We start from the raw sequence: 144,179 nt of genomic DNA, 5'->3' as shown, positions 1-144,179 counted from the left end.
ACCTCTACGTGCTTTGTAAGTGGGAAAACCTGCAAAATCGGCAGTGTATCAAATACTTGTTCTCTCCACTGTATGTATATATATATATATATATATATATATATATATATATATATATATATATATATGTATATATATATATATATATATATATATATATATATATATATATATATATACATAAATACTATGTATATGTATTTATTTATATATAAATATGTATTTATATATAAATACGTATTTCAAGAAGAAGGAGGAACACAGGGTGACATACAAGAGTGGAGGAAAGTGCACACAGGTGGATTACATCTTAAGTAGGAGATGCAACCTGAAAGAGATTAGTGACTGTAAGGTGGTGGCAGGGGAGAGTGTAGCTCGACAGCATCGATTGGTGGTCTGTAGGATGACTTTCGAGGTGAGGTTGAGGAAGAGAGTGAGGGCTGAACCAAGGACCAGATGGTGGAAGCTGAAGGAGGAAGACTGTTGCGTGAAATTTAGGGAGGAGGTGAGACAGGTGTTGGATGGTGGTAAAGATGGGTGGGATGATTGGGCAACGACAGCAGAAGTTGTGAGGGAGATAGCTAGGAAGGTACTTGGTGTGACATCTGGACAGAGGAAGGAAGATAAGGAGACTTGGTGGTGGAATGAGAAATTACAGGAAAGTATAAGGAAGAAGGGGTTGGCGAAAAAGAAGTGGGATAGTCAGAGAGATGAAGAAAGTAGGCAGGAGTACAAGGAGTGGTGGCGAAAGGCAAAAAGAGAGGTGGCAAAGGCCAAGGAAAAGGCATATGACGAGCTGTATGAGAAGTTGGATACAAAAGAAGGGGAAAAGGATTTATACCGATTGGCAAGACAGAGAGACCGAGCTGGGAAGGATGTGCTGCAGGTTAGGGTGATAAAGGACGCAAATGGGAATATGCTGATGAGCGAGGAGAGTGTGTTGAGAAGGTGGATGGAGTACTTTGAGGAGCTGATGAATGAAGAAAATGAGAGAGAGAAGGTTGGAAGAGGTGAAGATAGTGAATCAGGAAGTGGGGTGGATCAGTAAGGATGAAGTGAGGACTGCTATGAAGAAGATGAAAAGTGGAAAGGCGGTTGGCCCAGATGGTATATCAGTGGAGGCATGGAAGTGCTTAGGAGAGATGGCAGTGGGGTTGTTAACCAGATTGTTTAATAAAGTCTTGGAAAGTGAGAGGATGCCGGAGGAGTGGAGATTAAGTGTACTGGTTCCGATTTTCAAGAATAAGGATGATGTGCAGAGCTGTGGAAATTACAGAGGGATAAAGTTGTTAAGCCACACCATGAAGTTGTGGGAAAGAGTAGTGGAAGCTAGGTTGAGAGGAGAGGTGATGATCTATGAGCAGCAATATGGGTTTATGCCAGGAAAGAGTACCACTGATGCGATGTTTGCTTTGAGAATGTTGATGGAGAAGTATAGGGAAGGCCAGAAGGAGTTACATTGTGTGTTTGTGGATTTAGAGAAAGCTTATGATGGGGTGCCAAGAGAGGAGTTGTGGCATTGTATGAGGAAGTCGGGAGTGGTGGAGAAGTATGTGAGGATCGTGCAGGATATGTACGAGGACAGTGTGACAGCGGTGAGGTGTGCGGTAGGAATGATGGACCGGTTTAAGGTAAAAGTGGGATTGCACCAAGGATCGACTCTGAGCCCTTTCCTGTTTGCAATGGTGATGGACAGGTTGACGGACGAGATCAGACTGGAGTCCCCATGGACTATGATGTTCGCGGATGACATCATGATCTGTAGGGAGAGTAGGGAGCAGGCTGAGGCGAGTCTCGAGAGGTGGAGGTACGCACTGGAGAGAAGGGGAATGATAGTCAGTCAGAGTAAGACGGAGTACATGTGCGTAAATGAGAGGGAGGGTGGTGGTATGGTGCGGTTGCAAGGAGTTGAGGTGGGGAAGGTGGATGGGTTTAAATACTTGCGATCAACTGTCCAAAGTAATGGAGAGTGTGGGAGAGAAGTGAAAAAGAGAGTGCAGGCAGGATGGAGTGGGTGGAAAAGTGTTGCAGGAGTGATTTGTGACAGTAGGGAAGGTGCAATAGTGAAGGGGAAAGTATATAAGATGGTAGTGAGACCAGCTATGTTGTATGGTTTGGAGGCGGTGGCACTAACAAAAAGACAGGAAGTGGAGCTGGAGGTGGCAGAGTTAAAGATGCTACGATTCTTGTTGGGAGTGACGAGGATAGACAGGATAAGAAATTAGTATATTAGAGGGACAGCGCAGGTGGGACGGTTTGGAGACAAAGTGAGAGAGGCAAGATTGAGATGGTTTGGACATGTGCTCAGGAGGGAAGCGGAGTATATCGGGAGAAGGATGTTGAAGATGGAGCCGCCAGGCAGGAGGAGAAGAGGAAGGCCAAAGAAGAGGTTCATGGATACGGTGAGGGCAGACATGCGGGTGGTTGGAGTGTCAATGGAAGATGTGGAGGATAGAGCGAAATAGAGACGGTTGATCCGCTGTGGCGACCCCTAACGGGAGCAAGCCGAAAGAAGAAGAAGATATGTTGTTGCGGGCCAGAGGTCCGGTGGCGAGAAAGACCACTAAGTGGGGAAAGTTATGTCGATCCCCACCGGACTCTCTGGAATTGTAGGCCATTGCTCGGATAACTCCGTGAGCCAGCGGGTCGTTTAACCGACCGTCGTCGCCAATATTTCAACCGTGTAGCGTAGGGTCTATTTGTCTATCACCAATTTACCTAATTAACTACACGGTTTCGACTACCGGGGAAACCATGCCCTTGGCATGTCTTGCTTGAAACCGGGTCACTCTACTGACTGCGGTGGAGTTTCAACTACCGACTACCAACTCCGGTTCGGGTGCAGCCGAGCGGAAACTGCCAAAGCCGTGCCGGCTTGAATTAATGGATTATCGGGGATAAAACCCCGCCTAAACTCAGATCCGAACCATGCTGAACCAATTCAACAAGGGAAGGAAATGAACTGGGAACATTTCTAACAAGTTTTATTTGCAGAAAAAGACAAAGGCAAGACTTCACGCGAATATTCAAGCAAGGAATATTTACAATGATCCAAAAACACTTATTCAGTTCTACTTAAAGACGGGCCCACACGCAGACACACACACAAATGAAAAGAAACCAAGAGTTCTTTATTGGACCCTTGCAGCCGAGGAGAGAGACAAGCTGGTGGTCAGAGTTCGGATGGGTATCTGGCCGTCGGAGAAAGGGGGTACTCCATGCTGCGGGACCTGACAATGGTCGCTTGTTTGGTCCCCAGTCGCACGTGTGGGACTCGAGATTCATGGCGGAGCTCAGGTGGTGAATGGCCGGGGTCCACGGAGGAGGGTCAGGGTCGGTCTTTCCTTGTGGAGGGTCAGCAGATACACGTTCGCTGCCTCAACGACCTTCTGCTCAACCCTGTGACAGCCCTCGTAACAACCACTGTTACCACCCGTTCATGACAGCCTTTGTAACCCCTTCGTAACAGCAAAAACCCCTTTTGTGACAGCAAAAACCCACCAAAACTCTCCTCCCAGAGAGTGCTCGGGAATCTTTTTTACCTCCCTCAGCAGGGAGGGGCCTTGGTGAACACACCTCGCTGTCCGTCTTTGCTTGGACAGGGTCCTATGGCCCACCCTTCTGGGGCAGGGGGCCAAGGCCCCTGCCGGGAAACCCCAGTCACTCTTTCATGCGGGTTCATACTTGACGAGTAACAGTATCAATGCTGCAAAGGCCCCTGCTGGGAAACCCCAGCCACTCTTCCACGCTGGTTCATACTTGACGAGTAACAGTCAATGTTGCAAAGGTTGTCGTGAAAGAGTTACAACGTTCGTGGGAGCCGAGAAACCGGAACCGCGAGATCTTGCCTTGGTACGTCAGGGTGCGAGAAGGCAGCTGGTTGGTGGTGGATCGTGATGGGCTGAGGGGTCATGCAGATGGAATGGTTGTTCGATGGCTTGTTCGATGTAATAACCTAACTAAAAGAAGTTGCAACGCATGCCTTTGATTCTCCCACTAGACAAAAGGAAGGGACCCGTCTCACATGCACTTAACGGGATAACTGACTTTTGTGACCTGTATGTTGAATGCACATGGTTTCCAGATCCGTAACACTACCCCCCCCCCCCCACTTTTTTATAGACTCGACCCGAGTCGTTAATTTTTGTGTGACATGCAGGTGTAGGTTTTCCCCTAGTACATTTTACCAACGGATCCCTGAGTGCGACATTTTGAATACATGTCCCAAAAATAAATCACCAAGTGCATTGCGTAACTAAGCTAACAGACTCACTCGGACAACTTAACTACATTGCCGGCACTAAACAAACAACAGGTGGGTTAAAATTATATACATTCCTTATATTTACACTACCCTTGGCTCAGGACCTGTGACTTGAGAGAAAACACAGCAAGTTAACATTTGTGGGTGAGTGCACAGCAGGTACTGATGGTCAGACGTCTTTAGGGCTTTCAAAGGTTCCGAGCGCCTTCTTAAAAATAAAAAAATAAAAACATATATATATATATATATATATATATATATATATATATATATATATATATATATATATATATATATATATATATATATATATATATATATATATATATATATATATTGTTACGGTTGTGGAAATTCACAGAACACCAGTCAGGTTCCCCAGAGGTCAGTTATTTCGGTAAGTGTGTGTTCCAGGTTAGAATTTCCCAACGATGTATAACGGGCATTGTTCGTGTGCCGGGCTGTGCATCTTAAAAAATCTTTTATTTCAAACAAACAGCATCTCTTCAACGACACTACTACAACCACGCCACCTCCACCACCACAACAGCATCTCAACAACCTCGTCAATTTCTACAACACAGCGACCCTCCTCTACAAACAAAAACACCACTCCCAGAAAGCCACCCGAAGAAGGAAACAGAAACTACGGTTATGACAACAAAAACAGAGCCAAGCCGATCACTCCTGGGATTTTCCCCCACGCGCCAGGAAGGGAGGGCGAACGCTCCAGGGGCGATAAAAAGCCGCGTTCGCTGGCCGAAAAGGCAGTTGGTGTGGGGAGCTCGGAGTCAGTGGGAGTTGGGAGTGGAGAGACGCCCCATTGAGAGCTGGAGAGTTCGGAGGTGGGAGCTGAGTTCGGAGTTCGGAGTGTTGGAGTGTGGGCAGTTGGTTCACTGGAAGGTTCACTGACGCAACCAGGAAGCCAGAGTCGAGACCCGTTCACTCCTCCAGCGCGTCGTTGCCTAAGCCAGGCCACAGTGGAGGCCGGACGACCAAGGGAGCCAGTCGGAGCTCGGAGGTCCGGGAAAGAACACCGAGGGTCGCCAAACAAGAGCCCATCGAGTCACCACGAGGGTGGCCAGGTAGCCAGCCCGGTTTCTCGGGGCCTATGCAGGTCATCCCGGCTCTGAGAAATTATAAAGGCTCACGAGCCCGGTTCTTTCTTTCTTGGGTTTTGCATGAAAGTCTGTGGTGCCTTGTCCTGAAGTAGTGAATTGTGTAGGTGCATGTACATAATAAATAGACATCCTGGTGTTGGCGCAGTGGTTAGGGCAGCGGCTTGGGATCCAAAAGGTCCCGAGTTCAAGCCCCGTTGGGCCACTGAATTAATACACCAGGGGGTTGACTCAGCCTGTCATCCTTCCGAGGTCGGCAAAATGAGTACCCGTGAACTGGGCCGGTGTATTCCCCGGTTAAAATAGGTGTACCATATCCCTGTGTTGTAAGAGGCGACCAGGGTTGCGTCAGGAAGGGCATCCGGCGTAAAACATGTGCCAAATCACTATGCGGATCATACGGATGATCCGCTGTGGCGACCCCTAACGGGAGCAGCCGAAAGAAGAAGAAGAAGATGTACATAATAAATAGACATCGGCTGAAGGCTTTTTGCTCGTGTCCTGTCCCCATCATCCCCCCCCCCCCCATTGACTTCTTACGTGCCGAGTGGAAATAAATGTCCCCATTGTTAAATGTCACCGGTTCGTTGCGTCCCTTCCTCACATTGACTGCCATGGAACGTTCGGGATATTAGCTGGCTTTTAAAGCCGATAAAATAATCTGATCCGACGGGACTTGGCAATATATAACCGCTCAGCATTCACATACGGAATGAGCCGCTTAAAGCGGCTCGTTTTCGTGCAGGTCCCGTCGAGGTATAAATTCCCGGTATTTCTGTCTGCGCGAATAATTAGGTACATCGACAATTTGGCGATCAACCCTGTAGCGCGTGGACAGCGGGATTGGCTGGTTTATGGTGTGTTAAAACACACGTAGCTGGGTTTCGGCGTTGATCCAGAAGCTACGACTAGATTACGTGTTCGGTGGGCGCGCAGGGCCGCAATTGGGCTAAGGTAGTCGTCTGCACGCCGAATGGGCAGAAATCTACAACTATATAGATATATATATATATATATATATATATATATATATATGTATATAGATATATATATATATTTTTTTATCCCTGTGTTGTAAGAGGCGACCAGGGTTGCGTCAGGAAGGGCATCCGGCGTAAAACATGTGCCAAATCACTATGCGGATCATACGGATGATCCGCTGTGGCGACCCCGAACGGGAGCAGCCGAAAGAAGAAGAAGAAGATATATACATATATATATATATATATATATATATATATATATATATATATATATATATATATATATATATATATATATATATATATATATATATACATACACACACATACACATGAGTCGAAATTCGCTAATGTGTTTCAAAAGCGTGACAGCCTGTCAGAAAAATCATATTCAAATAATTCCGCTCAATTCGTCACTTCTGGAATCATTTGTTAAGACATTTTTGGGTTTCACTCATTATAAGCGCTTCCAGTCACTGGAAAACGAAGAAAATATCGAATGTTTCCCAAAAAAGTGGGGTTAACGTGCGTCAGGTTTGACTGAAATATGAGGGGATAAAATGCCGTTTTTCACATAATAGCAGAGATATCACGGCCATTACGGGCTTCTTCATCGGAAAACAATGACGTGTTGTTTGTGCAGTGCCACTAGGCACACGTCTATAGCATCATCACTTCTGTTGTACCTCGTTCACGTGACCTGCAGACCACTTTCACATGTGTAAGAAATTGACAGACCTGCATCATCAGTTTCGTCGGGCGTTGTTTTGCACGGCCGGCCATCAATAGAGGCGATTCATGCAGATCGGTATACTACAATTACGATGTAATACATATAATTGATATCTTTATTGCAATGCAGCTAAATAGTAAAGCTTATCATCATTTATGCTCCCCCGTGAAACTTTGACGGACACATATTACGCACGTGAACCGAGGAAACATCGCTCGGTATGAGCAATTCGTCAATCTTTCCGGTGAATCGTGTTGCAGAACAAAGGAGTCTGAACATATTCTCTGGGGGAAAGGCGATTAATATTCCAATAGACGTATGCGAGTATGGCTACTAGGGGTACGCAAATGTGTTCTACGTGGACGTCACAAAACTAGTGCATCGGAATCAACGTTTTTCGGAAAAAGATGTAAAATCGGACAAACGATGAATTTCGATGCCGCGCACTTTATTACGGACGTGTCCTATGATATGTAACTACGTAGTGGGAATAGAATATTCAACACTGGGCAAAGGTATCCAAAAAAGAGGCAAAATTATAATGTACTGAATTCCATGAAGGCAATGTAACGCATTAGCAAATTTTGACATGTATATATATTGTTGCGAATTCGCGCCCACCGGCGTGCAAACGGCCACGTAACTCGAATCGCGGCACCTCGCCCACCGGACGGACAATTCTGTCGTGACCCTCTCGGACTAACGCTGGGAGCTAGTCATGGGTGGGCCTTTCGGCCTCACCACGATCGTGCCAATTGGCCCCCCGCGTGGGATAGGGTTGTTCGCCAAACTCGACCTACCAAAGTACCCACGCGGAGGGTAGACCGGGCGATCGCACCTCGCCGCAGGTCGACTCTGGATACGGGCCACTTAAGCGACCCGTTCCATACTATCGGGATAACCGAGCGGTGTTATCGTCGGCCTCGACGGTTCCGATTAATTATCGGGCGTATTAAGCCCACTACCAACCCTTTACATGAAGCAGGATGGAGGGTCAATGAAGAAAAGATGAAGCGAAACGGGAAAACAGTTCACACAATGCACATTTATTCCGCGGCACACGGAGAGCACACATATACAATTACAACAATTATGCACCTACAGCAATTGCAACAAAAGAAACACAACAATGCAGATCTACAACTGACTATGCGTGCACACGGCAACACTTACACAGTTTTACTTTACAGACGGCGCCAACAACACATTTACTCAAAAGCAGAAGAAAAGGGCCACCCTCAAAGACAAGGGGGCAGACGGGGCCTGTGGGCCAATATTTGCGCGGGACCTGAAAGAGCGGCCAGGTCCGTGAGACCGGGTGGATCCTACCCATGTCTTTGTGATGAGCCGCCAATGTGGTGCCGCGGCGGCGCCCCGACTCCACGCTCCTTCGCGGGTTTCGTTGGCACTGCTTGGAGTGGGGTGGGAACGGGGCCCCCTTTTCGCACTATCTCAGCACGGGGGGGGGGGGAGGGGGGAGGGAATTGTTGATGCTCTGGGGAAAGAGGATAGCTGGCTTGCTTGGGTCCTGCGACGAGCGATTCCACTGCGAGCTCGTCGCCGACCGCCGTCTTCCTTGCCTCGGACCCGAGCTATTCGGTCTCTTCCTCAATTCTCCTCAGCCGACTGCAGCAAACCACCTGTACGCCCTCGCCTCCTGACTCACTCCCCACTCCTCCAAGGCCGACTCTGCGCTCAAACCGACTCGACCGCGCTCCAGGCTTCCTCTCTCTGCAGCTCCCCGACAGACTCCGAACCCCGACAGACTGCGAGCTCCACTCGGGTCTCCGACCTCTCCAGACTGACTCTTCCCAAACTGACCCCAAATTCGCCCCGACTCCACGCTTTATAGGCCGGCAGGAGAACCCATATGCAAATTTCTGGATCAGAACGAGCTCAGGGGTAGAGCCACGCTCGCCCATTGGACGGAGAAAAAGGGGCGTGAGTCTCCCCTGATCCTAGAATTTGCATATCGCGATTTGACACTGACGCGCCTGGAGCCGGGGCCAAACCGCCCCGCGCTTGCTGATTGGATGGATCAAAAGTGGGCGTGTATCATTCCTGATCCGAATTCTCCTCGGAAAGGCCGCATTTTGCACTCGCGGCTCAGCGCGCGTCCCGGACGAGGCCAGGACAGCCTTACACTCGGTGCTCACAAGTGGTGCGGGAATGGCGGTAGAAGGAGGAGAGGTGAAGGTGGTGGAGGGTTTATTGTGGTGGTTTATGGCCATGGCGACGTTTGGAATGGCTGTGATGCGATGTTTGCGGGAGCGAGTTGTAAAGGTAAAGGTCGTGGCTGTTGGCGTTGTTGTTGTTGTTGTGAAGCGGCGTTGCGGTTGGTGGTTGTGTGATGGCGGTTGAGACTTGGTTGGTTCAAAATAAAGATAGAACAGAAAAACGGCTATATCAAAGGGTCGCAACCCGAATGAATCACATTTATTCCCTCTAAACAACCGGTTTGGGGCTAACTACACATGTACTTACAGAGATACCTCACCTACGGGACCTGAATGGTGGTTTGCGAATTTCCTCAACCGCAACACTATATATATATATATATATATATATATATATATATATATATATATATATATATATATATATATATATATATATATATATATATATATATATATATATATATATATATATATATATATATATATATGCATGTATTTATAGTTACGGTTCTAGAAAACTGTATGCCTCCAAGCCGAAGGCAATGGCAACCAACATGCAGTGACCAACGTGCAGTTTTTTTTTTTGTTTTAGTGTTCGTGCAGTCAGACCTTCCCCTCACTTCTAGTGGGTTAACGGGACGAAGTGCATTGCATGGGTCTAATAGCTTGGTCTATTAACTATATCTCTATCTTCTATTCTGATTTCTATTCCAACCCTTTCCTTTTAGCCATGGTACAAGTCAAGCAAGCAAGCACACACACCAGCAAAATGCGATGCGTAATAAGCACACCATGATGCCTCCCATGACTTGGAACCAACAAACTTCCTCCACTTTAAACACTACACACTGTACAGCACACGCATGGTGCACCATTATTTCATTCAAATCTTTGCGCCAATTTCCAACGGCATCTCAGCTTGTTCACCCCTCGCTCACCAAAAACTAACCACTTCGACCACCAACACCTCCCACACATTGGGAAAATATTCCCGCACCTCCTCATACCTCTGTGTCAATACAATTTTCCACTAAACAGAGGCATGCTGCATAACTCAGGCTGTACTCGAACCGAGTGATGCGGAGATGAGCAACAGATGTTAACAGCACCAACCGCATCTCACCAGGAATGTCCCGGGTGAGCATGTGTGATTGATACGACCCTCGTCCAGTCACCAGAACACGGCAAGACGGGCAGTGAGGAGGGGTCGTGGGAGAAGGGATCCGGGAGCTTGGTACAGAGCTCCGGACCGTGCCACGCCAGATGTGCGAATGAGACCGCTTCCAGCCCCAAGAGCCTGGCAGGGCGTGGCTTGGACCGCTGTTGCCCAATGGAGAATCGGGATTCGGGTCACAGCGCATTGCTTCGGGTCGTCACCCACCCTTCGCCCGTGGCTTATAAAGGGCGGATCGCGGAGCCGCTAACTCTCTTCTTCGCCTCTTGTCTTCGCCACCTTCTTTGCTCATCTCAGCTCTGCGTTGGTCGCTCCTCGTGCCTCTGCCCTTCGTGGCTCTTCACTCGAGGTTGGTGTGTGTCTGAGATTTGCTTCTTCCAAAGGACCAGTGTGGAGCGCACGTTGCCACGAGCCCTGGCAAAGTAACTAAGCTGGTGATACCACACCAACTCTCAAGGTGGGAACGCTCAAGCGAAGCGTCCCACGGAGGTGCACGCTTCACTAGCAGCCCCATGCACGACTCGGTTCGGGATCTTTTGTCTCACACATCTTCTTTGCTCTCTCTCTCTCTTTCTTTCCACCCCTCTATCTCGTCCCGTTTGGATGCACAAAAGAGCATCCTTACTCGCAATCACATTTTCCTCTGGCACCACACCGCACCCCCCATATTGCACCACACCACACCTCCCACTCCCACATCTTAGACACCAGTATTTCTCCCTCATACCTCCCCCAAAGCGTACTGGGTTGCATTGGTCGGCCGACCGTGACAGTTATTGTAAGGCCTTTTATCCTCATCTGCTCTTTCTTTCTGGCTATCTAATCTTCCTCGGGTGTGTGTGTGTGTGTGTGTGTGTGTGTGTGTGTGTGTGTGTGTGTGTGTGTGTGTGTGTGCGTGCGTGCGTGCGTGCGTGTGTGCGTGCGTGCGTGCATGAGGTAACGCCTGTTGTAGCATAAGTTAAGATTGTAGAAGTGATAAAGGTATAAGTCTGCAAGCTGTGTCTGCTTTTGCAACATTGCTTGCCCTTTTGCCGCACCCCACAAATTCCAAGCTTTTCCTGCTGTACATACCAATGGACCCAATTTAATGTACCACATAGCTTTCCTCACTTAATTGCATATAAGTGCTTTGTATGGAAATGTTCCCAGCTCGTTTTCTTATTTTACTTCATTGGTCGAACATGGTACGTATTTTAGCCTCGCTGGGACGTTATCCCCCAACGTTCCGTTTTTCTAGGTGGTACGTCCTTGGGCAGTTATGTTCGGCTGCATCTGACCTGGTTTGAACATGGCATAACGAGGGCGTGCACCCAGTAATTAGATCACGTGACCATTAGGTATACTGTATTTATTAGACGGAGGATCCTCAGTCATGTGGTCGAGTTATTAGCGTTTATGGTCAATTAGCAACCCGCCGCATCACAAAGTTATTCGTGTGCGACGGCCTGCGATTCCGGAGAGTCTGGTGGGAACCTGAGGTAGCTTCTCCCCTCATCTTTTCGCCCCCAACCCCTGGGTCCGCAACAACATATATATATATATATATATATATATATATATACATATATATATATATATATATACATATATATACATACTATATAGTCATGCGCCGCTTAACGACATTCCAGGCAACGACGGATCACATATACGACGGATCTGCCAGCTCTGAAAAAAAAAGAAAAAAAATGTAACTGAAAAATTCCTCTCACCGAGTGATGTGGCCTCGTATAAAAATATCACATACAATTATGTACACTGTACAGTACATAATATCTCATAATGATAATAAACGACAGTGTGGCCCTGTTATAATTCGATCGTTGAGGTCCATAAAATGTCATCGCGAAAAAAACAGGATCGTGCGAAATCGGGATTCAAGGAAATCGGCTTTCAAACTGAACCAATGTTTGCACGTTTACCTTCGAGCAAGTACATTGTGGTGAATTGAAGGTCGTGACGTGTGATCACATGTTGCACGGCTCGAGCACGGAATAGATAAAGCTAAGGTTCGGCTCGGTCGGGGGGATTGTCCCAGGGGCATTGTCGTTTACGGCGGCGGTTCACTTGGTGCTCGTTGAATGGTGAGAATTGAGAGTATATCGGACTCCGTGCTTATACTGATTTATTTTGCGGTGATTAGTTGCACGTGTATACCTTACTGCTTATGTACTCCTTGCTGCACCTGTATCCCCTGATGTGCCCGTAGAAGCGGCTTCAATCAAATGGAATAAAGCCTACACTCTGAAGGTTCTTCTCTCGTTTTCATTTCAATTTATTCCATTTGGTTTTCTCGGCTCTCTCAACCAACGATGGACAAGATCTACAAACCAGAGAGGTTCGACGCAGACCCAAACGCGACTGACTCAGAAATGAAATGGTCGCATTGGTTCCGTTCCTTCTCACACTATCTGACCATCATCGAAGAGGGAGCCGACAAATTGGCCGCCCTTTTGAATCATGTCTCGCCCAGCGTATACAGGCTCTTCTCGGAGTGTGACACCTACGAAGCAGCGATCGACGTGCTGCAGGCGCTTTACGTGAAGCGCAAGAACGAGGTATACATACGACATCTTCTCAACACACGCAAGCAAGCAGCCGGGGAGACAATCGATCAGTTCTTGCAAGCTCTGAAACAGCTGGGAAAAGACGGCAGCTTCCGGGCCGTAAACGCCGAGGAACACCGAAATGAAGCGACACGGGAGGCATTTATCCAAGGACTCAGGTCAGCCCACATATGGCAACGCTTACTAGAGAAAGCGCAACCCACTCTTGAAAAGGTAGTCGACCAGGCTCGAGCGATGGATACGGCTCAGCAGCAATCTGAGTCATTTGGGACACCGATGCTGCTAATGAACGCCGCTACGGTGGAAACTCAAGGAACCCCACTGACACAGACACAGCCTGACACAGGGGATGGAGAAAAACCCGAGGAGTCGGATACCCAGACCTCGTCAAACTCCTCAGCAACGACTCCGGTTGGTAAATGCTTCTTTTGTGGGTTCAAAAGACACCCCGCCACAAATGCCCCGCCAGAGATGCCACATGCATGAATTGTGACAAGAAAGGGCATTATGCCAGGGTATGTAAATCTACTCTAAGGAGAAATAAACCCACTTCCGCGGCTCTCTACTCACAAAAGAAACTAACTGCAGCCTCCCCGGGGAATCTATCCAAGGCTATCATCAACGTACGAATTAACGGGCATATGGCTGAGGCTCTGATTGATACCGGTAGCTCTGAAAGTTTCGTCAACAGCTCGCTAGTGAAGGGCAGGAAATGGAAGATCCACCCGACAGACAATACGGTATGCATGGCCGCCACATCACTACAGTCCCGCGTACGAGGGTACTGCAATGTTGAATTGGACGTAAAAGGGTACACGCATCGGGATGTAAGGGTGCTGGTGCTTCGTGATTTATGCACCAACGTAATTCTGGGTCATAATGTCCTCAAGCAGCACACGAGCGTCGAAATACCCTTTGGAGGAAGCAAACCTCGTCTAATTTTAAATGCTTTGACCACCGCAGAGGTAATGTCCCCCCAGCTGTTTGCTAACTTGTCGCCGGTCTGTAAACCGATAGCGATCAAATCGCGGCGATATACCACTGCTGATATGAACTTCATCACTTCAGAGACCAAGCGATTACTGGAAGAAGGAATTATAGAACCGAGCGATTCGCCATGGCGCGCACAGGTGTTGGTCACTGCCAATCAGAATCATAAGAAACGAATGGTTGTCGATTATTCCCAAACGGTCAATCGTTTCACCCAACTCGATGCCTACCCTTTGCCGCGCATAGACGAGATGGTCGAACGCGTGGCCAATTATAAGATATTCAGCACCATCGATTTGCGAAGCGCCTATCTTCAAATTTCCATCCGAGAGGAAGACAAACCTTACACCGCATTCCAGGCAGGTAGACGCCTCTACCAATTCAGGAGGATTCCGTTCGGTATCACGAATGGAGTAGCTTGCTTCCAACGAGTTATGGACGACATCATCTGAGATGAAAACCTCAAAGACACTTTTGTTTACGTGGACAATGTCACGGTGTGTGGTAAGGATCGGGGGGAACATGATATGAATCTGGACAGATTATTGGGCATTGCTAGAAAATATAATCTGACCCTCAACTACGAGAAATGCGTATTCTCGGCAAGGTCAATTGACCTTCTCGGCTACACAATAGCCGACGGCACGATTAAGCCTGATCCTGAACGATTGCGCCCACTTCGTGAGCTACCCCCACCTCAGGACCTGCAGACAATGCGCCGGGTGATCGGCATGTTCACTTACTATGCAAGATGGATTTCCCAATACTCCGAGAAAATACATCCCCTAGTGCATTGCAAAAACTTCCCACCAGATGCCGCTGTTGTAAAAGCTTTCCACAGCCTCAAAGATGATATCAGTAATTCCGTGGTATTATCGATCGATAGCTCGGTTCCCTTTGTGGTGGAAACAGATGCTTCTGATCACGCGATAGCTGCTACGCTTAATCAGTCTGGGCGACCCGTCGCGTTCTTCTCGAGAACTCTCTCTGGAAGCGAGCAGAGACACTCGGCAATAGAGAAGGAAGCGTACGCCATCGTCGAAGCCCTACGTAAATGGAGACACTATTTACTGGGAAACCATTTCATGCTCGTCACGGACCAACGATCCGTGGCATTCATGTTTGATGGGAAAAATAACGGGAAAATTAAGAATGAAAAAATTATGAGATGGCGAATAGACCTAGCCTGCTATAGTTATGACATAGTCTACCGGCCCGGGAGGGAAAACCCTGCTGCAGACACCTTCTCTCGGGTCTACTGTTCGGCGACAGTCAGTCGGGCTTTGCAAGACCTCCATGTGTCTCTGTGCCACCCGGGGGTAACCAGAATGGCACATTTCGTGCGCAGACAAAACCTTCCCTATTCTATCGAAGATATTAAACAAATGAATGCTTCATGCCCTGTTTGTGCTGAACTAAAACCCAGATTCTATGGCGCGGCTTTTGGCAGATTGATCAAGGCCACTTCTCCCTTCGAGAGACTAAACATTGACTTCAAAGGGCCCCTGCCGACCGAGACAGACAACAGATACATATTCACTGTTGTTGATGAATACTCAAGGTTCCCTTTCGCATTTCCGTGCTCGGATATGACCTCGGGCACTGTCGTGAAATGTCTGTCTGACCTCTTCGCTATGTTTGGGAAACCTTCGTACATACATTCAGACAGAGGGCCGTGTTTCATGTCAGCCGGGCTAAAACAATTCCTATTAGAGCACGGCATAGCAACTAGTCGAACGACGGGTTACAACCCACAGGGTAATGGGCAGGTGGAACGATATAATGGAGTTATTTGGAAAGCCGTAACTCTGGCGTTGAAATCGAGAGGACTGGGCCCCGAGCGGTGGGAGGTTACCCTTCTCGATGCTCTGAATTCCATATGCTCTTTGCTCTGCACGTCCACCAATGCAACTCCTCACGAACGAATGTTTACTCACCAGCGACGTTATGTTGACGGCCAATCGGTGCCCAACTGGCTAACCCATCCCGGAACAGTGTTCATGAAACGCCCGGTACGACAAAGCAAGTATGAACCCATGGTGGAGGGGGTCGAACTCATCGATACTAATCCAGAGTATGCTCATGTCAGGCTCCCGGATGGCAGGTAGACCACTGTGTCGGTTCGCCATTTGGCTCCCTCAGGTACTCCTCCCGCAGGTACACCACCATCTGGCACTCCTCCCTCTGACATCCCCTCCCCAGGTGTTCCCCCCCCAGGAACTCCACCCGAGAATGGTGGCGACGGAGCTGCCGCGTTCCACCCGAGATCGATCGGGGAGTCATCCATGGTATGAGTCGAGGCTCACCAAGAGGATCGGAAGCCTCCCTCAAGTGAAACCGCCATTTACTCCCGGAGAGGTCGACGGATAATACCCCCTCGCCGACTCAATCTGTAAAGGGGATTATCGGCATCCTCGATGCTCATGCTCCTATATGCTCATTATATCATATATCGATGCTCATTACCATGCTCCTACAACTCAAAATAATCCTCACTGCTTGGCATGTATGCTTCTGTAGTTTAAATAGTTCGCGTTGCTTGAAATGTATACTCCTATAGCGCTGAAGTAATCATGGTGCGTTAGTTGGGCCTCTAGTTACATTTTAAAGACGGGGAAAATGTGGTGAATTGAAGGTCGTGACGTGTGATCACATGTTGCACGGCTCGAGCACGGAATAGATAAAGCTGAGGTTCGGCTCGGTCGGGGGGATTGTCCCAGGGGCATTGTCGTTTACGGCGGCGGTTCACTTGGTGCTCGTTGAATGGTGAGAATTGAGAGTATATCGGACTCCGTGCTTATACTGATTTATTTTGCGGTGATTAGTTGCACGTGTATACCTTACTGCTTATGTACTCCTTGCTGCACCTATATTCCCTGATGTGCCCGTAGAAGCGGCTTCAATCAAATTGAATAAAGCCTACACTCTGAAGGTTCTTCTCTCGTTTTCATTTCATACATTACCTTTGAATTGAAGAATTCCGTGAATAAATCGTTGTTCTTCGTCGACATGAAAACACATTTATTTCGAGTGAAGCTTTTTATGTTGTTAAAACAATCGCACTGTTCCGAAAATATATATCACAATTGACAGGAGCTCGTTTCTTCATTTATAAATTATAACATCGTTGCGATGATTACGTATTTATAAAATCCAAACGCTAATTATTCACCTTTTGATAATCGATGCGAGAGGAGATTGTAAGCTGCTGCTAACAACACCGATGGCCGTTATGAACAGCACAAAGGTAAATCTAACGTGTCTTCCGTCTCTCTTGGATGTGTGTTACAATTGCCGACAGTACTCAGTACAGTAACATGCTGTACAGGTTTGTATCCGAGGAGCAATAGGCTACACTATATATAGCCGAGGTGTCTAGGTTTGTGTAAGTACGATGTACGAAAACGAAAAAGAAAAAAAAATGATGTTCGCACAACGACGACGTCGCTTAACGACGCGTTTCTCAGAATGTCACCCCGTCGTTAAGTGGCGCATGACTGTGTATATGTATATATATATATATATATATATATATATATATATATATATATATATATATATATATATATATGTATATGTATATGTATATATATATATATATATATATATATATATATATATATATATATATATATATATATATATATATGTATATGTATATGTATATATATATAAGTATATATATATATATATGTATACGTATATATATATATATATATATATATATGTATCCCTATATATGTTCATATATATATGTATATATATATATATATGTATATATGTATGTATATGTGTATATATATATATATATATATATATATATATATATATATATATGTATATGTATATATATATATATATATATATATATATATATATATATATATATATATGTATATGTATATATATATATATATGTATATGTGTATATATATATATATATATATATATATATATATATATATATATATATATATATATATATATACATATATATATATGTATATGTATATATATATATATATATATATATATATATATATATATATATATATATATATATATATATATATATATATTGTTACGGCTGTGGAAATTCGCATTACACCATGAAGGGCGCGTAGGTGAGATATCTCTAATTACATGTGTAGTTCGCCCAAACCCATTGTATAGAGGGAATTTATGTGATCCATTCGGGCTGCGACACTTTGAGTTAGCCATTTTTTCTGTTCTATCTTTATTTTGAACCAACAACGTCTCAACCGCCATCACACAACAACCACCACGCCAGCCATCGTCACCAACTGCAACCACGCTCCAACCCTCGGACAACCACAACAACGCCAACAGCCACGACCTTTACCTTCACAACTCGCTCCCACATCATCGCATCACTGCCATTCCCAAACGGCACATAACCATCAAACCACCACCGAAAACCCTCCACCACCTTCACATCTCTCCTTCTACGGCCATTCCTGCACCACCTGTGAACACTGAGCGTCGGGCTGTCTCGGGCCCGTTCAGCGATAGGTGCCAAACGCACCGAGCCGCGAGCGCAAATTGCGGCCTTTCCGAGGGAGAATTCGGATCAAGAACGCTACACGCCCACTTTTGCTCCGTCCAATTAGCAAGCGCGGGGCGGCTTGGCCCCGCCTCCAGGCGCATCTGTGTGAAATCCATATATGCAAATTCTAGGATCAGGGGAGGTTCACGCCCACTTTTCCTCCGTCCAATTGGCGAGCGTGGCTCCGCCCCCAAGGTCATCCTGATCCGGATATTTGCATATTGTTTTCTCCTGCCGGCCTATAAAACGGCGAGCGCAAGACGAATCAGGGGAGAGTGAGTCGAGTCATTGGTGTGGCAGAGAGTCGAGTCGGGTGAAGAGTGAGTCGAGTCATTGGTGGGGCAGAGTCGAGTCGGGTGGCGAAGTCATCGGTGTGTCATCGAGTTGGGTTCTGGAGTCGGCTGAGAAGAGTTGCGGGAAGAGGAAAAGGAGCTCGGGTCCGAGGCGAGAAGGACAGCGGTCAGCGACGAGGTCGCGGTGTGGGATCGCTCGTCGCGGGACCCAAGCCAGCCAGCCATTCTCCTCCCCCAGGGCATCAACAATTCCCCCGTTCCCCCGGGCTGAGATAGTGCAAAAAGGGGGCCCCAGTCCCACCTCACTCCAAGCGTCATGCCAACGAAACCCGCCAAGGAGCACGGAGTCGGGGCACAGCCACGCGGCCACATCTGCGGCTCGCCCGCCAACGCGTCACGAGGATGCGGGTAGGACCCCCCCCCCCCGGTCTCGCGGACCTGGCCGCTCCGCCAGGTTACGCGCCCAATTGGCCTACAGGCCTGTCTGCCCCCTTGTCTATGAGGGTAGCTTCCTTCCTTTGCTTTTGAGTAAATGTGTGTTGGCGCCGTCTGTAAAGTAGAACTGTATAAGTGTTGCCATGTGTGCGCGTAGTCGGAAGTAACTCTGCGTCGTTGTTGCTTTTGTTTTGGTTGCTATATGTGCATTTTGACTTTGGCTGTATATGTGTGCTTTCCGTGTGTCGCGTAATAAATGTGCATTGTGTCAACTGTTTTCCCGTTTCCCTTCATCTTTTCTTCATTGACCCTCCATCCTGCTTCACGTAAAGGGTTCGTAGTGGGTGCAAAACGCCCGGTAAATAATCTGAACCGTCGAGGTTGACGATAACACCGCTCGGTTATCCCGATAGCACGGAACGGGCCGCCCAAGCGGCTCATGTCCGGAGTCGACCTGCGGCGAGGTACGGTCACCCGGTTTACCATCCGCGTGGGTACTTCGGTAGGTCGAGTTTGGCGAACAACCCTGTCCTACGCAGGTGGCCGATTGGCACGATTGTGGTGAGGTCGAAAGGCCCACCCGTGACTGGCTCCAGGCGATAGTTCCCAGAGGGTCACGACTGAATTGTCCGTCCGGTGGGCGACGCGGTCGCGATTCGAGTGACGTGGCTGTCCGCATGCCGGCGGGCGCGAATTCGTATATACATATATATATATATATATATATATATATATATATATATACATATATATATATATATATATATATATATATATATATATTGTTACGGCTGTGAAAATTCGCAGAGCACCATTTAAGTCCTGAGATCAGTTATGCCGTTAAGTCTGTGTTCAGATAGATTTCCCCACGGTTGTCTAACGGGATTTATTCGTGTCGCCCGGGCTGTCATCTTTGAGGCAGCCGTTTTTCTTTTACTATCGTTATTTTGGACCAACCACAACGCCAACCACCAGCCACCTTCTCCACCACGCCAACCACCAACCACCTTCTCCACCACGCCAACCACCAACCACCTTCTCCACTACACCAACCATCAACCACCTTCTCCACCACGCCAACCACCAACCACCCTCTCCACAACCGCCTTCACAACAACGACATCTCCTCACCATCTCCTACTCGACATCTCCCCCAATAGACAAACACGAACAACATCGCCTCACCTTCATCTCCGAAACGACGCCATCTTGGCGCCAGCCACGGTGAGTCCGCATCAAACAGAATTGCTGCAGGCAGACGCGCGGGTTTCCTTGCCGCGCAAGTCGGTGATCTCGCGCACATCCGCTCGCCGCGCAAGTCGGTGATCTCGTGCACGTCCACTCTGTGCAAGCTTCATCCGAGATTCGGATCAAGAGAGCCAGTGGAGGTCAGAGGTGAGAGTGCGAAGGCCAAACCTCATCTCTCGGGCCCTATAAAAGGCCAAGCGGAACGCCAAGCGCAGTCAGTCGGTGGAGTGTCTGTCAGGGTTTGGAAAGCCTGGAGCCTGGAATCTGCAGTCGATGGAGAAGCTGAGGAGAGCAGAGGAGACGCGAGCTGGGAGCACGGCCCAGCCTGCTGTGCCACGCGGAGCTGCGTGTTCGTGTGCGAGCCGGAGAGAGCTCACCAACCAGCACCGAACGGTCTGAGGTGATCGGGCTTTGGAACAGTCCGAGCATCACTGAGGGAGGGACGGGTTCTTAAAGAGAGCATCAACTCAGAAAGAGCAAAGGCCTGTTCGTTCCTCTCAGGCGTTGACGGCTGAGGCCTGAATCACCAGGCTGCGGCCGAGCCGCGGTTACTATGGCTACCGTGGGGACGGAACGTCGCGGTTCGCCCCAGTGTGGAAGGTAACCTGCGCAGCCTCTTGGAGCTCCTTCGGTCCTCAAAGCTCCAGGTTTATAAAGACCCCGAGAGGTCCAGTCTACCCCCTCGTCTTTGAGGGGGTTTTTCCTTGTTTCTTTGTATGAACATTGTGGCGCTGAGTCCGTTAAGTAGAACTGTTGTTAAGTGACTGTAAATAATAAATATACGGTCATAGCGCTTGGTCTTGCTCACGTCTTGTCCCTACCCCCATCCATTGAATAACTGCATGCGTGATTTGCATTCATCGCTTTTGTTGGCTGTATACGTGCATGCATGAATACCTGACTGCATACGTGTGTCATAAATGTGCTTGTTTAAATGTACCCCGTTCGTTGTGTCCTCTTTCCCCAATTGAACTGCCATCTTGCCCTTGGAATATAGTGTTTTAAAGAGCCGGTAAAGTGATCGGGACCAACGGGACTGTGCGATAATACACCGCTCGGTTATTCCAAAAGGAAGCGAGCTGCTTAAGCGGCTCGTTTCCTAGTAGTCCCGTTGAGGTACAATCTCTCGGTAATATACCCGTGCGATTAATTATGTAAATCGAAGATTTGGCGATTGGACCCTGTAGCGCGGTTGGAGTGCGGACAAGGTTGTGATGTGCTTGGAGCACACCCGTGACTGGTTTTCGGTGTTGTTCCGGAAAGTCGCAACTGAATTGCACGCTCAGTGGGTGAAGTGGCCGCGATTCGGTTAAACATTGTCGTTCGCATGCCAGCGGGTGAGAATTCGTAACACTGGTGTCAGTGAGCGGGAAACAAACTCTCCTGTCTCCAAACAAAATTAACGGGAATTGGATCAAGGGTGTGTAGAGCGACCCTCCGTTCCCCCAAATTTTGAGTGGTAAAATTGTTCCTAGAAGCAAACTGGCATTTCAAGGTGAACAGGTGCAGGAGGGATTAGGTATGAATTTAGAAATGTTAGACTCCATGACCTAGGATGTAATGACCATGCATAACATGCCTATTATGCAGGTTGAACTTGCCCCCAACTGAACCGAGAGCCCGAAATGGGCGCGGCGGCGGCCGCGGTGTTGGACACCACCCTTCCCCTCCTCCACCAAAATCCTTCCCCAGCTCCCGGCGGATCCACGCCCGATAATGGCGAAGCGACTGCCACCAGGCCACCTGACATGAGCCAGCTGTTAATGGTTTTGCTGGCGGAAATAAATGCAAATGCGTGCAAAATGGGTGAGAATATGCAGACACTGCGGGTTGAAATGCAGCGCATGGGGCGATGCCTACAGATGGGCATAATAGTGGTTGCGCGCAGTGAAACGCGGACAATGGAGCTCAAAATGGCGGTGCCGCGTGTTGGAGCGAACGAGCTGGGAGGGAGTGCAACGGCTGCGTGGCCCGAGATGGAAACGGGGAAGGTCATGACGAGAGACGCCGCCACAATAATTTGTGAGACGTGTAGGACGAGACACGTGGAGGTGACTACGATGGAAAATTAATTGGGACAGAGACACGGATAACAAGGGAAGAGACGGAGGTAAGGAATGAGGTAACGGAGTTGGCAGAGACACGAAGGGATACGCAGGAATTATTAGAATTAACAGAGACGTGGGAGATAGAAAAAGTAGAGGAGAGACTACACGATAAAAACGAGCACACACACATGGAGTTAGTGAGGGACGATGAGGGGGAGCTCGGGGAATGTGTCGTGAACCGGTGCAAGCAGCCGGATAGCCTCCTTATGGAACAAGGGGAGGGAATATTCCCCCTTGAAGCGGATCTCGACCAGGTGGGTCCGGTCGAGCTTTGCGAGTTAGAGGGGGCGAGTGCTGTTGACAGGTGCACACGAAGCTTGGGGGGTATGAAGGCCCCAGGAACCCTTGTGGTGACGCGATTCCCCATTGTGAATGTCCCGGTGTGTGTGTTCACGAGTGTGGCAAAATGTGTGCTGAAAAGCACGCATAGCGTGGGTGAAAGGCGTTGTGTGAAAGGGACCGCGTGTGTGAGTAAAACAGTGTGTGTGTGTGTGTGTGTGTGTGTGTGTGTGTGTGTGTGTGTGTGTGTGTGTTACGAGTGAGCCGAAATGCATACTTCCAAGCACGCCGTGTGTGTATGAAACACCGTGTGTGTATGAAACACCGTGTGTATGAAACACCGTGTGTGTGAGAGAACGGTATGAGAGAGAAATGACGGTCGGCATGCGGGAACACGCAACCGCATGTCCGAGTGCGAGTGTCATGATAAGGTGTGTGAGCGTCATGGCACGCGGAGTGCGTGCATTGAATGGCGATGGAGACGGCGACAGACTAAGGACAAAGGCCGAGTAGCTGCCGTAGCTATTTTGGGGAGCGCGCCGGGATTGCACGGCAGCGCGCGCGGGGTCCGTGCTGTGCTACGCACGAGAGCGCCACGTGCGCGCTTGCGCGAGTGAAACCCTGTCTGTAAACGCACGCGGTGGATGAGCCGATCCCGTGGACAGACAGAAGCTCTGCTGGGATATTTATTTGGACCGGATGGGTTCTCCAGGCGAGCGTGCGTGCGAAGCCCCAACAAGCAGAGCACGTGTTCGTGTGGGGAACCCCTCGAAACGCGAGGTTTGCTTTGGATGCGCAGGGTGACGTCGTGGCTGCATGGTTGGAATCCGGCAGGAGGGGAAATCTCTGCCAGATGGTACCGTCCGAGGAGGGATGAGGTGCATGAAGCGCGAGCAGCTGCCATGACATCACGGAGAAAGGAGCGCAGGTTGCGAGTTGCCGCACTGGTGTGCGCATAAGGGAAAAAAAAGCAAGATTTGCTTCGGGTGAACAGAATTCCCTGGGCAGGGGTGGAAGACCCCCCTGTCCCGGGGCACAGGATACAACTAGCTAGGGGGAAGGGTTAGTGATAGCGAGACCGGCTCCATGGGGCAGGGATAAGTCCTTATGGAGCCCGTGGAATGGATTAGTTAGAGGGATTGCAGTTTAGATTTAGGATGGGAAATAGAGTTTTGGATTTGGAGACACGGACAGAATTTGAGCTACGTGTAATGTCGTGGTAGAGGTGTGAGCAGGCAGACACGAGCCGGAGGGTAACACAACTCCGCTTTATTGCCTCGAGCGAGAGGGTGAGCGTCGGATGCCCATAGATCCCGCTTTATTACGTACTCGATGCACTCTACAGGTACTCGACCTACAGGACACTGCTAATGACAGCACATGCTGCTCCTGACGCCGACTGGTGCTACAAGTCCCCAGTGGGCGAGACGTGACATATGAAGCCACAACCACGCGACCACCCCCAACCGTGACTCGGGCTCCGCCCATACAGTACACTCCTCCCCACTAAAAGCATGATTATAAAATGATAATAATCAAAAAGCATTGGCACTACAACACAGAAAGCAACCAGAGCCAAAAACGGCATCAATCATGTGGCCGTGAATCAAACCCCGATGAGATGGCACAAAAGATAACGTGCTTCATCTGCACAACCTGCAACCCTAATGCCGTTGTTTTAACCTGGCACATCATTCACCCTTCTATCCCCAGCACAACATATATCGTGTCGATGCGAGTGAGTTGAATCCCAAAGCAGTAGACCGTAGAAGTGCCCCCAGGCGGCACATGCTTACATGCCTTCCGGCGAGGTCGCGGTGACACGCTGAGATGAACCTCCCGTGCCCCTTGGTCGACATGCTTTGTTTGTCAAAGCTTGCCAAACTCGCCCGTCCTCGCCCGTAAGACAAGCTTGCTCGTCCCCCCACGGACAGAAACAGGTAAACACGCTGAGTCTGCTAGACATGAGGGCGCGCCGCTGGTGCGGAGTAGCGGGTGGGGCGGCCTTGGGAAGATAACGGCCCGACCCCCGCGCGAGAGTAACAGGAGGGGTGATGCTGAACAGTGCCGGAGTCCCACATGCGAGTCGAACCGGCAACTAGCCGGCTGCAGTACCAGCAATCCCATACGAAACCACGCATCAAATCCAGTCGAGAAAACCATGCACACCCACACGGACGATCAGCGTACACTGCACCCACAGCCATATTATAAAATAGCAAGAACATCGTCTGCGCAGATGCAAACTTCCCTTCACGTAGAGCGCGTTCCCCCAGTATAATCCCCACACATGAGATGGCAGCGAGCCGCAGACTGTCCTCGAAGCCAGAGATCAGAAAGACTTCTTTATTCGCAACGATCGTCCGCAAGTTCTTCACATCATATTGACCATATTGGTCATCATATTGATCATATTAGTCATCATATTGATCGATCTCAACCAAACACATTATGCTCACACGCTGACTGTCGGCATTTGCTTTAACAACGCCAAGCTGAATCACTCGTGCTGCGAGAATCAAATACACAACAATTAGCAATTTATGAACCACATTGCGCGTACGCCTCTTGGTTGCAATGACGTTGAGATGCCTTGCTTGCCGGTCACCATCTAAACGTCGCAGAGGCCACCGTTGATGTTCGCGTACCGCAAACTTCTTGAATGCCACCGGCTCGCTCCAATCCCCCGTTGAAATTGCCTGAACGACACGGGTGTGCACTGTATCACGAGCGCAGCGGGAGCGCGAGAGCCCGTCGCAGCTGGCATGGCTTCCGTTGCTCCAGAACCGTATATTGTAGTTGCAGGATGCAATGAACGGAAACCCATGTTGCATCGTCGCGGCTCCTGCCGCTGGAACCTCGCCCTCGGGTCTCGAGGGAGGCCCGGGCCAAAACGGAGGTACGTGACCCGAAGGAGGCACAGGTGCACCTGGAGGTACGAACTCTGAAACAGGAACCTCCTCCTCCTCCCGCCAAAACTCTAATTGGCCCGGCACGGGCCGTCCAAGGCCACCGGCTGGCGCCATCCAGTCGAGTTGAATGGGGCCAACCCGCTCCGACCCAAAAGTGCGAGCCCCTCCCCTCGCACCACAAACCGCGGGAGCGCGACCTGCTGACCTTGATGGGTGACCAAGACGTGTGCCCTGCCAACCGCTGGTAGTGCTTCACCGGTGTCCGTGTGCAATGCGAGGGTAGACCTGAAAAGACGTAGACCGGGGAGTGCACAAGCAGTGCGCTCGCTTATGATCGACACCGCCGCTCTGGTCTCAACTCGAAACATGATCGGTGCCCCGATCACTTCGACCTCCACTGTCATTGGTCTTGTCACCTTCGGACCAATTGAAAACAGGCGCAACATCGGCTGCATCCCCGCTCCGGGCCGCCGGGATCGCTATGCCCAGGCTGCAGGACTCGACCCGGGGCATAAAAGTGCACGCCATGCACAAAACACCGTACCGGCAGTAGGTCTCGACACGGGACGTAGGGGTCGCTTCGCACACCACCATTCATGACCGTTATGATGGCCAATGACACTTGGCACACACACACCGTAGACGTCCCTGAGTGTTCAGACCGCCGTCCGACTGACTGCGTTGCAACGCCCGGTCACGACCCGCACCGAAGACTGTGCGTACTGCCGTGGGTGCTTGGTACACCGCGCTGACCTCTGGATCACCTGCCGCGCACCGGCCATCGAGGCTCCGGACAACTCTCAGAGTCTGTGCGACAGCCATCGCCGCTTCTGAGTTGAACTTAATGTCCTCGTCCTTTAGCCGCGGCATTGCAGAAACCATTCCCAAGGCTTGCAAATCAGAAATAAAACGATGTCCGAGCGCGGCTGTTCACTCGACGTGAATTTGAACCACGCGGACGTGCAGGCGCCGGCGAGATGCCTCACCCGTGCGGCGAAACTCGTGATGTGCTTCCCTGGGCTCCTCGCCATGTGATCGAACTCAAACCGCGCTAGCTGCGCTGATTTCCCCGGCGCTCCGTGCGCCTCACAATCCAATTGCTCCGGCAACGACTCCAAGTCATTACCGAGGAAAAACCAGGCACTCTGCACACGTCGATCCGAAACAGACTCGTCACCAAACTGTAATGTCGTGGTAGAGGTGCGAGCAGGCAGACACCAGCCGGAGGGTAACACAACTCCGCTTTATTGCCTCGAGCGAGAGGGTGGGCGTTGGATGCCCCTAGCTCCCGCTTTATTACATACTCGATGCACTCTACAGGCACACGACCTACAGGATACTGCTAATGACAGCACATGCTGCTCCTGACGCCGACTGGTGTTACAAGTCCCCAGTGGGCGTGACGTGACATATGAAGCTACAACCACACGACCACCCCCAACCGTGACTCGGGCTCCGCCCATACAGTACACTACGTAGTGTTAAATGGAATGTGCTACTCGTTTAAGGGATGACGAGGGAGCATGACGTAGTTAGGGGATTTAGTCAGAAGAATGGCAGTGATCAGCGATGTGAGTTGAGAAATGGAAGGAAACATGTTGAGTGACTGAAGGCCAGCGGGCCTGTGTGTATGGAGCGAATGTGGTATGCATGGTGTGATGAGTTATTGGGGGGAGGAGTAACTCCCACCCAAGGGACCCCGGGGTCAGTGTAAAGTGAGTTAGTGGGTTCGTCAAATTGACAAAATGGAGGTCGTTTTGCTGTTGGTGGGAAAGTAGGCTCGAAACCCATTTGGAGGGGTACAGGAGCCCTGTTGACGGGCTGGGAGTGTGGCTGCGAATGGTGAGTATCGCTGAGTGAGTACCCCAGGCACCGGGCTAGTCGGCTGCGGTAGGCCAAGGGCCCATGGGGGGCCGGGATAGTGTAGTGGGCATGGGTGGGCCCGCATGATGCGGGGCCCGGGCACCTTTGGCCATGTGGGCAGTGCATTGGGCATGGGAACCCAGGAAAGGGGCCCCGGGCGCTAGCCTGCCAAGTGAGCATTTCAGGGGAGTTGTCATGGAAGGCACTCCCCAGTGTTGAGGGAGCTGGTCGGCTCGGAGGCAGTTGCAGGCCCCGGTGGTGCCATAGTTGGAGAATCGGCAGAGGGTAGTACCTACCAAGGGAGCCACGCGTCCCATCCATGAAACCGTGCGAGGGCACGTGGGAAAATTTGAGGGCGAGGCCCAAAATTGTGAGGACACCAACAGAGGTGACGGAAATATTGGTTTGTAGAACCAGCAGTTTAAGCGAGAGGCACTTTGCGAAAGCCCCGTGGTAGTTTAAAGTCAATAATGTTATGTTAGATAGGAAGTGTACCCCTCCGCACTATCCATCCCTTCACTCATTGTGGGCCGCTGGACCCACCTTGGGTTGAGATCGCTGAAATCTGAGGAGGCCATTCTGAGGCTTCATTGGGCCTCAACACAGGACACGAGCTCTCCTTTATTCCCCTCCAGGAAGGGAACGTAGGGGTTGGAGAAGGCTAGGACAGGATAGGTTAGCCGTTAGCCAGACAGAGACAATAAAGGGGGTTATGGAGACGAATTATAATGGGGGAAATAAAAACAAAATAAAACAAAAAAAAAGTTGGGGCTAAATTTGTTTTGCAAACTCAGGGAGTGGGTATGGACAGACAGGCAAAGGTGATAGCTTGGGAGGGAGACAGTAGGGTAGGTCCAAGCCTCCCTTCCGAGTGGCCAGCACCACCGCACTCCCTCCACACACCTGCAGGATAAGACAAGAGGCTGGCCAGCTTCACTTGCCGACCTGTTTTTGCTACAAGGCCTGTGCCGGCCAGCTTCACCTGCCGGCCTGTTTTTGCTATGACGGCCTGTGCCAGCCTTGCAATGCCTTGTCTGCCTGCCTCTGCCTTGCCCCATGCGTGCTAGTCCTTTTGTTGCATTTGCCCCCATCTATCCATCACCATGTATGCCAGGATCATCGCGCAAGCTGCAGGGACTGCCCTGTAGGCAGCCACATCACGGGACTGCATTGAGCAGACCATGCACCATGTCTATCCATCCATTCATCCATCCGCTCATTTGCTTGTGTTTGCTTGCCCCAGTGCCATTCAGTGTTCTGCAGCGACGGCGTTGCAGGCAGCCGCACACGGGGACTGCATTGGTGCAGCCGGCGGCATTCCCCGTTCAAACCTGCAAATGTTTCATGAGCCAGAGACTGCGTGTGAGCAGCCTGGCTCCCTGCTTGGAGAATGGCCTGTGTGATGGCGCATAGCCACTGGGTTAGGGTGAGTTGCCTTCAGCAGCTGAAGACTTGAAAAGGTTTTTGTGACAGACAATGGGGCAATTTGAACAGGCCCCGGAGACATCCGACCTTCAGCTGCGGGGGCGCTCACCCTCAAAAAATACCGCTGACTTTGCGATGTGCCCTTTTTCCTACAGAGTCCATCAGTCCTGGGCCATGGTTTAGTGTAAAATGTTTAAGGTTAAGGTAAATTGTAAATGAGTTGCTTCCCCCTGCATGTGTTTCATAGCGCCGGCAATTCAGTTAAGTTGTCTGTATGAGTGGGTTTGTTAAGTTAGTTACTCAGCCCGTAGGTTATTTACTTTTGGGACATGAATACACTAAATGTCACACTCAGGGATCCGAAGATAAAACGTACTAGGGGAAACTTACACGTGATGGCACACGAAAATTTGACGACTCGAGACGAGTCTGTAAAAAGGGGAGGGGGTAGTGTTACAGCTGTGGAAATTCATAGAGTACCAGATAGGTCCTTAGATCAGTTATATCTTTAAGTCTGTGTTCAGATAGATTTCCCCACCGCTGTCTGAAGGGATTTATTCATATCACCCGGGCTATGATCTTTGAGGTAGCCGTTTTTCTTTTATTATCATTATTTTGGACCAACCACAATGCCAACCACCAACCACCTTCTCCACCATGCCAACGACCAAGCACCTTCTCCACCACACCAACGACCAACCACCTTCTCCACCACGCCAACCACCAACCACCTTCTCCACAACCGCCTTCACAACAACGACATCTCCTCACCATGTACCTAATCGACATCTCCCCCAATAGACCAACACGAACAACATCGCCTCACCTTCATCTCCGAAACGACGCCATCTTGGCGCCAGCCATGGCGAGTCCGTATCGAACGGCATCTCTACAGCAGACACGGGGGTTTCCTCGCCGCGCAAGTCGGTGATCTCGCGCACGTCCACTCTCCGCGCAAGTCGGTGATCTCGCGCACATCCGCTCTGTGCAAGCTTCGTCCGAGATTCGGTTCAAGAGAGCAAGAGTGGCGGAGCCAGTCAGTGGAGTGTCTGTCGGGGTTTGGAGAGCCTGGAGTCTGGAGCCTGCAGTCGGTGGAGAAGCTGCGGAGAGTGGCGGAGACGCGAGCTGGGAGCACGGCCAAGCCTGCTGTGCTGCGCGGAGCTGCATGTTCGTGTGTGAGCCAGAGAGAGCTCGCCAACCAGAACCGAACGGTCTGATGTGATCGGGCTTCGGAACAGTCCGAGCATCGCTGAGGGATGGACGGGTTCTTAAAGAGAGCATCAACTCAGAAAGAGCAAAGACCCGTTCGTTCCTCTCAGGCATTGCCGGCTGGGGCCCAAATCACCAGGCCGCTGCCGAGCCGCGGTTTCGCTACCTGCCGTGGGGACGGAATGTCGCGGGTCACCCCAGCGAGGAAGGTAACCTGCTTGGCCTCTTGGAGCTCCTTCGGTCCTCATTGCTCCAGGTTTATAAAGACCCCAAGAGGTCCAGTCTACCCCCTCATCTTTGAGCGGGGTTTTCCTTGTTTCTTTGTATGAACATTGTGGCACCGAGTTCGTTAAGTAGAACTGCTGATAAGTGACTGTAAATAATAAATAGACGGTCATAGCGCTTGGTCTTGCTCGCGTCTTGTCCCTACCCCCATCCATTGAATAACTGCATGCGTGATTTGCATTCATCGCTTTTGTTGCCTGTATACATGCATGCATGAATACCTGACTGCATACATGTGTAATAAATGTGCTTATTTAAATGTACCCTGTTCGTTGTGTCCTCTTTCCCCAATTAAACTGCCATCTTGCCCTCGGAATATAGTGTTTTAAATACACGGTAAAGTGATCGGGTCCAACGGGACTGCGCGATAATACAACGCTCGGTTATCCCAAAAGGAAGTGAGCTGCTTAAGCGGCTCGTTTCCAAGCGGTCCCGTTGACGTACAATCTCTCGGTAATCTACCTGCGTGATTAATTAGGTAAATCGAAGATTTGGCGATCGGACCCTGTGGCGCACGGGTAGAGTGCGGACAAGATTGTGGTGTGCTTGGAGCACACCCATGACTGGTTTTCGGCATTCCGAAAAGTCGCGATTAAATTGCACTTTCGCTGGGCGAAGTGGCCGCAATTCACTTAAACGCGATCATTCGCATGCCGGCGGGCTAGAATTCGTAACAATATTGTTGTGGTTTCTCACCACTCTTGCGTGCGAGCGACCACTTTTAACTAATCGCAGCCGCGCGCCCAATGGACGTGGTAAACCTAGTCGCAGCTTTCGGATCAACGCCGAAATCCAGCTCCAGGTGTGTTTTTAATCACACCGTAAATCAGCCAACTATTCTGTCCAAGCGTGATAGGGTCCGATCGCGAATTGTCGATTTACCTCAGTATGCGCGCAGAAAGAAATGCTGGGGATTTTCACCTCAACAGGACCTGCTTGGAAACGAGCTGCTTAAGCAGCTGTTCTCCGGCTCCTCTCCGGCTCCACCAGCACCTCCGTCGACCAAAGAGAGAGAGAGAGAGAGACCAAGCAGAGGGACTCTTTCCACTCGCTGACAGACTCCGCTGCACTCCCAGACTGCAACTTCCAGACTGCAACTGCAGACGATTGCAGCTCGACTCCGCTCCCAGACTTCATGGCGAACCCAGACCGACCTCTTGGGGATTTAGCCCGGCCTTTTATCGCCCCGGTGCTTCGCCCCTCCCTTCGCGGCACAGGGGGGGGGGGGACATTCCAGGGGGGTTCGGCTTGGCTCCTCTTGGCCCGCTCTTTTGGCCCGATCATGGACATTCTTTCCTTTCACCCTTCTGAGGGAAAATTCCAACAGAGCTTGGCTGGGCTCAGTTGTTGTTTTCCAACTGTCATTTCTGTTTACCCGCTCTGAAGGATATCGGTTCTGATATGAAAACGCGTGATTTTATTGAAATAGTGATTATTTTAGCTTCAAATTCGCAAAACGCTGCATTTCACAGAAAGGATGTGTAAACGCAAAAATGTGTCATATTGGCCTAAAACAAGCTTTTTTCACCAAACAAAAGCATTGTCCAACTTAACTTTTTCTTCTGCATCACTATTCTGAAGCGAAAACGCGTGATTTTATTGAAATAGTGAGTATTTTAGCTTCAAATTCGCAAAATGCTGCAATTCACAGAATAAACTTGTAAATGCAATAATGTCTCAAATTGGCCTAAAACTACCGTTTTCACAAAACAAAAGCATTGTCTGACTTAACTTTTCGTTCTGCATCACTATTCTGAAGCGAAAACGCGTATTTTTATTGAAAGAGTGAGTATTTTAGCTTCAAATTCGCAAAACGCTGCATTTCACAGAAAGGTCTTGTAAACGCAAAAATGTCTCAAATTGGCCTAAAACAATCATTTTCACCAAACAAAAGCATTTCCCGACTCAACTTTTTGTTCTGGATCACTATTCTGAAGCGAAAACGTGTGATTTTATTGAAATGGTGAGTATTTTAGCTTCAAAGTCGCAAAACATGCTCAAATTACCCGAAAACAAGGTTTTTAAACCAAACAAAAGCATTGTCTGATTCAACTTTTTGTTCTGCATCACTATTCTGAAGCAAAAACGTGTAATTTCATTGAAATAGAGAGTATTCCAGCTTCAAATTCGCGAAAAAATGCTCAAATTTAGATAAAACAAGATTTTTAAACCAAACAAAAGCATTGTCTTACTCAACTTTTTGTTCTGCTTCACTAATCTGAAGCGAAAACGTGTGATTTCATTGAAATAGCGAGTATTTTAGCTTCAAATTCGCGCAAAAAAGTGCACAAATTAGCCTAAAACGAGCTTTTTAAACCAAACAAAAGCATTGTCGGACTCAACTTTTTGTTCTGCATCACTATTCTGAAGCGAAAACGCGTGATTTTATTGAAATATTGAATATTTTAGCTTCGAATTCGCAAAACGCTGCATTTCACAAAAAGGACTTGCAAACACAAAAATGTCTCAAATTGGCCTAAAGCTAGCTTTTTTCACCAAACAAAAGCATTGTCGGACTCAAATTTTTGCTCTGCATCACTATACTGAAGTGAACACGCATGATTTTATTGAAAAAGTGAGTATTTTAGCCACAACTTCGCAAAACGCTGCCTTTCATGGAAAGGACTTGGAAATGCAAACATGTCTCAAATTGGCGTAAAACAAGCTTTTTTCACCAAACAAAAGCATTGTCCGACTCAACTTTTTGTTCTGCATCACTATTCTGAAGCGAAACGCGTGATTTTATTGAAATAGTGAGTATTTTAGCTTCAAATTCGCAAAACGCTGCATTTCACAGAAAGGACTTGTAAAGGCAAAAATGTCTCAATTTGGCCTAAAACAAGCTTTTCACCAAACAAAAGCATTGTCTGACTCAACTTTTTGTTCTGCATCACTAATCTGAAGCGAAAACGTGTGATTTCATTGAAATAGTGAGTATTTTAGCTTCAAATTCGCACAAAAAATGCTCAAATTACCAGAAAACAAGCTTTTTAAACCAAAGAAAAGCATTGTCTGACTCAACTTTTTGTTCTGCATCACTTCTGAAGCGAAAACATGTGATTTCATTGAAATAGTGAGTATTTTAGCTTCAAATTCGCCCAAAAAATGCTCACATTACCTAAAACAATCTTTTTAAACCAAACAAAAACATTGTCAGACTCAACTTTTTTTCTGCATCACTATACTGAAGTGAAAACGTGTGATTTCATTGAAATAGTGAGTATTCCACCTTCAAATTCGTGCAGAAAAATGCTCAAATTACCCTAAAACAAGCTCGTTAAACCAAACAAAAGCATTGTCGGACTCAACTTTTTGTTCTGCATCACTATTCTGAAGCGAAAACGCGTGATTTCATTGAAACAGTGAGTATTTTAGTTTCAAATTCACGCAAAAAATGCTCAAATTACCCTAAAACAAGTTTTTTTTAACCAAACAAAAGCATTGTCTGACTCAAATTTTTGTTCTGCATCACTATTCTGTAGCGAAAACATGTGATTTCATTGAAATAGTGAGTATTCTCGCTTCAAATTTGTGCAAAAAAATGCTCAAATTACCCTAAAGCAAGCTTTTTAAAGCAAGCAAAAGCATTGTCTCACTCAACTTTTTGTTCTGCATCACTATTCTGAAGTACAAACGTGTGATTTCATTGGCATAGTGAGTATTTTAGCTTCAAATTCGCAAAACGCTGCATTTCACAGAAAGGTCTTGTAAACGCAAAAATGTCTCAAATTGGCCTAAAACAATCATTTTCACCAAACAAAAGCATTTCCCGACTCAACTTTTTGTTCTGGATCACTATTCTGAAGCGAAAACGTGTGATTTTATTGAAATGGTGAGTATTTTAGCTTCAAATTCGCAAAACATGCTCAAATTACCCGAAAACAAGGTTTTTAAACCAAACAAAAGCATTGTCTGATTCAACTTTTTGTTCTGCATCACTATTCTGAAGCAAAAACGTGTAATTTCATTGAAATAGAGAGTATTCCAGCTTCAAATTCGCGAAAAAATGCTCAAATTTAGATAAAACAAGATTTTTAAACCAAACAAAAGCATTGTCTTACTCAACTTTTTGTTCTGCTTCACTAATCTGAAGCGAAAACGTGTGATTTCATTGAAATAGCGAGTATTTTAGCTTCAAATTCGCGCAAAAAAGTGCACAAATTAGCCTAAAACGAGCTTTTTAAACCAGACAAAAGCATTGTCGGACTCAACTTTTTGTTCTGCATCACTATTCTGAAGCGAAAACGCGTGATTTTATTGAAATATTGAATATTTTAGCTTCGAATTCGCAAAACGCTGCATTTCACAAAAAGGACTTGCAAACACAAAAATGTCTCAAATTGGCCTAAAGCTAGCTTTTTTCACCAAACAAAAGCATTGTCGGACTCAAATTTTTGCTCTGCATCACTATACTGAAGTGAACACGCATGATTTTATTGAAAAAGTGAGTATTTTAGCCACAACTTCGCAAAACGCTGCCTTTCATGGAAAGGACTTGGAAATGCAAACATGTCTCAAATTGGCGTAAAACAAGCTTTTTTCACCAAACAAAAGCATTGTCCGACTCAACTTTTTGTTCTGCATCACTATTCTGAAGCGAAACGCGTGATTTTATTGAAATAGTGAGTATTTTAGCTTCAAATTCGCAAAATGCTGCATTTCACAGAAAGGACTTGTAAAGGCAAAAATGTCTCAATTTGGCCTAAAACAAGCTTTTCACCAAACAAAAGCATTGTCTGACTCAACTTTTTGTTCTGCATCACTAATCTGAAGCGAAAACGTGTGATTTCATTGAAATAGTGAGTATTTTAGCTTCAAATTCGCACAAAAAATGCTCAAATTACCAGAAAACAAGCTTTTTAAACCAAAGAAAAGCATTGTCTGACTCAACTTTTTGTTCTGCATCACTTCTGAAGCGAAAACATGTGATTTCATTGAAATAGTGAGTATTTTAGCTTCAAATTCGCCCAAAAAATGCTCACATTACCTAAAACAATCTTTTTAAACCAAACAAAAGCATTGTCAGACTCAACTTTTTTTCTGCATCACTATACTGAAGTGAAAACGTGTGATTTCATTGAAATAGTGAGTATTCCACCTTCAAATTCGTGCAGAAAAATGCTCAAATTACCCTAAAACAAGCTCGTTAAACCAAACAAAAGCATTGTCGGACTCAACTTTTTGTTCTGCATCACTATTCTGAAGCGAAAACGCGTGATTTCATTGAAACAGTGAGTATTTTAGTTTCAAATTCACGCAAAAAATGCTCAAATTACCCTAAAACAAGTTTTTTTTAACCAAACAAAAGCATTGTCTGACTCAAATTTTTGTTCTGCATCACTATTCTGTAGCGAAAACATGTGATTTCATTGAAATAGTGAGTATTCTCGCTTCAAATTTGTGCAAAAAAATGCTCAAATTACCCTAAAGCAAGCTTTTTAAAGCAAGCAAAAGCATTGTCTCACTCAACTTTTTGTTCTGCATCACTATTCTGAAGTACAAACGTGTGATTTCATTGGCATAGTGAGTATTTTAGCTTCAAATTCGCAAAACGCTGCATTTCACAGAAAGGACTTGTAAATGCAAAAATGTCTCAAATTGCCCTATAACAAGCTTTTTTCACCAAACAAAAGCATTGCCCAACTCAACTTTTTATTCTGCATCACTATTCTGAAGCGAAACGTGTGATTTCATTGAAATAGTGAGTATTTTAGCTTCAAATTACCTGAAAACAAGCTTTTTAAACCAAAGAAAACCATTGTCTGACTGAAGTTTTTGTTCTGCATCACTATTCTGAAGTACAAACCCGTGATTTTATTGACATAGTGAGTATTTTAGCTTCAAATTCGCAAAACGCTGAATTTCACAGAAAGGACTTGTAATTGCAAAAATGTCTCAAATTGGCCTATAACAAGCTTTTTTTTTTACCAAACAAAAGCATTGCCCGACTCAACTTTTTGTTCTGCATCACTATTCTGAAGCGAAAACGCGTGATTTTATTGAAATAGTGAGTATTTTATGATTCATGTGATTTCTCCTGTCGAGTTTCTTTGGAGAGTTTGTTCTATGTTTAAACATTATGCTGTCGTTTTCATTTTCAAACCAGACTTTAAACTCACCTCGTTCAGTTGGTTTCTCAGTGTGCTTTTTATGAAATTCATACTTGAAAATGCTTGCTCACACAGGTAAGTCAATTCGAAGATGGACAAAATGCCAAATGTATTTCTCTTCATGTTACTGTAGGTTTCATAAAGAATTCCAAAGTTCAAACACAATTTGGTCTTGTTTTTAAAGATCATGCCTTTCAGTCCATCTGTGTTGCAGTGCCAGGGTAGATCTTTGCCTTTCTAGATTTTCGAGTTTGGTCACTCAGCCTCTGAATTTAGAACTCCACACGTCCTTATCCTGCAAATTGGCCAGTTCAAGTTCTAGTTCTGCTCGGTCTACTCCTGCAAATGCTGAAAAGTTGAGGCAGAAGTGTCTGTACTGCTTCAAGGGGTTTCAACACAAATTATAAAGTTGCATTTTCCTTTGTGAGTTCCTGAAATCACCATATGAAGGCTTCTTGCATTTCCCGTATCACATATTTTAGGTTATCGGTGCCAAGTTCATAGTTTGTCTCCTGTTTGAATTGTTTCAGTGATGAGAAATGAGCCGTCAAACTTATCTCCATGTCTCACAAACAATGCTAGTTTTCGTTCAAATGGTTGCACCTCTTCTAAAAGCAAGTGAGCTGCGTTTCCCTTTCCTTGCAGCTTTCTGTTAAGGCCATTTAAAAGTGAGGTGGTGTTCACCATGAAGTGACATCTCCACACACACGCACGCATGCACGCACACAAACAGTTTCTTGGACGTGACAATCTCATTCTGAATCCCTCTTGAACATTCCTCATCACTCCCAAGTCAAGCCTCTAACTTTGGCAAAAAAAATTTGCCAAAACAAAATAATGAGCAAAAAATTCACCATTTTAACTCCTATTTTAACAAATGTAAATACAATGATGCACGTGTTGTTTCGTTTTTTTTTGTTGGTATTCCAAGATGGCCGACAGCAAACATGGTGACGTGACAACACACACCTGCACTCTAGATTGAAGGGGGAGTTATCAAAACAACATCTCGTTTGTTATTTACATACATGGGATTTTGTTCATGATGGGATTATCGCTTACCTGCCTGCCCAGAGAAGATCAGGGTGTCCCTAACTTTTTAGAAGGGGGGGGGGGGTTCGAATGGTAAACTGTGGCTGCGAAACAGGTTGAAGCAATAATATTGCAGACAAGATGGCGAAAATAACCGCGTAATGGAGAGCAGGCTGTGCGTGGAGCACAACGTGTAAGTCTTGCTCACAGAATTCGCCGGTAATCGGATGTATTTTCCTGTTTATCACTCCGCCAACGTTCTCAAGTATTATGTTATCCTTTCATGACACTCACAAAGATTTTTCAGAAAATTAATTTATGATGAGAAAAAGGGGGCATTTTATCGATCAGGCTTGGGAGCCACACTCAAGTCCTTCTTGAGTTAAGAGAAATCTTAACGCTACAGCAAACAATGACATTCTAGAGGATTCTGTGCTTCCAACTTTGTGGCAACAGTTGGGGTAAGGACTTTTCCTGTTTCAGCATGACAATGCCCCCTTGCACAAAGTGAGGTCCATACAGAAATAGTTTGTTGAGATCAGTGTGGAAGAACTTGACTGGACTGCACAGAGCCCTGACAGAGCCAAAACTTTGAAATGCTTGCCCTGCAGGACAAACTGCCCCCCCCCCAAAAAGTTTGGGTGGAGCACTGCTAATAGGTTTCTGTTAATGAAGGCATATACTCCAAGCAAAAGTTAACAGAGGTATGACTTGTTACTGCAATTGACTGAACTAATAAGGAATGTTGGATCCCAAGATTTAATTGTGATTTTGTGAGGGATTTATTTGCATTTGGAATCCTGCGCAGGATCACAATAGTGCTGAACCTCACCTTGAGTCTTAGCAGAGGCTGCTCAGAGATTTTGCTGGATTATGCATGGAGGGTTCAGCACCCTAAAGAGTGTGGTGTTTCATTGTGTAGATGTGTATGGAACAGTCACGTTCGATAGGTTTTACGTGAATTGGCAGATCATGGAGGTTTGAGAGCAAAGATTGTTGCCTCGGTGTTCTCAGATCACAGTTTAGTTCTCCAAAGTTTTTGACTGACATCCCAACAGAGAGAGGATGGGGGAAATCTTCCTATTGGAAATGAAATACAGATATTTTGAGTAATGTTTACTTTCAACAAGCCTTTACTGTGGTATGACAATGACTCGTTTGCAGGAGAGATAGTTTTGTAAATCTGCAAAATTGTTGGGGCAATGCAAAGACCCAACATGTGGTGTTCTGCCAGGAATTTCACATGTTTAGTTCAAAGCAAAGAAGAGGAGGAGGAGGAGATTGGGACCATCCTCTGTGCAGAGCGTTGGTACTGCTTAAGCAGTCTCCTTGGCTATTGGGCACAATCCTGGACGGGTCGCCACTCCGACACTATACCAGCAAGCTGGCACTCATTTTGCCAACCTCGGAAGGATGACAGGCCGAGTTAACCCCACCTGGTATTAATTCAACAGCTGAGCGGGATTTGAATTCAGGATGCGAGGATCCAAAGCCCGTCACCCGCACCATTAAGCCAACACCAGGCATAAAGCAAAGAAGAATTGAGAAACAAGTTTTGGAAAGAGAGATTACAAATCTTCAGGAAACTTTGCAGGATGTCTGGAGGTGCAGAAACTTTAACCTATTGTGGTGAAGAGACAGTTACATCTGAAAGACATTGGAAATTACAAGGCCTTGGGTGCTCTGCTTAGACTTCGGATAGATCGCATCTACAAGTTAGATGCACCCACATAAGTATTATTACCCTCGCCGAAGGAGAGGATATTGGACTTGGGTCTGTTTGTTACTTACAGAATCTAAGATTTTTCACGTATATTGTTTCGTCGATTTTGTAATTCTGTCTGTCTGTCTGTCTGTCTGTCTGTCTATTTATCACCTGCCAGTCACAATTTTAAACCAATCTTCACGAAACTTCACCACATGCTCGAGTTTGTCAAAAGGAAGAAGCCTATTGTTTTTGAGGTCAAAAGGTCAACATCCGGCAAAGGTCAACAACTAAGGTGGTATTTCTAAAATACTCAATTCTCATCCGATTGACTTGAAATTTGAAGAGGACATATATTTCAGGTTCCTGAATTCAACGAGCTAATTATTTTTGAGGTCAACATCGGCCAAAAGGTCAATATAGGCCAAGTTTCTAAAATTGTCAATTTTCATCTGATTCACTTGAAATTGGAAGAGGAGTTGCATTTTTGGTCATTGAATTCAAACACCAATTATATTTGAGGTCAAATTTGTTTTATGGATTTTGAAAGTATCGTGCTCTGCACGACGTCATCTTCTTAAAGTTTGTTTGTTTGTCTGTTTGTTTGTTTTTGTGCATGATATCTCAAAAGTTTTGGACGTATCCAGATGAAATTTTGTGGACAGGTTGGGTGTGTGATAAGGACGAACTTATTAAGTTTTGGTGAAGATCCGGATCCGGATCCGGATACTAAAATTTTTTTTAAGTGATTCTTCACTATTGACAGATCGGGCCAAAAATGATATATCGCACTATATCTCAACAAGTTGTGGACGAATTCGGATGAAACTTGGTGTACAGGTTGGGTGTGTAGCACGAAAAAATAGATTCGATTTTGGTGAAGATCTGAATTTGGATCTGGATACGAGAATTATTTAATTCCTAAAGTGATTCCTCACCATTGAGAGATAGGACCAAAAACGATATATAGCATGATATTTCAAAAATGTATTGGGCCCGATATGTTCTCGTGGATCAAGCATTGTGTGGTGGAGGTATGCGCTCTATCAAATGCCCTTTTAGTTTCTGCTGTTGGATTTTTTTTCCCCATTATCATTTTGCTTGTCGTGATGTTTTTTTTCTAACATTCTTGCTGTGATGCTGGCAAGCAAGCATGTTACTCCGCAAAAGACACACAAGCAACAACTGATTTTTTTTTTTTATTGTCACACAATTGGCAAATCTCAAAATACAAGCTCCATCACAACTCATACGAACAAGTGTTTTGCCAATTAATACGGCAAAAGCTCGAAAAATCTTTCTTGAACAGGGTTCAAAATCATCATATCCTAAAGTATCCTTCAAAAACACTCAGAATTGCATGCTCATCATCTATGACTACTACTACTACTACTACTACTACTACTACTACTACTACTACTACTACTACTACTACTACTACTACTACTATTCCCACCTTTTTGTGGGTTCAGCCTGGAAGCGTTTTCTTTTTTTGCCATTCTTCCAAGACCAAGGGATGATGTTCATCTGAATCTGGCAGGAATTTGGGATTTTTGCGATATTCTGGAATCGACGATAATTTGCCTTGTCTTCATGAATGCCACTGTTGGGTATTTAACTTATACCAACAAATGCTGGAAGACAGCATACCATTGGGTTACATTTAAACCACGAGAGGGCATAGATTAGAACTCGATTAGAAAGCTTGTCTGCCATCATCGTTCCGAGCAAAATTGCGTCTGAAGTCCTTGAAAAGATGCCGGAAAGCTGCGCTTGTAACTGTTGTACCAACCAAAGGAGGAGAAACCGTGGAATTTCCTATCATAAGTGAGTAGTATAGTACTATACAGTTAGTATATAGTACTAACAGTACACAATATCATAGAGTACATAACGTCAAATTATAACGAGTTTGTTCGACTTTACTCATCGACCATGACCATGTTAAAGTTAACCGGAGTCGTAGACCAACTAGCATCAACATTGTTTAATTGAAACAATCGACGAGTTGGTTAAATCGTGCATCAGTTCAACAAAAAAGTGAACAATCGTAGAAATAAAAACGAGTTTTAGTTACCCAGTGAAAACCTAGTGAAATGTCAGACTTGTCTTAGGAAGCCTTTTTTTTAAACATAACATGAATGTAAGTCAGTGGGTTAAACATAACATGAATGTATGAATGTTCAACACAGTGTTTTTTGAACCTTTCAGTGTCAGCAAGTTTTGGGTCCTAAATGTATTCATAACTAGGAGGGTTACTCGGCATTTCTCGGGGGTGGTTGGGGTTGGGGGATTGAGAAGGGTGGGCAGGAGAACCAGCGGAGTGGAGGTCAGGTCAGGTATGAGAGCATGCGCCAGAGCAGCGAGTCGCTGCTTCCACTTTCCGCCGGTACTCCAGGAGCCTCCGTCTGGCCATCCCCCAGGCAGATGCCTGGCCCATCCCCATCTCCTTGAGATGCCGATCAACCTGCTGCAACCATGAGGCACGTGGTCGGCCCATTGGCCTCCTCCACTCAAGAGACTCCCTGGCTGAGAGAATCTGGTGCGCAGGATCAGCATCAGGAAAAAGAGCCACATGTCCATACAGCCACAGCTGACGCTCACGGACAATGCAGGTAACAAATCTCATTTTGAGTCTGTCTCAGCAACCGCTCGTTGGACTCAAAGTCCGACAAGCAAAAGCCAGGGATTCTCCGAAGAGACAGGGTACCAAAGGAATTAACTCTCCATCTGAGACCTTGGTCAGAGTCCAAGTCTCACATCCATAGAGCAAGACTGGAAGCAACAAGGACCTGAAGACTCAGACTTTTGTCCTCCAGCACAGGTACCAGCAGCGCCACACGCCATTATCCAGTGAATTAATGACTCCCTAGGCCTGACCCTGATGTCTATTGACCTCTGACTCACAGCCAGCAGAGACATGAATATCACTGTAAAGGTAAGGGAATCTCTCCATGACCTCAACGTCCTCACCAAAAGCAGGCACAGGCACAGACAGGACAGCAGCATCCAAGATGTCATTAAAAACCTGGATCTTAGTCTTGACACAGGAAACCCGTAATCCCAGTGGCTCCGATTCCTCATTCAGCACATCGAGGGCCCCCAAAAGGATATCGAAAGTCTCTGCAAAGATGACTGCATCATCTGCGAAATCAAGGTCAGAGATCTTGACATTCCCAAACGATGCACCGCAGCTTGATCTCTCCAACATCCTCCCGAGAATCCAGTCCATACAAGTGCTGAAAAGTGTGGAAGCCAGTCCACACCCCTGATAATCCCCAGTATCAACTGGAAATAAATCAGAGATGGTACCACCACATCTCACAGCACTCTCAGCACCAGAGTAGAGTTCAGACATCAGATTGATCAACTTTGTTGGCACTCCACGAAGACCCAGAATCCTCCAGAGGGCATCCCGATTCACTGAATCAAACACCTTACAGAGATCAACATAATCTCCAAGCAGCCCCTGCTGAAACTCTCATCTGCGCTTGGTGAGGACCCAAAGTGTAAGGATACGGTCAATCGTTGACCTTTTTGTTGTAAAGCCTGACTGCTCTGGATGCTGGTGCTAAAGTAGATGGTGGCGAACCCTATCAAGAATAATTATCCAAGCAAAGACCTTGCCCGGCACTGAGAACTGCATCACCCCTCAGGAGTTGTTGCAGTCTTGGCAATCACCCTTCCCTTTCCCGAGAGGGACAACAAGGCCCCTCTTCCAGTCAGTTGGGATTACGCCTGTGTTCCAGGCAGAGCACAGAACTGCATGCAACGACATGAGTGCAGCATTTCCACCAGCCTTGAGAAGTTCAGCATGGAAGCCACCAATCCCTGGAGCTTTACCTCATTTCAACTGGTTCACCGCAGCCTGTGTTTCCACAAGCGAAGGTGGACCACAGTTGATTGGAGGGTCAGCAACAGTTATTGTAACACCCCTGACATCCAACTCAACAGCTGGTGCATCAGCCTGGTACAACTGCTCAAAGTAACCGGCCCAGCGGGCCTTCGTTTTGGACTCCTCTGTCAAGAACCCACCACTCTCTGCTCTAACTGCAGTGCACCGAGGGATGGGCTTGGATGAACGCAATGTGCGAATTCCCCTGCAAGCAGGACGAGAATCACTTGACCACAGGTAATGCTCTACCCCCTCATAGATTCCTCGCACATAGGCCTCCTTGTCCACCCTGAGCACACGTACAGTTTTTTACACTTCAGCTCCGGGAACAGCTTCGCTCTCCCATTCAGCCTGGCCCTGCGACTCTGGCCAATGGTATCTCGTGTCCCTTGAGAGACAAAATTCTTCTTTGCCCTGCGGTGAGTTCCAAGAGATCCACCGACAACATCAAGGACAGTGGTCTTGAAGGCACTCCACAACTCTTCAGGACCTCCCAAAGCACCCAGACCCCCAAATCTCCACGCAGCTTGTTCGCAAACTCCTCAGCTACCCTCTCAACATTGAGCTTGCCACATCCAGCCAAGGCTGGGATGATACCATTCTCCTGGATTTAAGGTGCAACTTAAGAGTTGCTACAACAAGCCAGTGGTCAGTATTGAGGAACTGAGCACTCCATTAGACCCTGCAGTTCCATATCATCCTCCAGTGACCATCAACGAGGACATGGTCATTCTCCTTTCCAACACCACCAGCGTTAGAATACCAAGTCCAGCGACGAGCTTGTGGGTGCTGAAACCATGAACTGGCCACCCTAAGTCCATGACTTCTTGCAAAGTCAAGGAACTTAGTGCTATTCAGGTTCACAGTTCCTGACCCATGGGGACCAACACACACCTCATAACCATCCCTATCAGTTCCAGTCGATGCATTGAAATTCCCCAAGACCAGAAGTGTATCTCGTCTGGGGCACTGATCAACCACAGACTCGAGTGTGGCATGGAATGCATCCTTCACGGTGAGATCACTCGCCTCAGTCGGAGCATAAACAGAGACCAGGGAAATGACATCTAAGGAGTGACAAATCCTTCGTCTCATAATACGCTCGTTGACCAGTGTTACTTCAATTATCATTGGAGTCAGCTTATTGGACACAGCTGCAGCAACTCCTTGGGCCTGGTAACCATCAGAGCGACCAGTCCAATTGGAGGTGTAACCACCCACCATGATCTCGCCACGTCCGACCCTCAGAGAGTGCTGCAATACTAATGTACAAATGCTTGAGCTCAGATGATAACAGAGACAGGTGATCATCCTTTCTTAGGGATAGGACATTCCAGGTACCCACCCGAAGGGACTGCCTCAGGCTAACACAAGGAGACGCTGTCTGGTGGACAACACTTCAGCACCACTCCGACACACTCTCCCGTAATCTATCTCAGCAATGTTATCCTGTGGTTTCCCTCCTATCATCAAAGATTGGGGGTCCCGAAGGCTTTGCCCCAATCCTGTCATCCGGTGAGCTCCCCTGCGAAGGGAAGCTGCACAGGAGGTACTCCCACGGAGTGGGTTTTCAGATTTCTTTGTGTTTTTGTGTTTTGCGGAATGAAGCGTTTTACGGTGGCCGGAGTGCAAATCCTGCCACCAACCTCCTAATAAGAAGAAACCCAACTGCAGGAGGACGTCCGCAGACACAGTTGGGCACTAGATATGGATGGCCGTTGGCTCACAAGGAGCTCCTCCGCCCTTTGACAGGTTTTGTTTTTAATCCTGCTCGGTGTCCATATCCAAACACCCTCCTCACCAAAAAACTTGGTAGGGGAGATGGTTTAGTCGCCGACAACCCGACCATGGAACAGGTTAGTCCAGGTTTACATGATACCTGTGGCAAGTCATAGATATAATCTGGCCTGACCTGACATAAAGTGAAGGGGGTAGGGGAAAAAAACTCAGAAGGGGCAGGAGAACTGCTGGGGTTGGGGGGCAATTATAGAAAGCCAGCAAGGCGGGGGGCAGGAATGTTTATTTGAAATATTTAGTTCAGGCAATGCCGGTGGGTAAAGGGAATCACTGGATTATTAGATTCGTTGAAACCCATCATTTAATTAATAATTTACAAACTTTCCTTCAACATTTTCCTTTGTTCCCACTACTGTGTACTAAACTGTACCTTTAACAGAGAATGTAAATACATGTAATAGTGAAAAAGGCAGGGAGACCGAGTTAATAACATAGCACTCGTGGATTAGAGCAAAGCCTTTCCACAGAGTTATCACGTGAAAACGCATTGGCATGTCCGGGTTCCTCGAGCTTGGTTTCCCAGGATAGTGATGGCAGACAAGCTTTGTTATGTAGCCATCTGATTTGTACATGCTGAATAGTGAGCTCCGACCACTCCTCTACTTCTAGTTGTCGAGCTACTTCTATTACTACTCCAGTTGGTGGATGCATACCTCTGCAGCATACCCAGCTTTATAGCCATTTGAGGGATCATAGCATACTTTGTGATACAGTCAATGCTCTGTGACTGTGAAGCACCAATCTAACAGTTTATAGTCAGACTAAGAACCAAACACAAACAGGTTAGCCCAAAAATCAGTGCATTATCTCTGCATTTTGTTGGACCAACTTGCAAACTGAAAATTATCTGACTATATTTGTGATGTCACATGTTCGACTTATTTATTCCCCAATTCCAAATGAAATGATGCTCATATGAATACAACACTCGTTTTACCCTCCAGTCTCATGATAATGAACACGTGTTCCATAGATTGATTTTTGTGTCGAAAATATGTTGGAACAAAACATTTCCACCCGCTCACCCCTCCTTTCCGTCTCCAAAAAAGTGTAACCACAATCATTCAGGGCTTGCAAGCGTGATACATTATGGTGGCAATGCCCACAAAAAAAAACTTTCTTCATTTCACCGAAAAACAGTTTGATCTGTTCTTCCTGTTTAGCGATCATCAAAATTCCACTTGAACTTGTGGACGGATTAGTATGAAATTTGGTGGGTATGTTGGGTGTGTGACAAGGATGAATTGACTCGATTTTGGTGAAGATCCGAATCCAGATCCATAAACGAGAAATTATTAATTTTACAAAGTGATTCTCCACCATTGAGAGATGGGGGCAAAAACGATATACAACATGATATTTCAAAAATTTATTCGGCTAGTTATGTTCTTATAGATTCGGCATTGCGTGGTGGAGGGATCTACCGAGTTCCCTTCTCGTTCATTAAAATAGGATTGTTGACCAAAGGTGCCACTCATTATAAAGAAATTCAATATGAGTGCTCTTTATAACAGGTCTCAAATGTACAACTAATCTTCAAAAACAAAAAAAAGGACTTTGCAAGTGTGTTCGAAAGAGATTTTGGATCATGCTGCTTATGATTTAGGGTTCATTTGCATTCCACCTGTGTTGCACAACATAATTCTGAAGCATTGTTTGTGATTTTAGATGGACGTTGCGCTGTCCTTCCTGATCTGCCAGCTCCTCACAAAACCATTCATGTCGCAGACATTGTGAGGCACTCATGCGACCACTGCACACCCCATTGCCCAAGGATCAGGAAGAGTGCAAAAATTAGGACAACCAGACTTGCTCCAATATTTATCATCAAGTTTGACATGCTATTTGATGAAATGCAATTTTTTTAATGCCATTTAAATAATGACTCTGCAAAGAAAAAGATGAAGTTAAAAAAAATGAATAGTTACCTCTATTTTTGTGAGATTTGGTTTGAATTGTCACATGGAAAATTACGTTTTTAATTATTTAATCACAAGGATATTTTGTGAAAATGCAGCAACATAACCTCCCAGGGACTGAACCAAGTCCAGTGCTATTATTGGCAACAGCTGTCTCGCGTTTATCCACTGTCTTTTTCACAAGCTGGCACGAGGGATAACAGGACGAGGCCTTTGTCCTTGGGTTTACGGCGCACCGTTGGCAAGCAAAAATTTTCTCAGCCCTAGAGAAAGCATACTAGACAATAGACTCATTCCAGTAATGTGTGCTCCACCCTTCTGAACCCAGCTTTGGCCTTGCTTGTCTCCCAAATCAGTCATTACCCTTTATCAATGTTACATGGCACTTCGAGGCTATTATTTTATGGTCACAACACGGAATGTTCTCCAATTTTTCTCTTCCTTTCTGAAACAAGCATTAGTACACAATGCAGTGTTATGAGGGGAATTTAAATGTTGGGACATGGCAGTCAAGGATTAGAATGTCGATTTAGAAATGTATATGTATAAAGGGGCCAAAAAAACAAGCACTACCATTAGAAAACAAACTCAACCTTGAGGAGCAGCATTACCAGATTTAATCCCACATTCAAATCACATTAAATCATTGAACCAGAAAGGCCAAATAATTGATCAAAGTAAGAAAAAAGTTTTCACTTCATTTTTTTTTGTATTTTTCCCACATTTGCTCTCAAGTTGGCATTTATCTTTAAAATATAGACTATGATATGGATCTATCTCATAGCTAAAACAGAGAATATTTGACTTTCTCATAACAAACCTGCATGCTCAGTTAGGTTCAGCCAAATTGAGAATGGTATTGACTGAGAACAGGAAAAATAATTGCGAGATCGGAATGGAATTAAACTAATGGTTTCATCAGAATGGCTCATAATGGACTCAACACACATTGAAATCAAATTTTCCAAAAGTCTGTTTAAAATCCTTTTAAAGAAGGCAATATTAAGATAAAAGTTCAAAGGTAGAGGACGTTGGCACACGCACCTTTTTTGTTCTACAAGAAGTCTTGAAATGAAGTTTTTTGCCTCATTGGAGACAATGTTCTCAAATGCTTCATGCTCAAAGTGCCAGCGTACTTTGACAATGTTGTTTAAAGTTTCGTTTTCATTCTCCCCCATGAAAGGTGACAGGCCACTGAGACTGGGAGAAGATCCAAAAGTAAAAGAGGAAAAAATAGTAAGCAATTTCAAAAGTTTATTTTTGAATCAGACTGAATGGTTCACATGAACAAATAATAATTCAATTCATATGGAATACAATAATGGAAGGCTGATGTGTGGGAGTTTGTGTGATCATGACATTAATGAACAGGTGGATGATATAAATACTGCTCTGCAGTAAATACCGTGTTTATGCTTACAGCATGTAGGTGATCACTCCGACACTCCACATGTCAGTTGAAAATGTAACATTATCGTAGTTCACCACCTCAGGAGCAAGAAACTCGGGCATCCCACAGTGAACTTTCAGTTTCTCATGTGGTTTATATCTGGAAGACATTTCATATTGCTATGGTTTGTTACTTATTGTCTATAAACTAGACTTTTTTATTTGTTTAAATTTTCAAGATTCATGGATTGCAAATGAGTTTTGAACCAGACTATATTAAGTTCTTTTTTTCTCTACAGTGCTTTATTTCTGATCAAGGAAAGGTTTTCAGGAGCGTGTTTTTCATATAATATTGTCAGGCATGTGTAGGAGCTCATACATTCATTACGTATCAGACTAGGACTATCACAAAACAGTTTGCAGTTGAAAAGAATCCATACTCACCAAAATTGTAAGAAGTACTGATTGCGTAATCAAGGAAGAATTCATGACAAATGTTTGGGAAACTAGGTTTCAAAGTGTTTTCTCGACCACTGAGACCTGCTGATCAAAATGAGCTGGGGTGATCCTTTTAAAAATGTGGCTGTAGCCAACAGAGTGCCTTCTTCAAAATGGCTGCCAGCGTCACACAATATATTGCTTATTGCTAATCATCCAAAGCGATATACAAGTTTTTGTTGCTTCAAAGTTGGTATTGTTAGGAAACGACATTTGGTACCATGCAGAGTAATAATATGTCTCCAATTTAATTTTTGTAATTGATCACATAACCCAATATCTACAGTACACTAACAAAAGGCAATGTGTGTGTCAGTACGTGTGTCAGTGTGTTTCCTCCATACCTCTAGTATCATAAAACCTAGTAGCCTGAAACTTTGCATACTTCTAAGAAAATTCCAAGGAAGTGCCAGAGTGAAAATTGGGTGTTTGGGTTCATGAAAACATCCCTTTTGAAGAGAATTAACAGTCATATTTAATTGTATCCTTCATCAAGCGATCCTCGGCCACCTCACTCTCTGGGTCTTAAGGCGTTTCCTGGGTTACCTTACTGAGGTCTGAAGGTGCCATGTTTTCTGGCCTGCTCAACCATGCCTTGACTTGGAACAGGCTGCAACGATTTCTTAACGATAAAGTTTTTTTTTTTTTTCACTTTCCGCCCTCATATTTTCGAATGCCTGTTCATCATAGCTATGAATTGTTGGGTGCATTGCAATGCTTATAAACACCCGGAGACGTCAGCTCCGGGAGGTGTATGTTTAATGTGTTTGCTCATCGCGTGTCAAACGAGCCGTTTCTTATCGACCGTTTTGTTGGAGTGCTTGCTTGAGTGCTTAAGCCACTTGGCGAGCGCTCTCCAAGCTGCTTGGTTGTTCGTTTCGGTAAAAGTACCTGTGCTCTGATTGGAACTTCGATTCCGCCTGTGTTGGGCCCCGCAGTGCTGTGCGGTTGGTGCCTTGGGAGGTGTCTCATCCGCTGAAAATGTGCAATTTTATTTTTACAGAACATCGTTTTGTTTTACCTTTAGTGCGATTTCCTCATATACGAATCTGGAAGCCATTTGCACACAGACAGTCAGCGGTCCCCGGGGGTCACTTATCTCGATAAGTACGTGTTTGTAGATAGGGTCCCGTCCTTCTGTCTAATGGGTTAATTCCATGTGTGCTGCAGGTTTCTTTTATAGTCAGGTTTTTACATCTTCAATCATTCCCTTCACTACTTCGCACCATCGATGCCATTGCCCACGTGCCTTCGACCACGTACGTGAGCGGTTTCCTCACCTCAGAGCTCCGACTCCGCCCAGGAAAGGAGGGGGTTCCCCCCTGTCCAATCACAGATGGCCAGCACATCACCCCACGAAACCCTGTCCAATCAGGGCAAAGATCATCTCAGGACTGACTCCGCCCCAGCCAGATGGAGTGTTTGTCCCGACCAATAAGGGGAGGCCACTGATCGCCAGACAACCCCGCGTCCAATCAGGAGGCGAGTTTCCTCAGAGCGGTTCCCTTAACCCGCGGGGTGGGGATGATAAAAAAAAAGGTGGCGAGCTGTCCTAAAAAAAGGGAGAGCAGAGTCGTCGTCGTCGTCGTCGTCGTCGTCGTCGTCGTCGTCGTCGTCGTCGTCGTCGTCGTCGTCGTCGTCGTCGTCGTCGTCGTCGTCGTCGTCGTCGTCGTCGTCGTCGTCGTCGTCGTCGTCGTCGTCGTCGTCGTCGTCGTCGTCGTCGTCGTCGTCGTCGTCGTCGTCGTCCTTGGCCCTTTGATCTGGTCTTGTTGGTCCTTTGGGTGTGTGAGCCTCTTGGAATCGGTCTGGAGTCTGACTTTTCCGGGGTTCCTTGATCGTGGTGGTCGGTCGTCGTTGGGCTGGCCGGGTCATTCGTGGATCCTGGCTGCGCTCATTTGGATTCTGTATTGTGCACTTGAGTCCCACCGTGGTGAGTTGTGTTGGAGCGCTCGAGTTGGGGATCCCCGTTGGCCGTTCCTTCCACGGACCCCGAGCCCCACAAGTGCGGGCCGAAGAAACCGCACGAGTCAGACAGGTTCCGGGCCAGACTCTGACTCCCCAGCTGACCTATCCTCCTCAGCTGGAGGGTCCAATAAAGATCCGCCGGGGTCTATTTGTGTGTTTGTGTGTTTGTGTGTTTGTGTGTGTGTGTGTGTGTGTGTGTGTGTGTGTGTGTGTGTGTGTGTGTGTGTGTGTGTGTGTGTGTGTGTGTGTGTGTGTGTGTGTGTGTGTGTGTGTGTGTGTGTGCGCGTGTGTGGCGCCAGTCTGTTAAGTAGAATTGTTAAGTGCTTTTCACTCATTGTACATTCCATATTATATTCGTGGTTAAGTCTGCTCTGTGTCTCCCTCCCTTAAAAATAAACCCTCCTGTTAAATGTTCCAGTTCGTTGCCTGTCATTTCTATCATTGACCCAGCATGGTGTGGGCTTGAGAAATAGTGAGGTCGTCTGTGCCGTAAGTTGTCATTGGGACCGGCGCGGCTCTGGTAACTCCCGCTCGGTTACGCCAGACCCGAGTCGGTACATGCGACTCGGTTCGGACAGAGTCGGCCAAGGGTGTGGCTTCCCCGGGAGCTAGACAGCGTGAGTACTTAGGTAAATTGGAATTAGACAAGTGGACCCTACCTCACGCCGTCAAAATATTGGCGACCACAGTCCTTTAAGTGACTCGTCGACTCCGGAGTTATCCGGGGTGACGACCTTTCAATTCCGGTGTTTGGTAGGAGACGGCCCAACTGCTCCGTCTGGCGGTCGTCCTCACTCCCGACCCCCGGCCCACAACAATATAATCCACGCCTCACTTCAACATCGATACATGTATAAAAGCAATAAGGTCCATCCGACCACGTGTTTGTCGTGATCTGGTTGTGAAGGCCTAGAGCAGAGATCGACATTTTGTGTTCTGGGCCTTGATATATTTTTCAATTGAATTTTGTTAATTTCCCATTGAATTCCTCTTTCAGAGAACTCTGTTTAAAGGTAAATCTTTGTGTTTCTCACTTTTATGTATTTTAGACGTGTGTACGTACATAAACTGCATTACTATAATGGAACTTGTGTGTGTGTGTGTGTGTGTGTGTGTGTGTGTGTGTGTGTGTGTGTGTGTGTGTGTGTGTGTGTGTGTGTGTCATTGATTGGCATCTATATATGTGGAATGGAGTCCTCCCAAGGTGGGCTCAAGTATCCACCTTCATTTTGTAAGGGGTCACGATTCACGGACCAAGCTGTGAAGTTTTCTGTTTTCGAAATTTTGTGCCGAGGGCTCTCTTCAGGATCGTTACTGAGCCCAGGACGGATTCCAACTGTAGTTTTTGTAGTGATATTCTTGGGGATGGTTTTTAGTATCTCTGTGAGGTTCTTTGTCATCATTCCCATAAGGTTCTTCGTCATCACTGGAACAACATTGGCATTCTTCAGCTTCCAGGATCTTTTCACCTCATGCTTGAGGTCTTGGTATTTGGTTATTTTCTGGATTTCTGCATCGTTAGTCCAAAATCACTGATATTAACACCTCAATTGGCAATGCCTTCTTTTTTTTTGTACCCAAGTATGATATGTGGTCGCAATACTTTGGTTTCGATGTTCGATGTTTTGTACACCTAATGACCAATGGGATCATTAGGTCATACATGAGTGGTACTTCAATGTTTTCAGTGATTGCTTTTGGTTCATTTTCCCACAAATGTTCTGGAACTGGAATATCGATGTTTTTGCAGATGTGCCAGTGGATTACTTTACAAAATCTGTTGTCGTGTGTACAGCTGTTCTGTCATGTTTTTTTTTCTTTTTTTTGTGTTCGGTCATTAAGTGTCGTGTATAATTCTCTTTGGTAACCCCACCTCCGCCCCCCACCTGTCTTTTTATTTTTCCTCCCCCTCCCTCCCCCCAGAACCTCCTCTCTCACTCTATCCCCTCCTCCTAATTAAATGCAGCACTATCCCCCCACACCTCTGTCGCTGTCTCTGCCTGTGTGTGTCCTCTCTCCCTCTCCCTCTCCCTCCCACAATGAATAGCAATGTTTGGTGAAGTGTCACTCTCCCCTCTAGCTCCCCCTTCCTCATCCTCTCTGCCTCCCCTCCCCTCTCTCATCCTACACCTACCTCATATCTCTCTCTCCCTCCCTCTCCCCCCCCTCCTTTTTATTATCCCCGTCAGCGAAGCACTGGGTTATATTTGCTTGTAATAAATATATCAAGGCTAAAATCGATTTATGGGGATGGTTTGGAAATCAGATATATTTATCAATTTTGGATCCGGATCCAGATATGATAATTTTTAAGTGATTCTTCACCATTGAGAGATCAGGCCAAAAACGATTACATAGCATGATATTTCAAAAATGTATTAGACCCGATATGTTCTCGTGCATCAGGCATTACGTGGTGGAGGTATGCGCTCTACCAAGTGCCCTTCTAGTTAATACTTTATGTATTTACTTTTTGACACATACTGAGCTAAAAAGGCAGCTGCTGTGATATTGCTTTGTTTATGAGCTTGTTACTCTTCTAATTTAGGATCTTCATTGAAGAAAGTTATTAGCTCGCCTGTTCGAAGAACAGAGAACTATAGCGATACCCCCGGCGTGAGCGTCAGCGTGAGCATGAAAATGTTAAAGTTTTTGGTGCAAGTTATTTTTTCCTTTCTAATGTTTTTATCCACCACACTTTTTTATTCGCCCGATGTATGTGTATATATGTGTATATATGTGTATATATATATATATCGGGGCGTATTATTTGATTCCGTCCGTCCGTTCCTGTCCGCACTCTAACTCCCAAAGTTTTCAACTTTCACATTTCATATTTGGTATATAGGGACAGACTGTGGAGAGGGTGTGTCGCGACATATGTTCGTCATCTAAAGTGGTTGCCATGGCAACCAGGATGCTGTTTTCCATCCGTTCCTGTCCGCACTCTAACTCCCAAAGTTTTCAACTTTCACGTTTCATATTTGGTACATAGGTACAGACTGTGAGACAGTATGTCGTGACATACGTTCGTCATCTAAAGTGGTTGCCATGGCAACCAGGATGCTGTTTTCCATCCGTTCCTGTCCGCACTCTAACTCCCAAAGTTTTCAACTTTCACATTTCATATTTGGTACATAGGTAAAGACTGTGGAGACGGTGTGTCGCAACTTACGTTCCTCATCTAAAGTGGTTGCCATGGCAACCAGGATGCTGTTTTCCATCTATTCCTGTCCACACTCTAACTCCCAAAGTTTTCAACTTTCACATTTCATATTTGGTACTTGGTTGTTTACCCGTAACTCGCCTCCTGATTTGATGTGGGGTTGTCTGGCGATCAGTGTGGAGACTGTGGAGACAGTGTGTCGCAACTTACGTTCCTCATCTAAAGTGGTTGCCATGGCAACCAGGATGCTGTTTTCCATCCGTTCCTGTCTGTACTCTAACTCCCAAAGTTTTCAACTTTCACGTTTCATATTTGGTACATAGGTACAGACTGTGGAGTTGGTGTGTCGCGACATACGTTCGTCATCTAAAGTGTTTGCCATGGCAACCAGGATGCTGTTTTCCATGTTGTAGCACAATTCTGTATATACCTTCTTGTTCGGGCGTATATTGTGCTCACATGCGCTCTTGTTACTGATTACAATATACAAATACATATATTGCTTTGAAATTATTTGGATCAGACTTCACTGCAATGCTTGATTTAAGAAAATTATAATTATTAGACGAGTCTTTTAAAAACGATAAATGTATAAACAGGCGAGCATTGGGTGTCTTTGACACCAACTCTGGTTTTTAATAGTTACAAAAGAGAGAGAAATGGTTCTAATCAGAGGCGATGGTTGCCTAGCAACACGTCGGACAGCAGTTATCTACGTCTGGTGGCCTCAGGACCAGAGGTCAGGTAAAAGTCTGAGGAACTCCCTCGTGATAAACCCAGATCCCAGATCCATAACAATAGTAGGATTAAAAGAGCTATTACAAAATGTGTGGCGATGTCTCTCGGTCTGTAAACATTTCAGCCATTTTGCCTCTCTCCTCCCTTATTACTGGGCTAATTATTTTGAAACTGACCATCACAGCCCCTCGGATGTATTATTTAATTCGCAGTTTGATAGCTTTCCCGTTGAAATGTACATCGAGAATGTAATGAGTGTTTTGGAGCACTGTTGATATCCGTTGGGACATGAGTGGAGTTTTCACGTGGAAGTATTTCACAAATGATAGCGAGTGAAATGCGGCACAAATACTCCACGAGTTACCCATCTGATATCAAGGGTGGGACACAACACTAGTTACAGTTTATATTTATGCCATGATCCCTCAAATTAGATGGTTTTAGAGGGAAAACAGCTCAGATCTTCAGCATAAAACTTGCTCAATTGATGACATCACAGTAATCACATCACATCACAGTAATCTTGGATTACCCATTCCAAGATGGCTGCCGCAAGTTACACGTGCTGCTAGAAGAAACCTCAGGCATGTCCATTCTACTCTACTTGTATTTCTATTAGTCACCCCAGCTCATTTTGATCAGCAGGTCTCAGTGATGTAGAAAACCCTTTGAAACTTAGTTCCCTGAACATTCATCACAAATCCTTCATAATTGACTCTACTCAGAGCAAAAAATGCAAGAACACAACTCTGTGGTTCTCTGTGTTCCACTCTGTGGCTCCAGCAATTTTGGTCATCATTTAGGATTTGCATATTAGGAAATATTAACGTACTTCACACAAATCACAAGGATAATCATATAAAATGTATATCCCTGTGTCGTAAGAGGCTACCAGGGTTGCGTCAGGAAGGGCATCTGGCGTAAAACATGTGCCAAATCATTATGCGGATCATAACGGATGATCCGCTGTGGCGACCCCTAACGGGAGCAGCCGAAAGAAGAAGAAGAAGAAGAAGAAGAAGAAGAATCATATAAAATGTACAAATCAATGCAGTAGATGCATGGGTTATGAACCTGAAATTTCTGCATTGTGCATTGTGTACTTAGATTGAAACTCAAAACATGTCAACCTAAAAATATTTGTGGTTGGATACATCTTTTGCATTTGTGTATTTTCACAAGCTGAATGTTCTATATTTATGTCATAGACTCAAGTTACATTCTCCTTCAGAATGATGCACACTCTTGCCTGACTTGGCAACTTTATTATAAGCATTCCTATTTTACTCCCTCATTTTTGAGAAGTGTGGCTATGTGTCTGAAATATTATTCCAAGCACAAAATTTTTCTATCATTCTGAAACTTCCTCGCTCAGGACAGTTTATGTGTAGCCAATTTGTAATGTTATTTGTTTACTTTTGGTTTGCACTCCCCAAACCCTCCCATTATACTTGTAAGCTTGCCATGTTTCCCTACCTCTCCTCTTGTCTTTGTTTCTTCATTCCTTTATTTGTTGCTCTGCTCCATTGTCAGTGTTTCCTTTTACTTTGTTACCGATCTCACTCTTTGTTGAGCTAATATTTTAAATGCAAAAAATTGTATAGTTTGCATCAAACATTATTTAAAGTTCCACGGTAAATTATGTATGAGTCATGAATGAAATTAGGTACATACCGTCGTGCAAGTCCAAAATCTATTATCTTGATACGATTCCCTTTCTTATCGAGACAAAGTATGTTTTCCGGCTGAAATGCACACAATCGATCGTGTAATGACAGTATCACATTAATTTGATTCTGAAATGATGTTGATGTCATTCTGCTATAACCCTTTTCAATTACTCTGGTAAAGAACTTTCCTCCAGCTCTGATATGATATCTTTTAAAATAGCGTATCACATATCAAAAACTGCTGTTATAAATCTAACAACCAAATAAAATCAGGAAGCAAGATAATCAAACAAATAGTTGCGTGCCATCATAGATCAATATTTATCCATCAGACATTTTCCATTTCATGCTGTTGTCTTTGCATTGCCTAAACAACATTTATAAACCTTCCACGCAGAGCATGTTGAAAGAGCATTTAAATCCTTAATGGCATTGTTAATGTGATTTGAAATCAACGCTCCAAGTTCCTGGATGACATTATGTCACATTTACAACACATTCAAACTGACTGTCCGAAAAATAATTTGCAATTATTTGCTGAGTGCGTTATAAAAATGATGAAAAATGATACGCAAGCACACCCACACGCACACGTTAAACTGAAATTGCACTTGGAACTATGAGCATAATGCAGTCCCTTACCTTGAGGTTGAGGTGTAGAATATATTGCTGGTGCATATATTGTAAGCCTTGACAGATTTGCCACACAAATATGCTGACATCAAGTTCAGTAAGGCCTCTGTCCTCATTAACAATGCAATCAAAAAGCTCTCCTCCTTGGACACTGCATTGGCAATGCATTATTTTAGTGATAGACAATCAAACTGTTCTCTTAAAAATATATTTTTGGTAAACTCAGTGAATAGAACAGTAAATTAAAAATCAGTTTTAGATCTATTGCAATGATTGGGTCACATACAAGTATTGTAAAAACCAAAAATAGAAGGACCTACTTACTATTCCATGATTAGTACAAACTCGTTCTTTGATTCAAAAGCGTCGTACAACTGCACAAGATTGCTGTGCTTCAGGTGATTCATGATGGAAATCTCATTCCGTACTTCATCCTGTATTCAGTCATGAGATGAAAAAGAAAAAGTTTATTAATGCTGCATGAATACACTCATTTTGTTTGCAACACATTGTTTGTTGTCTGCAAGACAAAGTATTTGCATATTTAAATATTGATTTGTTATCTGTGGTGTCACTGTTCACTTGATTTAAATAATTGTGGATTTTTTGCATGAATAGCAACCTCCTGACAGGATGCAACCACACCCGAGCGGTTACCATCACACATTGAAGCCAGGACCTCAGAAATGGCCAAGCTAAAACAGTTTATCATGAGCCAGCGCTGAGTGGTTGTCATAAGCTTGTGATCCAGCAGGGACTAATTCCACACTGGATATAAAACAAGATTACGATTAACTTAACCATCTAAGGATCTCACATGACTGATCATTTGTGCAAGAAAATGGTGGCAATATGAGGCAAGCCGTTCCTTCAGAAATAAACAATTTATTACGCAGGACATGATAAGCCACAAATGTCAAAACAAAACCACAAGGCAACACTTATCTTCCCCATCAGGGCCACAAACTCAAAGACTCAAACAAGACCTGGCCAGTGCAGCCGAGGAAGGCACGGAGCTAGAGCACTTGGCTGGAATACACGGCAGTGGCATGAAGCTGGAGGAGAATTCTGATGCCACAAGGCTTGTGCAAAAATCTGTGGACATGAAGCCAGAGCAAGAGAACACACAGAGTGCTGTTTCTCAACCAAGGCAAGAGTAAAGATCCAGAGAGAAGAGAGAGGTCATTTCCTCTTGCAACTGGGTTTAATTACCAAAAACCTCCTCTGAAGCCATCCTCTCATGAGTGACGAGGGATTTCACCAATCATGGGCAACATGGGTTCCACCAACTCTAGCCTGAGATGCTCAAGAGTCTCTGCTCTGTTAGCTCACCAATCCCTGCCCTAGAGAGGAATACACAATTATGAGTGTATTCCTCTCTGGGGCTTCTGGAGATGTGACATCATTCTTTGGCTGTCCTGGGCCCTGCCTGAGTTTTACAAAAGGAAAAGACATGAGAGACCTTAACCTATCTATGTGTATCTAAAGCAGGCAATGCCCATCCCCTGTTGGCAACAATTAAGGACTCCTTACCCTAAACATACACGTAATACACTTAAGAAGTCCTAAAGCTAAATGGACATACTTGGTGTCTACAGCTTTACGCCAACTATTCCCCATAAACATAACACAGTTCCCTCCCCTGGACCTTATGCCCCTGCCAAGGTCACCTAAGGCCATTCATGTATAAGCACAACAATATGTACAAGAAAACTTATACTTTTGATTGGCAATGACAATTTAGCCGAAAATGTATCAAATTCAATGTATACTTAATGTTCTCATCCCCATTTCTTTATCTTTTGGTATTTGTCCCATTTACCGAATACTTTGGTAAGTGGCAAATGCATTCACAGTGCTGGTCATAAAGTGAATGTATGCAAAGGTTATCTGCATGTGATGGCAGAATAGGACACTTGTCCAAAATGTTCCTTTTTTTCTTCACAAGATCAAGGCACATGGCAGAGTGAAGTGACTGAGCGTATGGACTGACAAAGGGGCAGTGGGGCAACACTTTGATACAATGAGCAAGGGAATGAACAAAATGGAAACGAGGAGAGAGAAAAGGAGTAAACAGCAACCTGCAAGTAATGGTTGGGCTCGGGAGTTGAAATGGGAGTAAAAACGATTGTGGGGGTGGGGGGGGAAAGAGAGCCTTTTGTAAAGTAAAGGTAAAGGAATTTGCCTTTCAAATCCTTTCAAGTAATAGGTTTTGAACAGTCTGGAAAACCAAAACATGAAAACCCCCAAAAAATAAAAAAACAAAAACAAAAAAAACTAACATGTTTTGAAACGCTTAAAATAACACTTCAGATCGGTTTTGTAAAGTTTTCAAGAATCGCTTTTGCCTGTAACTAATCATAAGTGTAATTAAACACTGACACACATTTAAAAAGTTAATTTATTTCTCTAAATAATGACCATGATCCAGCTACAATGGCACTGGGTAAATCAAGCGCATACTTCCGCCAGGATGAACAGTTAACGTTTTAGATCCCACTGATAGGCTGGATCCCAATCCAGATCTTCACCAAAATCGAATCAATTCATGCTTGTCACACACAAAACATGCAGAGGCAGATGAAGATTTTTAGGGATCTGGGCACAAAAATTATTTAGGTCCAAATCGTCCCCCAAAAAGAGGACTCTGTGCTATTTTTGCCCCAAGAAAGAGGATTCTGTGCTATTTTTGCCCCAAAAAAGAGGACTCAGTGTTATTTTCACACTCGCCTAGCCGATGTTGCTTTAGACTCGACTGCAAATAATCCGCAGGAATTCCCACGTTTTATTGCCCTTTCCCCCCTTGGAAAAACAAAAGTGCCATATTAGGGTGTTCCATTACCAATCAGTTTGCTATCGCGTGCCAAGCCGGCCGTTCCTTATCAACCGTTTTGTTGGAGCGCTTGCTTGAGTGCTTAAGCCGCTTATTCTACATTGCCAGCAGTCGTGTCTGCCAAATCCAAAGCTGTGTTGCTCGCCATCTTCTTCGTCTGTCATTCCTCTTTCTCCTTAAAGCATTGTTTTTTTTAAAAAAACAAAACAAATTAATTCCTTTAATCTCCTTTGTTTGCTCCACCTTTCCCTTTGAGCTCCCACTTAAACATTCTGATCCATATTTGTGACTTCTAATGGCAACTGCCATCTGACCGATGATGTTGCAAGTCATTTGCTTATTGGAGCATGAGTTTATAAAATGATTTTTTTTTTTGCCTACAGACTTGTGATTGTTTCTTCTATTAATTTACGTAATTTGCTAAACAAAAGGCGTTATGTAGTTTTTGAACAGCCCCATGTCGGGATAAACAATCCGTGACCGTGTGATGAATCAGCTTGTTCTGATATAACCGTGGCAGAGGCTGACACGGATGAGAGGTGTGGAGTTAATATTTTAATAACACGTACGTATGTGTGCTTCTCAATCACGCTGTTCATCTTTTAAGAGTGCTTTAAATGCATGTTTCTCAATCGGCCCATTACCGGATTCTGTCACGGCTTGTGACCATAGTGCGGTCATTCTTGTTAGGTAATCATTGTATTGTCTGGTTTTACACTTCCAATGAGACTTGACGGTCATGAAGCGCTCGAGCAGAGAGAACACCACAACAGTATAAAACCGAAACCAGAATTGAAATTCCCCAAAAGGCAACTCATAACTGAAAATAATATTATGTTGGTGGATCTGGTATAGAACATTTTAAAAGTAAATTTACTTTTCCTTGGGGCCCTGGGCATGGGCCCTGCGTGCCCATGTGTTAATCAACCACTGCCAACATGTCCACCAAGTTTCTTCCGAATCAGTCCATAAATGTTTTGAGATATTGTGCTGTGTATCGTTTTTGGCCTTATCTCTCAATGGTGAAGAATCACTTGGAAAATTACAAAAATTATCAAATCTGGATCTTCACCAAAATCGAATCAATTCGTCTTTGTCATACACCCAACCTGTCCACCAAGTTTCGTCCGAATCCATCCATAACTTTTTGAGATATCCTGCTCACAGACAAACAAACAGGGGTAAAAATATAACCTCCATCCACCTTTGGTGGTGGAGATAATTTTAGAATCCAGAGCTTCACCAAAATCTAATCAGTTCGGCTTTGTCACACATCCAACCTGTCCACCAAGCTTTGTCTGAATCCGCCCATAACTTTTGAGATATCCTGCTCACAGACACTTCAGACAGACAAACGGGTGAAAACATGATCTCCATCCACCTTCGGTGGTGGAGGTAAAGAGAAGTGAGATTTAATAAGAAGTTTGTTTTTCTGCCACATCACCAAATTGTCTCCGCAAGTGCCAAGGGCAATTTGTAACACTGGGTTCAGGATGCTCATGAAATTGATTAATGTTCAGTCCAGAAAAGAGCATTTACTGAAACAAACCTCACCTTTGCTTTTGCTTCTTTGACCTTGATTATTTTAGCTGCCAGAATCTGTTCAGTGTCTTTATCAACACACTTTTGCACTTGACCAAATCTTCCCCTGTAACATGAATTAGAGGTGTAATGAGATGGCATATTTTGTTGAGCAAAAATAATCATACCTATAGAAAGTAAAAAAACAACTAAACAATCCTCAGCTTTGCATTGATTATATCAAACCTCACCACCCCCCCCCCCCCACTCCCACCTTCCTTCCAAAATTGGTTGTGGCAATATTGGTGCCATAATTATATTAATACTTTACTTTTTAATCTCCAATCAAAAGTGAAGCAATGCTTGTAGGAGGACACTAGAGATTATCATTCTACATATAATTAGCAAGTACCCATGGAAATTTCTCATAATATAAAGTGTGGCCAACAATATTATGCAAAGAGTCGTTAAATATCATGCAAATTTAATATTGTCGAGCTTTGTGCTCCATAAAGATGTTGTTTGATTAAATCAACCACCCCAAGTCCTCAACTCCTCCCTCAACCTCAAATCCTCAACTCCTCCTCCAAGTCCTCAACTCCTCCTCCTCCTCCTCCAAGTCCTCAACTCCTCCTCCTCCAAGTCCTCAACTCCTCCTCCTCCAAGTCCTCAACTCCTCCTCCTCCAAGTCCTCAACTCCTCCACCTGCAAGTCCTCAGCTCCTGGTCCTCCAACTACAAGTCCTCAACTCCTCCTCCTCAAACTCCAAGCCCTCAACTCCTCCCCCAACCCCAAGTCCTCAACCCCCACACCCCAAGTCCTCAACCACCCCCCACTACCACCCAAGTCATCAGCTCCCCCCTCCCAGCTCCATATCTTCAACCACTCACCCCACCCCTCCATCCCACTCACCTCAAATTCCTACCCACCATATCTTCGAATCCTTTCCCCACCACAATACCTCAAACCTTCCTGCCCTCAAAGCTTCAACCCCCTACCCCAAATCCCTGTCTGCCCCTTCCCCTTTCTTCCCATTCTTAAAAGCAAGAGGGCATTCTGAAATGATTACATATTATTTCTTCATTGCCTCATTAAAATGGTTGGGAGACATCCCAGAGGAGAGAGCAGATCCGTCAGACCATTTAGACCTTTACACCCCTTTGACCCCTTCAACGTTTCGACCTTTTAAACCCCTTTAAACCCCTGAGACTCCATAAACATTTACACCCTTTACACAACTTAGACCCCTTGACACTTAGACCTTTACCCCTCTTTAGACACTTCAGACCACTTTAGACGCCTTCAACCCTTGAGACCCCTAATTACTATTGGAACATATCCATTAGAGTTGGACCCTTTAATACCCCCTACACCCTTTAGACTCATTGGAATCCCTGGACCCTTTAGACCCATTAAGACCCTTTAGACTCTGGGAGCCCTGAACTACTAATAGAAAATGCCCCTTAAAACTCTTTTGAGCCCTTGTATCTTTAGATCATTTAAGACCCTTATGGACCCCAAGGACTACTTACACCATTTAAACATTGACACCTTGACACTGCCCGAGGGGGGACTCTGCTCTCAGTGCCGGGCAAGGTCTTTGCTCGGATATTTCTTGAAAGGGTTCGCCACCATCTGCTTGAGCACCAGCATCCAGAGCAGTCAGGCTAAACACCAAAGAGGTCAACGATTGACCATATCCTTGCTCTTCAGGTCCTCACCGAATGCAGACGAGAGTTTTGGCAGGGGCTGCAAGCAACCTATGTTGATCTCTGTAAAGTATTTGATCCAGTGAATCGGGATGCCCTCTGGAGCAATTTTTGTCTTCGTGGGGTGCCACCAAAACTGATCGATCTGATGTCTTAACTTTACTCTGGTACTGAGAGTGCTATGAGATGTGGTGGTACCATGTCTGACTTATTTCCAGTTACTGGAGTTCGTTAGGGGTGTGTTCTGGCCCCCACACTTTTCAGCACTTGTATGGACTGGATTCTGGGGAGGATGTCTGAGAGATCACGCTGTGGTGCATCATTTGGGAACATCAAGATCTCTGACCTTGATTTCACAGATGATGCAGTCATCTTTGCGGAGACTTTAGATATCCTTTTGGGGGATCTCGAGGTGCTGAATGAGAAGTCGGAGCCACTGGGATTACGGGTTTCCTCGATCAAAACTAAGATCCAGGCTTTCAATGACATCTTGGATGCTGCTGTCCTGTCTGTGCCTGTTTGTGGTGAGGATGTTGAGGTCGTGGAGAGATTAATTTATCTTGGCAGTGATATTCACGTCTCTGTTGGCTGTGAGTCAGAGGGCATCAGACGTCTGGGTCAGGCCTGGGGAGTCATGGATTCACTGGATCATGTGGTGTGGCACTGCCGATACTTGCGCAGGAGGACGAAAGTCCAAGTCTTCAGGTCCTTGGTGTTTCCAGTTTTGCTTTATGGATGTGAGACTTGGACTCTGACCAGGGATCTGAGATGGAGACTTAATTCCTTTGGCACCAGGTCTCTTCGGAGAATCCTTGGCGATCACTGGTCGGAACTTGTGTCCAACAAGCGGTTGCTGAGAGACTCAAATGAGATTTGTTACCTGTATGGTCCGTGAGTGTCAGTTGTGGCTGCATTGTCATGTAGCTCGTTTTCCTGACGCTGATCCTGCTCACCAGATTCTCTCAGCGAGGGAGTCTCGTGAATGGAGGAGGCCAATGGGCCGAACACATGCCTCGTGGTAACAGCAGGTTGATCGGCATCTCAAAGAGATGGGGATGGGCCAGGCATCTGCCTGGGGGATGGCCAGACGGATGCCCCTGGAGTACCGGCGGTAAGTGGACGCAGTGACGTACTGCTCTGGTGCATGCTCCCATACCTGACGTGACCTTCATACCTTTTACAACCCTTGGGCTCTTTACGCCATCCCTTTAGATGCACACCACACAAACATCTATGGTGTCTTCTTGCAGTACAATATACAGTCTATACTTTTTTCAATGACTTTTGTGCAATCTCAACCCACCCGGAGGGTGGGTACTCTGTGAGTTTTAACAAAATTTGCGTATTGGGTCACTGAATTGGTTCAATAATCAAAACCTAGAAGCATATTCTTTTTGAGGTCAAAGGGTCAAAGCTCAAGATCACATAAAATCATCAATTTTCATCCTATTAACTTGAAATTTCAACAGGATTTGCATATTTGGTCACAGCATTGGTTCACCAAAAATCAGAACTATCAATTTAGCCGTTTTGACGTGTCAATGGTTTCCATGACAGTAATTTCACCACATTCTAATCAAATGGGACCTTTTGTGATTCTATTATTGCCATTCCTCAATCATTTTTCAATATATCAAACTGAAATGTACAATACACAGCTTATTGCTTATTTGTATGTTTGTGTCGCATATGTTCTTAAATATTGGTCAAAATTACTCAAAGGTAAAGGCTGTCAGAAACATGTAAAACGCCGATTAGGCAGCAGTTACAAAATGTATCAGCCAAATTTGTTATGCACAACAATTAATCATGTAATACACATGATAGGTCATTTTCAAAACTGCCAAATTGTTGTTTCCATGGCAACTATTGTTTATTTGGATTTCACAAGTACTGCATTGTGCTCTGCACGACGTCTGTCCTGTTTGTTTTTGGATTTGTTTGTTTGACGTCTATGCATTACGAAGCCATGGGATTGAATGAGTTGAATACTAGTGGTTGTACTCAGGTGTGCATGAGAAGGTTTTCGGCGATTTAAAAAAAAGACTTCATACTTCCCAGGGATCAGGGTCAGGAAAGGACACCAAATCTTTCTATTTAAGTATGTATTGTATAGTGCCACTCCTGTCGTGATGGGGTATTACAGGCCATAACTAGAGGGGGAGCACTCGGGAGAGTGCAAAACCTCCGCCGCCAATACTGCTGGGTCACTCAAGTGAACCTTATATCTTCATTAAATATGATGTCAACAGTGCTGACAGTTATAGTTCTTTTCTCCAACATTTTTTTTTTGTGGGGGGGGGGGGTTGGGAATCACTTAAAACATGTAAAAATGCAAAAAAAAAATCGAAATTTTGCTGAAAAAAAAGTTGCAAATTTTTTTTTCTCTAGCAATTTTTTTGCGGGGGGTGTTTGAAATCATTTACAACATGTAGAAATGCAAAAAAAAAATTTCTCTATTTTTTGGGGGGGGGGCTGTTACAATATTTTTTGGGCGGCGGTGGTAAAAAAAATTTTTTTGGGGGGGGTTGGAAATTACTTAAAACATGTAGAAATGCAAAAAAAAATTTTTTTTTTTCTCTAACAATTCTTTTGGGGGGGGGGACCAAGTCCAAAATTTAATGGCATGATCCTTGGACCATACCTAACCCCCCCCCCCACCAAGTTTCGTCGAAATCCGTCAAGGAGTTTTTCCGTAATACTGTTCACAAACAAACAAACAAACAAACAGAAAGGGGTGAAAACAGTAACCTCCGATCTTCGATGGCGGAGGTTAATAAGTGTTAATTTTCTGCATGAAAACCATAGACATCATAGAAGTGGGGGAATTATCATACTAAATGTCAAACTGTTTGTGTGTTTGGTTTACTTCTTTACACTCCTGAATTGCAGGATGGAATGAGTTGAAAACTGATCGTTGTACTCAGGGTATGCAGTGGAAGCTTTTCCCTGGGAAAAAATAACACTCCCTGAAGTGGGAACATTAAGAAAACTGATCGGCGAGAAAAAATTATTTGAAACTGGTGGGGTGTGTATGTGAAGTGGGGTTGTACTCATGGGGTGTGCATGCAAAGGTTTGGAGGTGATAAAATAAAAATCATACTCTTGGGGGTGTTATCTTTGTAAATACCACACTAATGCAATTTTATCTATGTAAATGGAAATCGTATATCACCAACTTGTGGAAGCTTTATTCCAAGGCGTAGATCATAAAATGAGGGAATAAACCCATCCATAAGAGGAGGTTCTTTGCAAGTGGAATCCAATATCTCATTGCCATTGACTTTAAAACTTTGTAGTATCAAGGATGGGGCATAGATATTGTTGTGGTTGACGAAATTCGCAAACCACCATTCAGGTCCCTTAGGTGAGATATCTCTGAGTATATGTGTAGTTAGGCCCAAACCCGTTGTTTAGAGGGAATAAATGTCATTCATTCGGGCTGCGACCCCTCTAGATAGCCGTTTTTCTTTTACTATCTTTATTTTGGACCAGCCGCCATTACTACCATTACTACCACCACCAACCACGTCTCAACAGCCATCACACAACAACCACCAGCCGCAACGCTGCTTCACAACAACAACAATGCCAACAGCCACGACCTTTACCGTCACAACTCGCTCTCGCAACCATCGCATCACCGTCATTTCCGCGCCGCTTGTGGGCACCGATACTGGACTCGTGCAGGGCGCGCACCGAGCAGCGGGTGCAGAAACACCAGCCTTTCCGAAGAAATCGGATCAAAAACGACTCACGCCCACTTCTGTTCCGTCCTATCGGTGAGCATGGGGCGATTTGGCCCCGCCTCCAGGTGCGTCGGAGTAATATCGCTATATGCAGATTCATGGATCAAAAAGCATTCACGCCCACTTTTCCTCTGTCCAATGGGGAGCCAGCCAGAGGTAAAGGGTCAAAGGTGAAGGAGCGAAGCCACGGGGGCTATAAAGGGCCACGTTCGCTCGCCAAAAAGGGAGTTGAGTTGGGAAGTCAGTGAAGAGAAGAGTCGGAGAAAGCAGTTGGACGGAGCTGTGGAGAGTTGGAGAGGTGGCGGCGGCGAAGGCAGTCGAGGGGGCGCTCGTGTCAGAGTCGGGGAGCTGCGGAGAGGGGAGGCCGATAACGCGACCGAGGTCGCTGTGGAGACGCTCGTCGCGGGACCCGAACCAGCGAGATATCCTCATCCCCCCAAGCATCAACAACCCCCTCCTGTTTCCCCCCGCTCTGAGATAGTGCGAGAAGGGGGCCCCGTTCCCACCCCATTCCAGACACTGTCCGCGAGGCCCGCGGAGTCGGGGCGCCACCGCCATTTTGCGGCTCATCACCAGATGGGTAGGCTCGACGCGGTCTCGGCCCCAGGCCCGTCTGCCCCCCTCATCGTGGAGGGTGGTCCCTTTTTCTTTTGCTTTGAGTATATGTGTTGTCGGCGCCGTCTGTGAAGTAAAACTATAAGTGTTGCCGTGTGCTCGGTAGTCGGTGGGAGATCTGCATTGTGTTTCTCTTTTATATTTGCTTTTTGTGCATTATTGTGTGTTTCTTCTTCTTTTACATTTGCTTTTGGTGTATAATTGTATATGTGTGCTATCCGTGTGCCATCGCGAAATAAATGTGCTCTATGTTGAACTGTTTCTCCCGTTTTGCTTCGTCTTTTCTCTAATTGAATCTCCATCTTACTTCACGTAAAGGGTTGGTCGTGGGCTAAAACGCCCGATAATTAATCGAACCGTCCAGGTTGACGATAACACCGCTCGGTTATCCCGATAGTACGGAACGGGTCGCTTAAAGTGGCCCGTGTCCAAAGTCGACCTGCGGCGAGGTGCGATCGCCCGGTCTACCCTCCGTGTGGGTACTTAGGTAGGTCGAATTTGGCGAGCAACCCTATCCCACGCGGGGGGCCGATTGGCACGATCGTGGTGAGGCCGAAAGGCCCACCCGTGACTAGCTCCCGGCGTTAGTCCGAGAGGGTCACGACGGGATTGTCCGTCCGGTGGGCGACGTGCCCGATTCGAGTTACGTGGCCGCTCGCACGCCGGCGGGCGCGAATCCGCAACAATATGAAGGTTTACCAATCACCAAAACACCTTTCATATATTGTTTTTTCTTCAATTAAATTAGGCCAGGTAACTTTCAAATGGAGATGCAATTTTATAGGCTTATATTGTGTGTGTATATAGCAGAGAATATTTAAGGTAAATACAATCTACGAACATTAGTAATGGTTACAAAGCAAAGCACAACTTGTTCTTAAAATATTACCTCCAAAATTGAAATAAACATTTACGTAATACAGCACTTCAAAAACACGATTCGGAAGAAATTTTGCTTCTTGAAATGTATTGATTAACAGCAAAGCTCTAAAACCAAATGTTATTTTTCAAACGGCATTGAACCATACCTTGAAGGGTTAATAAAACAATCTTGCACAAACATAGCAAAGTACAGCAAAGCAAATATAAAAATGTTTAACTTTTACTCTATGGATGAGGATTTAATCAGTTTGAGAGGATCTACATCTTGTGTGAAAAGAGCAGGGGAGGGGAGAGATAGATTGAGAAAAGGAACATAAGGGTGACAAGGAAGGAAGCAAAAGTGAAGGTTAAAAAGTTGATAATGTATATAAGGGGGATAAGGTAAAGGAGTCTGTGATAAGATCATAGTAAAGGAATGTATGGGGCATCAGAGGGTTGGAATGGATCAATAATTTCAACATTTTTGCATCTGTAGCATGAACTAAAAAGCCTTTACATGAATCATCCCTCCATAATTTCAAACGTAGCTAATGTGTTCACAATAAGCCCAGTGATCTAAGTGCATTGACAACAATATGAACTATATTTAATAATAGGACCTTAATTAAACATGTCAACATTGTTTAAAGCAAATTGATGAATGATGTGTTGATTTAAATCCACTGACCCTCCAAGAATATCATCAGGCTTGAGTACGTAATACATCAAAACATCCTCCATTTTTGGTGTCACAACACGGTGTGAAAATGTCGATGGATAGAAATTTCCATTTGGATACAAATGGTTTCCATCTGTGGAATAATATTATCAGGCAAGAACTTTGATCTCCACCACAAAGCATGAATCAGAGAGAAAAAGAAATCTAGAACTCACCCATGGTAATCCATACCGTGTAATATTGTTTATCAAAAGGCTATTTTACATGAGGAGCAAGTCTTGATTCAACAATCAGATATTTATCAAAATAATGAAGGAAGAACCTCAAGATGATCCACTTTGTTGCTATCAAAATATCAAAAACCTGTCATATATATATATATATATATATATATATATATATATATATATATATATATATATATATATATATATATATAATCTCAACTAATATCTAAAATATAATTTATTTGCTTTTCAATGTTAATGTTTCATTTTCATTGCCATTTCACTGACTTGTTCCTTTTTTGACTTACCTTTTCTTCCAGTACATATATCTTTATCATTGGCTTTCACTTCTTTCTGTTGTTTACTGTCAAAATAAAACAAGACAAATGAGTCAAATCGAATGAGAAAGCATCTCAAAATGCAAAGCCCATCCACGTCCACTGCACTCAAACTAAACTTGACGAAAACCACAGTGCCATGATGTTTTTGGGTTGTCCATCCGTCCATGCTAATTTTCTCTGTTTTCTCTGCAACCACTTATCCGATTGACACAAAGTTATCTGAGGTGCGACTTCTCATGTAGAATGTTGTTATAATAATTATGACGTCATAGATCACGTGCTGTGGCAATCATTTTTGGAAAAAGGGAAATTTTGGGACCTCTGTATCTCTGAAACCGCTGCATGGAAATAATTGAAACTTGGCATGTGTGAAGTACTCCGAATGGAAAATAAGCGTGATTTTTTGATGTCGTCGGTGGCTTTGTTATGACGTTATAATTGCATACGTCAAATGCTTTATCCGATCCATATGAAAATGTTTGAAGGTAATCTGGGGCTAAATTGTATTGGGCGGGGGGGGGGGGGGTGGGGAGGAGGAATTGATGACGTCATTGGTCACGTGGTTCAGTTGCCATTTTTTTGACATTAAAAACCTTCAAAAATATTCTCTGAAATGGCTGAACAGATCGAGGCAAAACTTTACTGGAATGTCAAATGGTTTGGCAGCTATGATTTGTTGAAGAATAAACATTTTAAAATATTCTCCAGAATGGCTTGATAGATCGAGGGGAAACTTCACTTCCATGTTCCCCAAGCCTTGGGGATATCAGGATGTTCACATAATTATTAATAGGTCGCATGGTCTGGCAGCCATATTGGTTTGAACAAAAATCTTTTTAAAAACCTTTCGCTTAAACTGCTTCATAAATCAATGTGAAACATCACAATTATGATCCAGTAGTCATGTGGAATATATGTTTTAAATTTCAACCTGATCGGACACATGGTCTGGCAACCAGAATGATTTAATATTTTAAATCTGGGTTCAGGGATTTAAATCGAACTTGGTCCAAGTACAGTATGTATAACTAGCAGAGCCTCCCCATCACTTCACTGAAGGACCAATTAGTCGTCCTGTTTGCCAAAAATTTGGGTGAGAAGGAAAGAAAGACAAGTTTACCCGTGCATAGAGTGCTTTAACCCCTAATGCCCATCCCCTATCCCCGACCTCATGTCCCGCTCTACTCTTCCTTTGCCCCCCGATTGTCCGAATGTCCCTTCCCGCTAGAAATGTCACACACAATGATAGGCTTTGACAGACAGGAGAAAGGAAGTTGAACAAATTAACCCATGTGAAGAGTGCTTCAACCTCAGTGTTGCCTGGGTAAAAATGGAAATTGTAATACCCTCTGCCACCACCACTGCACAGGTGGTGCTGCACAGTACAAATTTACATCCATAATTTACATCCTCCCTTCCCCCTGCCCCTGCGTGACGTCGCGGCCACATAGCCTATGTTAACTCTCACACAAAATTGTATTTGCACCCACGTTTGAAGTTTGTAACTTAAAAGATGTGGCCGAGCATAAGGAAAAAAGCCAGAGAGACAGAGACATTAAAAAAAATAACCCATGTGTCAAGCTTTGAGGAATCAGCAGCAAAGTACTTTTCCTGTGCCATAGAAGTAAACATGTGCATGGTCTCCAATTGCTCCTGGGAATAGTAGTGTTGTTCTGTATATGTTTTGACATGATTTATGGTGTGTGCGGTGATTATTGTGGTGGTGTGGTGATTATTACCTCCATCGCCGAAAGTGAAGGAGCTTATGATTTCTCGCCTCTCTGTCTGTCTGTTTGTTTGTCTGTCTGTGTGCAAGATATCTCAAAAAGTTATGGACGGATCTGGATGAAATTTGGTGGGCAGGTCGTGTGCATGACAAGGCCGAATTAAGGAGATTTTGATGAAGAACCGGATCCGGTTACTAGAATTTTAAAGTGGTTCTTCACCATTGAGAGATTGGGCCAAAAATGATATATAACACGATATCTCAAAAAGTTTTGGACAAATTCGAATGAAACTTGGTGTACCTGTTGGGTGGGTGACGAGGAAGAATTGATTCAAGCTGTTTGTCGTGTCCCTCATACTTGTTTTTCTTTTCCAGCTTTAGCAAGAATAACATTAGTTTTCACATTGTGAATATCAAGCATGAATGAAAAGTAAAATTTGAGTGATTTAGCTTGCTTCGAGGATAACCAATTATATTTATTTATGATTCATTACATCCTAAATAGACACACCTACACTAAAACAAGAAAATGATGGATTTCAACACATTTGCATTGCTATACAATAACAGTAACAATCAATTACAGGGTTAATTGGATTTTTCTTGTAAGAGGAGGAATTTTAAAAAGGATTAAATGAGATGACATAAAATAACATTGCTTTTACTTGCGTCACACAAATTTAGCAAAACCACTTTGACATTTTTATCAAATAGAACATTACACACACACACACACACACACACACACACACACACACACACACACACACACACACACACACACACACACACACACACACACACACACACACACACACACACACACACACACACACACACACACACACACACACACACACACACACACACACACACACACGTATGCAGCCTTGTGGCTGCGAGTTGCATCATTGATTCGGGACACGGCTATGTCTCAATATGTGTGTAAGCTGTTTGTCATTTTAATGTATTTTATGCGTGTGTACGTACATAAACTGCACTCCGTAATGGAACTTGGTGTGTGTGCGTGCGTCGTTGATTAGTATCTACATATGCAGGTTTCAGAATGTAGAATTGAGTCCTCCCAGGGCAGATTCAAAGTGTCTACCTTCATTGTGGTATGTGGTCACGATTCACAGACCAAGCTGTGAAGTTTTCTGTTCTCAAAGTTTTGTGCCGTGGGCTCTCTTCAGGATCGTCACTGAGCCACGGACAGCTTCCAACTGTCGTTCGTTTGTAGTGATATTCCCAGAGATGGTTTTTAATATCTCTGTGAGGTTCTTTGTCATCATTTCCGTTGCTCAAACTCTCACTGGTTCAACTTTGGCATTCTTCAACTTCCAGGATCTTTTCCCTTCATTCTGGAGGTCTTGGTATTTGGTCATTTTCTTGATTTCTGCATTGTTTAGTCCAAAATCACCGGTGGTAACACTTCAACTAGCAATGCCTTCTTCTCTCTTTTTTTTTTTGTACCCAAGTATAATATCTGGTTGTTAGGCTTTGTTTTCGATGTTCACCCTCAATGGGATCACAAGGTCGTACGTGAGCGGTAGGTACTTCCATGTTTTCAGTCCATGCTTTTGGTTTATGTCCCACAAATTTTCTGGAACTTTTTGGTAGATTTTTGCAGGAATAGCAAAGTTTTTTTTTGCAGATGTGCCAGTGGATTATTTTACAAACTCTGTTGTGTCGTTGTGTGTACAGCTGTTCTGATGAGGTGTGTGTGTGTGTGTGTGTGTGTGTGTGTGTGTGTGTGTGTGTGTGTGTGTGTGTGTGTGTGTGTGTGTGTGTGTGTGTGTTCGGCCATTAAGCATAACATATCACTCTCTTTGCTAATGCCACCTCCACCCCTCACCTATCTCCTCCCCCCCCCCCCCCACTCAATAAAGTCATGGAAATAGCCACTGCGAGTATGCAAACTGCCGAAAGCCTGCGTGTGATCTCTAACAAGTCAAAAGTTATCCAGCAGGACCTATAGGTTAACAAGGTAACCTGTGGCTACAAGCAAAAGTGTTTTAGCAAGCTACCAAATTCACCTCCACCTCCTGACATTTCTGAATCTAGCTGGAAGGTTGGGGTAACTTGTAGGTGTTGTGGTGATAATCATCAAGCTTTCCAATGTCAGTACAGGAATTATACCTGTGACAACTGTGGTAAGCGCAGACACTTGAAGTGCCGTTGTTCTCGATCCAAGTTGAAGAATTTGTCTCCTTCTTATCACATTGGAGTGAACCCTGATGCAGCAGACAATAGGTCACAGAGCACAGCAGCCTGCAGCTGAGAGTCAAGTAAGGAACTTTATGAGATTTTCTCTGTTGGAACAAAGAGCTCCGATGCTCCAATTATAGTTGATGTTACAATCGATAAGATCCCAGTGAGGATGGAAGTTGATACCGGCACTTCCTCCACCTAATCTCTGATAAAGGCTCCTGCACTCCGGCCCCTATCTACTGACTTGAGAACATAAACCAAGAAGGTGGTTCCTGTAGTTGGCTCAGATAACGTGACTGTAGGATATGGAAACGGCACTCATATCCTACCACCACTGATAGTGTGTGGAGTAGGACCAACCCTCTTGGGCCGAGATTGGTTACGAATAATCAGACTTATTTGGAGTGACGAAAACAGAGTCTCCAACTCTGATGCTGGATACGATACCATGCTCAACAAGTACCCTGGCCTGTTCAGCGATGGTGTTGGCACCTTAGCAGTGCTCAAAGTGAGGATTCGTGTTTCTGCAAATGCTCAGCCATTGTTACACAAGGCGAGACCTGTGCCCTACATGCTCCGATCAATGATCGAATGTGGGCCTGACCACCTGCAGAGTGAGGGCATCGTCTCACCTGTAGAGTACTCTGACTGGGCAGCACCGATCATTCCAATACTCAATGCAGAAGGAGCAATTGCGCATTTGTGGGGACGACAAAATGACGATCAACCGCTATTCAAAGCTGGATGGCTCCCGTTTGCCAAACGCAGAGGATCTGTTCACCACTCTCATGGGTGCCCAGACATTCACTAAGCTTGACTTGACCAATGCCTATGCTAAAATGCAAAAACGACCCATGCAAGGAACTTGTTCTCAGTTGTGATAGCTCTTCATATGGCATTGGGTGTGCATTATTGCAAACAAATGGAACCAGTAATCTCCAGCCTGTTGCATGTGCATCATGAATCCTGACACTGAACGTCGCTATGCTCAAGTAGAACGAGAGGCATTAGCGTGTGCCTGGGGCACCTTAGAGATGCACCAATATGTCTTTGGAAGACATATTACCATTGAGACTGATCACAAACCCTTGTTCGGTCTCCTGGGAGAAACCAGAGCCATTATGCCCACATCATCAGGTCGTGTACAACGTTTGGCATTGACCCTTGCCGGTTATGACTATTCATTGGTTTACCGCCCGGGTAAAGAAATGTACTGTGCTGACGTGCTCAGTCACTTGCCACTTCTCGTAACCATCCCAGAACCTCCACAATCTGGTGATATCATTCATCTCCTGGCCAACGTCATCCACGATGAGGCGCTCATAACCACGAAGCAGATTGCTTGTGCTTCCAATAGGAATCCAGATTTGTCACAAATTAAACGCTGTGTTATATCAGGTGATTGGGCATCACTGCCGGAAGGGAGGAAACCGAACCTCATCCGGAAGGATGGGCTCTCTCTTGATGCAGACTGCCTGCTTTGGGGTAGCCGAGTGATAATTCCACCGAAACTACAGGGGAAAATGATCAGTGAACTCCACAATGCTCATCCAGGCATAGTCACCATGAAGGCGATTGCCCGAGTCCATGTTGGCCTGGTTTGGACAGTGACATTGAGTCCGGTGCATGCCATTGTTACACTTGTCCAGCCCATGGCAAGACACCGCCACAGTCTCCATTGTGGTTGTGGCCATCAAAACCATGGTCCAGACTACACATCAACCTTGCTGGTCCATTTCAAGGGAAGCTTTTCCTTGTTATAGTTGATGCCCACTCCAAATGAATTGAAGGTCTCGTGGTGCCATCCTCATCCTCTGCTGCAACAATGGAAGCTCTACGCACCAGGTTTGCACAACATGTAGTCCAAACACCATTGTATCAGATAATGGATCGTCATTTACGAGTTCAGAGTTTCAGAACTTTTGCAAAATGAATGACATTAAGCACTACACAGTACACATCAGCCCTCTACAAAGCTGCCAGTAATGGTCAAGCCGAACGTGCTGTTCAGATCATCAAGAATGATCTAAGCCTAGTCAAGTTAGGCTCCATTCAATCTGGTCTAGCTCGTGTATTGCTCAACTACCGCACCAGACCACATCAAACCACCGGTCGCTCACCTGTCAAGCTTCTGATGGGTCCTGAATTGACAACATGGTTGTCATTAGTACACCCGGACGTAACGGTCGAGGTAGAGAATAACAAGTATCAACAGAAACGTAATCACGACAAACGTCTGTGTACCGCAACTTCCAGATCAATGATCCTGTATACCTGTTGAACTCCGGATGTGGAACCAAGTGGTTATCTGGCGTCATTATCGATAACATTGGTGAAATGATGTTTCTTGTGAAGTTGTGTGATGGTAGATGCCTGGGTAAACATGTTGACGAACTCAGGTTATGTCATGGGGAGCCAAACATTGAACCGGCTCAAGTACCTTTGTCACTCACTCCTGTGTTAACACCACCTGTGTTTGAACCTGACGTGTTTCCTCGTGAAAGCTTTTCACCCATCAATGTACCTGAACTCCATCCTGACTCTGTGCCCCTTTTTGAGAAACCCACAGCAGTCACAAGCAAGGACAGCCATCGACCCCTGAAAAGATCAGCTCATGTCTGTAAGCCTCCTGAGCATCTTGATTTGTAAAATAAAAAATTTAGAAAAAGGGGTGGGAGATGACATGTATTAGTAGTTATGCTAATGCATACATACATGGGCGCACCATGGTGTGGTTAAGCAGAGTCATGTGACCCGCCCATGTTCTGATGCTGTGCTGTGCTGTGTTGTGCCCGTGGCCGGAAATAAACTTGTTACCACTTCAGAATCTTGGTCTCTGACTAATAAATACATTACATCATTCGAACCAGCATACTGAAAGGGAATAATCACCGCACACCTTATAAACAAGGACTTCCCTCAAGGTGGAACACCCCCCCCCTCCCTTGTGTAGGTGGGCAAGTTAAATTGCTACAACCTCCATCGTTCATGTTTAAAGATTCATGAAAGCAGCTTTGTTAGATGAAGATCATTGCCGCTTTCTTTCAGGCCTACCAGGCCAAGAGGGCTCTAATCCGTTCATCTGAGGGGGACGTGATAATTAAACTATAGAATGCTTTAATCATGTCGAGTTTCCTCGAAACTTCTTTCAGTTTAATAGCAACTGTTTTAACATGTAACCTTACGTTGGACAGAATTGACTGAAACATTTGTGGTTATCATATTATTTTACGTCCGGAAGGTGCGCCCCATGAAAGCCATTATAACCTATATTTTACACCTCAACATGGAGTTCCTGCAACGTGCAAACCCCTTGCCCCCCTTGGGGGGAGGGGGGAAGTAAAATAGCTACAACCTCCATCGTGTGACCCTTAATCCCCATGTCAAGTTTGGTTATGATTGGATAAGTAACCACTGAATATATTGCAGACAAAAAAGAAACAGTCAGACAGACAAACAGACACCAAATTGCATATTTTAGTGAGATAGATAATCAGATTCCAAGGTCAAAATAAATGTTGCATTGTCATGGATTTGTGCAACAAAGGGTCTTTGTTTGCCGAAGCTGCCAGAGGCATTATGCTTTTTTTTTTTTTGGTTGTCCATCCATGCGTCCATCTCTCCATGCATCTGGCTGTCTGTGAAGAATTTTTGTTCCCATAACAACTTGTGAACCACTTAAGGGATTTTATTTATTTATTTATGATCAAACTCGGCACAAAGGTGTATTATGATGTAAAGATGAACATATTCGATTTTGAGTTCAAAGGGACAAAGGTAATGTGACATTTAGCTGAAAGCAGCTGAAAAGCATTCAGCAGATTTTAGTTGCTGCAATAATTTGTGAACTGCTAAAGGGATTTTGACTAAATTTGGCAAAACTATGGACTGTGATGCAAAGATGAACTCATGAAATTTTGGGTTCAAATGATTAAAGGCCTAAGGTCAAGTGCTCTTTTATTGAAAATCTGAACCGCTGCAATAACTTATGAACCAGTCAAGATATTTCAACCATAGTTGACACACTTATGGACTGAAATACAAATATGAACCTATTCAATTTTATGTTGAAGAGGTAAAAGGTCATGTGCCCTTTGAAAATCATTTTTCATACCATAACTTGACTTAGAACTATCTGATGTTGTCTCTCTTCTGTTAATGTCTTCTCTGTCTTTGTCTTTCTCTCCCTCTTCCCCCTTCTCTTTGTCTCTCTTTATCAAGGGAACTTTCATTTTTCTTATGACATTTAATTGAGATGAAACATAACAGTGGGTTGACATCTAACAAGGGCGGAAGCATATCCATTGACGCGTTCGCGTCAAATTCTACTTTGGCGTTTACCCATGATTACGACGCAGCTTTCACAAGTGGATTTGCTTCGTTCTATAAAGCTATAAAAATATTTTTAAAAATAAAATCTTTCCATAGTGTGTTAATTATCGTCCTTCAGAGTTCACTGTTGCTATATGTATCTTTGTATATTTGTTTTTGTTCCAAGTACAAGGGTTTCATGTGACTCAACAGCATTGTTTCTTTCCTTATTTGTCCTTTAATATAAAGGTGTTGCCTTGCAAGGTTTCAGGAATTGTTCAGGCTGCCGAGCATGTCAAAGATTATCATTTTACAAACAAAGCATTAAATAAAACAGAAATTTGAATTTGTACCTCGGCACACAAAGAGTAGAGTTTGCTGCACTTGAAATTGTGTTTTCACTCTGTGTTTTAACTGTAGTAGGTAGTTCAGGCTGAATCAGACTTTGCTGATCTGACATCCCCTCATCACTCTCACTTGGAGTAAATGTTTCATCATCCTTTTTCACATTCTGCTCCACATCCTTAATACGTTTTTTGTTCGCATCAATGTGTTTTGAATATGTTCCATAATCTTGTGCATGTCTGTCAAGTGTGCTATCTTGGTTGGTGGTCTTGATACTCTCCTGCAGTTGATGGCATTGTTTGGTGAAACGTTTCTTGCTCTTCTTTGGTTCCTCTTGCAATATTTCTGACACACCAACATTTTTGTTGGTGCAGTTTTGTATTGGAACAGAGCTTGTCTCCGTTTCTTTGCAGGCAACAACAGTATCTGCAAATGACATATGTTTTACTGTTAGGAATTATTTTTTTTGGATTGATGGTTGAGGGTCATGGAAGAGCTCGAGCAGAATGGGATGGAACAAAATGGAAAGGGGGAAACATCAAAAGCACAGCAGAGTGGAGGAGAGGAGGATATCAATCGGAGGGGATAAGGACATATGGGGTAAACACAGGTAAAACAGCAAGAAGAGGAAGCAGGAAATGGGGATGAAAGAGAAAAGGAACAAACCAACTGACAAATGAAAAGAGGTGGGGTGAGGGGGAAAAATCACATTAACCTGGAAAAGGGAAGTGCTTGGGAATGGGGTTATTATGGGTCGAAAATATAATGAGTATGAATAGATGGAGGGTGGTAACTTGACGTAGTGGTGAACGGCTGTCTTGAAGCCCGAGAGGTAAAAATGGGAGTGAACAGACTGGTGAAGTTGGTTCTACAGGTGATAGAAAAGAGGAAGAAATGTGTGGAGATGAGCAGTGAGCCTGGATATTGAGAGTTTAATAAGAAGGGGGTTACTGGCAGTGCAATACCAAAAGGAGGTGGTAGAATACAGAGAGGACACCAACCTGTCTGGGATGTGAAAGTAACAGGCCTAGGCACACAGCTTTGTCACGAAATCCCAATTATATTGAGGGCCTTGCTTTCCATGGTATCAAAAAGTGCAAAGTACAAGGCAGGGGCACCAGCCTAAAGTGTAGGACAGTACTCCATCAACCTGCAAATGAAGACCTTGTAGGTTGTCAAAACTTTAGATTGGCCAAGGAAAGACCTTCCACAATGGAGGATGCCCAGTCGGTGACCTGCTTTGGATGCCATCTTGGAAATATGGTCTGCTCAAGAAAGATCATGGCTGACGGTGAGACCCAAAGGTTTCAGTCACCTAAACTCTTCAAATGGTTTGTTTTGGAAGATGTGAGGATTTGACAGACGGTCCTTTCAGAGAGACTAGGTGAGTATGTGGGATTTGGCAGTGCTAAAAGACATATTCCAAGTGTTGGTCCAGCTTCTTTTTCTATAAAGGTCTGCAGAGAGGGAAGAGGCTGCTGCCTTCACGTCTTAAGGATGAAAGATGACATAGCAGAAGGTGGAATTATCAGCAAAGAGATTATTTGGATTTTCCATGTAATCAGAAACATCATTGATGAAGATGAGGTACAGGAATAGGCCCAAGACACTGTCTTAGGGCACTCCAGCCTTGACAGAGAGAAGAGATTGGATTATTCTGTTAAGAGCTATTGGCTGACTCTGGGAGTGGGGGAAGGCAGTGAGCCATGAAAAGAGGTGGCCTTGGATGTCCTAAGCAGAGACTTGTGATGCTAAACCAGAAGAGGAATGTGGTGTCATATTGTGGCATCGTAATGTGGTGCCATTCTTTATTGTTATTCTTCTTATTCATCCATCACAATCCCACAACAAAAGTAAAATCTCAAAAGATGTTGTGATGGTAATCCATAAGAGGATTGTGGCATTTTAATGTGGTGTCATTCCTACCTTGTTTGGCTTTTTTTTTTTGAAATATCATTCCTCTATTTTTTAAAATTTTTAATATGTTGTTTTTTTCTTGTATGTATATTGTATATATACTTGTTATATCTATAGACATATTTGAGGTGTGTGTGTGTGTGTGTGTGTGTGTGTGTGTGTGTGTGTGTGTGTGTGTGTGTGTGTGTGTGTGTGTGTGTGTGCATATGTGCATGTTTGTTCTGAATTGCCGGCCATACCTTTTGACCCACGTCGCTCAAACTTGCCATGAAGACTGCTCACTCCCCCAGGGTCATTTTACACCATAAGCCTCCCCCCACAGCCCACACCATGTGTGTTTGCTTTCATATACCGGGTACACCCTTTCACCCATGAGGCTCACTCACACTTGGCATGGAGTGTCCACTTCCCCATTTGACATCAAGATCATTAATGGCATAGCTGTTGTGCATCTTCTTTCCCCCATCGGTGCTACCACCTTCAATCAATATGCAGATTAAGTCTTCATTCCACACATCATGAAACAACTGGAAAGTTCCACCAGGGTAGATGCAGTGTGGGACACTAACATTACCAGCAGTATTAAGGAGCCAACAAGAGAGAAGAAGGGCAAAGTATTCACAGGTTGGTAGCTGGCCAGAACAAAATCCCTGGAAACTGGCAGGACTTCTTGTGGGATCCAAATAATCAGGAACTCTTTGAATTCCTCTCCAGCAAGATTGCAAGCATGGACTTCTCACCTGAAAAGGAAGTTGTCATCACCTCTGGCCAGGGAGTGGTCTCCAGAGGAAGGAGTCAGAGCATGCCCCCATGTGATCACAAGGAAGCAGATACCAAAATTCTGATTCATCTGCATGATTGAGTAAAGCATGACTTACCAACCTGCCCGATTCAGACAGTGGATACCAACATTGTTGTGATCCCAGTCGGAATGTTCTACCATTTGCTGATGGTGTGTCCAGCTGCAATCATATGGGTGGCCTTTTGTACTGGAAACGATTTCATGCATATGCATGTCAATGTCATCGCTTCTGGATTAGGAGAAGAACAAGTCAAGGCTTTTCCTGTCTTCCACAGCTTCACAGGCTGTGACACTGTATCTACTTCTTTGGAAAGGGGAAGAAGTCTGCATGGGAAGCATGGAAGTTTTCCCCCAAAGTCATAGATGCTTTCTCCTCCATTGCAGTCAATAATAACTGTCACGTTGATGTGGACAGCAACATCTTCAAACTCCTAGAATACGACACACTTGTCCTCTATGACGTGAAACCAGCAACCGGGACTCTCAACAAGGCACAGAAAGAGACATGTTCTAACAAAACAAAACTCTGGAAAACATCTCACCTATGCAGGACACATTGCTTGAGCACTCAAAGCAAGCTGTCACCAGGCTGGGATGTGGATCGTGAGTGACATGACCATGCAAGAAACTTCATCTCCTAAGGGATGAGGCTGGACTCTGGACAAGGTCAAAAAGTCTTGGTTCCTTGTGTTAACCATGCTCCCCATGACATCAGAAGCATGCAATGAGCTGCTTCAGTGTGGCTGCAAGAGCAAAAAAGGCTGTGGTGGGAGATGCGCATGCAAGAATTGGCTCACTTGAAATGCACAGAACTTTGCAGCTGTAAATGTCTCAAATAGACATCAGAGAACGATCTGCATGTTTCTGCAAAGAGCTTCGAATGAGGTAAGAATTGGAAAAGGATATAAGCTATGATTACACTTGGTTCTGTAAAGAGTAGATAAGACTTTGATTCTGGATATTTTTCTGACATTCTGAGAGCACATATCAATGTCGACCGATCTGTTAACTCATTACACTTGTAAACGGTATTGTAATTTCTTTAACTGTAAACTGTGAAACACAAACCTCAATCGATAACTTGCATTTGAAAAGTGTAATTTCTATAACTCTAAACTGTATTGTAATTTCTGTAACTGTAAACTGTGAAACAAAAATCTCAATCGATAACTTGCATTTGAAAAGTGTAATTTCTATAACTGAAACATGATACAAAAATCTCAATCGACATCTACCATTTACAAATTGTAATTTATATACCTGTAAACTGTATTTTAATTTATATAACTGTAAAGTATGAATAAAAACCTCAATCGATAACTAGCATTTAAAAATTGTAATTTCTATCACTGTAAACTGTGTTGTAGTTTCTATAACTGTAAACTGTGAAATAAAAACTGCAAACAACATCTAGCAATCGAAAATTGTAATTTCTATCACTATAAACGGTGAAATAAAAACCTCAATCGATAACTTGCATTTGAAAATTGGAATGTCTACAACTGTTAACTGCATTGTAATTATATAGCTAAAAAGTGTGAAATAAAAACCTCAACCAATATCGAGCATTTGAAAAGTGTAATTTCTATAACTGGAAACTGTGATACAAAAACCTCAATCGATATCTAACATTTAAAAATTGTAATTTATATTGTATAAACTATATTGTAATTTATATAACTGTGAAGTATGAATAAAAACCTCATTCGATAGCAAGCATTTAAAAATTGTAATTTATATAACTGTAAAATATGAATAAAAACAATCGATATCTAGCATTTAAAAATTGTGATTTATATAACTGTAAAGTGTGAATAAAAACCTCAATCGATATCTCGCATTTAAAAATTGTAATTTCTACAACTGTAAACTGTGTTGTCATTTCTATAACTATAAACTGTGAAATACAAACTTCAAATGACATCGAGCTTTTGAAAATTGTCACTTCAATAACTGGAAACGATATTGTAATTTCTGTTACTGTAAACCATGAAATACAAACCTCAATTGACATCGAGCATTTAAAAATTGTAATTTTGAGACCTGAAACTGTATTTTAATTTCTATGACTGTAAAGTGTGAAATAAAAACCTCAATCGGTATCTAGCATTTGAAAATTGTAATTTCTATAACCATAAACTGCATTGTAATTTTTATAACTGTAAACTGGGAAATAAAAACTTCAATCAATATCTAGCATTTGAAAATTGTAATTTCCGAACTGTAAGCTACATTTTAATTTCTATAGATGTAAACTGTGAAATAAAAACCTCAATCGGTATCTTACATTTGAAAATTATAATTTCTATAACGGTAAACTGTGAAATAAATGCCCCAATTGATATCCTGCATTTAAAAATTGTAATATCGATACCTGTAAACTGTATTGTAATTTATATTACTGTAAACTGAAGTAAAAACCTCCATCGATATCTAGCATTTGAAAATTGTCATTAATATAACTGTAAACTGTGAAATAAATAACCTCGATTTATTTCTACCATTTGAAAATTTTAATTAATATAACTTTAAATTGTGACATAAAAACCTCACTTTATATCAAGTATTTGAAAATTGTAAATCATGTAACTGTAATCTGCATTGCAATTTCTGTAACTTAAACTGTGAAATATTAACCTCAATCAATATCTTGCATTTGAAAATTGTAATTTTTATAACTGAAAACTGTAAATTGTGATCTAAAAACCTTAATTGATATCTCGCAGGAGGTCAGTAATGCTTGCCTATAATCGTAAAGCTTGTATTTATAATGTACCTACGTATGTGTATGCATACCGCAATAGTATATTAATATACTGTATGTATCTTGACTTGCTATAGTGAGGCAGCTTAAACAAAAAGTGTCTTTACTTGCTGCTGTCCTGCATAATTAAATTTTCATGAGATTTGTTGGTTAAATTACCAAGTGATCCACAAAATTGGGTGCTTTTGTCCAGATTGTCCCCATTTTTTGGTTATGCTGCCATACTACATGAATTATTATCTGCTAAAGCTTGAGAACCTTGTTTTACCAAGCATTTTCTTACCATCCTTAGGCTTATTGGGTGTTCTCTCCTTCAAAATACATTTTTCATTCCACTTTTTTTCAAAATGTTCTTGTTTTTCTTCAACCTGAAAAAAGCGATTTCTACATCAAAAAAAAAACAAACAGTATTTTGTAACATGTTCGGGTACCCACACCCACACTTTTGGTCTACTTGTATAGTTGATCATGAGCAAACAAAATGCAGTTGAGAATGAGGATGGTGAAATAGGGTGAGTGTGTTTGGTTCCTTACTAGTACAGAAAAGTGTTTCAGTACCCGAAGACTCGTCATTCGTAATGATAGCACACAGGGATATGATGTCCATTGCGTATTTAACAAAACTGCTGTCAAAGGGAAATCTGAACTTTTCAAAATTTGTGAGTGCTTCATATGGTGTCCATATGGGTTAGAAAATTAACAAGAGAAGCCTACATCTTCTTACGATGATGATTGGAGATCAGTTTGGTAGGGCAACTACAAGTAGAAATGATAGGGTGGCCTGGTTTGAATGGTTTGTTGTCCTCAGTGTGGTTCTTTGGTAAAAAGTAAATGTGACCTTCTTGGAGTGATGATAGTTGAGGAGTTTGGTTGAAAGTTGAAAGTGGTCAATGGGAAATCCTGTTTGGAAATCAAGTCTTTGATGGTCACCTTGATACGGGTTCAGTATATGTTTGGTTCACTGTGTATTTGTTGACCTGGGAGTAAAAACTAGTGTCAGAAAATTGCCAGAAGGCTTCCTGGTTGGAAGATCAACATACCAAATTGCTGTTACACCACCTTTGTTTGTAAGATTGATGACAACATCCGAGTATTTTCAGACAGATTAACAACACTTGCTTTAATGATTAAGATGAGTTTTCCATTATACTTTGAACGATATACTGGAATTAATTATTTTAACCAGACGATTTAACAATGAAGAGCCTTACCAGGTTATATAGACTAGAGTACTGTATATCTGGGAAGCAGTGTACAATCCCCCATCCAGCATACTGATAGTGGTCCCTTTCTGCTTTGGGTCACGCCATTGTTATGGGTGGTGTGGACGATAGCAGTGGGGAGCCGTCAGTTGCCGGTGTCTCTTTGGTACTGTTGGCTGCGTTGTTGGGAGCCAGAGAGGGTCTGTGGTTCAGTAGTCAGGGCCCACACTTGGTGTTGGATGGGGCAGCCCACATCTATGTTCTTGGCTGCGCAGTGTTAGGGTTGTGTCCAGGGAATCATGAGAGATATTGTTCACTGCTCGGGCTATGGTGCCCCTCTGTTCCACATCACATTCCAGGATGTCTGCCGCTGCCGGAACCACATTGAGATGCTCGTGGTGGCCGAGTAGCTCCATGCTGAGCAGTTCATGTGCTGCGGGAGGGGAACATGGCTATGTGTGGACATTGTACTTTCTCTGGGCCCATGGTATGGGCGTGGTGGGGGGGGGGGGTGACCACTGAGTGCTCCTTGTAGGAGTGGGTCAAAGAGTGAGATGCCCTTGCAAATTCCTCACAATGGCACTCTTTTTTTGGCAAGCCGAGCCATCATTGGGCTGGTCGCAGGTTACAGTCACATCATTGGACTCGCACTCAAGACCAGACGGGCATTCTACAACTGCTTGGCAGAATGAGGATGCTTGCTCTGCATGCTTGGTATAGCATGATGGACAGACAGACAGACGGAGGTGATTACAATAATCCACAGTGTTTTTCAATAAACATGGGGTTAAACAGACGGAGCTGATTACAATATCTCCCCAATTTCTTTCTAAACACAAGGGAATAAATAAATAGAAACCAATAACCACTCCTTCACTGCCGTGAAACGCATAGGGCTGCCAAGGCAGTTTCATTGGTAAAGGAGGATAATCCTGGATGGGTTGCCACTCTGATGCAGGACTCTCGAATGGCTTATTACCCCAGTAAGTACTCATTTTGTCGACCTCGGAAGGATGACAGGCCGAGTCAACCCACTTGGTGTTATTTCAACGGGTGACAAGGGCTCAAACTCAGGACCCTATGATCTTCAGCCAGCCAACTTAACTGTCAAGCCAACATAATGTTTCATGGGGATAAATAGACGGAGCCAATTACAATATCACCCCGTTTTGGTCGAAAAGTGTGGGGACAATGAAACTTTGTATATGCAATCAACATTGTGGGATGCATAAAATATGTAACAAGTTCTTGGATTTGATCCTTGGGTTCATGCCTCAGGGGGTGGGGACACAGGGTCACAGGGGTCAAAAATGGGGAAAAAACCCAAAATTTGATATTGGGTCATTCCTGGTGGAACTTTTTGCCATCCTTTAACCTTGCTTTTGGATGAAAGCATGGAGATTTGTAATGGTGTGCCATCGACTTTGCTGTAGTTGTGACTAGTTGTCACCATACTTTTGTAAATATTGGTGTATTTGTTTTGTGTTAGCGACGTGTTTATATGTTTGTTATTCAGTGACACGGATTATCTTTTTTGGTTCAGCTCAAATCCATTCATTCACACATTCAAAGCATATCATTAAATACGTGTGCAACTACAGAGCCTAAAGTCGATCATCTTTCTTGAACTGCAGCATTTAAGTAAATAAGAAATGACTTGTATAATGATAGTAACTTGAACTTTATCGAGTATTGATGAATCCACTTCCCAAAATGCATGACATAATATAAAACATGACAATGTGACAGTACAGCACAGTACAGTGGAGTCAGGTCAGGTATGGGAGCATGTGCCGGAGAAGCGAGTCGCTGCATCCACTTTCTGCTGGTGCTCCAGGGGCCTCCGTCTGGCCTTCCCCCAGGCAGATGCTTGGCCCATCCCCATCCCCTTGAGATGCTGATCAACCTGCTGCAAACACGAGGCACGTGGTCCGCCCATTGGCCTCCTCCACTCAGGATACTCCCTCGCTGAGAGAATCTGGTGAGCAGGATCAGCATCAGGAAAATGAGCCACATGTCCATACAGCCACAGCTGACGCTCATGGACTATGCAGGTAACAAATCTCATTTGAGTCTCTCTCTGCAATCGCTTGTTGGACACAAAGTCCAAACAGCGAAAGCCAAGGATTCTCTGAAGAAACCTGGTACCAAAGGAATTGTCTCCATCTCAGATCCCTGGTCAGAGTCCAAGTCTCACATCCTTAGAGCAAGACTGGAAGCACCAATGACCTGAAGACTCAGACTTTCGTCCTCCCACCAAGCTACCGGCACCGCCACACTCCATGATCCAGTGAATCCATGACTCCCCAGGCCCGACACAGATGATGTCTGTTGACCTCTGGCTCACAGCCAGCAGAGATATGAATATCACTGCCAAGGTAAGTGAATCTCTCCCTGACCTGAACATCCTCACCACAAACAGGTACAGAAAGGATAGCAGCATCCAAGATGTCACTGAAAGCCTGGATCTTAGTTTTGACCCAAGAAACCCATAATCCTAGCGGCTCCAACTCCTCATTCAGCACCTCGAGGGCCCCCAAAACGATATCTAAAGTCTCCACAAAGGTGACCGCATCATCTGCGAAATCAAGGTCAGAGATCTTGACATTCCCAAATGATGCACCACAGCTTGATCTCTCAGACATCCTCCCCAGAATCCAGTCCATACAAGTGCTGAAAAGTGTGGGGGCCAGAACACACCCCTGATGAACTCCATTAGCAACTGTAAATAAGTCAGAGATGGTACCACCACATCTCACTGCACTCTCAGTACCAGAGTGGAGTTCAGACATGAGATCGATCAGTTTTGGTGGCACCCCACGAAGACCAAGAATCCTCCAGAGGGCATCCCGGTTCACTGAATCGAATGCTTTACAGAGATCAACATAAGCTGCAAGCAGCCCCTGCCGAAACTCTCGTCTGCATTCGGTGAAGACTCGAAGAGCAAGAGCATGGTCAATCGAGGAAGTAAGTCAATCACACAATAAATGAATGTTGTAGGCATTATTACAAACAAAAACATAGATATCCACAGGATTCTGGTTTTGAGTGCAGACCTGCTCTGTTGTGTAGATTAGCATATTATGCCAATGTTTATTCACATTTTGTGCCATTATTTCCTGAATACCTCCACCACTGAAGGTGAAGGAGGTTATGTTTTCACCCCTTTCTGTCGATTTGTCTATGTACAGGATATCTCAAAAAGTTGTAGACGGATTCGGATGAAAATTTGTGGACAGGTTCGATGTATGACAAGGATAAACTGATTAGATTTTGGTGAAGATCTGTATCCAGATCTGACTACTAGAATTTAAGTGATTCTTCACCATTGAGAGATTGGGTCAAAAACGATACATAGCATGATATCTCAAAAAGTTGTGGACGGATTTGGAAGAAACTTGGTGGGCAGGTTGGGTTTGTGAATATGACAAATTGATTCGATTTTGGTGAAGATCTGAATCCGGATCTGCATGCGAGGATTATTAAATTTTTAAAGTGATTCTTCACCGTTGAGAGATAGGGCCAAAAACGACATTGTACTGTATAGCATATTTCAAAAATGGATTGGGCCCGATGTGTTCTCGTAGATCAGGCATTATGTGGTGGAGGTATGTGCTCGACTGAGTGCCCTTCTAGTTTTATTGGTGTATTTCTTTCTTGTATACCATTTTAATGTTTATTTATATTCTGTTTTATTTATATATCTATTTATATATAAAACAAATTGAAGTGGTATTTGATGTTAAATTAATTATGGCCCAAATGACATGAACTGTATACAGGGGGAAGGCTCCTTGAAACCAAACCTGATAGTCTCATTTGTTTCCATCACATCGGCATCATGTATCGGCCAATCGTGCGGTTCACCAAAACACACCCACTCGATCAAGTGGTGTCTGTGTTTAAATTCCAGCTTTAAATATGTAATTGATCTACTTTTGTCCCCATCAAGTAAGTTGAATATATATCCAGTGAAGTTCATCAATTTTCTTCAAACATTAATTTAATATCTGTCACATTTAACATGGTAATTTATCTTTAAATTGTGACACTTTAACATTGTCAAGTTGAGAATCCTGAAAAGACAATTCTCTGGAAGGACATAAATGTCAGCTTTTGACTGTTGTATCCTGTATTATAAAATCAGATTAAAAGATTCCTTATCTTATCTCCCAATTTCACTCTGTTCATGCACAAAGATTACACAAGGAACTTGAACACAGCAGAGGCCATTTGGCCCATCAAGCCTGCCCTACATATACACTACATTAATTCAATGCAACAACTTATCAACATAATTCCAATGGGGGAGGCATGTGGAAGATTGTGGAAGAGAATGGTGGGGGAAAACACACACATCAAACAGGTGTTTTATACACTTGTATAATCATTGACAGAAAAAGAAACTTGATTATTTGTTCATTTATTTGTTTTGGTTTTGTTGATTTTGGACAGAGGGGATGGTGTACACGGTTGTGGCATGAGGAATGAACAAACACAGATAGCACATTCACCTTTTGATGAGACCTTCTCAACCAACACAATAACGACATAAATCACCCATCCATACCTCAGTTACCTACAATTCTTGCCAATATCCATGTACCCCTTTATCTCCAATGCCTTTAGTACGTATTTAACTCATTTCTACCTATGTACTGTTTTTTTTTTTTTTTCTACCACTACGTTTGCAGGGAGACCAATTTTTGCATTAACTACTCTCTGAAGATGCATCAACACAGAAATGGTGTTTCTGTAGAATCAACAGTAGAAAGAGAGGACAGAGGACAAACAAAAGATGAAAATGTCACTGTGGACATTGTCTAAATGTTTGAATGTGTCTGTCATCTAGTAATACTTTCCAAGCCCTTTGTTAATAACATCTAGATTCCTCTACTCTTGGTTGGACAAATCTTTCCCTCCATGTAAGGAGTGTAATGTTGTCAAATACATACACCACTGTTAAGGAAAACTGAAGGCTTGATGACTTGTGATCAACATATCCTTTGTTCATACAAACAATCTATTTATCTCCTTGTCCTTGGATAACTCAATAATACATTTTACACATTTGTACTTTCTGATGAGATAGGACAATGTTACAAAATCTGCAACTCCATCTCTGTCTGTCACTTCCAGAAGATCAGAGAGACTTCGGTCCATCAATTGGAAAACTAAAACTTCATCTTGATTTGTTGTCAAGGTCGTGTATGCATCCTGACCATTTTCTCCAAAAATATCAGCGAAAGCAAGGCCTGTCACCCCTTTCTGTGTTAAACCTTTACCAAGATGCATGATATTTGATTCCCAGCCTTGGCGTCATCTGCAAGCATTGTGACTTGTGCATTTATTTTTAGTATGACCTACATAGGCAGACTCCACTGTATCAATACTTTTCTCTTTTGTTTGATTTATCGAAGTACACTGTGAAACTACACACCAACACATTGTGTGAGATAGGGTTCCCATATTTGATTGTAAAAATATATATGTACGTCACAAGGCCTAACTTCTCATTTCAATGCAGTATGCCCTGGGAGGATAGTGTTGCTAATTAAAAATGAATATTGAAAAAGGGAAACCTGTTCATGTTCTGACAATGTTTATTTACCAGGCCAAATTCAGAAAAAGGTTTATGATCTCCATTTTTATCATTTATGCTGAAAATATTTTTTGTCTATTGTTAATTTTTTGCACTACCTTTAATTATCGTATAGAGATTGATAACACTAACATAAATTCACAGTGGTTTATTAGACATCATGGGTAAGAAAAATTGACAATACCTACTGTCTAATTTCACCACTGCACAGGGAGGTCTGAAAATCTTTTTACCTCTCCCCAGTAAAGCATTTATTCGTCAGCTCTTTTTTTATACACAGGTTTTATTATGCAGTACTTACAATAATGACTTGGTCATTGTATCTGTATGCGCTCCATCATTCTCCTTGAACAACTGAATTTGTCAAGAGGGAGGTGCAAGGGATTTAGCATGGGAAAAGCAACTTTCAGGCCATCCCGTAGATAATTCCTGTGGAAGTACAAATTTGGATAACTCGATGCTTATGTACATCCATTCAGGTCAGGTCAGGTATGGGAGCATGCACCAGAGCAGTACGTCGCTGCGTCCACTTTCCGCCGGGACTCCAGGGGCCTCTGTCTGGCCATCCCTCAGGCAGATGCCTAGCCCATCCCCATCTCATTGAGATGCTGATCAACCTGCTGCAACCACGAGGCACGTGGTTGGCCCATTGGCCTCCTCCACTCACGAGGCTCCCTCGCTGAGAGAATCTGGTGAGCAGGATCAGCATCAGAAAAACGAGCCACATGTCCATACAGCCGCAGCTTAATACTCACAGACTATGCAGGTAAAAAATCTCATTTGAGTCTCTCTCAGCAACCGCTCGTTGGACACAAGGTCCGACCGGCGATAGCCAAGGATTCTTCGAAGAGACCTGGTACCAAAGAAATTAAGGCTCCATCTCAGATCCTTGGTCAGAGTCCAAGTTTCACATCCAGAGAGCAAGACTGGAAGCACCAAGGACCTGAAGACTCGGACTTTCATCCTCCCGCACAGGTACCGGCAGCCACACACCCCATGATCCAGTGAATCCATGACTCCCCAGGCCCGATCCAGATTCTGTTGACCTCTGCCTCACAGCCAGCAGAGACAAGAATATCACTGCCATGGTAAGTGAATCTCTCCACGACCTCAACATCCTTACCACAAACAGTCACAGACATGACAGCAGCATCCAATATGTCATTGAAAACCTGCATCTTAGGTTTAACCCAGGAAACCCGTAATCCCAGTGCCTCCGACTCCTCATTCAGCACCATGAGGGCCCCCAAAAGGATATCTAAAGTCTCCCTAAAGATGATTGCATCATCTGCGAAATCAAGGTCAAAGATCTTGACATTCCCAAATGATGCACTGTAGCTTAATCTCTCCGACATCCTCCCCAGAATCCAGTCCATACAAGTGCTGAAAAGTGTGGGGGCCAGTACACACCACTGACGAACTCCAGTAACAACTGTAAATCAGTCAGAGATGGTACCACCACATCTCACAGCACTCTCAGTACCAGAGTAGAGGTCAGACAGCAGATTAATCAGTTTTGGTGGCACCCCACGAAGACCAAGAATCCTCCAGAGGGCATCCTGATTCATGGAATCAAATGCTTTACAGAGATCAACATAAGCTGCAAGCAGCCCCTGCGAAACTCTCACCTGCGTTTGGTGAGCACCTGAAGAGCAAGGATACGGTCAATCATTGACCTCTTCAGTGTAAAACCTTACTGCTCTGGACATCGGTGCTCAAGCAGATGGTGGCGAACCCTTTCAAAAATCATCCGAGCAAAGATCTTGCCTGCCACTGACAGCAGCGTCACCCTTCGGTAGTTGTTGCAGTCTTGGCAAGCACCATTCCCTTTCCAGAGAGGGACAACAAGGCCCCTCTTCCAGTCAGTTGGGATGATGCCTGTGTTCCAGGCAGAGCACACAACTGCATGCAACAACAAGAGTGCAGCATTTCCACCAGCCTTGAGAAGTTCAGCATGGATGCCACAGATCCCTGGAGCTTTACCCCCATTTCAACCGGTTCACCACAGCCTGTGTTTCCACAAATGGAGGTGGACCACAGTTGATTGTAAGGTCAGCAACAGTAATTGTAACATCCCTGACATCCAACTCAACAGCTGGTGGATCAATCTGGTACAACGGCTCAAAGTAACCGGCCCAGCGGGCTTTCACTTCGAACTCCTCTGTCAAGATCCCACCACCCTCTGCTTTAACTGCAGTACACCGAGGGATGGGCCTGGATGAACACAAAGCGCGAATTCCTCTGTAAGCAGGATGAGAATCACTTGACCACAGCTGATGCTCTACCCCTCACAGATTCCTCACACATTGGCTTCCTTGTCCAGCCTGAGCACACGTACAGTTTTACGCTTTAGCTCCCTGAACAGCTCAGCTCTGCCATTCAGCCTGGCCCTGCGACTCTGGTCAATGGTATCCAGTGTCCCTTCAGAGACAAAATTCTTCTTTGCCCTGTGGTGAGTTCCAAGACATCCACCGGCAACATCAAGGATGGTGGGCTTGAAGGCGCTCCACAACTCTTCAGGATCTCCCAAAGCACCCAGACCTCCCCCTCCCAAATCTCCAGTCACCTTATTTGCAAACTCCTCAGCTACCCTTTCATCCTTGAGCTTGCCAACATCCAACTTAGGCTGGGATGGTACCATCTCCTGGATTTAAGGTGCAATTTAAGAGTGGCTACAACAAGCCGGTGGTCAGTATTGAGGAACTGAGCACTCTGTTAGACCCTGCAGTTCTGGATCATCCTCCAGCGACCATCAATGAGCACATGGTCTATCACCTTTGCCACACCGCCAGCATTGGAATACCAAGTCAAGCGATGAGCTTGTGGGCGCTGAAACCATGAACCAGCCACCCTAAGTCCATGATTTCTTTCAAAGTCAAGGACTTTGTGATCTTCAGGTTCACAGTTCCAGACACATGGAGACCAACACATGTCTCATAACCATCCCTATCAGCAAAAGTCGATGTATTGAAATCCCCCAAAACGAGAAGTGTATCTCGCCTGGGGCACTGATCAACCACAGACTCAAGCGTGGCATAGAACACGTCCTTCACGGTGAGATCACTCGCTTCAGTTGGAGCATAAACAGAGACCAGGGAAATGACACCAAAGGAGTGATTAATCCTTCGTCTCATAATAGGCTCGTTGACCGGTGTTACCTCAATTATCATTGGAGTCAGCTCGTTGGACACAGGTACAACAACTCCTTGGGCATGGTAACCATCAGGGTGACCAGACCAATAGTAGGTGTAACCACCCGCCATGATCTCACTGTAATCCGTTCTCCAAACCTCAGAGAGGTTACGCTGCAATACCGATGTCCAAACACTTGAGCTCAGATGATAACAGAGACAGGTGATCATCATCTCTTAGGGATAGGATATTTCAGGCACCCACCCGAAGGGACGCCTCAGGTTCACCCAAGGAGACTGCCGTCTGGTGCACGACACCTCGGTACCACACCGACACACTCTCCCACAATCTTTCCTGGGAATTTTAATTTGCGAATCAATTTTAGTTTGCGAATGTCTATTATATTTCACTCCAATCATCAAAGATTGGGGGTCCCGAAGGCTTTGCCCCAATCCCGTCTTTCGGTGAGCTGCCCTGTGAAGTGAAGCTGCACAGGTGGTACTCCCACGGAGTGCGTTTTCAGATTTTTTTATGCTTCGAAAATGATTTACGGAGTGAAGGGTTTTAGGGTGTGCAATTCCTGCCACCAACCTCCTAATAAGAAGTAACCAAACTGCAGGAGGACGTCTGCAGACACAGTTGGGCACTAGATATGGATGGTTGTTGGCTCACAAGGAGCTCCTCCGCCCTTTGACAGGTTTTGTTTTTAATCCTGCTGGGTGTCCATATCCAAACACCCTCCTCACCAGGAAACTTGGTGGGGGAGACTGTTTCGTCGCTGACAACCCGACCATGGAACAAGTTAATACAGGTTTATATGATACCTGTAGCAAGTCACAGATATGATCTGGCCTGATCTGACAATACATCCATTATGGCCATTAAAGATCCATCCATCCATCCAATGGGAACATTCTCTGTGCAGAACATTGGTGCTGCCTAAGCAGTCTCCTTGGCTAGTGGGCACAATTCTGGACAGGTCGCCACTTCGACAAGGGATACCAGCAAGCTGGCACTCATTTTGCTGAGTTCAGAAGGATTACAGGCATAATCAACCCCACCTGGTATTAATTCAACAGCTGAGTGGGATTTGAACTCAGGATCCTAGGATCTCAAACCCACCATCCTAACCATTAAGCCAACACTAAAGATGCTATGGCACTATTCAAAGAAGAGTTTGCACCTTGAGGTTGGTATCGTGGATTGATATTTAATCTGAACATCAAATTCCCACACTTGTTCCGAACAAATATCTGTCTGTGTTGATGTCATTTTAAGAATGAAATAGGTTGGACGTTAAAACGTGATAGTAACACCATTAAAACGTGATAGTAACACCATGTAAGGTGATAGTAACCAATTGGCGTGATAGTAACACCATGGCCAAGACAGCATGTTTCATGTTAAGAACCTAAAATGCAATTTCTGACAATGCAAGTGCAGGCTGGAAGTTTATTTGCTTGTGAGAAATGACAGATAAAGTTTCATCTATGTATATAATCAGCTAATGCTGTCTCTGTCTGTTTGTCTCCCACTCTGAATCATGGAAATGCTCCTGAAAGAGAAAAAAGGATCAAGTTAAAGTTACTTCAAATTATTAATCCAAACCTGTGGGAATTTTTTTTAATTTTTCAATCTGATGAAATTTGAACCTGGGCGGTGTATAGGCAACAGACTGTTGCTTCAATCGCTCCCAATTTTGTTTTTTTCTTTACTCTTTTGAAGTATATAACCTTCCATTTTTGAACTTTTTGAACCAGCACAAGAATAAAAGGCTTTCTTTTTTTATTTTTTTCATATTGTGGTATTTTTTACCATGGGCTTCTGCTTGTGCATCTTAAACTTGTCAACGAAGTTATTAAAATTCACTTTCTCCTTGTTTTTGCAATGCAGCTTCTTTTAAAGACACTTACTTCAGAAATATTCAGAATCAATGTCTATCAATCAAACCAATTCACTTGAAAGAACATGAACCTCTCACTTATTTTGGACCCCTCACTTTCCACCCACGAGAGAGAGAGAGAGACAGACAGAGACAGACAGAGACAGACAGAGACAGACAGAGACAGACAGAGACAGACAGAGACAGAGACAGACAGACAGAGACAGAGCGACAGAGCGACAGACAGAGACAGAGACAGAGCGACAGACAGAGACAGAGCGACAGAGCGACAGACAGAGACAGAGCGACAGACAGAGACAGAGCGACAGAGCGACAGACAGAGACAGAGCGACAGAGCGACAGAGCGACAGACAGAGACAGAGCGACAGAGCGACAGACAGAGACAGAGCGACAGAGCGACAGACACAGAGCGACAGAGCGACAGACAGAGACAGAGCGACAGAGCGACAGACAGAGACAGAGCGACAGACAGACAGACAGACAGAGCGACAGAGCGACAGACAGACAGAGACAGAGCGACAGACAGACAGACAGACAGAGCGACAGAGCGACAGACAGACAGAGACAGAGCGACAGAGCGACAGACAGACAGAGACAGAGCGACAGACAGACAGAGACAGAGCGACAGAGCGACAGACAGACAGAGACAGAGCGACAGAGCGACAGACAGACAGAGACAGAGCGACAGAGCGACAGAGACAGAGCGACAGACAGAGACAGAGCGACAGACAGAGACAGAGAGACAGACAGAGACAGAGAGACAGAGCGACAGAGACAGAGCGACAGAGCGACAGACAGAGACAGAGCGACAGAGCGACAGACAGAGACAGAGCGACAGACAGAGACAGAGCGACAGAGCGACAGAGCGACAGAGCGACAGAGCGACAGAGCGACAGAGCGACAGAGCGACAGAGCGACAGACAGAGCGACAGAGCGACAGAGCGACAGAGCGACAGACAGAGCGACAGAGCGACAGAGCGACAGACAGAGCGACAGAGCGACAGACAGAGCGACAGAGCGACAGAGCGACAGACAGAGAGACAGAGCGACAGAGCGACAGAGCGACAGAGCGACAGAGCGACAGACAGAGACAGAGCGACAGAGCGACAGAGCGACAGAGCGACAGAGCGACAGACAGAGACAGAGCGACAGAGCGACAGAGCGACAGAGCGACAGAGCGACAGACAGAGACAGAGCGACAGAGCGACAGACAGAGACAGAGCGACAGAGCGACAGACAGAGACAGAGCGACAGACAGAGACAGAGCGACAGAGCGACAGACAGAGACAGAGCGACAGAGCGACAGACAGAGACAGAGCGACAGAGCGACAGACAGAGCGACAGAGCGACAGACAGAGACAGAGCGACAGAGCGACAGACAGAGACAGAGCGACAGAGCGACAGACAGAGCGACAGAGCGACAGAGCGACAGACAGAGACAGAGCGACAGACAGAGCGACAGAGCGACAGACAGAGACAGAGCGACAGACAGACAGAGACAGAGCGACAGACAGACAGAGACAGAGCGACAGACAGACAGAGACAGAGCGACAGAGCGACAGACAGACAGACAGAGACAGAGCGACAGACAGACAGAGACAGAGCGACAGAGCGACAGAGAGAGACAGACAGACAGAGACAGAGCGACAGAGCGACAGACAGACAGAGCGACAGAGCGACAGAGCGACAGACAGAGACAGAGCGACAGAGCGACAGACAGACAGAGCGACAGACAGACAGAGCGACAGACAGACAGAGCGACAGACAGACAGAGCGACAGACAGAGACAGAGCGACAGACAGACAGAGCGACAGACAGAGCGACAGAGCGACAGACAGACAGAGCGACAGAGCGACAGAGCGACAGACAGAGACAGAGCGACAGAGCGACAGACAGACAGAGCGACAGACAGAGACAGAGCGACAGACAGACAGACAGACAGAGCGACAGAGCGACAGAGCGACAGAGCGACAGAGCGACAGACAGACAGAGCGACAGACAGAGACAGAGCGACAGAGCGACAGAGCGACAGAGCGACAGAGCGACAGACAGACAGAGCGACAGACAGAGACAGAGCGACAGAGCGACAGACAGACAGAGCGACAGAGCGACAGACAGAGACAGAGCGACAGACAGAGACAGAGCGACAGACAGAGACAGAGCGACAGACAGAGACAGAGCGACAGACAGAGACAGAGCGACAGACAGAGACAGAGCGACAGACAGAGACAGAGCGACAGACAGAGACAGAGCGACAGAGCGACAGACAGAGACAGAGCGACAGAGCGACAGACAGAGACAGAGCGACAGAGCGACAGACAGAGACAGAGCGACAGAGCGACAGACAGAGACAGAGCGACAGACAGAGACAGAGCGACAGAGCGACAGACAGAGACAGAGCGACAGAGCGACAGACAGAGACAGAGCGACAGAGCGACAGACAGAGACAGAGCGACAGAGCGACAGACAGAGACAGAGCGACAGAGCGACAGACAGAGACAGAGCGACAGAGCGACAGAGCGACAGACAGAGCGACAGAGCGACAGACAGAGACAGAGCGACAGACAGAGACAGAGCGACAGAGCGACAGACAGAGACAGAGCGACAGAGCGACAGACAGAGACAGAGCGACAGAGCGACAGACAGAGACAGAGCGACAGAGCGACAGACAGAGACAGAGCGACAGAGCGACAGACAGAGACAGAGCGACAGACAGAGACAGAGCGACAGAGCGACAGACAGAGACAGAGCGACAGAGCGACAGACAGAGACAGAGCGACAGAGCGACAGACAGAGACAGAGCGACAGAGCGACAGACAGAGCGACAGAGCGACAGACAGAGACAGAGCGACAGACAGAGACAGAGCGACAGACAGAGACAGAGCGACAGACAGAGACAGAGCGACAGACAGACAGACAGAGACAGAGCGACAGACAGACAGACAGACAGACAGAGACAGAGCGACAGACAGACAGACAGACAGACAGACAGACAGACAGAGACAGAGCGACAGACAGACAGACAGACAGACAGACAGACAGAGCGACAGACAGACAGACAGACAGACAGACAGACAGAGCGACAGACAGACAGACAGACAGACAGACAGACAGACAGACAGAGCGACAGACAGACAGAGAGACAGAGCGACAGACAGACAGAGACAGAGCGACAGACAGACAGACAGACAGAGACAGACAGACAGACAGAGACAGAGCGACAGACAGACAGACAGACAGAGAGACAGAGCGACAGACAGACAGAGACAGAGCGACAGACAGACAGACAGACAGAGACAGACAGACAGACAGAGACAGAGCGACAGACAGACAGACAGACAGACAGACAGACAGAGACAGAGCGACAGACAGACAGACAGAGCGACAGACAGAGCGACAGACAGACATACAGACAGACAGACAGAGACAGAGCGACAGACAGAGACAGAGCGACAGACAGACAGACAGACAGAGACAGAGCGACAGACAGACAGACAGACAGAGACAGAGCGACAGACAGACAGACAGACAGAGACAGAGCGACAGACAGACAGACAGACAGAGACAGAGCGACAGACAGACAGACAGACAGAGACAGAGCGACAGACAGACAGACAGACAGACAGAGACAGAGCGACAGACAGACAGACAGACAGACAGAGACAGAGCGACAGACAGACAGACAGACAGACAGACAGAGACAGAGCGACAGACAGACAGACAGACAGAGACAGAGCGACAGACAGACAGACAGACAGACAGACAGAGACAGAGCGACAGACAGACAGACAGACAGACAGACAGAGACAGAGCGACAGACAGACAGACAGACAGACAGACAGACAGAGCGACAGACAGACAGACAGACAGAGACAGAGCGACAGACAAAATAGAGGGAAACTTGGAGAAATGAGGGCAAGGGGAGGATGGATACAGAACATGAGATGGACAATATGGATACAGAAGCAAATGATTATTGCAGTATAAATTATTATTATTTTTAAAGGATGTTCCACAGACTGAGGAAGGTATTTATCAGTGTTACTATGTGCAGAAGTTGTAACAAAAATTCTGTTTTGTTTACGAAAACGATGGAGTATATTATTTTATAATTTGTGTTGCATTTCGCAGTTGTACACAATGTGTCGAAACGCGTGTTCACTGTTGTTATCAAACCTGCATGTCGTGTTCTTGTCCACTTTCACTCATCGTTTTGATTTTGATCTTTTTCACATCATCTTGTACTTTTTCATCCTTTGTTGAGGAATGTCCACAAATTGTGAATTCATCAATTTTTGACTCCTTCAAGTTTTCCTCCAGAGAAGAGAGGATAACTTGCAAATTTGACATCATATTCTCCATCGCTTCAATTTTATTGCCTTGATTCTCGCTCTCCTGGCACAATGAGCGTAACCTGACAGTTATATCATCATGGAATTGTATCATACTTTGCTGGCCTTCACCTCTACACATCCTGGGAAGCACTTTTTTATTGATATTTTTGAGGACTTCAACTTCTTGGTCGAGGTTTTTCACATTCTGGCCTATGTTGTTCAACCTTTGGCACACACGATCCTGCATCTCCATCATCTTGTCCACCTTGTGTGAGAGTGAGTCAAGCTTGACATCAACTCTGCTGACGCCGTGTACTGTAGGATGATGACCGATCCCCTGCAAACCATGAGTGCCCTGGATATGCAGAGCCTTGGCGTCGAATACCTTGGCCATTGTGTTGACCAGCTTCACAGATTTTTTTCTCGTGTAGGGGCTGCTCATGTCTACAGAAAGCATAAATATCACTGCCAATGCCAACAAACATAACCCAATAAAGTTGTGTTCATAATTACATTCTTACTGCACTCTCAATGTCTGAAGCTCCTTCACACATCAACACAAATCCTCTCAACCGGTAAGGTTTCGTAAATTTAACACACTTGCCTCCTCGTTTTCACACTTCCAAGATTTTCAGAAAAGAAAACAAGTTCTTAGAATGTCTCTTCTCGGTAACTTTATGAGACCAACTCTACCGAAGTTACAGTCAGCTCGTCTGAGGAAACCGTTGCTTTTTCTGGACGTGTTGTTGGGTGGCAGGTAATCCCTTTCTGATGGACTGCTCACATGTCCTGTCTGGCATCGTAACAGGCATTCGCATCTCATGGGCATTCCTGTCCCCTCGGGGAAACTGGCACGCGGGCATCACGTTGGTTGAAAATAAATCTTCCAGAGACAGTGAGAGTATATTCACATGCCAGGCGCAGCACCCACGATTGTTTTATGTTGTGATGCAGAGAAATAAAAGACAACCTAGGTACAAGAGGAGAACATTTGGCACATCATGCCTGTGACATATTCACACCTCTGTGTTCCCACCGACTGAAACACTATAGCCTATGTTTTTTTGAGAGATGCCATAGGAACTTTAATGTCCACAGCCTCATTACCTCCACCCCTGAAGGTGGTTCGAGGTTGTTTTCACCCCGTCTGTCTGAGTGTCTGTTTGTTTGTTTATCTTTGAGCAGGATATCTTTAAAAAATTGGAAAACAGGTTGGTGTGTGACAAGGACAAAATTATTAGATTTCGATGAAGATCCGGATCCAAATCCAGATACTCGAATGTTTAAAGCAATTCTTTATTTTTGAGTGATAGGGCTAAAAACGATATGTAACACGATATCTCAAAAACTTATGGACAGACTGAATATGGATCGTCCACCTGACTCCGACTTCGACTGCTGCAATATCATCTCTGTGTACACCTCATCAATACCTGGCACTCTTCCCTTCTTCATCCTTTTTTCAATGCCGTCTGCACTTCCTACTCCATGATCTCCACCAAATTCACTTTCCCGTCTCCAGCTCACTGTTGCTTTCTTGCCAATTTAACAGCTCTTTGATATATCCTTCCGACACCATCAATACTGCCCCCTTTGTCACTAGCCTCCCACCACCATCCCTAATCACTGCCCCTCCTTCATTTCCTTTCCACTCTCATCCCTGTCACGAGCTAATTTATTTGTTACGAGCCAATCTGGAGAAAATAATTTCGTCATAATAAGCTGTTGAAGAAATGTGCAGACAAACATCGAGCACCAATCTGTCTGCGTCATAACGTGTTTTGGGTCGGCACCCATGGAATAATTTACTGTCCTCGAGCAGACTGCTTGCCCAGGTTAACGACAACCATCGTTATGTAAAACACCACTTTGATCAGAAAAAAGCCAAACAAGTTAAATCACGGTCAGTCCTGTAAGGCAAGACTTTCGCCATTGCGAACAGGAGATCATGTCGGGTGGCACTTTTCCCTGGATCTAACAAGTGGTGTCCAGCAGTGGTCCTGAACCATCATCCATTGCCACGTTCATACGTCTTTCAGTGTGGTGACTGGAAATACTGATGTAATAGGTGACATGGACATGGCTACCAAGGTACCAATCATGCAAGCTGCTAAGCTACAGAAGATCTGGATAAAGATAACCTCAAGTGATGCAGAAATCGATACGCATAACCAGGCCTTGGTTTATGATGAAATGCAGCCACTTCGGTCAGAGTCCTGAGACCAGTATCGATCCTACAAGCGAGAGCAACCCCAATTCAGTCTCCTTCCCACCAGTTGTTAAATACACTACCCATGGAGGTCGAATGGTGTGACTCACAGAGGCTGGACATGTCATAAACTGTTGATGCCTTGGACCTTAGCCTGCACTGAATGTATGGACTAATGAGTTATTAACTTTCAAGTTTATTTGACTTATTGAACATTATTTTATTAAATTTTAATGGTTCATGCATTTTTGTATGTTGTCTGGTAATGATTGGTCAATCGCATTGGTGACTTTATTCATCGGATCAAAGGACATAACTTTACAAGTACTCCTCATTGACTCTGGTCAACCAGCCCTTTTCATGGCTTGTATAATTGTTCTGTTTTATGCAAGACCGACGTGAGAGTGGAATTGTTCATATGGCATAAGACTATTTTCAGTCACATTTTTAGCTCGCCTGTTCGAAGAACAGAGAGCTATAGCGATACCCCCGGCGTGAGCATGAGCGTGAGCATGAAAATGTTAAAGTTTTTGGTGCAAGTTATTTAGAAGCTTGCCATTCATTTAATATGTGTACTAGGATGCTGATATTTGGCATGGAGGTTCTTTGGGGTATATTATTGATGTAATGAAGTTGAAATTAAGAAATAATTTCAAATTTTAAAAAATTTTGACCTGTTTTGAACTTAACTTTTTTGTAGCACATCAACGTTGAAGTTTTTTTTCATTTCTAATGTTTTTATCTACCACACTATTTTTTACTGATTACAATATACAAATACATATATTGCTTTAAAATTATTTGGATCAGACTTCACTGCAATGCTTTATAAAAAATATTATTAGACTAGTCTTTTAAAAACGATAAATGTATAAACAGGCGAGGATTGGGTCGCTTTGACACCAACTCTCTGGTTGGTATGCCCATTATCCTCGCAGACGACGTTTCTGTCTGTGTTTTGGTTTATTTTACTCTTTCTTTCTTTCCTTCATATCTCTCTTTTTGTTTTTCTCTCTTTCTTTTTGTAAATGTCTATGGAGAGGTGAACTCTAGTCAGTTGTTTTTATAAAGCTCCCTGGGCTGCAACTGAATGGGTTTGAGGGTAGAGGAGTATCAGCCGAAACCAGAATCCTATCCAGGTTCCTCCTGATGACTCCATCTTTGTCTATTCCGGTTCCTCCTAATGGCTCCAATGCTCTATTTGGTCATTTATTTAATTATTTTGTTAGGGCTTGGCTACTCCACAAGACTGAACTGTTAGTTTCTTATCTTCATCACTGAGATAAGTTAGTCTTATTAAGATTGACAATATATAGCGGTTAAACATCACAGTTCTATCTTAAAGAACATGCTGGTTTCAGAACATTGAAAAGATAAATGTAATGGATGTTCAATTTGTTAATGTTGTATGCCACACTGTTTGTGTATGATGTCATGTGATTTGTATATATTAAAACACCTCCAGCTCCACCATCTTCCATGTTATGTTACACACACAATGTTCTATAAGCCTGGCATTGACTTAGCAGTTAGGTTGGCTGGCTTGAAACCATAGGGTCCTGAGTTTGAGCCGTTTGCTGCTGAATTAACACCAGGTGAGGTTAACTCAGCCTGTCATCCTTCTGAGGTCGGCAAAATGAGTACCAATGTAATAGTAATAGGGGCACTGCATCAGCGGCATAGCCATGTCCCAAATTGATTATGCAAACAGCAGCCACAATGGTGCGTGTGTGTGTGTGTGTGTGTGTGTGTGTGTGTGTGTGTGTGTGTGTGTGTGTGTGTGTGTGTGTGTGTGTGTGTGTGTGTGATGTTCTATTTGATAAAACAATGTCCAAGTGGTTTTGCTAATTTTGTGTATGACACAAGTAAAAGCAATGTTATTTTATGTCATCTCATTTAATCCTTTTTGAAATTCCTCCTCTTCCAAGAAAAATCCAATTAACCCTGTAATTAATTGTTACTTATATTGTATAGCAAATCAAATGTGTTGAAATCCATCATTTTCTTGTTTCAGTGTAGGTGTGTCTATTTGTCTGTTTAGAATGCAATGAATCATAAATAAATATAATTGGTTATTCTCGAAGCAATCTAAATCACTCAGATTTTTGCTTTTGATTCATGCTTGATATTCATAATGTGAAAACTCATGTTATTCTTGCTAAAGCTGGAAAAGAAAAACAAGCATGAGAAAAGTTAATGAACCTTGAACCGACACCGAGTACAGTTATTCATAACTATTATCAAAGTCTGAAACTCCTTTGTGGAAATATGAGGGTGAACACTGACCATAATGTGTTGAACATTTCCATGATTAAGAAACAAGCCTGGACAGATCATCACTCTGTCGTAGCTTGCTGTAGTTAGTGTCGGGCAGACATTTGGAATTTGGTGAGCTACCGACACACAGCGGGCCGACTGTTTTTGAACGGCATTGTGAGATCTTTAATATCCTCCAACATCCTTATCATCAAATATATTAATTTGTGACAAATCAGGTACATTTTTTTTGATCCAGGATGATGAAAAGGATTGGAGCAGAGGTGTCGACACGTGCTAAAATCTCGAGAAAAAAACATGTCGACAGTACCATTGGTGCCAACTGAAAGTTGGAAGTATCTGTTCTTCATCCCTGGAGAAAATATAATAATTAAACAACTCAAAATGAAATCAACAATGGACGGATGTACTCAATCGTAAATGAGAGATCAGGGCCATTTCTCTGGAGATCTCTAGAGATTTCTGTACTGCCTGGAGCCCAGGTTTATTTTGCAGGTGGTGGGCCAATGGTTTTCATTGCGAACATAAATAATAGCTTACCCTCGACGGTACTGTCTCAATTTTTTTTCCTCTCGAGGTTCACGTCAACCCCAATTTGCCTGGCATAATTGGCATATCTCTGCGGGAAGCAGAGTCTCAAGGTCTGCTTCTTGTCCACCACAGGCAGGTTTTCTATCACCTCCCTTCTGCAGGCCTCACTCTTCACACCCTTTTGGCCCTCTCCTCCCAGCCCACCCCAAGTAATTTGCGTTCTTCCAGGATTCTACTCCTAGTTACCCTTCCCAATACTACAGTAAAGGCTCACCTCCATTTCTTCACCAATTTTCTCATATGTGGAACCGTCGACGTGTCTGATGTATTGTGTCCCTCCGAGTCATTCAAGAGTGCTGCCAATCATCACCTCAAGCTTTCTCCCACATTCAAGACTGCTCTTCTTTTTTACTCCCACTCACCCATTCTCTTCCTTCTTCCCCATGTTTTCCTTTCAGACACTCATTCACTCATGCGCAGTATTTTCCTCCCTGTTCTTCTTTGATGCTCTGTAACGCTGCTGCCCTCTGTGGTTTAGCTACTTGAGTAGATATTTTTGTATAAAAAAAGAATTATGTAAGAATAAATTGTTGAGCCTTATAAATACATTATATTTAAGAGTTTGTGAGTTAATCATGTTTATTCATGAGTTCTCCTTCCAGCTCAACAGAATCAGCTAAGTGTCCTGGACCAGATATGTTGTGTTTTACTGTTTTTATTTTTTTTTATAATTTTGATTCTGGTCGTGTATTCATCCTATTTTCATGTCAAATCGTATCCAGCTGTGTTGGATTGTCGAATTTGTGTCTCTGTTAAAGTCCGGCCTACTCGTCTAGGGCTTGGCTAGTGGGCTTGTTGCTTGCTGTCTGTTTTGACCCCATTCCATTTGCTTTGTTTGCGCTCCTTCTTTCCCCAAGTATTGTCATTTCTGATCTCTCAGCGTAATCCTTTTCCCCTCCTCACTCCAAAAAAACATACAAACACCAAAAAAAACTCTTCTTCACTGCAAAAAAGACGAACTCCTTCAGCCATGTACAGATCATCCCTCTTTCTCTATCCCTTCTCCTTTTCAGTATACCCAAACTGAATATTCACTGAATGTAACATTTATTCCTTTGAAAATTCTGAACACCATTTAGAAAAATGCATTATAAAATGTTTCGCTCTCCTTATTCATCCATCAGGAAGAATTCATGCATTCTTCTTCTTCTTCTTCTTAATCATAATCTCTTCCTCCTCTTCGTTTTCACAAGGCTCATTTCCAAAAACCTTTTCATTCCTAAGTGCTCAGTTCATCCACCCTACTCTGGTACCTACAGCTCCACCATCCTCTGTGCCTTCAATGAAAATAATTTTTTACCACTCCTACCATGGTCTGTCTCCATATTATATGTAAATAATAATAATAATCATTCCTTTCACGTGGTGAGATGCATATCGGGCTGCCGAGCAGTTTCATTTGGACAGGGAGTACAGTACTGGACAAGTCATCACTCTGACGCAGGATACTCGAATGGCTGATTATCCCAGTAAGCTGGTACTCCTTTTGCTGACCTCAGAAGGGTGATAGGCTGAGTCAACCCACCTGGTGTTATTTCAATGGTGCGACTGGGCCTTAAACTCAGCATCCTAAGATCTGCACTCATTAAGCTTAACCTTAATCATCAAGCGAACACCAGGCTTGTCTCCAAATGTACAGATTGGTAATCCTCAGAAGTCCATTTTGTAGAGGCTGTGTGCACCCTACGATCACTTACCCTTCATGTCTATTGATGTTGGTAAAGCTCTCCATGTCACTTTCCTCCCCCTCTCTACTTCCCCCTCATCTCACCCCCACACCCTCCATGCTTCCCTTACACCCCGCACTCCCCCCCTTGCTTGCACCCTTCCAGCTTCCCCCATGCCCCCACACCATCCCAGCTTTCCCCCCCCATGCCCCTACACCCTCCCAGCTTCCCCCCATTCCCCCACACTCTCCCAGCTCCACCCCATGTCCCCACACCCTCCCAGCTTCCCCCATGCCCCTGCACCCTCCAAGCTTTCCCCATGCCCCCGCACCCTCCCAGCTTCCCTCCATGCCCTGCACCCTCCAAGCTTTCCCCATATCCTCGCACTATCCCAGCTTCCCCCCATGCCCCTGCACCCTTCTAGCTTCCCCCATGCCCCCACACCCTCCCAGCTTCCCCCATGCCCCTGCACCCTCCAAGCTTTCCCCACGCCCCCGCACCCTCCCAGCTTCCCCCATGCCCTTGCACCCTCCAAGCTTTCCCCATGTCCCCACACCCTCCCAGCTTCCCCCCATGCCCTGCACCCTCCAAGCTTTCCCCATGCCCCTGCACCCTCCCAGCTTCCCCCATGCCCCTGCACCCTCCAAGCTTTCCCCATATCCCCGCACACTCCCAGCTTCCCCCATGCCCCTGCACCCTCCCAGCTTCCCCCATGCCCCTGCACCCTCCCAGCTTCCGCCCATGCCCCTGCACCCTCCCAGCTTCCCCCATGCCCCTGCACCCTCCCAGCTTCCCCCATGCCCCTGCACCCTCCCAGCTTCCCCCCATGCCCCTGCACCCTCCCAGCTTCCCCCCATGCCCCTGCACCCTCCCAGCTTCCCCCCATGCCCCCGCATCCTCCCAGACCCCCCTCATCCCACACCCTCCCCACTTCGTCATAGCCCCACACCCTCTCAGCCTCCCCACATCCTCCCAGCTTTCCACCACCTCCCCACATTTTCCCAGCTTCCCCCTGTTCCCCCTCTCCTCACTATTTTCCACATTCCTGGACCCTGCCAGCAGCTCCATCTCCCCTGTACCTAATTGTATGGCTCTCAAACATCTGTGGCTTTTGCTCCAACCTGACATCTTATTCCAGGCCACTGCCAATAAACCGGACATCATCTGTTTAACAGAATCTTTCCTCCCACAGGATGCCCTTGATTCCTTAGTGTCTCTCCTTTGCTTTTATCTCCTCCGGTTTGATCGACCTCGTCCCCGTTCTGGCAGTGGAGTCGCACTGTATATTAAATACTCCATTTCTCACTCTCCATGTACTGCTGTTACACTTCCCAAACCCCAAGAATACCTCTTGCACTGACTTCCCCTCTGCTCCCACCTCATCTTTGTCTGTTTGTTAATCTACCCTTCCAAATAGTGATGACTTCATTTACATCTCTCTCAGATGATATGGACCAACTTTTAACCACTCATCCCAACACACTCCTCACATGTTGTAATTTCAATTGTCATCGTGGCAATTGGCTGGATGTCGGCACCTCTCTCACCAGCCATGGCCCTTCAGCAAAGGACCTCTGTGACTCCATCAGACTGTCTCAATCTGTAATCTTTCTAACCTTAATTTCTGTCATTGTCAAATCCTCTCTTCTGAATTTTGTGTTGACCAACTTCCCTGCCAATGTATTCTGCTCTTCCTCTGCTACAAATGGTTCATCTGCTCATATGCTTGTGAGAGCCAACATCTCTCTGGCTCTTCTCAGAGAGCTGCCTCAGTGCTGGCAAGTCTGGCAGTTCACTCAGGCTAACTGGCAGCGAATGCAAACAGCCACTGCATTTTAGGACTGGTCTCCTATATCTACCACCCCTGATATTAACTCAGCCTGGTATTATTCCACAGAAACCTGCTCTCCCTAATGCACATTCATCCCATCTCGTCTTCAGTTATCCTACCCTTCTTCCCACCCATAAGTACACTGAATCCTGTGGTTAGGTAGTTGCCTTGAAATAACTTGCCTTTTCTTCCTGAAAGGCAAATATGATTGAAGGTAATGTCAAATCATTCCACAAAGCCAACAACAAGTGTGTGTGTGCCAGAAAATGGTGTCTGTCCAACTTCAAGACTGAACTTTCAAACTTGACTTCCTCCTCCAACAGCTTGTGGTGCCTTGCTAAGTCTGTCTGTGGAGTATGGTCTCCCTTCATCCCTTCTCTCACATCAAGTTGCATCACAGCTGATTCCAGTTAATGAGAGAGCTGAATGCCTCGATTCTGTGTTTGCTTCCAGGTCTTGTGTACCCAACCCCTCGCTCTCTGTACACACCCTACCCAGTCTTCAACCACTGTTCCTGGACTGTCCTTTGCACTTGAGAAGGTGAAAAAGTTTCTGTGAAACTGAGAAGGTGAAAACTCTCGATTCTGATTCTGCAACTAGACCAGATGGAATTAACTCGCGTGTCCTAAAGATCTGCTCTGCTGCTCTTGCACATCCTCTCTCTCCCCTTTTCACCCTATCATTTGCTCCAGGTCTTCTTCATTATGCTTGGAAATCATCCAACATACCTGCATTACATAAAGGTGCAAAAGCTAATCATCTTAACTACAGACTGATGAGTTTGCTTCCAGTCATCAGCAGGGTCATGGAATCTATCATTGCATTTGACAGAAAATCCTTCCTTTTCTCCAACCACCTCATCTCAGATAATTCAGATTCAGACCAAGTCACTTGACCTTGGAGATGCTGTTGCTGCTCTCCCACTAATCTGCCTATGGCATCCAAGGCCAACTCCACTCTTGAGTGACTGACTTCCTCCAATGTCGTAGCCAACATGTGGCTCTCAACAAACTCCTTTCATCTCCTTTCCATGTCAAGGCTGGATTGTCCCAAGACAGTGTTCTGGGTCAGTCCTTTTTCTCATCTTCATCAACGATCTCAATGACTTCCTGGAAATCCTCTTTGGTGATGACTCTATCTGCTGCCATGGAAATCCCTTATCCTCAAAATATACAGGCAGCAGACACTTCCCTCTCTTCAGACCTTGATAAAATCACAAGCTGGTCAAACACTTCAACTATGTCTTTCAATCCTGACCTCTCTATCTCTATCTCTATCTCTATCTCTATCTCTATCTCTATCTCTATCTCTATCTCTATCTCTATCTCTATCTCTATCTCTATCTCTATCTCTATCTCTATCTCTATCTCTATCTCTATCTCTATCTCTATCTCTATCTCTATCTCTATCTCTATCTCTATCTCTATCTCTATCTCTATCTATATCTATATCTCTCTCTCTCTCTCTCTCTCTCTCTCTCTCTCTCTCTCTCTCTCTCTCTCTCTCTCTCTCTCTCTCTCTCTCTCTCTCTCTCTCTCTCTCTCTCTCTCTCTCTCTCTCTCTCTCTCTCTCTCTCTCTCTCTCTCTCTCTCTCTCTCTCTCTCTCTCTCTCTCTCTCTCTCTCTCTCTCTCTCTCTCTCTCTCTCTCTCTCTCTCTCTCTCTCTCTCTCTCTCTCTCTCTCTCTCTCTCTCTCTCTCTCTCTCTCTCTCTCTCTCTCTCTCTCTCTCTCTCTCTCTCTCTCTCTCTCTATCTCTCTATCTATCTGAAAGGACCATCTGACAAACCCTCCCATCTACTTTCCGAACAATCCTCTTGAAGAAGTTCACTCATTTAAACTCCTGTATCTCACCATCAGCTATGATCTTTCCTCGGCAAACCACATTTCAAAGTTTGCCTCCAATTCATGGAATACTCTTCTCACACCTGGGCTGGCACCCCTCCTTCACAACTTTCTCAGCTTGACACTAGAAACCAAGGCCTTGAATATTCTTGGAAATCCTGCGATGAAGCTGAGCCTCTAGGCCTATCACGTTGTCATCACAGACAGGTTGCTAGTCTATATGTTGTCTACCATCTCCTTTATAGTCTTGCACCCTCTGCTCTCTCTCCATTCCTTTGTCCCCTCCCCAGGTTTCTGCAGGGTGTTGTCCACCTGAAATCCCCTTCTGGTGAGACTCCCAAAATCCAGAATCACTGCTCACCTCTATTCATTTGTTCATCTACCTTTCATGCGTGGAACCAACTTCCACATTTCTCTCCAATCTCATTCTTCCCTCCAGATCTTCAAGACAGCTGTTCATCACCATCTCAGATCACCCTCCCCCCTCCACCCATCCAAAACCATGATCTCTTCTACCCCCGTGAAACCACGCCCTCCAAAAATTCCAGCTTTTCTTTCCTGAGGATTTGTTCGTGTATCCATCTTGTCCACCCCCTGCATCTTCCGCTGTCTCTCATTCTTACCCGCATCCCTTGTTTGTGCATCCTTGTCTATTTTGTCCCTCAGCCCTTGTGTTGGCATTTCCTCCTCTCCTTCTGTTGTTCCTTTTGTTCTGTTGCGTCCTAATTCTGTTACGTGTTCTAGATCTTTCATGAGCCTTGACTTTGTATACCCAAAGAAATAAATAATAAGAGTGGCTAAGTTTATATGTTCATCTTAGTTTGATTTACCTGGCACCTGTGTTAACACTATAATTGAAAACCGAGCTTCTTTCTCAAAAATTAGGCTTATGGTTATGATTATTAATTGCTCACCTGAACTTTAGTCTGGTGAGTTGATGCGATCGAGTAGGGTCCGTGGGTAAGTCAGTCAGTGAGTTTGTAAATACTTCAGTTATTATTCCTTGAACCAAATACAATTTTGATAAAACTTGACCACAAGCCTCATACCTGATGCCAAACAAAGGTGTGATGCCAAACCTCATCGAAGTCTGCGCTCATTAATGGGTTGAAATTGGGCTTAAAACACTAAGAATTCCTGCCCTAACCTCCAGGGGCTTTGCATCAGCAGCACAGCCACGCCCTCAGCCAAAAGCATGTCCAGATTCTGCAAATAAACAAATTTCAATATTTTATGATGCCATTGACTTTTGCTCCTGATCCAGGTGAGCTTCAGGACCCTTGGTCCTATTTTTACTGTTATTTAGATCGGATACAAGGTAATTGAAATGCATAAAGAAGGCATGCAAGCCAACACAACTCCATCCCCATTCTATGCACCAAATCTTTAGGCAGGTTTTCTCTTTCTTTTCTTTTTGGATACAGTACCAGCACAGGCCTTCACAGCCATCCCCAAGACGTGGTGTCCATACTCAAATCTGGGATTGGGCTGAGGCAAAATATCTCGTAGGTTTTCTAAAAATTGTAATTAAGGTATTCTTCCATTACAAGAACTGCAGTTACAATTCTCAATGATTCATGCAATTCTCATGGTGAAAATTATACATCATGTTGGTTCATAATGATGCAAATTTTATCTCAAGGGAAAATACAGATACAAGATTCAGCACAATGAAAATATAGTCTGCCCTCTGAGGATGGGTACACCTGGCTTAGAGCATTTGTTGTCCCTTTAATGATCCACATTTGCAATATGCTCCAGACACGACGGTGATCAATAAGTCATTTACTTTGTAAACTCACTATAAAAAAAAAATAGAAAAAAGTAAGTAACAGCCTTTGATAAAACGTTCTTGGGAAATCATAGGGAGACGTGTTTGTGCTTGCCAAGTCCACCCACAGTCTCTGGATCAATTGGAAGTAGCCTGCGTTTGAGAATTAATTTCAAAACATCCCACAAAGAGAGCTGGATTGTCTCATTTGGTTGATGACAAGATGTGTATCAACTTATATTGGGTCAATGGTAGTCATTGTTAAGACAAATTGTGACACTTGTCTGTGATCATTTGTCGATTAACGTTGTTGCCAATTTACTTATTCATTTCAGGTAGTCATGCTCTTTTTGAACAATTCAATTTTGGTTTTCACTGACGTGTTTTGGAGTGTACAGATGAATATGCTGGTTGTTCATCATCAGAATATAAACAAGTTTGAGCACACCATCATATATTACTGAAATTCGGTGTATGTGTGTGTATGTGTGTGTTTGTGTGTGCGCGCGCATGTGTATGCATTGTGTGTATATACAGTGCCTCTAGAAAGTTTACCTGCCCTTTCAAAATTTTCACCTTTTGTTGCCTTGTACCCTGGAATTAAATTGCATTAAATGAGACTTTTCCCACCTTTATTTACACATCGTAACCAACAAGTTCCAAGTGAAAAATAAATTCCACACATTTCAGATAATTAATTATAAATAGAAAACCTAGAATATCTTGGTTGGATAAGTGTCCACCCACCTGAGTTAATACTTGGTGGAAGCATCTTTCACAGCAATTACAGCTGTGAGTCTGTTGGGATAGGTCTCCATCAACTTTGCACACCTTGATTGGGAAATATTTGCCCATTCTTCTGTATAAAACTGTTCAACCCCAGTCAAGTTGCATGAGGAGCATTGACAAACAGCAAACTTCAAGTCATGCCACAGATTTTCGATTCGATTTAGGTCAGGGCTCTGACTGGGCCACTCAAGGACATTTATCTTTTTGTTCCTTAACCACTCCAGTGTAGCTTTGGCTGTGTGCTTTGGGTCGTTGTCATGATGAAAGGTGAACTTCCGTCCCAATTTCAGCTTTCCTACAGAGGGCAGCAGGTTTTCCTTTTGTTTTTTTTCTGGATTTTTCTCCATCCATTTGACTTCTATCCTGAAAAGTGCCCCAATCCCTCCTGATGAGAAACATCCCCATAACATGATGTTGCCACCACCATGCTTCACAGTAGGGATGGTGTTCTTTGGGTGATGTGCTATGTTGGCTTTGCGCCAAACGTAGTGTTTTGCATTTAGACCAAAAAGTTCCTTCTTGGTTTTGTCAGACCACAAAACTTTTTGCCACATGGTTTCAGAATCTCTGGAGTAGTTTTTTGCATTCCTCAAACAGGACTCAAGGTGAGCTTTTTTGAGTAATGGCTTCATTCTTGCCACACCTACCATACAGGCCAGACTTGTGAAGTGCTTGGGTTATTGTTGTCAGATGCATAGTGACCAGTCTTTACCATAAAGGCATGTAGCTCTTTCAAAGTTGACATTGGCCTCTTGGTGGCTTCTCTGATCAGTCTACTCCTTGCTTGGTCATCCAGTTTGGAGAGACGGCCTGATCTAGACAGGGTTTTGTTGGTCCCATACACCATCCAAATCTTCACGATTCCCTCTTGGAGCACAGTCAAGACATTTGAGGCTTTTGAAATATCTTTATACCCATCCCCTGATCTGTGCCTTTCCACAACTTTATCCCAGAGGTCTTTTGAAAGCTCCTTGCCACTCATGATTGAGTCTTTGCTGTGAAATGCACTAACCAGCAGAGTAAACCAACAGGAACAGCTGATTTTATTCTGAAATAGTCAGGATCACGACAAGTTAACACAGGTGGAGACCAATTAACTTGGTGTGTGATTTTATTTGTGATTCGTTACACCTGAGCTAATTTACATTTGCTATTAAAAGGGGGGTTGTTTACTAATCCCTGCTGGGGGGAGGAGGTATTAGCAGCCACGGGCACGAAAATTAATCCCTCCCCCACATCCACCCCACACTCCCACTCACAAACACTTATATGCCACTGTTAGAGGGCAAACCTGTTTCTTGTAAAAACAATACAAGCCTCAAAACTTTTGTTGCCTTATTTTGTCAAGAGAAGTACAGTATATGCAAAGTCAATGTCCAAATTTAGCAAAATAATATCCTATGTTGTCCTTTTACAACAATTTTAACCTTTCAACAAAACAATTACTTTTATGATATTTTGCTCGGCTGTGGATCTGCTGATACATCACCCCATAAAAAGTGTTAAAGGTAAAATTTCAAGCACGTCGGATGGATTATGGTGGGCTTGTAATGTGAAGGAGTTGGCGATGAACCGTTTAACTGGGGCAAAGAGCTTATAGCACGTGGCCCTGCAAATGACACCCGTTTTGTTTGCCTAATGATCAGCCATCTGGCAATGGTTTTGTGGACAAAGCCTTTTCCATCCCCTCTCTGTTGCATGACCTTGATCCTGTTAATGTGGAAATATTTACAAATCAACTTTGGACAATGCACGAATCTTTAAAACGTAATGGTATTTTTGTGCTTGGCTTGTGCTTGCCTTTATAACAAGCTCGAATGAGCTAAGATCCTCGTCCTCTAAATGATGATGTCATAAAAACGAATATGACGTCATTGTGATGTATCAGGTTTGCGATAAATTATCTGTGCTAATGGCCGGCTTGATTCCCGAAAACAAAATTCAAACAGCTTGCCTGGTTTCGGAGATAACGGTAAAGGCGTTTCCATAAGCGGCGATATTATGACGTCAACTTTTTTTCTCGGAAGAATTTCCAAAATCGGAGATGGTTACTGCCTGCGCGTGGGCTTTCTGCATATACATGGCAAGTTTCACGAAGATCCGATGAAAACTCTGGGTTGTGAAACAAAAAATGTCAAATAATAGGAATGACGTCATAAAAATTGATATGACGTCATAGTGATGCATCATATGTGCGGTAATTCATCTCTGCTAATGCCCTGTTCGATTCCTGCAAACAGAATTCAAAAAGCTTGCCTAGTTTCGGAGATAATTTTTTGGCGATTTCCATTAGCGGAGATATTTTGACGTCATAACTTTGTTTTTTCTAGGAGGAATTTTCAAAATCGGAGATGGCTACTGTCTGTGCAGGGTATTTTTACATATATACGCCAAGTTTCAGGAAGTTTCGATGAAAACTGTAGGCTGTGAAACAAAAAAGTCCACAAGAAGAACAACGTGAGTAAGACTTCGAGATCCTCCACGAGGATCTAAAAACTCACACAGGAACTTAAATTAAATAAGTCTCATTAATTTCCCCCAACAAGATATTAAAGTGTTATCCAATAGCATTTTTTGGTTCTGGAAGGATTTTTCTCAGATTAAATCTGGCCAAATAGAAAAGGTGTAGAAAAGTAAACGTGGAGTTTTGAGGAGCAGGAGATCATCCTCAATTTAAAAGCAGAAACGCTTTGAGGATGAGCTTTAAAAAATGAGGTTTAGAGCATGTTGGAAGAAAGTGTGAAAGAACAGCACAAACACATTGGAGCAGCTATTTCAAAAACACCCCACACATAAATGTTGCGTTCATAGAAAAACCTTATAATTAAATGCGATGAAATTAGCAACAATCAAACAGAAAAAAAATGACAGCTGAAGCCGACAATAATGGCAGAGCAACTGAGGTTGCCAATGACACCGGACTAACGCTGGCTAGACACCTTGACAGCTGTCCTGATAGTAAACTTGGATTGATCCATTGCCATTTGTGACTTGGGGAGTTGATGCAGTGATGGGAACAGAATTGTCACCAACAAAAGGTGAAAAATATAAAATATACTGCTACTGGAGTAAGTGGAGTTGGGGTCCATCGATAGATTTTGCTAAGAATAGTATGGACCATGTGTTCGAGTAGGGTAGAATAATTACTCCTGTGTTAAGGATTTGTCAGGTATAAGTCAAATGTAATATGTGCACTGGCAGAGACAGTGATTGTAAACAATAACGCAGGATAGGGTGAGGTTGTGTCATGTTAAACCTCCTGTCCAGGCAAGGCCAGGTGGAGAACTTGTGGCACAAAGGCACATGGAAAGCACTTTACATATTTAAATGCATATCCTATGGGCTACTGGACAGAAGACTGCTGGACACAGCAGCAAAGTGAGCTGTAGAGCCCTGGAGAGGGGTGGAACGTTTTACGAGATGCTCCTCCCAGAGGGGTGAGAAGGTCTGGAAGACTGTGCTGCGCACTGGCAGCGGGCAGCCAATGAGAGGGACACACCATGTATGAAGGTGGGCCTTGGAGGTGATAAAAGTTGTGCCACACATGTGCACAGCAATTGAACCTTTATCAAAGAAGGCTTCTCAGCTCTGGAGGGAAGGACCACCGAGAGACGTAGACACCATCTCCCCAACATCGTGCCACCCTATCCCCTCCTGCACCGACCCACAATTTGCCCAGTGCCATGCCAGCTTACATGATATCATTGTCCAGCAGCCATGACTAGCTTATGCCTGCACAAGTCCTCACTTGCTCTGGCCCCCTTCCTGGTCTGAATATGGTGTTGTTGGTGTTGGAAGCGAGGTTATTTCTCTTGTAGATAACATAACATTTTCCCCCTTCATCCCCATCTGTGTTTGTTGACTGCCAGATCTGTTCTCTTCATTCATTTATGATCCTTATTCCCATATACTTTTGGTTTGTGTGACATGAAAATAAAAATAAGAAACAAAAGCTAATGCTACCATGGATACATTTGAGTTACACTTGAGATGAAAGCCCCATGATGCAGACTTTCAATGAGAAAGAGTCTTCAACAGATGGCAATAAAACTGCACAACTGATGATCAGACAAGTGACTATAAAATTGAGAATTGAATTATCTTCTCGCAATCAGTACAATCCTACGGGGATGTTGTGGGTTGCAACTCTGCGAAGCTCATGTCAAATATGTGGAGCCGATGCAACTGTTTAGCCGGAAGAGCCTTTTTAGCTCCCGTTGGATTTGGTCTCGATTTTCGTGTCCATGTGTCCGTTCGTGCATCTCTAACCATATCGCGGACAGGTATGGACCAATTTTATTCCGACTGGGCACAGACAACAAATTATGTTGTACAAATGCACATCTTTTTGTTTCACGATGCGATCAAAGGTGGCCGACTGGCGGCCATTTTAGTTGTAAAAAACACAAACCTGGTGTTGAACACGTCCTCAACCATTTCTCGGACATGCATTTACCGATCTGGTTCAAACTTTGCACACAGATAATGAATGACGGCTTCCATAAGCATGTCATTTGTTTTCAAGACCAGATCCAACATGGCCGACTGGTGGCCATTTTATTACTTAAATACGCCCCCAACCATTTCTCAGACATGCACGGTCCAATTTTATTCAATCTTTGGCACAAGTGCAGTACATGATGGCATACACGTCCACCTCACTTTATTTTGCAATCAGATCAAAGATTGCTGACTGGTAGACTGGCGGCCATTTTAGTTGTAAAAAAAAACACCGGTATCGAACACGTCATCAACCATTTCTCAGACATGCACTAACTGATCTTTTTCAAACTTGGTACACAGATAATGAATTATGGCTTACATACACACGTCAAACAAAGCGATAGTTAAAAGGATTTTGAGCCGATATGCATAACAGGCCTTGCGAAGATAGGCCTCAGTGATAGTCAGCATTCTGTTGTTTATACACCACCCAAATAATGTTGTGGCATAAAACAGCAATTTTATTGTGTAGGGCTGTAGGTAATGCAGGTCCTTCCTCTTAGTATTTCTGACTATTTTCTCTTAAAATTGTGAGTTGGACAGGCGACCTTGGCAGGTTTCTGTGAAGCTGTGAATAGCATGATCGGGGAGTGGAAAGTGTCATACAGGTATATTCTGTTGTTTTGATGTGTGAAGACCCGTTTGCTTTTGTGAGTGGGAGGATGGTGTGGGGGTGGAAAGAGCAAAGATGCGAGAGATTTGGAAGGGGGTGTTGAGGCTTTGAGAGGGGGGGGGTTTGAGGAGTTGTGGGGAGGGGATTGATGCCTGAAGCTTAGGAGGGGAGGGTGAGGACTAGGGGTTTGGGGGTGGGAGGGGGAAGAACAAAGATGGAAATGATTTGGGAGGGGAAGGTTGAGCCTGTGGGGGGGGGGGGAATTTGGTGGTAGAGGGGGTTGAGTTGTTAGAGTTGCATGTATAAGTTTACTCACAGTAAAAATGTAATTAGCCACGTGCATGTGTGTGTCACTCTTTGGGGTGACGCAATCACCCTAGAGGTAATGTGCAAGTCGAATCGGAAACAGCTGGGCCAATCTACATCAAATTTTTACATAAGTGCTCGGGATACCCAGAGTCAGGTCATGAGCACAAAATAATCTCCTCTCCCCTTACTCTCGCCTGTACATGTGGCACAGTGCAAGTGGTCTTCTGACCCCGCCTGGAGAGAGGGGAGATTATGAGCCAAGGTACAAAATATATTTGCCCTACCTCCTCCACCAGCCCCCCCTCCCCCCTCCCCAGACCACTCCTAGAGGGGGATGGTGTTTTTAGCCTGATCGAAAAAAATGGATTGGTCAATCTCCACCAAATTTAGCATACATGCTCAGAGTATCCAGGACCAGATCATGGGCATTAAATAAATCCCTCCACCACAAGTGTGGGGAGATGACTATCAATTTCACCTGTACCTGTGGAATAGTGCAAGTGGTTTACTGACCCCTGCTGGAGAGAGGGGGAATAGAGGGTGTGGAAACTGCCAATTCTAAAAACAAATCCTCTCGCTCCCAAATGGAGCAGGTATTACGAGCATTGAAAATTTTATTCTTGCAGCATTTGAAAAAAAAACCGCAGGAATTACAAGTGCTTAAGCATTTCCTTCTTCAAAGGTTCATTATCTTTACCTTGAGGATATCTTTATCTTGCTTTTATAATGAGCTGTTTTGGAGCAACCGACTCCATTGGAGTACCTCCTGTGCAACTGCCCTCCACAGGGCAGCTCACCGGATGATGTGATTGGAGCAAAACCTTCGGGACCCCCTCTCTTTGATGATAGGAGGAAAACAACGGGGTAACCTTCCCAGGTCAGATTGCGGTCGTGTGTCGGGGTGGTGCTGAGGTGTCGTCCACCAGATCACGGTCTCCTTGGATTAGCCTGAAGTGGTCCCTTTGGATGGGTGCCTGGAATGTCCTATCCCTAAGAGAGGATAATCACCTGTGTCTGTTGTCATTTGAGCTCAAGCGTTTGAACATCGGTATTGCAGCACACTCTGAGGTTCGGAGAGTGGATAGTGGCGAGATCATGGGGGGTGGTTACACTTACTCTTGGTCTGGTCGCTCTGATAGTTACCATGCCCAAGGAGTTGCTGCACCCGTGTCTAATGAGCTGACTCCAATGATAATTGAGGTAACACTGGTCAACAAGCGTATTATGATATGGATTCATCACTCTGTGAGTGTCGGTTCCCTGGTCTCTGTATATGTTGCTACTGATGAGAGTGATCTCACCGTGAAGGACGCATTCTATGCCACGCTCGAGTCTGTGGTTGATCAGTGCCCCAGGTGAGAAACTCGTCTAGTCTTGGTGGATTTCAATGCATCGACGGGAACTGATAGGGATGGTTATTAGACATGTTATTGTCCCCATGGGTCTGGAACTGTCAACCAGAATAGCACTAAGTTCTTTGACTTTGGCAGAAGTCATGGACTTTGGGTGGCTGGTTCATGGTTTCAGCACCCATAGGCTCATCGCTGGACTTGGTATTTCAACGCTGGTGGTGTGGCAAAGGAGAATGACCATGTGCTTGTTGATGGTTGTTGGAGGATGATCCAGAACTGCAGGGTCTATCGGAGTGCTCAGTTCCTCAATACCGACAACAGGCTTTTGGCAGCAACTCTGAAGTTGCAGCTTAAATCTGTGAGAATGGTACTATGCCAGCCGAGGCTGGATGTTGGCAAACTCAAGGATGAGAGGGTAGCTGAGGAGTTTGCTAACATGCTGAGTGGGGATTTGGGGGAGGTCTGTGTGCTTTTGGGAATCCTGAAGAGTTGCAAAGTGCCTTCAAGACCACCATCCTTGATGTTACCGCTGGACGTCTTGGAACTCACAAGAAGGCAAAGAAGAATTTTCTCTCTCAAGGGACACTGGATACTAATGACCAGAGTCACAGGACCAGGCTTAATGGCAGTGCTGAGCTGTTCATGGAGTTGAGGCATAAAACTGTACGTGTGCTGAGGGTGGACAAGGAGGCCTATGTGCGATGAATCTGAAGGGGGAGAGCATCACCTGTAGTGACGTGATTCTCTGCCTGCTTACAGGGGAATTCACGCATTGTGTTCCTCAAAGCCCATCCCTCGGTGCAATGCAGTGAGAGTGGAGGGTGGTGGACTCTTCACAGAGGAGTCCGAAGTGAAGACCCGCTGGGCTGGTTACTTTGAGCAGCTGTACCAGGCTGATCCACCAGCTGTTGAGTTGGATATCAGGGGTGTTACTGTCCCTATTGCTGACCCTCCAATCAACTGTGATCCACCTTCATTTGTGGAAACACAGGCTGCAGTGAACTGGTTGAAATGGACTAAAGCTCCTGGGATCTGTGGCATCCCTGCTGAACTTCTCAAGGCTGGTGGAAATGCTGTACTCATGTTATTGCATGCAGTTCTGTGCTCTGCTGGAACACAGGCATAATCCCAACTGACTGGAAGAGGGGCCTTGTTGTCCCTCTCTGGAAAGGGAAGGGTGATCACCAGGACTGCAACAACTACCGAGGAGTGATGCTGCTCTCAGAGCCGGGCATGGTCTTTGCTTGGATAATTCTTGACAGGCTTCACCGCCATCTACTTGAGCACCAGCACCCAGAGCAGTCAGGCTTTACACCAAAGAGGTAAACGATTGACTGTGTTCTTGCCCTTTGGATCCTATGTTGATCTTTGCAAAGCATTTGATTCAGTGAACCAGGATGCCCTCTGGAGGATCCTAGGTCTTCGTGGTGTGCCACCAAAACTGATCAATCTGATGTGTGAACTATACTCTGGTACTGAGTCCTGTGAGATGTGATACCATATCCGACTTATTTCCAGTTGTTACTGGAGTTCGTCAGGGGTGTGTACTGTCCTCCACACTTTTTTGCACTTGTATAAACTGGATTTTGGGGAGGATGTTGGAGAGTTCAAACTGTGTTGCATCGTTTGGGAATGTCAAGATCTCTGACCTTCATTTCGTAGATGATGCAGTCATCTTTGCAGAGACTGGATATCCTTTTGGGGGCCTCGAGGTCCTGAATGAGGAGTTGGCATCGCTGGGATCTCAGTTTTCCTTGGTTAAAACTAAGATCCAGGCTTTCAATGACATCTTTGATGCTGCTGTCTTGTCTGTACCTGTTTGTGGTGAGGATGTTGAGGTCACGGAGAGATTAATTTACCTTGGCAGTGATATTTATGTCTCTGCTGGCTGTGAGCTCGAGGTCAATAGATATCTGGGTCGGGCCTGGAGAGTTATGGATTCACTGCATCATGTGTGTGGCACTGTCGGTACCTGTGCAGGATAAAAGTCTTGCTCTATGGATGTGAGACTTTGACGCTGACCAGGGATCTGAGATGGAAACTTAATTCATTTGGTATCCTGTCTCTTTGGAGAATCCTTGGCTATCGCTGGTCGGACATTGTGTCCACCGAGCAGTTGCTGAGACTCAAATGAGATGTGTTGCCTGCATGATCCGTGAGTGTCAGCTGCGGTTGTATGGACATGTGGCTCATTTTCCTGATGCTGATCCTGCTCACAAGATTTTCTCAGCGAGGGAGCCTCATGAGTGGAGGAGGCAAATGGGCCGACCACATGCCCTGTTTTTTTTCAGCAGGTTGATCGGGATCTCAAGGAGATGGGGATGCGCCAGGCATCTGCCTGCGGGATGGCCAGACGAGACCACCTGGAGTACCGGTGGAAAGTGGACACAGTGACGCGCTGCTCCGGCACATGCTCCCATATCGGATCCTTACTCTTTTGCTACTTTTTAAAGCTTCTTTCTTCTGTTTGAGCACTGATTTGACTCTGTTCACCACCATGCTTCTCATTCCTTTTGAAACCTGCCAGTGCTTATTTTACAAATATTGCGAGCTGTCTGAATCCAAGCCTTTTCTTTGAGTCTGTATCCCATCTATGCTTTAGAAGTCACAAACTTCTTCACATGATAATATATAGTTTACAAATGCTCAAACCAATTGCTGTGTGAGAACCAATTTGGAGTTAGTCTTTCTCAAAAAAAAAAAAAAATCTGGTGCAAACAAAGGAGTTTCAAAATGATGTATTTCCACTCCGTTTGCTTGGTGTGCACGTGCAGAAAACTCCATTAACGAAATAAATTGGGGTGACCGAAACAATTTTCATGCCTCCAGGTTAGGATTGTAGAATGAAACGACACACAACTCTTAAAGAAGCTGAAAGTACAGGGAAGCGCACCTGTGAGAAAGGGATGTGCCCCCATACAATGAAGCAGTTGGAGAACTTCCTGATGAACTTGTCAAAAGAGTCGATGTTACAGTCCATACTGCAAAAACTCGTGATGATGTGTGCCTGTGAAAGGCTCAAGAGGGTGTGTTCGAACCACACCTTCATGCTTCTTAACACTGATGGGAAGGTCATATTTAGGACTTGTCAACGCACAGGGTAAGTTTAAAATGATGACATTTCCTATTGCTTATGCTTGGGAGGAAAGGGGGGAGGGTGGAGGGAGCGGAAGTTGTATTGGCTGTGAGTACAGTTACAAATATATTTTTTGTTTTGTTCCAGGGCTGGAGAAATTATTCTAGACTTTGCATGTATTGGTGAAAGGAGAAGTGTGTGTGTGTGTGTGTGTGTGTGTGTGTGTGTGTGTGTGTGTGTGTGTGTGTGTGTGTGTGTGTGTGTGTGTGTGTGTGTGTGTGTGTGTGTGTGTGTGTGTGTGTGTGTGTGTGTGTGTGTGTGTGACTGTTATAATCACTGCCACTACTAGCCAATTGTATTAACAGGAAATGCTACGTACCCAACTTCTCTCTTCCACGGATATTTCTCATCATAATATAATGGGCGTAAGTCTGGAACTTCTAACACACTTTTCTCCAAACATATTCTGTTCATCCTTCTGAAATCTTCACATTATGTGTTCCATGTATTTACGCAGGTTACAGCGGATTCAAAAAATCGAATATAGATAGAATTTTCAGAGGGAATGGATGACGTCACAATCAGTAGCGTTCTACGGCAAACCGAGGGACGGGTCCCAGACGACGTGCTTAACTTAACTAGGTCCATGAGTTCAGGACTGAAAGTTTCTTCAATTCACCATTGACGATTTTTATCCTGCCATGTTGTTAATCTGTTAATGGAGGTAATATAGAAACGATGAATATATCAAATCGTTCGTGTTACTCATCCGGCACAATGTGTCAAGGCCAACAATCTAAAGTGACCGGTCTCAAATGCCACCATGGGCACCCAGACACGCCACCAATATGAATTGAGCTGTTGAATGTGGTGCAAAACATCCAAAGAAACTACCGTAACCGAGTATTGTGATCCGTCCTGTCCCCCATACCCATCGTAGACGGGTATCTGCTCGTTCTCCTACATTTCCATGAGTCCAATTTTCATTCAGGAACACAAGTTATGGTTAACTATTTTGAAATTCCCACTCTTTCGCCTAAATGCTGAAAATTATGTGTAAAAGACAATTTGAATCGCACATTTTGCACGAGCAGTTGTGGATTAAATGTTCCCGGCGAGCCAAGCCCCAAAAACTGTAAACACACGCAGAGTACATGATCAAAATACCTCATTTATAATTAATACATCATTTTGAAAGTAACTTGAGAGAATAAAGCCCATTTTGTAGTTTTATGATGGCTTCTAACCATGTTAACAATGAGTGCTCTTAGACATTACAATAATAGATGCTTTTAAAGCATACTAGATGACCCGTGAACCAGTTGGATTCCCGTTGTGACAGCGGTTGATGAAAAAATCATTAAAAAAAAAGAAAAAGATAGCTCCAGTGAACTATACCGCTGAGGTTGTTTGCATTGATCAAATAATCCTGAAGAGTACTTCACTGAATCGGGAATTAATTTTTTCATAATTTTTTTCGTTGCCTGATTTGAACGAAACTTGATATTGCACATCAATGTGAAAAAAAACAGAGAAAAGAAAGTAGAAGAAATGATTGTGTGTAATCTTTTAAACACAATTTTATTTATTAATGAACACGGAAGTATTGGATCAAAATGGCGATGTATATTTTATGCTTAAAAATAAATCGTTCTTTGTCAAAACTAAATGTTTGAGATTTTAAAATATTTCTTTAATATTAAAACATTTATTTTTTAATAAATGTTTGAGATTTTGCCTGATTTGAATGAAACTTGATGCTGCACACAGCAGGCGAATGGTGAGTAATGTGGCCCTAAAATTTTTGCGCTAACGTGTACCGTTTTGGCTGTATTTCGGGAATATAATACATACAAGATGAGAGTTTTCGTAATATATCGATGTTTATCTTGGTTAACTTCAACATTTTGGTTTCGGGCAAGTTGACGCAATTTAGATGGTCCATCCCTGCAAACAGTCTAATGACTGTGGTAACACTGGCCATCAGAAGTCAGAATCACCTTAAAATGTAGATGTTTGCATCAGCTTGTAAAGCACTCAGTAATTGATGCTTATATCACTCCCAACATAGGATAAAATGAATTAGCAAAGCATGCTTCTGAATAAATTGATTCTTGTAGAATGTAATATTTCCCATTTTATAGCATTATCAAATTGGACTGATAAGATGTACTTTCAATGCTGCACAGCAATTATTTGGCTGCTCAGTGTAAGCAAGAGGTTCATCTGTTTATTTTGGCATGAAGGTTTGGTGACATTTTGTTCTGTCCATGTGTGTACTACTGTGATCTTCAACCCCACTGTAAATGATGACTCCAGAATAGCTTGTGCAAAGAATCGTATTCCTTTAAATAATAATAAAAAAGGTTATTGCAGTGCACTTAACACCAGAAATTTCAGCAGAAAGATCCAAAACAATATTTTTGTCATTTTAAGCTTTCAGAATACAAGAATGACATCACATCACAACCTGCGATACAATTTTATATTTTTTCGCCTCCTCTGTCCACTCAACTCCTTAATCCTTGCTTATGTCCCACGTGTCTATGTCGCGAAAGCTCGGTCTGAGAATAAAAACAATTACTCATGGCTCAGATTACATTCCTATTCTGTCTCATTAACCTTGTGCCATGTCTGTCCCATCTTCCCATCTGAATGAATAAGATTAGATAGATAAGATTCATATAGTGATTCCAAACAGAGGATTTACCTTTATATCTGTAACCTGCATGTCTCTCTCCCTATCTCCTGCTCTCTCTTTTGTAATAAGCCAATTGTTCATAAAAAAACAGAAGGTTGTTATTCAGGGTATGGGACCTCACCATGAGGCACAAGTGAATTGGCTTTAAAAATCTGGTCACGGGCTGAATGGGAAATGCGTATTTAACTTGATTGGGAAACATTCAAGCAATATTAACTCAACACCACTCATCCATGCCAGCCTCCACCAGTTATATTTGAACGAGCAGATTCATCACACGGTCACAGATGTTTAACACCAATGTGGAGCCGTTCAAAAATTATGTAATGCTTTTTTGTGGAGGTGTGTACTGGCTTGATTAAACCTTAGTAATAATTTTTATTCGTCACACAATTAGATTTTTCAGTGCATCTCGTCATGATAAACACTCGAAGCAAAAAAGCCAATGGAAATCTGATACGACAAATCCAGACAGTGTTTAATCAGCAGAGGCATACAGGCTTAATGTGTTCGGCACACCAGAAAACCAAGATGGCGGCCATATCATTTAGGTTGGGTGCCATGGTGGGTAGAGTCAAGCGACAGATCTGGGTGTGGTCCAGCAGCTATTTGACCAATGGGTACACATTTCAAAAATTTACCCCAACAACAAGAGTAACGGGGGAGGGAGCTCTTGCAGACCTTTGACATGTCACAGGTAAAAACTTACAGCACTTAGTGTTTCAAAAAGCGATGGTTTATCTCCATAAAGATCTTGCATCTGTTTTTTCTATTACCGTTCTCGTGTACCTATCAATCTGAAGTCGCTTTTGACAAAAATTTTACGAGATAAGATAAAAGCCTAAAATACAATGACAGATAACAAATGTATCAAATACAGTACAAGATATATTTTCGATGTCATGTAAATGTACAAGGAAAGTACTTTTTTCCTCTTATTTGCATTACATTAAAAATTTGACAGTTAAAGATCACTTTGAAGTGTATTTTGCCATAAAGAAGTTCATCACTGCTACACATTGCTTGTTGCGATTTACAAAATCGTACAAAAGTTTGGTAATTCTGTGGGTGTGTAGTTTGTACATCTAAACATTGTAGAATCGAAAACGGTTTCCTTGACCCCCAGCGAGGAGGTGGAGACCACTTACCGCTTTCAGCTGTGCATGTGGTTGACTGACCCCTTCTGGAAAGAGAGTATTACGAGCCAGGGGAAAAAAATAAATTAGGCTCACCTTCCCCTCCCAACCGTAACCAGGCTGCTCCCAGAGGAAATGGGTGTTTCTAGTGTTCTGAAACAATCTATTTTGTGTACCAAAGGAAAACATTTCACAAAGAGAAGTACTGCTTTGCATAGCTTTATTTTTTCCAATCAAATTATCCATTATCCAAGCATACATGACTGTGATAAAAGGCACACACACAAATTTACAACCATCCAGTAAACATGACATTGAACAGGAAATGTCAAAGTCAATAACTTTACACTGCCAAATGTGCCTTTTCAATGTAAAAATTTCAAGAAAACACAAAAAGTAATCAAAGGAATGTATAGGGAAGTGTAAAACTTTTAATAAATTAAATCCACATTTCAACTTTCCACAAATAGAGCTTGAGGTTGAATGACTACAACTTTCTAAATATGCAAATTAAATCAGCACGATAACTTTATTCACACAAAATCTGACCCACTTACATGAATAAGCACAATGTCCTTGAGGGATATGTTATTATTTACCCTGAGCTTGCTTCGCTGACTGATTGTAGATTATATTTAGATTAGATCCACAAAAATATGAAAAGTTTGCTCTTAGAACCTGGTGAGAAATACTGCAATAAATGCTGCTATCTTTTCCTGTAGTGCTGAAAAATGTATTTAAACTCATTCATAACAATATCACTCTGTGTACAAACAAAAATATTTGTGTAAACCTATAGCACCATAAATATGTAACCTGTGGGGAATGTAAAAGCTCATTGGGAGGCATTGGGCCTCAGGAATATATATATATATATATATATATATATATATATATATATATATATATATATATATATATATATATGCTGTATATTCATTCCAATACAAACTATTTAAATGGAATTTACAAATATCAGTAAGTATATGTATTGACTATAGACTGACAAAACGAGGAAAGTTATAATGGAATATTAAAACAAAAATGTATCATACCATACATTAAGGCCCCAAACCACGTACCAACAGCAATATGATGCATGGTATGCCTATATTTCTTAGCTGACAGCACAATTTTGACAGGGTGTTGAAACCTTTACACCCTTCATGCACACCAGAAAAAATTCAGATAAACAAACAGCACACAAGCAATTCTGGTAAAAGCAACAAAATACATAAAAATGGCAAAGTAATATATTCCAACAGTTAACTGCAAGCACAAATGTTTTGCAGATGCTGAACCCCATGGTATCTGAGGACAGAGCTATTCAGAAATTGTTCAGTACAATTCAAGATACAAATGAGTTAAAATCTTTGCCTGAGTCTCCTGCAAGTTTTTCATCATCATTTTTGTACTTTGGTTCCAGCTTAAAGATACATACACACATACACAATACACACACACACACACACACACATATATATATATATATATATATATATATATATATATATATATATATATATATATATATATTAGTATGCACTTTCATAGATATCTGCACATTCATTTTCCTCTTTCATTAAAAGTCACAAAAACCCACAATGCAGTATTTTAATCAACAGTAAAAGGCGACCATCAAGTTTTAAACCAGTGGCTCAGAGACTGCAGGAAAATAGTCCTAATTTATCAAAAAATAAAAGTTTTTTGTTTATATTCTATGATACCAAGAATTGTGGAAATCCATCCATTGCAAGGAAATTATTGTACGACATTACTGGTCGGGGGAAAGCCACAGGTTATCAATTCAAGCGCATCAAAATCTCATCCCCATAAACTCGCTCTTTCTATCCCTGCATTATGTACTTGGACCAAATATAACAATCGACAGCATTTATGAAGGCCTTACAAAGCAGAAATTCAAAGTAAAGAAAGTGCTTTCACCCACAAACCTTGTTTGTCACTGCTAGTGATGTCTGCTGGACCGCAGGATTGGAAGGCAAGAAGCAGGACACCAAATTTGAAAGCAGGGAATTTGTTTTGCCATCCGAGACATGTTTACAATCAAGAGCATATGAGCTAGAAAGTGAACATTGTATGGCAAACAAGCAGCACTTATCATCTGCATTGATTATAAAACAGGTACTTTAAAGTTTAGCATTTTATTAACATCAGACAGAACATCAAAAGGACAGAGAAGATTCTATTATCAACAAATTCTGAGGAAATTTTTTTTGAAGATAGAGTGGAATATTCTTGACCCAATGATTGTAAAATTTCACTTTCAATAACCTCGGGCCCTGGTAATTGGTTGCTTGAGGCCTCCAAGGAAAAGAGTGCCTTTCCATGTTTGCTTTGATCGAAACTTGGTCTGGTTATTCCTGAACAGCTGCCGTCTTGATAAGGTTGGCTGGTGGTAGCCACTTTGAACATGGCCGGAACGCCGGATTAGGTTCACGGTGGGCCGTTGTTCTGCAGGAGATCTGCTGTGGATGATAGTCCGGTGTGGATGTCTGCTGTTTCTGACTTGTTTTTTATCAGTGCTGCAGGGCAAAGGTAAAATCAGTGACAAAGCATGGAGAAATTTACCCTGCAAAATTTGGTTCTGAATAATGAAAACATAACATGTCTAATATTATTGCTGTTGTCATGAGAGGAACTACAATAAGCTGTCTCTCAATTACCTCCATCACCGAAGGTGGACGGAGATTATGTTTTCACTCCTGTCTGTTTGTGAGCAGGATATCTGAAAAAGTTACGGATGGATTCAGACGAAATTTGGTGGACAGGTTTGGTGTGTGACAAGGACAAATTGACTCAGTTTTGGTGAAGATCTGGACACTAGAGTTTTAAAAAGTGATTCTTCACTATTGAGAGATAGTGTCAGAAAAAAAAAAAAAAAATATATATATATATATATATATATATATATATATATATATATATATATATGTATATATATATATAGCATGATATCTCAAAAAGTTATGAACAGATTCGGACGAAACCTGGTGGACAGGTTGGGTAGTTGAGAAGAACAAACCAATGAGATTTTGTTGCAGGTTTGGATGCAGATCCGGCTTATCAGTGGGATACAAAATGTAAACTGTTCAGCCTGGCGGTGGTATGCACTCTACCGAGTGCCGTTGTAGTTACAAATGTAAATATAGTGGAATTTATAACACACGTTCCTACTCGATCCTCCCTCAAATGTACCATATAAGTAGTTATACTTGTTAGTTAACTGATTGTAATGTTGCTATCATCATTCCACATTATCACTCATTTTTATGAAGGGGAAATGTCGATTGCTTCAACTGATAAAATTTTTAAAGAACAAGGTTGCTGGTGGCCTCTTTTGAGACTTGATGATGACACATCCAAAACAATTGCTGAAGGCTGATGTAAACCATGAGGCCAGTCAGTGTTAAGTGCAGTTGAAGATAGCAAAATCCACACATTAAAATCATATTCACAAAACCCTCTATACTAATTGTTCACAATAGATATACTGTTAGAGATGCTCACTTCATTGAAGGAGGATAATGGTGTGTTCAATACATGCTAGTTGCTCACAAATGGACATACGCTTACACTTCCTAATATGTATATATTCCTCCCCCCCCTTCCCCACCACCCCCATCCATTTCTTCCTCCCTCTCTCTCTCTCTCCACTCTGCTCCACTCCTCTTCCCCGCTTCCTCCCACCATCATCCCCCTCCCCTTCGTCCACTCTCCCACCTCTCACCTGTCAACTGTCGCCTTCACTTTCCGTTGTGCTTTCTCCACTCTTGCATCGACTACTCGTCCCCTCATTTTATCATTGGAATTATTGGTTGCAGGATCTCTTTTTCCACCTGGGTTGGGTCCAGCTTTTTTGCAATCATTAGATATCGAGTGTCCATCATGCACATCCTGTTTTTGCCGATGGTGATAGACTGCATACACGGACATGCTGGGATGTTCAATAAGCAGGTTTTCCAGAGGACTTGGTTCTAGGCCATGGGAAGGCCGTGCTGCGAAGCATGGTGGTGGTGTTAGCAACCAACTTTCCTCAAGCGTATGTACCTCATTTGATCGTGGAAGCTCAGGCAATAAGGGATGAGAGCAATATTGTGGAGGGGATGGTGCAAATACCCAGTCTTCCTCCACATAATAACCATCAACATCAGTTTCTGAAGGTGGACGTCGGGCTGGAGAGGCTTCGTCATTCTCATTTTTGTCATCTCTTTGGATGGTATCACAGCTGTTAGTGAACAGAAACCCATCTATGTCATCACATGATTTATTACAAGCAGGGAGAGCAGCACAGAAGTTCATGCTTGAAGTCAGGGAGGATTTTTCTGGATCAATCTCCAAAAGCCAGTCATCACAAATATAAAATTCCTCTGATGGTGCATCATCCAAGTATTCTTTTGGAGCGGAAGAATGTGCAGATGTAGGTAAAGATTTTGAGATGCTATCATCTGTGTAGACAATGACACAAGAGAGGGTATGGGAAAACATCAACAACTTTCAAGTGGTATGTTTATTACCAGCCAAATTGTGACTGAAACTGTATTCAAAGATTTACATTTGAGTCCTCAAACTAATGGCAGATGTGCCAACATTCACAGTATTTTATGTTACGAGTCTTGCAAAATGAACAAGCTAGGACTGCGTCCAATACCTGCATAATGATTTATTACCCCATTCCATTAGCTGTGTGTTAACATTCAAGTTGTAGTACATATATAATAACTGGTATAAAAGCCCATCAAAAATGACGGTTTGGAGATATTTTATTAAAAATATTCAAGGAGACTTGAAGATATGATGTTTCGAAGTAAGAACTCGAAGGGCACTCTTTGATGTCACCAGATAAACCTCCACCCACATTATGACATCATTATGCATACTTGTACCAAGTTTGATTAAATTCCTGAACCCAGATTCAAAATATTAAATAATTCTATCAGCCAGACCATGCTTCCGATGAGGTTCAAATTTAAAATATATTCACCTTGCATACAAAATCATAATTTTGACATTTCACGTCGATTGATGAAGCAGTTCAAGATAATTTTTTTTAAGAATTACGTTCAATCCAATATGAATGTCAGACCATGTGACCGATCAATTATTCATGAACATTCTGGTATTCCCAAGGCTTGGGGAACATATGAGTGAAGTATCCCCTCGATCTGCCAAGCTGTTTTGGAGAAGAGGATTTTAAAGAGTTTATTCTTCAAAAAAAAAATCATAGCTGCCAAACCACGTGACCTATGATGTCATATTGTGAAGGTTTTGTTCCTCATGGATAAGCGGTCATACCTGCAAAGTTTTGCCTCGATCTGTACAGTTGTTTCAGAGAAGATTTTTGAAGGTAAAAACAATATGGCTGCCGAACCACGTGACTGATGACATCAATTCCCCCCAAACCCCACCCCCCAATATAATTTAGCCCAAGATGAACCTAAAAAAATTCATACTGATCAGATAAAGCATTTGATGTATGCAATTATGCTGTATAATGAAGCCACCTATGACATTAAAAAAAAATGCTCCTTTCCCCTGGGAGTAAATCACTTGTGCCAAGTTTAAATTTTTTCCATGGAACGGTTTCAGAGATAGAGTTCCAAAGTTTTTTTTCCCCTTTTTTCCAACATGGCAGCCACACCACTTGACTTATGACATCATAATTATCATTAAAACATTCTACATGAGTAGTCACATCTGTTGAAAGTTTTGTCAATTAAGGTAAGCAGAGAAAACGGAGCAAATTAGCATGGACGGACACACGTACGTCAGCACGTACGGACGGACAACCTGAAAACAATGCCTTCGGCGACTTCGTTAGCGGAAGTATAAAAAACAAAAAGTGTAATTTTAAAACACTACGAATGTGGCCCTATTTCCTTTATCTTCTGGGATGTTTCTTTTCAGTGGTAGAGCCTCGTGAGCATGCCAAATTCTGAAGCCTTGCCCTAGGGTCAGGTGTGCTTATATCTTCTTTATTTATTTGACGTCCTACGGACATCGCGTGCAGTGAATTTCACCTCCCTGTACCTTGTATGTATTGTTATTGTTTTTTAGAAAACATTTCTGTACACCACCCTTGAGGCTCGGTTTACAAGTCACTGTGTACAATTCCAATAGAAGAAACATCATTACTTTTTAATTGAAACCATTTTTTGAGTTTTTTTTTTTTGTCCTCAAAAAGAGACCATGGTGAACACACGGTCATGCTTGGCCAAAATATTGGCTTTCAAACCCCTACTCAAAACATCCTTATGAAGGGGGACAGACAAATACACAAATACTGTACATAAAAACACATTGTGTTTTATATATGCAAGTGGAGTACCTGCCTTATGGACGATCTTGTTGCAAGCATGCAACACGTTCTTCTGATGCATACCTATATTTCAGCGGTATATAGGTAACTGACAGCTCTTTGTAGGCAAAAATAACAACCCAGGTTACGTGCATGAAGCAAAAACATACCGACTGCTTATAATTCAAAACACCTCACTGCGCTGGAAAAAAATGGGGACAAGAACACTGTCTTGTAAATGGTGGAGACTTGTGATACCCTCCCTCACCCGGAGGCGACGCTACACGATACACATTTACATGGATAATTTTTACCCTCCTCCCCCCCCCCCCCAAGACCACCGGCAAAGATAAAAACATCCCTCTACTTTAATTGGGGTTATGTTGATACTATGCAGAAAGTCTGGATGTTATCAGCCCAGAACTGTGTAGGAGTGTAAATAACAAACACACAAACACCAGTCTGTGGATTATAGTCAGGATATAAATTATGTCACAACTTTAAAGACAGCAGTAAAGTACTAACCCTCACCAAAACACTACTACTGCAATTCAGGCAAATACTGACAAGATGGAGCTTGAATGTTTGGGCTGGTACTCTTGCTAGATTCCCAACTTCCACAGACTCAGATGTTGGTTACATGTCTAAATTTGGGCTTGTCAGGTCCTTGATACATTTATGAGCCTCAGATAAGCCTGGTGTTGGCTTAACGGTTAAGGTGCCTGGCTGAAGACATCAGGGTCTGGAGTTTGAGCTCCTGTCTACCCGTTAAATAACACCAGGCAGGTTGATTCAGCCTCTCATCCTTCCGAGGTCAGCAAAATGAGTACCATCTTAATGGAAACGGGGGGCACAACCTCAGTGGCACAGCCGTGCTCCCAGCAATGATGCAAACAGCAGCCACAGGCTGCATATTAAATAATAATAGAGCCTCAGGTATACTGTAGTTTTACATCTATTTTAACTGAAAACAATTACCATGGAACTTTACTTCCCAATCGTTGTTCACCGATTGATGCCATTGTTAAAATTAGCCATAAATTTCATCAAATCTTTGCATCCTTTCAAACATTCATGTTATGCAAGGAAAAACATTTTTCAAACATGATGTTTGAAAAATATTTTTCCTTGCAGAAATTAAAAAAACTTTACAAGCACTTATTACACAGGACAAGCATTTATTATTTAACAAAATAGCACAGCAAATTTAAAACGAAAACGTGTTAAGTAGTTGGAAAAACGTTATGCAGAAATGTTTGATCAACATTTAGGGCCGAATTTATGAAAAGCGTTTCAATCATGCAATGATCACCCGTTCAAAGTTAGTTGCCAATCGCTAAAGAGTGATTATCTAATGTGGATCAAAACCTAATCACAAGCACTTAAATAATGAAGGAACTTTTACACATTGGTGAGGGCATGTTTAAGAGTGTGTTTCAGGCCATGAATCAAGCAATGCATTCATTGCTTATAATTGGTAGTTTAAATGGGACGTTTGCTAGAATTAGCTCAAGAGGAGGCAGAAGATGATAGGAATAGGGTAGTTTGCCGACGTATATTGAGAATCTTCGAGAATAGATGGAATCCTCTGGAGAAGTTGACATCAAATTTGTCCGGAGTTAGACTCTCAAAGGAATCATTTCGTTGGCTGCTGAATGTAGTGCAAGATGATCTGGATTAACCTACAATGAGAAGCAATGCACTGAATCCCTTCCAACAGTTGTCCACGGTGCTTTGGTTCTATGTAAGTGCATAATTTCAATGTTGGAGGAATGTGCGGTGTTTCACAGGCTAATCAGCTGTTTAGACGTGTACAACTAATCGCCTATTTATCTCCCTTCATAAATTGCTATTGAAACGTGCAATTAGTTTAAGGGTTAGGCGTGTGTTTGCAAGACGCTGGCTAAGCAACCTTTCATAAATTCGGCCCTTACTCCTCAACCGTGACATATGATAATTGATCAATAGATGACTGATGAAACTTTTAGTTTGTTTTGAGCCTTTTGAAACAATTTAACGGAGTATTCTTTGTTAATCATTAACTTATTTGAACCTTGTATAAGGCAATAACATGACACTTCTGTTTATTGAAATTACTTAGAAATTAAGCTACTTGCTAATCAATAAAAGTCCATCAATGTTTGTTTTGCTACCTTTTGTTGGGCTCACGTCAGGATATTTATGAAAAATCACAAGGTTTAAATGACACTTTGATTTTTATTGGCATTTAATCAATTCATTTCTTAAAGTGAAAGTGCTTTTGAAAAGTCTTTTGTTGGGTACTGTCAATATTACGAAAAGAGCTAATTGTGGCTTTGCTTTGCAATCACTTCTGATGTTGGTAGATAGTATCCATTTTACGTTATAAGCTCTGATATAGTAAGTACAGTGTAACTTTTAAATATCTTACATCTTTATCTGATATTTATCAGGCAGCACAGTGTATTACTACGACTTCTAATTATTTAACACTTCTAATTGTTCCCACCTTCTTGTGGGATCTGCTGGAGAACATATTTGGACAAAGTCTTTCATGGACTAGTTGACCAGGCCTGACCTTCAACTGAAGGCACAACATGGAATCTCGACAGTATGCTGACGATGGCTCGCCTACTCTTCACAAATTTAGTGCCCACCAATGACCAGCAATGGGAACCGAGTCCTCCAGCTTAACACTCTCAAATAGACAATACACACATTGATGCCTTACCATGAGTGAGAAACACCAGGGTGACAGTTTATTGCTTGGTTGAGATACAAACCCAGGCTAGACAGCTCAAAGGGAAGTGTACATACTGTATGCTAGCCTGCTGGCTCTATTTATCAAGCGGAGTATTTACAGTTAAACAAGCTACATAAGGAAGTTTCAAGAATAGGTTTAATAAAATTTGTAAATGAACAAAACCATTAATCCAACGCACCGTTTCTATCAACTAGGATCCAGCCTTCCGTGCACTCAATTTCAGACAGCTGACCAGCAGAGCCATGCTCCTCAAACAGCAGACTGCAAAGATGGCGAAACATGGCTCAGTTGAGTCTCTGTAGTATTCACTGGCCAAGGACAGTGCAAGCTGGATCAGCTCGTGCCTGGCAGATGGCAGGTATCAAAAGTTTCCCCTCATGCAAGCATCACAATTCACATCCCTGGAGAAGAAAGAGGCTTGTGAATGGATTATGAACTGAGCAATTTCCAGTGACAAAGCAAAATTTAAATCTCTGCCAAGTAATAAACAGTACAAGTACGTAATACTGCCACTTGTTTTTTTGTTTCTTTTTTGTTTGTTTTTTAAACGCCAAATTTCAAGTGTGGAAAGGCAACAGTAAAGGAAAAGTAAATCCAGAGAGAGTCTCATGTTACATGCTGCTTGGAGTAAAATCAACATGACGAACAATGAACCAAGTAATATCAACATGCCATGGCATCATCCTCCATTTCAGGGCAATAACTTTATTACATGGGGCACATAACACAGGTGCCCATGAAACAGGAGGAGGCTTGCGACATGTCCTTCACATGCCTAGTTTTCTCAAACTTTTTTGGAGGTAATCTTCAACGACTTATATGAAGTGTTGCCCTTCTGCAATTTAAAATGACATAAAGAAATAAGGAGCTATATGGAAGACGTAGAGGAGAGTATGTGAAATTGGAATTGTTAATAATGGGCATGGTCAAGTTGAAACTTCAAAAGTGATGCTTAATATCTCAGGGTCAATGTGTATGCTCTTTATAAATGGACTGTTTCTTTGATTGTGTTTTGACATTCGGCCACATTATTTTAGTGTTGTTGCCGATCTGGTCTATGGGGTAAGATGGGGAATATATTAGAGTAGTTATTTCATAGTAGATGTTAGCACAAGTGTGGTGTAATTCCCACAGGTGATAAAACGTATTGAGTATGCGTTTCCAAAGGTCTCGTCCCACCCCCACCATCCAGGTGTCTGAAACTAAGCTCCGCCCTTCCTACATTCTTGATTTGTCTCTGTCATTTATAATATGTCTTCGTGTGGATTTGATAAGAGTGATGGGACCATCACAGTGCAGAGTTTGTAGGGTTCCTCATGGGTGTTGGTGCATTTAAGAACATTGGTTGGTTGTTGGTTGCTCAGTTTATTGTGTGTCATTGGAGCTGAGAGCTTGTGAGTACTGGATGGAAGGCACACAGGGTGCAGCAAGCACAAGCTCCGCACAGACGGGACCTCAGAGGTAGACTGGGCTGATGCATCAGCTGAGAGTGGTTGTGGGGAGTAGGACCATATGGGCGAGTGGCACTCATGCAGCCCACGTTTTATTTTGTTTCGTCAATGTCCTGAGCCCTGTGTCCCCCTCCCCAAATGGAAGCATTTGGCATATGTGGTTAGCCCGTCATGATTCCAGGTTATTTATGCGTATAGTTATTTATTATTCATTGTGAATGGCCGTTGTATGGCCATACCTTCTCCCGTATCTCCATTTCCTTGTTAATAAATACCCCTGTTTTAATGAAACCTTGCATGGTCATCGGGAGCGGACTCCATAGCGCTTTGAGAATTGGATTATTAACAAGTGTGACAGGCAGATTGGGTCTGCACTAATGTGCCTCAATAGTGGAACGTCCATGAGCCCCACTAAGCTCTTCCCATCAGCGTCCCGCCACGGTCGGAGATGCCAATTCACGCTAAATTAACCCGGTGGACGTGGCGACCTTTTTGTCCCATAAACACCGGGAAACGTGATGGTCATTGAAAGCAGTAGCAATATTTACAGTACCATACTATGTAAACGACATTATCTTGAGTTTGGTGCCTGAACAGACTTAGCCACGATTGTGTCATGCTGTACATCACTCGGGCTATTCCTTTTTTTTCACGAAGTGGGCCCTCTCCTTTGTGAAACCCCTCATACACAGCTCCTATTGAAATGCTGAAGCCATTGCATTTTCCATCCTTTTGAATACAAGTCTTTAATAAGCCTCCTCTCTGCATGGAAACTGTTTCAGTTCAATCATACAAGGCGTTCATTTCAACGTCACCTTGTTAATCTTAAAAAGCACACCGTTAAGTGAATCAATGTCGACCAGACTCGGTGGCATCACAGAGCTTTGAAGTGTGTGAGGTCGCTGGTTTGAATCCTGGCCGAATCATACCAAATATTTCAGAAATGGTACGTGCTGCTTCGTTGCTCGGCTCTCAGCATTTTTAAAAAGGATAGAGCACGGACAAAAAAAACCAAAGGTTGTGGCAACCATTGTGCAAGCCTTGATGGACCTAATGGCACACTACTGCGTTGCTGAGCACCATAAATATTAAACATCCCATTTTAAAATCTATTGTTGACAATTTAAACGAGTGTACCCTGTTCTGGCAAACTGACCAGCTCTTTAACCAAGGACTATCGTGGGATCTTTTGTTGCGCCCACAGGCTAAATGGAGACAAGACGAGCACATCCAAACCACGAAGTCCTGTTGTTGTTGACATATTGCCAAGCTCTATATTGAACTTGCAATTAATTAATTGATTGCAAATCTATCAAAACAATCGAGCTCCATGCTGTGATGTATTTTGCAGTAACACTGCACGAACGAGTTACTTTGTGTCATTGTGACCTGTAAAACAAAACGTCTCACCGTTTTCCCACGCCAAACAGATGCATCATCGCCTCGTTTCCAAGACCCAGGTCGATCATCAATTTCATCTGCACGTTTCTGGGCGCTGTCCAGCAATCGAGGCACCGAAAAGTTCGTGGCAAAAAATTTTCAAAGAAGCAGCAAAAGGGGAAAATATTAACCGATGACGACGAGTGTAAGTAACTCTGCGGTCTGCACCCTGGACTAGATTCTGAGAACGCATCGGATGTTTTCGTCACACCCATGAAATATTTCATCATTCAGCGAATACATACCGAGCCTCGAACAAAAGGTGAAGTTTGCGTGTGTGTGTGTGTGTGTGTGTGTGTGTGTGTGTGTGTGTGTGTGTGTGTGTGTGTGTGTGCGTCGCCTTCTGTTTGTTTCAGTCTTTCCAAAGGAGGCTCGAACTTAAGCGTTCTGCCGTGACGCAGAAGAAAAACAATAGATTTATTTATAGAACAGACCTAATTTGAATAAAAACGTTAATTATTTAGAGCTTGGGTTTTTGAACACACTAGGTCATGATTCGACAGGTAGACAATGGGAGGAAAACACACAAAAAAAAAACCCGTTCCAGGATTTCAGACAAAACACCTGGGACATCGAGCACATTCCCAGCCGTCGTACACTCTCGCCTTAAATCAGAGCCCTTTATAAAGGTGACGTCGAGACGTCGTGCATTTCGCTCACCTTGCGGACAAGTGGAAACGCTCCAAACGTCCCGAGCAAAGCCGCTTCGAGTCCAACAACCGAGCCGTGTACTGAACCTATTGTGTGCGCGCGGCTCGGGGTTTGATACTTTTCCTGCTGTTGTTGTTATTCGGACAACAGCTGATCGTCAGGACGTCACCGGCAAATGCCGTAAAAGGAGCGGCGCTCCAAATTGGGTGGAATGTTCCCAGCTGAGCAAAATCCCGCCAATCGGCGCGAGCTCCGCGAAGACGTCACCTCTCTCAAGCCAATCGTCGGAAAATAATTCCCGATGACGTCACTGAGTTTGCGTGCAACGCGCTGCCTTGTTGCTGGGGTTCAGTGTTCGTCCTTTCCCTGGTTTTTTTTTTCCTTTATCAGCATTTTTGAGTTCAAAGGGTGGAAACAAAATGGCTTCGCCGTGAACAACATCGCAGCACCCAGATTTTACAAATCGTGCCAGCGGGAATTCAGCGACGTGTGGATTGCCAACGTACAGATAAGCATTTGAACACAATCCGACAGCCAGGTATAAGGATGACAAGAACACAGATAAACGTTCCTCCTGCTGCTGCTCCTGCCCCTCTTGCTCCTCCTCCTGCTGCTGCTCCTGCCACTCTTGCTCCTGCTGCTGCTCCTGCCCCTCTTGCTCCTGCTGCTGCTCCTGCCCCTCTTGCTCCTGCTGCTGCTCCTGCCCCTCTTGCTCCTCCTGCTGTAATATCTTACAGTGATACGATGTGGCTGCAGCTTCACTCCATTGACGAGCCTTTGTTGAATGTTTTCCTTTCCCGGCCACCGGAGTATTTGCCCGCCTTGTTGAGAGTAGCCACCATCGAAGAGTGAAATATATTCCCATGACTTATTAAGGATCGCTCCGGGGATAAACGCTTCGGCTGTTCGGTGCCTAATGGCCTGTCCTCTTATTTCATTAAGCAAGTTTATTCGGGGTCACATTCCCATGACCTTTGTGTGTAAGATCGTCCGATCTGGGTGCTTGAAGGAAGAGGGAGGAGTTCCTATTGTTAAAGCATTGTTACCGCTGCGATTGTTCCGTTTGGACTCATTTTATGGATAGTTTCCCATGAGTGGGGATTTGCTGGGAAACAAGATCAAATCTTCCTCTGCAATCTTCGAGGCTGCTCGCTCGACCTTCGGTATTGACGTTCAGCCATATCGGACGACCATATGGGACCAATGCATGGGGGGGGGGGGGGGTACAGGTGACAGGTATATGCCAAGTCGAGTTGAAACTTCAAGCAAGGAAGCAGCACAGCACACCTGGTACGACTCTCGGCCAGAGTTCCAAACTAACCACCGACCTCCCAGACCCAGAGAAGATGCTCCAAACATTCATTCCGCTCGGTGTCTGATTACATCAGCTTTGTTTTACAACAATGTGAGCGACTTCGTTTATTTTTATGTCGAGTTTGTTGCATTTGCAAGAACGTTTTTCAAAAGGGCTTTTAAGGTCACGGTGATGTTTCCATCTAACGTTAGTAAACAGGCATTGCACCCTGTACCTCTGCTCACGACGTATGGAATGATGGTGCCCTCTGATGGTGGTGTGAGATGTGACACTGCAGGTGTGGATCGAGGAATTTAAGTTGTGGGGAGGTGAGAAAAAAAAATCCACATTGTATTGAAAATATATAATTTCGCCGAGCAGAGCGAGGGGAACATTTTTGTGGGTGTTTCTTTTTGTCAAAAATTCTGTGTTCCTTGATCTGCTTTTGCTTTAGCCACAGACCTACTGTGATCGTCGCATGTCGAATGTGATTTGAGGTCACCAACAGCATCTTTCCAATTTTGGAAAAGTTCACTTATCAATTTGCTTGGGTGGCGGTGTGCAGTGTCTGGGTAAAATCAACAGGAAAAGCAATAAAGACCATCACCTGCTTTAGAAAGCCTGGTGTTGGCTTTGCGGTTTGGGTGGTGGCTTGGGATTCTAGGGTTGTGAGTTCGAGTTCCGTTGGCTACTGAATTACACACCAGAGGGTTGACTCAGCCTGTCATCGTTCCGAGGTCGGTGAAATGAGGACCAGTTTACTGGTAATAAGGGTATTGTATCAGTGGCATAGCTGTGCCCCTAACCAATGATGCAACCAGCAGCTAAAAGGGCAGCACACGATGGGAACCTGCTTCAGAATATGATGTGAAACTAAACATTTTGAATCTTTTCATGCATCCAGATGATTTACGCTTGTCCCTGTAAAGTTAACCTGGAAACAAAGTTATTTTCTGGTTCCCTGTTAATGATCAGATTGAACTTCAGATCATCGGTTGCATGAAGAGGATTATAATACCTTATGTCTGATTTAATTGGAGTTTGTTCAAGCTGAACATTCATGTCCACATCGGTGTCGATCACACGTACATTTGTCTGTTATTTGTTCTGTCCTGTTATGTTTTCATCAACATTCTCTGTGTCTTCAACTTCTGCAAACACAGATTGATAACCCCCATCTTCAAAGCCCCCTTGGTGTTTACTTCTCTTGCACACAAGTCTGACAACCAAAAGAAAGTCAATTGAGGATGTTTTCTTATCATGGGCTCAGTGCATTTGAATAAGTTATTTAATTGTTTATCATTTCAGAATCTTTACGATTTATGAACAGATTTTGATTCGTTTTGATTAACAATAAATAATTAAACATTCATAGGATGGGATAAGAACTCGGGATCTCTTGTATTACGTCACAACACCCAGTATGTGCTCTCTTTCTGCTCTTTCTGCAATGCTGGATCGTCTGCAACTCAAATCTGCATTATTGGCACTTTCAAAAATCTTCGGTTTAGCAGTTTTGTTGGACCCTGACATTCGCGGCTTCGACATTCGCAGCATTTTTTCAGGAACGTAGCTCCAGCATTATTTAAATGGGAAAAGGGGGGATAGGTTCCCAGTGGTTCGTGATTCATCAGGGAAAATTGAAATTCTTGTGAAAAAATGCAAATAAGCCCACAAAGATTGAGAAATCGCCAAAAACAATCCCCGCAAATACTCAAAGCACAGGGCCATGGATGTGGAAGCTGCGCTGAGGGCAGAGTAACTATAAGAATCTACATTCATGCTGTCCCATGCCCTGAGGGCAGAGTAACTATAAGAATCTACATTCATGCTATCCCATGCCCTGAGGGCAGAGTAACTATAAGAATCTACATTCATGCTATCCCATGCCCTGAGGGCAGAGTAACTATAAGAATCTACATTCATGCTGTCCCATGCCCTGAGGGCAGAGTAACTATAAGAATCTACATTCATGCTGTCCCATGCCCTGAGGGCAGAGTAACTATAAGAATCTACATTCATGCTGTCCCATGCCCTGAGGGCAGAGTAACTATAAGAATCTACATTCATGCTGTCCCATGCCCTGAGGGCAGAGTAACTATAAGAATCTACATTCATGCTGTCCCATGCCCTGAGGGCAGAGTAACTATAAGAATCTACATTCATGCTGTCCCATGCCCTGAGGGCAGAGTAACTATAAGAATTAATGCTGTCCCATGCCCTAAGGGCAGAGTAACTATGTGAGAAGCTGCATTCAGACAAATAAGGCGGCACCTGTCACTTTTGCTCTCAGTGTTGGGGAATGACGTCATTCACACCAAATCTCAGCTAATTGAAAATATCGATCGTGCTCGGAATTGCAAAGGAAGAATTTAAAAGACTTCACATGTCCTTCTTCTCAAGACTGCGAGAGTTAAGGTCTCCAGTTATTTTTATTTTTTACCATCATTTTTTTTTTTTTTTGTATACCTTGGTCGAGGCTCGTATGAGAGCGAACACACAACTCACAGCAAGGGGACATGAGACAAGAGGGGCGGGAGTGGAAGGGACAAAACAGTGGGGAACAGACACATTAGGTGAACTGTGGAAGGGAGAGGGATGGGGATGGGACAGGGAACATGGCGAAGAGAAGATGGACATTTCAGGGACTTTCAGGAAGGAAAGCAGGAGAAATGAAGGAAGTGGGTAGAAAAGATCGAGGATTTGGATGGGGGAAGATAAGAGGTGGTGGTGAACAGCTGTTTTGAAAGCCTGGAGGGAAGAATGGGAAAGAATAGAGTGAGGAAGTTTATTCCAAAGGCGGGAAAAAAGAGGAATGAAAGAGTGAAGATGAGCAGTGATTCGTGATTTTGGTAGTTTTACCAGAAGGGGGTTGTTGGCGGACCTTGAGCGCCCTGTGGAAATGTGGTGGGGACAAATCGCAGAGAGAGCAGGGGGGCAAGGCTGGAGAGGAGTCGGTAGAAGACAGAAAGACCACCGACCAACCTGCGGTGATTGAGTGAGAGGCCCAAAGACTCAGCTTCATTGCGGGAGATGCCGATGATCTTAAATGCCCTGGTTTCGACAGCGTGAACCCGAGAAAGGTGGGAGGCAGGAGCACCAGCCCAGAGGGGAGAGCAGTACTCCATCAGGCTACGGACAAAAGCTTTGTAAGTGGTCAGGAGCTCAAGAGGGCCGAGGAAGGACTTAGCACGACGGAGGATTCCCAGTCGGCGACTGGCTTTTGAGGCGAGGTTGGAAATGTGACTTTCCCAGGAAAGGTCATGGCAGATAGTGAGACCTAGAAGCTTGAAAGAAAAGACTTCTTCCAGAGGATTGTTGAGAAAGTGGATGGGGAGGTTTTGTAAACGGTCCTTTCGAAGAGACATAGTGAGAGTGTGAGATTTGTCTGGATTGAAAGACATGTTCCACGTGTTGGACCAGTTTGTGATTTTATCCAGATCTGCAGTGAGTGAAGAAGCTGCTGCTTGCCGGTCTGAGGGATGACAGATGGTACGGCAGAGGGTGGAGTCGTCGGCAAAGAGAAATAGAGGATTTTCCAGGGAGTCCGAGAGATCATTGATGAAAACCAGAAAAAGAACAGGACCCAGAACGCTACCTTGAGGAACTCCAGCCTGGACAGGAAGAGGGGATGAAAGAACTCCATTTAGGGCCACACGTTGACTGCGACAGGAGAGGAAGTCT

At 44.1% G+C, this 144,179-nt stretch overlaps 2 protein-coding genes across 4 annotated transcripts; both read right to left on the bottom strand.

The window, feature by feature from the left end:
• Positions 1 to 40,659: 40,659 nt before the first annotated feature.
• On the bottom strand, positions 40,660 to 100,692 carry LOC147027612 (uncharacterized). 2 transcript variants are annotated; one of them, XM_085877144.1, is made up of 13 exons: positions 100,539 to 100,692; positions 99,777 to 100,378; positions 84,045 to 84,129; positions 78,287 to 78,704; positions 69,653 to 69,708; positions 69,127 to 69,250; positions 61,538 to 61,631; positions 57,475 to 57,584; positions 57,160 to 57,301; positions 56,522 to 56,592; positions 48,512 to 48,640; positions 48,136 to 48,291; positions 40,660 to 46,925 (listed from the first exon to the last, which is right to left on the bottom strand). In XM_085877144.1, exons 2-13 carry the CDS (start codon positions 100,374 to 100,376, stop codon positions 46,775 to 46,777), a joined length of 2,136 nt encoding a protein of 711 aa, XP_085733270.1. In that variant the 5' UTR covers positions 100,377 to 100,378; positions 100,539 to 100,692; the 3' UTR covers positions 40,660 to 46,774. The 2 variants fall into 2 exon arrangements, with proteins under 2 accessions (XP_085733270.1, XP_085733269.1); XM_085877143.1 differs by having other exon boundaries at positions 99,777 to 100,399; positions 100,539 to 100,687.
• A 26,111-nt stretch (positions 100,693 to 126,803) lies between these two features.
• Positions 126,804 to 139,365, bottom strand: LOC147027611 (uncharacterized). 2 transcript variants are annotated; one of them, XM_085877141.1, is made up of 4 exons: positions 139,211 to 139,365; positions 135,838 to 136,060; positions 130,349 to 131,066; positions 126,804 to 129,143 (listed from the first exon to the last, which is right to left on the bottom strand). In XM_085877141.1, exons 2-4 carry the CDS (start codon positions 135,938 to 135,940, stop codon positions 128,885 to 128,887), a joined length of 1,080 nt encoding a protein of 359 aa, XP_085733267.1. In that variant the 5' UTR covers positions 135,941 to 136,060; positions 139,211 to 139,365; the 3' UTR covers positions 126,804 to 128,884. The 2 variants fall into 2 exon arrangements, with proteins under 2 accessions (XP_085733267.1, XP_085733268.1); XM_085877142.1 differs by lacking the exon at positions 139,211 to 139,365 and adding an exon at positions 138,521 to 138,730.
• Positions 139,366 to 144,179: the final 4,814 nt, after the last annotated feature.

This window comes from Eptatretus burgeri, chromosome 4 (genome assembly GCF_056783735.1).
Source record: "Eptatretus burgeri isolate ZD-2024b chromosome 4, Ebu_testis_v1, whole genome shotgun sequence".
NCBI classification, from domain to species: Eukaryota; Metazoa; Chordata; class Myxini; order Myxiniformes; family Myxinidae; genus Eptatretus; species Eptatretus burgeri.
This window is presented reverse-complemented; position numbering and strand designations above follow the sequence as displayed.

Coding starts and splice junctions, on each gene's coding strand:
- LOC147027612 (XM_085877143.1), bottom strand. CDS start 100,391: ATGCTTTCTGTAGACATGAGCAGCCCCTACACGAGAAAAAAATCTGTG. Junction 78,705..84,044: donor ACCCAATAAGCCTAAGGATG/GTAAGAAAATGC, acceptor TGTCATTTGCAG/ATACTGTTGTTGCCTGCAAA. Junction 46,926..48,135: donor CTTCTTGTAGAACAAAAAAG/GTGCGTGTGCCA, acceptor TGGGGTGTGCAG/TGGTCGCATGAGTGCCTCAC.
- LOC147027611 (XM_085877141.1), bottom strand. CDS start 135,940: ATGTTTCGCCATCTTTGCAGTCTGCTGTTTGAGGAGCATGGCTCTGCT. Junction 131,067..135,837: donor GATCCTAGTTGATAGAAACG/GTGCGTTGGATT, acceptor TTGTCTACACAG/ATGATAGCATCTCAAAATCT. Junction 129,144..130,348: donor GTGAAGGCGACAGTTGACAG/GTGAGAGGTGGG, acceptor TTTGCCCTGCAG/CACTGATAAAAAACAAGTCA.